At 35.2% G+C, this 144,179-nt stretch overlaps 5 protein-coding genes across 7 annotated transcripts in view; 4 read left to right on the forward strand and 1 right to left on the reverse strand.

Annotated features, from left to right (window-relative positions):
* LOC129270379 (N-acetyllactosaminide beta-1,3-N-acetylglucosaminyltransferase 4-like) overlaps window positions 1-486 on the forward strand; it is a 2,972-nt gene extending 2,486 nt beyond the window's left edge. The window contains exon 1 of the mRNA XM_054907775.2: window positions 1-486. This exon is cut by the window's left edge and continues 2,486 nt beyond it. The gene's annotated coding sequence lies outside the window, so the exon portion shown is untranslated.
* Window positions 487-5,362: 4,876 nt separating this feature from the next.
* Window positions 5,363-12,395, reverse strand: LOC129253918 (cytochrome b-c1 complex subunit Rieske, mitochondrial-like). The gene is made up of 3 exons (XM_054892351.2): window positions 11,835-12,395; window positions 7,160-7,428; window positions 5,363-6,352 (listed from the first exon to the last, which is right to left on the reverse strand). The coding sequence occupies exons 1-3, from the start codon at window positions 12,046-12,048 to the stop codon at window positions 6,011-6,013; spliced, it is 825 nt and encodes a 274-aa protein (XP_054748326.2). The 5' UTR covers window positions 12,049-12,395; the 3' UTR covers window positions 5,363-6,010.
* A 4,641-nt stretch (window positions 12,396-17,036) lies between these two features.
* Window positions 17,037-38,984, forward strand: LOC129253916 (zinc finger CCCH domain-containing protein 18-like). Of its 2 annotated transcripts, none has more exons than XM_054892350.2 (14): window positions 17,037-17,182; window positions 17,953-19,394; window positions 23,460-23,604; window positions 24,649-24,767; window positions 25,558-25,641; window positions 28,049-28,194; window positions 28,800-28,926; window positions 29,162-29,574; window positions 30,113-30,409; window positions 31,053-31,260; window positions 31,692-32,773; window positions 33,262-33,382; window positions 33,936-34,020; window positions 34,886-38,984. In XM_054892350.2, exons 2-14 carry the CDS (start codon window positions 17,958-17,960, stop codon window positions 35,248-35,250), a joined length of 4,629 nt encoding a protein of 1,542 aa, XP_054748325.2. In that variant the 5' UTR covers window positions 17,037-17,182; window positions 17,953-17,957; the 3' UTR covers window positions 35,251-38,984. The 2 variants fall into 2 exon arrangements, with proteins under 2 accessions (XP_054748325.2, XP_063951314.1); XM_064095244.1 differs by having other exon boundaries at window positions 17,084-17,409.
* Window positions 38,985-41,011: 2,027 nt separating this feature from the next.
* Window positions 41,012-57,461, forward strand: LOC129253915 (sorting nexin-21-like). 2 transcript variants are annotated; one of them, XM_054892349.2, is made up of 3 exons: window positions 41,012-41,503; window positions 51,231-51,352; window positions 54,460-57,461. In XM_054892349.2, exons 1-3 carry the CDS (start codon window positions 41,311-41,313, stop codon window positions 55,135-55,137), a joined length of 993 nt encoding a protein of 330 aa, XP_054748324.1. In that variant the 5' UTR covers window positions 41,012-41,310; the 3' UTR covers window positions 55,138-57,461. The 2 variants fall into 2 exon arrangements, with proteins under 2 accessions (XP_054748324.1, XP_063951315.1); XM_064095245.1 differs by lacking the exon at window positions 41,012-41,503 and adding an exon at window positions 50,300-50,621.
* Window positions 57,462-71,591: 14,130 nt separating this feature from the next.
* On the forward strand, window positions 71,592-107,824 carry LOC129277114 (serine-rich adhesin for platelets-like). The gene is made up of 26 exons (XM_064095246.1): window positions 71,592-72,110; window positions 74,281-74,329; window positions 79,545-79,733; window positions 83,847-84,475; window positions 85,468-85,720; window positions 87,154-87,297; window positions 88,156-88,242; window positions 89,162-89,271; window positions 89,703-89,907; window positions 90,536-90,687; window positions 91,436-91,747; window positions 93,316-93,478; window positions 94,386-94,508; window positions 94,896-94,968; window positions 95,928-96,042; window positions 96,456-96,511; window positions 97,106-97,226; window positions 99,828-99,934; window positions 101,041-101,146; window positions 101,680-101,833; window positions 102,762-102,895; window positions 103,511-103,596; window positions 103,859-103,985; window positions 104,282-104,395; window positions 104,741-104,789; window positions 106,139-107,824. Exons 1-26 carry the CDS (start codon window positions 72,033-72,035, stop codon window positions 106,207-106,209), a joined length of 3,807 nt encoding a protein of 1,268 aa, XP_063951316.1. The 5' UTR covers window positions 71,592-72,032; the 3' UTR covers window positions 106,210-107,824.
* Window positions 107,825-144,179: the final 36,355 nt, after the last annotated feature.

Genomic DNA, 144,179 nt, shown 5'->3' on the forward strand with positions numbered 1-144,179 from the left:
GATATTGTTTTGTAATTGTGTTTTTAATTATGGCTAACTGTGACTAATTCACTGACTAAATTTAAACCGATTTGATGCAAGGATTTCAGCATTTTTAAAAACAATATTATTCAGTGAAAATCACCACCTGTCTTACGCAATGTTGCCCAGTAGTTGCATGATAATTTTGAATCAGTTTCTGTAACACAACACATGCATTTCTCATAGTATGACTGTCAATGGATTTATGTAGTTGCAACAAGGAAATGTGATTGAAAGCTCATCAGTTGCAAACTGTACGTTGTGTTAAAAAGGCAGGGTCGACCGTCTCGTATAACCCCTTTTCAAGAAGACATAGTGAAAGAATTAGAAAAAGTAGCAAGAAAAGGTAAGAGATGAGAAAGCAGAGTATAAAAGAAAGGTATTGGTCTTGCAATTCTTTTACCCCTGTGATTGTTCGCTCAGCCCCCTCCCCCCAAGAAAATAAACTGATGAAGACTTTTGTAATGATTTCTCGATTTTTTCTCCATTTATTGAAATTAACTTTATGTTGGTGTAGACGTTGTTTTTCATCAATGTTTCTCAAGACACATCTGTGAAAATAAGAAGAAAAGAGAATATAACAATGTAGAAAAAGAGAATATAACATTGAAGAAAAAAAGAATATAAAAAATGTAGACGATTGTATACACACTTGAAATTTCAATTTTCTATGTACTGTATATCTACATCACTACATGAAAAGGTCCCCAGGTATTTTTTTCCAGGTCATATAGTCATGATTTGCATGTCACGTAGCTATGTCTCTCTTTTGCAATATTGTCCATTATACCGAACAAAAAGTGGCTTCAAAATGTCATTTTACTGATCAAAAGGGGAGAACATCGTTTTGTTTGAGCTTTGTCAACAATATACAATCACTTTTTTATTCCGGTGTAGAATTGAAGTAGCTGACTTGCCGACTGTCTCTATTAGTCTATTGTATTTCTGACCGCCTTACATACGTTACGTAATTATTAGTTTGCACTTCAGAAAAAGAATATCAAAAGTTAGGGAAAATTTAGCATCACAACCAAATATTTTGTTCTTTGTCCACAACTGGCAATCCCACACACGAACGTTTTTAGCCTTCCATAATTGATAATTGAATTTGGAGAATCTCACTTTAATGACGCAATGAAGTGATTTTAAAGGACAAGTCCACCCCAACAAAAAGTTAATTTGAAAAAAGGAGAAAAATCCAAAAGCTAAACACTGAAAATTTCATCAAAATCGGATGTAAAATAAGAAAGTTATGACAGTTAAAAGTTTCGCTTAATTTTATCAAACAGTTATATGCACATCCTGGTCGGTATGCAAATTTGCAAACTGATGACGTCACCCACTCACTATTTCTTTTGTATTTTATTATATGAAATATGAAATATTCTAATTTTCTCCTCCTTGTCAAGTGAAACAAAGTTTTATTTCTCCCTGAACATGTGGAATTACCATCATTTTAAGAGTTTATGGTTAAGTAAAGTTGGTCCTTATTGTCAAATCAACAAAAGAAAATTGAAAATGTCATAACTTTCTTATTTTACATCCGATTTCGATGAAATTTGCAGCGTTATATTTGTTTGATTTTTCCTTATCGATTCAAATCAACAATTTTCTTGGGTGGACTTGACCTTTAATAACAAATATACTAGTATATGTTTTCGTGGCTGCCCGTTCTATATATAATGCAGATCTAATGTCAAAAGGTATCTTCAGGCTCAAAATCATAATTAATTTATACTGAAAGCCGTAAAATATTCAGGTTAAATTATAATAAAAGATAAAAATAGTATATTCAAAACGTATACATATTACATGTAAAGGTCTTATAGTTCACGGAATATGATTATTGCACTGGTAAAATAATAAGAAAAATTCGCCCAAGTGGAAAAGTCAAATAATTTTGAAAGGAAAAAAAATAGATTAAATTATACACGGAAAAAATACTTACTGCTTTCTTGAAAGGAGAATTTTTCAATATGAAATCAAAGTTTGTGATAGATTATTAAAAGATATTCCGAAAATATTACATTTCACCGTTTGCTTCTATACCATTTTTTGGGTTGTAAAATTTGTTTGCCTTTTTTTTTTTGGGGGGGGGGGCAATTGCACTCAGGGCCCTCATCTTGTGCGTGTGTGTGTATATATACTTTAATACTGTAATAATATGCGATAAAGCGCTTTGAGCCGCTGTGGAAAAAGCGCTATATAAAAATTAGCTATTATTATACATTTTACATTTAAAAATACATTATTTTGTGAGTGTGTAAGCCTAAAATGCTCTGCTGCTTTTTTTTGGAAAATAATATTAATAGTGAGCGGAGTGAGCATGGAAAAAACAATTCTTGCTTGGTTTTATTGTATTATGCATAATGATGATTCTAATAACAATAATAATGAATATCGTTATAATAATGTCATTAGAATTCTTTTTATTTTTTACTTGAAACTGGGGAGGGGGTATTTTAATATACGCTAGAAAGTTTGCATGGGGGATGAATCTCCCATATTCCCAGCGATTTCCACCCCCTGCCTAAATATACACGTGCATTATTGTGTACTCTCCATGAACATGCAAAGAATACTGAACTAGAGCCGGCCAGGCAGGAGGGTATGAAGGCGACAAGTGAAGATAAATGGCACGTCGAGTTGAGCATCCAATGGTTAAGAAAATTACCCAGGACAACCAGGGACATGTTAAGAAATCTACTTTAAAACCCATGTGACTGACGAGCCTACGACAAGATATGTGTTTTAAACAGGTATTTCAACAATACAGATTTTCATTTGGCAACAGTTTCTCAGACTAACAAGATAAAGTAAAATTCTAACTTGTCTAGTGGACATAATCATAGGCGGCGGAAGCGGGGGGGGGGGGGGGGCGGGGGGACGTGTCCCCCCTAAATATGAGGTAGGGGTCGACCCCCCTAATTTTTTTGTTGACAACCTTTTTTTTTTTTTTTTTGCTTGTCAAAAATTTTCGGTGGTCCGGTCCCCCCTATAATTTTTGGCTTCCACCGCCAATGGACATAACGGGTTACCAGCGAACAGAAATAACCATAATTCAAGTAGTGTCAAGTTAATTATCTCACATTCAAGCAAGAACACGCATAAATTATTATATAACATTGTGTTAATAATTATACATCTTTCATGAGTGAGCTCTAAAATAGCTAAATCGTAGGGAAATGCAGAAATAAGGCTCATTTGTTTAAGTAGTTATAAAATTGTATATGTATTTTTATTCACGATTCTTTTATATTATGTTGGCATGAGAATATCGCAAGGGCCTCCCTTTTGTATCCATAACTAATTTGAAATTTTCAAAAGAAACTGATCCAAAACTGCTTCCATAGACAAATTGTAAGTATACTGATATTTCGCTTAGGCTTTGCAGAAGCCAACCGGCTCCGAAGGGTTAACATCGGCACGCCACATGGAATCTCAAACCCCTGTTGAAAACTTTATCAATGATTGGGATGCTTTTGTATTCCTGTAGATTTTCAAATGCATTGTACTTAAGTTCTCTATATACCTTAACACATCCCCGTGAAAACGAATCAGAATGTGCCTCTGTCCAAGCATGGATAGGTCCATGGTCCAAGTAACTATTCAAACAGCTGAAAGTACGCCATCTACGCTCAAATCATAGACAGACGATCTTGATCATCGAATTCGATGGTCATTAAGGGGGGGGGGGGTAATCTTAAGGAAAACTAATTAGTTCGCAGTGTTTACAACCCTCCTCTCTCTTCCACTCACTTTCTCCTAAATTGAGGTCATCTTATTCTCTATTATCTCTCACACTACCCCAATTTAATCATCTTCTTCCACCGTCATTCCTTCATCACAGGTCTCTCTCCCGACCTGTATTTTTCTCTTGCCATTTTGTCAACATCTTTCTCTCTAATTAACTTCCCCCCCCCATCTCCACTACACTCTTTCCTCTCTCATCTTTTTTCTTCAATTCACTTTTCCTTCTCATACCTCTATTCACCTTCATAACTCTTCACCCCTTTCCTTTCTCCTCTTTAGTACTCTCAACATATCTTTCACCCCGGGTCTTTCACTTTTCCCTCTTCCCTTAATTGTCTGTATATCCACTCGACTCTTCACCCCTCTTCACCCCTTCCTCACCAACAACTCCCTCTCTCTTTCATTTTCCCTCTTCCCATATATCTACCCACTAGACTCTTCATTCCAGCTTCCTCTCAATAACCCTCTCTCTCTTCCCATTTCTCTATCCACTTAACTCTTCACTCTCTCCTTACTGTACCCTCTCCACCCCCTCTGTCTTATTTTCCCCTCTTCCCGTTTCTCCATCCATGTAACTCTTCACCCCTATCTCGTCGGTACCATCTCAACATCTCTGTCTCTTCAATTCACATTCCCCCCTTTATCTCTATTCACTTTCACAACTCTTCATCCCTTTCCTTATTGTACCTTCTCCACATCTCTCTTTCTTCAAATACCTCCCTCCTCTTTCATCAACCCCCCCCCCCCCACCAGGCTGCATTTCACTTGTCTCTTCTAATCCCAATCTCAATCTTTTCTTCCGAATTCAACAACTCTCTCTTCCTTTCACTTTTTCCTCTTCTCTTATCGCTTTCCACCTAACTCTTCACCCCCTTCATCTCTCTTCTCCCTCAACACCTCTTTCCGTATCCCTATCCATTAAAGTCTTCACACCCCTCTGTACTATCTTAACATCTCTCTTCTATTTACATTTCCCCATTCCTTTATCTCTATTCACTTTCACCACTTCCTTGTTGTACCTTTTCTCTCTTTCTTCAACCCCCCCCCCCCCATTCTACTCAGCTCTTCTTACCCCAATCTCAATCTGTGTCAAGTTGGTTTTAATTAAAGATGCATATGAGAGAACGTACTTATAAAGGTTAGAAAGATTCCTTCAGATAACAAAAAAAAATTGAGATTTTTTTTCTTCCAAGCTTTCATTTTGTGACATCACTCACATGCCAGCATCTTCTAATCATGTCATGTGATATAAAATGGTTCAAAATATTTTTTATTTCACAAGAGCATGTATGTAATTATATATCTGATTAGATATTGAATGCACAATTCAAATATTTGTCAATTTACAAAAAGGGCGCTGATTGCATGTAATGTCACAATTAAATTGCTACTAATCTTTGCTGATGCATTTTAACCAACCCTTTCTTATGCTCCTCTCTCAATCTTTTGCTCTTATCAAAACAATTTATCATATCATGATGTAAAAGCCCTTTATTCAATGTACATGTAAATAGTATCTCTAAAACAGAAATTCTTCCTCACATTTACATCAATTCCCCACACCAGAATAATAAGAGATTGACATGAATCAACTTTGAACATTCATTTAATAAAAGTCTCTTCAATTTCATTCAACTGTTGTACAAGAGTAAAACACACATCTGTAAAATCCTAGTTTCTGTTTGGTTCAACAGCAAAAAGGGTGGGCATATATGAAAGGGGTAATGCACAAATAAACTTGAGGATGGATTTTTCAAGTTCACCTTCATAGCACATGCCCAATCTGCTGTATATATTATATACATGTCCTTTTCCACAATCCTTGCATCTGGGAACAAAACAAATTCTAATAAAAATGTATTGGGTTTCATAAATGTGTAATATTTTAATAAATAACTTCAATTTGACCATGAAATTAATCTCCTTAGTGAATTAATAAGCTCCACCGATGATCGAAAAAGCTAGTAACAATTTGTTACAAATTAAACTGAAGTTTACAGTGGTAATCAAATGTCTTGCAACTGAATGAATGCCGGCTAGGTTCATATGGTATAATTTCACTTTATGTATTCCTTTAGGTCAACAACAAGAATTTCTATCTGGTTAAACTAGGGAAGATTATCCTTATATGTTTGAGGGTGAGTAAAGGATGTTAAATAAGGGCATTGTGGAAAAGCATACATAGAATTCCTGATCGCAAAATAAAGTGCCATGCTATGGCTTTGTATTCCAAATGTTAACCTACAATGAGTAAGTCTTCTGTGGGGAAGGTGTATTCAGGGATTTCAAGATTGAGAGGGGCGGGTCCTTTCCTGATCCTGCCCGAGGCATCGTAATGGGAGCCGTGGCAAGGACAGTAGTAGCCTCCGTATTCTCCAGCATTGGCGATGGGTACACATCCGAGATGGGTGCACACCCCGATGAGGACCAGCCATTCATCTTTTTGCACACGTTCTTTGTCGTGTTGAGGGTCTCGCAATGATCCAACATCGACAGCTACCACTTCATCAATCTCTTCCTGCGTCCTATGCCTGACAAAGAGTGGTTTTCCTCTCCATTTGAAGGTCATGTTCTTACCCTGGAGCATCAAAGGAAAAATATGAGCACTGGTCTTGAATTTAATGAAAGAAACTGTCTAACAAGTGTGAATGAAGGAGCCAATTGTTCTGAATGAATGAATCCACCGTATATGTAAATTATTTTACATAAACAATAGGCTCGTTAATCTGATCCTAAGTAACAAGCATGAATTTGGCAGTATTCTACATGCAATGTAAGCACTAAGAATTATCAACACATTAATGGATGAAACCTGCATAATATATAGTTTCAGACAACAGATTCAGAACTACCTTTGCAAATTGGGACTGTTGAAATTCTAAAATGATAATGAAAAAGGTATCTTCTTTTTATCTTAATATCATGACTTCTTGGGTAGAGGAAGAGATAATAATGATTTGAATTTGATTTTTTAAGCCTATAAGACTATTTTGATTAAAAAATGACCAGAGCATGTGGGCTTGACGTTTAATTTTTTCCTTTCCTGCTGCTGCCATACTTCCACCACCAACCACGAGGTAGGAGAACATCTGACACTCAGTCAATGATGTGCTTGCTATCTTCTGGTGATCTTTTGACTGGTCCCGTCTGTACCTTGAAGAATGATGCTACCTAGAATTTATCTCGGGGCATCCAAGGCCAAGGATGACCATTTGGCTGGCTTCAATGCCCTTCTCATTCCTCTTAGCGATTTGTTCATGCAATTTTTACAAAAATTTCACATCTTTGCCGTAATAAAGATAAGTGCTCTAAAAAAACCCAGTAGTTTTATCCTATAAAAACAATGACATTGCCCTAAAAACATCAAAATCAAAGACCTGCTTACCTCTGGGATTTCTTCCAGCTTGATTTCAATCTTGGCCATGGCCAACACATCTGCAGAGGCATTCATGGTCTGGATGAAGTCAGTGACGATGTTCTTTGCACTGTATGCTGCTGCGATACTTCCACCGCCAACCAAGAGGTAGGAGAACATCTGACGGTCAGCCGATGATGTGCTTGCTGGCTTCTGGGGATCTCTTGTCTGGTCCCGTCTGTACTCTGAAAAGTCTGGTACTTGGATGTCCGTGTGTGCGAACCTTACCTGTCCAGCACCTAAAAATAAAGGACAAATATTAGATCAATGAGTAATTACATACATACAAGAGCTACAGAATACTGAGTAGAGGTGTGCAATTGTTCCTGTAAAACTTTTAAACTTGTGATGACATTAAAGGGGAATCCAATCTAGGCCTGATTCAAAACGTTTAACCGACGTTCAAACAACTGTTAAAACAAAAAACATTTACAAATTTAGTAAACGTTTAAACTGTTTGGGAAAAGGTGACAAAAATACCTTAAAACTGATATCTTGAAAAGTATTTTCTTTCAAACAATTATTTTTTTTTGTGTAATTTATTATTTTGGATAGATGAAACATTACAACTGAAATCTTATTTTTCTTTCTGAAAATTAAGTTTGCTGTGAAAGAGGCCCAGACCTAAATGATTATTTTACAAAGTAAATTATATTTACAGACGAAAGATTTCATTCTATTATATTTCATGATCCCATCCAAAATTACCCCCAGAAATTTAAAGAGGCAAAATATTCTTTTAGATATTATAAAGCGAAAACAAAGAATAATTGTTTCATTTTCAAAGCGAGGTTTGACATTGAATGAATAGATGTCAGATTGTAAGATGGCTGCTGGCATGGGGCCCCCCTTCAAACACAATCTGAATATCAGTTATTAAATGTATGGTGGTGTGACCTTAAATTGCAAGTTACCTTATTTTGTGCACTTTCAAATATCTCAATATCTACCTAATATCTTGAAAATCTGATTGCACCAACAGAAAAAGCAACCAAAAATAACCTAGATTAGTAATTTTCTTTACGATAAGGTCTCTATAATTTGTGAAAATATTAGCAAAACATTGGCAAACTTTGTTACCTTTTGCGGCTGTTCCAAGGAAATCTGAACTCAAGAAATCGCAATTTGCAAGCAGAGTTCTACAAACAAGTAGGCCAAAGTAAAATGTGATACCAACCAATTTAATGGCTTTTTTAAAACCTCCATCTGATACAATAATCTCACCTTTTTCTGCTAGATTTCATTTCTAAAGTTTGGCAAAACGATCATGCGCAAATTGAGGTCACACTTTTTCAGCTGAGTGCACACTAGTCGATCGCCATATAATTTTGAGATCGCGATACCAGAGAACCCTTGGCCTACTTAACAATTCCGTAGAGTGATTTTGACTCTAGGATCTTGCCTTCCGTTTGGTTTGATTTAAATTCACTTTGTGTGAACTGTGAGAAATTTGTTTTTGAATATCAACTAAAAACTTCATGATAATTTTTGAAATGTGCGCAAATTACACGGAATGGTCACCCAATAATATACATGTAGTGAGGACCATAGATCTTGTGTAATTATGCAAGTAAATAATGTTATGTACCAACTTTGCAGCATTCTTCCAAAGGGAATTTTAGTAGACAGGTGATGAAAAAGGGCCAAAAACAGATTCTTAGTTTTTATTTCCTCAAATTCAAAATAAACAAAGATAGCTGATCAGTGATTTTGTTAATTTTCCCACTTTTCAATTTTCTCACAAAAAACACCCATTCACATTTCAGTAATACAAAAAAAAACCATCTTAGTGACCAAAATATATATTTCATGTGATCCGAATTTCAGAAGCTGATCAGTATTCATTATACGCCTAACTTTAGTTTTAATAAGTACTAATGAACGTTAGAAGTGTCTTGAGTTAGACCTATCATAGTAAGTTACATCTATCGATTGATTGAATGTTGGGACTTGGCCAACAATTTGGCGCAAATGCAGTTTCGCACCGACCGACTTGGAGCAAATTTCTCCACCAGAAATTGTTCACCAAAAACAAAAAGCAAGTCTCCAAGTCACATTTTGAGGTCAATAAACAATAAACCCATTGTTTTTCTAAATATCGCAAGAGGGAACGGCTGTCGGCTCGATATCATTATTCTAATTCCCAGTCAGATATCGCTTCGCTTAGTGACCAAAAGCTTTGCCTGCAGCAGCTCACCAGTTTGTTCGCATGATTTGGTCGCTAACTTCAGTCTAGGCCTAGACCTATATCAAATTTACAGTAAGCGATGTCTGATCTCCCATCTTACTTCTTTGACTTTGGTAAGCAGAGAAAGAACACAGTCACAGGACTCAAGAGAGAGACTGAGAATTTGAACGATGATATCGAGGTTCGTATCCGAAATATAGACTTAGAGTCGTTCTGGATATTCGGAAAAGCTGTGGGCAGATTGACCTTGAAATGTGATTGCGAGACTTGGTAGACATTCACTAACAATTACGCTACTGCTGGAAAATTTGCTCGAAGTTGGCCGGAGCGAGACTGCATACGTTAGAGATTAGGCTGAGGTCTAGCGCCAAAAATATACAATTACATGTATGGTGGTGTGACCTAAATTCGCGCATTACCTACACTGTGATTTTGCGCACAGGCGAATACCCCAATATCTAATTAATATTTTGAAAAACTTATATCACCAACAGAAAGAGCGACTTAAAATTACCCAGCAGAGCGCGACAAACCCGCTTGCCCGGGGCAAGTGAAAATGACTGGCGGACAAGCATTTCTCAAAGTCAATTGCCTGATCGGGCAAGTGAATGTTTTGAAAATAAAATAATAAAATGTCAGTGATAATCACAACTATCTCTCATATATTGTCAAACCAGTAAAAAAACAGTGGAAACTGATGTAAAATCAGCGCCAAATACAGATAATTTATCGCCAGGTACCTCGTTCGAAGAATCATGCCATCTCATCATACGTTCTATGTGCGCATGCGCTACTATCTTGCGCAATTTGCCGATGCAACCCCCCTCCACAAAAAAAAAAAAAAGAAAGGCGAAAGTGGCTAAAGTTTCACATTTTTAATCTTTAAATACATGAAATGGACGTCTATTTTTCATATTACCTTTAGATTGTTTTGATCTAGTTGGAAACAACCGAAGAAATGAAGAATATTAAGCTCTTTCTTGACTCTGATTTTGATGATGTTACGCTCGGTAAATGTTTTTTCTTACTGTTGTCCCACATGTAGACTTTCATGGTGTTGACCAAGTATAATGTTGCAACACCATGAAAGTCTACATGTGGGACCACAATATAAAAAAATATTGACCGAGTGTAACATCATAATACGATGATGAAAAGACAAGAGAGAGGTGAATATTCTTAATTTTCTTGATAGTTTCCATCTAAATCAACACAATTTCAAGGAAATATGGAAAATAAATGGCATGGATTTAAAGATGCAAAATGTGAAATTTTAGCCACTCCAGAGTCCAGTTGGTGAAGGCCTTTTTTTTTTTTTTTACATCATAAAACGATCTTTTCCAGAATCAATAAAGAGCTGAATATTCTTCATTTTCTTAATAGTTTCCAACTAAATCAAAACAATTTTTTTTAAAACATTTAACGCCCATTTAGATCTACTAGTGCTATAGCAAAAGTTTTTTTTTCTTCAAAATAAACGTAATGACTAAGGCCTACTTTGCTGAAAATATACTTATAATTATAAATGTGTGTTCTTTACTGTACATGATTCTCAATTGTTTTTATTTATATGATCTTCATAAATAATAGTACCGTCGTAAAAAAAACAATGAAAGATAATAATAAAACAAATTGGGCAAGCAGTTTTTTCTATCGGGCAAGCAAATATTTTCATCACTTGCCCTGTTGGGCAAGTGATGAAAATTTTTTTTGTAGAGGCCTGCCCAGTATGGTAATTTTCTTGAAGGTACGGTCTCTATTAATGAAAATATTGGCAAAACATCGGCAAATTTTTTTACCTTATGCCTCCGCTCCGAGAAAATCCGAACTTCTCGACAAGCATCAAGAATTCGCCAGTTTGCAAGCGGAAGTCTCCAAATAAGTAAAATGTGATACCAACCGAATTTATGGCATTTTAACTGCCATCTGATACAATTATATTACCTTTGTCTGCTTGATTTCTTTTCTAAAGCCTTGCAAAACGATTGTGCGCAAATTAAGGTCACACTTATTTATGACACTTTTTCAGCCGAGCGCGCACTAGTCGATAGCGATACCAGCAAAACCCTTGACCTACTTTATAATTATAATCCCGTCAAGCGAATTTGACTTTTAGGATCTTGCCTTCCGTTTGGTATTCATGATTTTGATTAATTTTGCATGAGCTGTGAGAAATTTTTGATTGAATATCAACTTCATGATAATTTTTAAAATGTGCGCAAATTATGGTCACTATAATATGTCTATAGTCAGATATTTCTAGCCATGCCCATGCTAGCCGACCGTGGCCATCGGCAAGGCTAGTCAAGTATTATTTATGGTGGACATTTGATAATTAACCAAAATGATTGTGTTTGATACATGAAATTTAATAAAAGTCACTAGATTTAGAGTCCAGATCACTTTCATATTACTCATTTGCTCTCACTAGTTACACTACCCTAAAATGCACATTACCTTGGACTCCACACGTAGCCTGTGTACCATGACTCTTCGGTAGCAAAGCGCCGAGCTTCTCAGACGTAAGTCTGTCTTCCTTCTCAGGTAATGTGAATTTGTGAAAAAATGTTGGAGCTGTGACGACTGCTTGTCTAAGCTGAGATCCTACATTCTGAGCTGTTGCGGACACAAATGGAGCAACTACCCCTACTTTGGAAACAGCCGAAAACATTTTTAATAATTGATTAACCCACCCGGCGTTTTCTTTTCTCGATGTTACAGTAACACCGGAAGTTGGCCTGTGACGTCACTGATATCATGATCTTGTTTGCTCAATGATTTTGCTCGAGTTTGCGGGGTTTGCAGTAAACGGTTATAAATTGTCACTAAAAATTTGTGATATCAATGAATTTGTCTTTTTCAATATCATTAACTTCAAGAAATTACCATATTCCGAGTAATAATTGTGCCTTTTACCCTTTACCTTTCCATTGAAAGATTAACATCGCGCCCTAAGCAAAACTCGGACCATAGTACAACCGATAGTTCTCAACCTAGACCCATTTCAACAATTTTCGTGAGGTCCAGTGCATGCACTATTATGTTCGTTGAAGCATACAAATGATTTTTTTGTTTAAAGTTTTTTAACTATTCAAAAACAATCACAACTTTACACAATATTTTGTTTACTAATTGTTCAAAAGTTTAAACAATTTGTCGGAGTCAAACCCGAGCGAGGGGGCCAGTGCTCTCGATCAGTCATTTTTAGAATCTCATTCTCCTCCACATTTGTTTCTCTATATTTCTATAAGCTTTATTTTCGAAGGTACCCGGAATTACTATGATTCCATTTTTAAACTTAAAAAAAAAACTTTTTAAGCGACTATAATGACGTTCCAAAATGGAAAATTCCGATACAAAACATTGATATAACGTTATCAGACAAGTTGAATCTGTCATACTGTCCCATACTGTATACATTATAATTATGATTTTTTTTTCAAAAATATACGAGCAGTTTCCTCTATATATTCCATAAATTTCAAATTATAATGGACAGTGCCGGTGAATTACATTTTTATTATATAGAAGGGGTATCGTATAGGCCTGTCCAACGCGAATATTGGGAAAGTCACTTGAATCATTCATTTTTGGGATCACTCATGCAGTATACGTCATTTCATTGGATTTGGTAGGCCTATCACACGACGTTATAATAATAACTGCATGCTCGTCTGTCTGTGCCGTCACAAAATAAAAGAGTCCGTTATGCTTGGACACGGTCACCATACCTCGGTCCATGCACTGGCGGATCGGAGGGGGGGGGGGCACTGAACTAGAAATACGTATTTCCAGTTTAGTGGGGGGGGGGGGGCACATTGAGAGGCACAATTAAAATTTGTAATGTAAAAATGCCGTTAAAACAGAAGTGTACCCCCCCCCCTTTGAAAGTGAAGACTTTTTTTTTTGCTTTTCAAATTTATTATGGTGCGAAATGTCCTTTATTTGTGGTTGAAGACCTTTTTTTTGCTTGTCAATTTTTTTTCTGGTGCGAAATGTCCTTTACTTGCGGCCTTAAAGGAGAATGAAACTCTTGGAGCAAGTTAGCTTTTGTGAAAGCAGAAAAATCAAAGAATAAGATCAACAAAAGTTTGAGTAAAATAGGACAAGCAATAGAAGAGTTATGAGCATTTGAATGTCAAGATCACTAATGCTATGGAGATCCTCCCATTGGCAATGCGACCAAGATCTATGATGTCATTGATGAACAACTCTCCCCTTTTGGATGCTAAAAATATACCCCAAAACATCTCTTTTTGCTCATTCTAATAATATGACAAACGATTCATCAATGATATAATGTTGTGAAACCTCTGTACTTGTCCTCTCATAAAGAGAACACCTCACCTGGTGATAGACTCTATAAAAGTGAGAATATAAGTGAAATAAAACTAAAGTAATGAGGGAGTTGTACGTGTGTGACATCACAGATCTTGGTCGCATTGCCAATAGGAGGATCTACATGGCATTAGTGATCTCAATATTTAAATGCTCGTAACTTTCTTATTATTCATTCAATCTTCATCAAACTTTCAACAATATGTTTCTTTAATTTTTCTCTTTGATATGGATTCAGCTGGTTTCAAGGGTTTCATTCTCCTTTAAAGGGGAATCCAGCCTTGGCCATAAAATGTTGTTGGGAAGGAGAAAAATAAATTAAACAGAATGGTGAAAGTTTGAAAGAAATCGGACAAGCAATAAGAAAGTTATAGCTGCTTTAAAATTGAGATCACTAATACTATGTAGATTTCAAATTGGAAACTGGGTAAGTAAATTATGACAAGGGACAAGGACAACTTTCCCATAGGCCATGTACTTTATTATCAGGGATTTTTGGTTTTCTCCTAAGTACCCATTCCCCTGGGGAAGTAATCTAAATATAACCCACGTAGTATATTGTTTTATGTCCTCATGAAAGAAAAATAAAACTTTTGGGAAAAATGACATTTTAGCCATAACATGTATTGGAGTACATGGAAGAGTAGTCCTTGCCTTACATCACTATGACATCCCATATGCAGCCAATTTGAAGTCTCCATGGGTATAGTGATTATCAATATTTACAACTTTTAAAAATTCATAACTTTCTTGTTGTTTGTCCAATATTGTTCAAACTTTCACCTATCAACTTGTCTGATTTTTCTTTTCCTTATAAAAGCAAGTTTTTATTTGGGTTGGATTCCCCTTTAAAGAACTTTTTTTTTTGGGGGGGGCGGACGAATTTGCCCCCCCCCCCCCCTTTGGAAAATCTTAGGTATATACGCCACTGGTCATATCCCCAAGTTTTTTTCTCTCGTATTTTACTATACGAACTTATAACTAAATTACGATTTGTCCTCATGGAGAAAATGGATTGAATTTCTGAATAAAGTGTAAGATCATTGCTGCAACTTATATTGTTATACTAAAGACATAATAAAGATTTCATGTAACAACACAGAAGGAAAAAAAAGTCTTGGGACATAAAATCGTCAGTCACCGTCCTTTATGTCGATCATGACGGCGTGCATATGAAAATATTGCTATATATATATATATAAACTTAAAAATTCAGTATACCTATCAAATTTTTATGAATCAGTTCTCAGTGTTTTGCTTGATTATTTTTTTTAAGTACAGTGTATCTATTTATATGTAGAGCCTATTGTTTTCAGACGCAGGAGTACCCCTTTATAGGGAACTCATGGTCATAAAATGTTAAATGCACTGGTATGGATGAGAGAACTTAAGAAAAATAGAATGGTGAAAGTTTGATAGAAATTGGACAAGCGATAAGAGAAGTTGGATGTTTCCTAGAATTGAATAGGTGGGTCTATGATATTGCCTTTTTAACTATATTGAAAATTATTAAGGTGTAACCGTTTCATTACAAAAATCTTATAAAGCGCCAAATCCACTCTGTAGAGTGCTCATAAGGTGCATAATAAAGAGCTAAAAAGAGTTTTGAGACGATCGATTTGAGAAGATAAACCTGGCAACTAAGATGGTGCAGGCAGGGGCGGATCCAGGATTTTCCGAACGGGGGGGGGGGGGGGGGGGCAAATTTTTCGGAGGAAAATTTTGACAAGCCAAAAAAAAAAGGTTTTCAACCACAAATAAAGGATATTTCGTACCCGAAAAAATATGACAAGCAAAAAAAAAGTATTCTATTACAAAAGAGGCATTTTTACATTTAATTAATTGCTTCTCAAAGGGGGGGGGGGGGGCACGTGCCCCCCTGGATCCGCGCCTGGGTGCAGGAGATAAAAGAACTCTCCTTATATAGCTACACAGATAGATTAAAAGTATTGGACTTGCACTCCCTGTACTATAGAAGAAGGAGACTAGATGTCATTATGGTATACAGTTAAAATATGAAAGGAATTGTCAAGATGGACTCAAGTAACTTTTTCTTGCCATCGACAAGTTCAAATCTTCGAGGTCACGTCATATACGTTAAAGGAGAATGAAACCCTTAAAACCAGCTGAATCCATATCAAAGAGAAAAATCAAAGAAACATATTGTTGAAAGTTTGAGGAAGATTGAATGAATAATAAGAAAGTTATGAGCATTTGAATATTGAGATCACTAATGCCATGTAGATCCTCCCATTGGCAATGCGACCAAGATCTGTGATGTCACACACGTACAACTCCCTCATTACTTTAGTACTTATTTCACTTATATTCTCACTTTTATAGAGTCTATCACAAGGTGAGGTGTTCTCTTTATGAGAGGACAAGTACAGAGGTTTCACAAGATTATATCATTGATGAATCGTTTGTCATATGATTAGAATGAGCAAAAAATATGTTTTGGGGTATATTTTCAGTGTCCAAAAGGGGAGAGTTGTTCATCAATGACATCAATGATCTTGGTCGCATTGCCAATGGGAGGATCTCCATAGCATTAGTGATCTCGACATTCAAATGCTCATAACTCTTCTATTGCTAGTCCTATTTTACTCAAACTTTTGTTGATCTTATTCTTTGATTTTTCTGCTTTCACAAAAGCTAACTTGCTCCAAGGGTTTCATTCTCCTTTAAAGAAGAACGATCTAGACCCGACATATACGCAAATGCGTTTTTAGTATAACAGGGTGATAGTGAATGACTGAAATAGCCTCCCCCAAGAAGTTCGACTCAGGCTTCATCGATGTATTCAAATTAAGATTAATAAGTTTGGGTGGTCTGAGTGTTTTAATCTTCAATGATTAAAACCGTCTCTACCCTCAAGCTTTTGCTTTTGTATAATAACACATCGTATGGAGATGGATGACTGTAAATTCAGATGAAGAGATCGAGGTCAACAGGATTGCCTCACCTCGTAACATGATGATGTTATTCCTCACCAATTTATGGGGAGGAATAAAATTTCAAATTTAAGTTATGGCTGTTTTAAAATCAATCAATCAATCAAAACTCCCGATCAAAACTAACTTGTCTGTTGATAGACTGAAGATACAATGAATGAAACCCATTTTCATTTTTTGAGTAAATGACATTTCATTGATTTCTAAATTCACAATACATGAAAGATGCTTTTCACAAATGAAAAATAAAGTAAAATTCTAATAACTTTTTAATCTAATGGATTTTCCTCAAAGCTTCACTAATATTTGTTTTTTCTGCTATTTTTACAATAAACTTTTGGTGAACTTCCCATCGAGTCATCGTCAGTTGATCAAGGGCGATTTTTTTCGGACAAAAAGTTGAGGGCGAAGTGCAAATGAGATGGACTGCGTCTCGGTGAGAATAACTGATAGGAAAATGCGAAATATCTCGTTCTTTTAGCAGTTACCGCCGCATTTTTCGAGTTTTATTTAGTAAGTGTTGATGACATTTAAATAATTGGTGCGTGAGGTTTATGAATGGTTGATATATTATTGTACAAAGCGTGATTTTTGTGTGTGAGTGACTTTGGATTTGCTTTTTGACTCGCCTCAGTCAACTCGCGGAGACTTGGTCTTGGTCCATCGACCACCCACGGGCACGGTACTGTGCCGTGTCTACATGTACTATGTGCAATTTCTTATGCGTGGAAAATGAACAGGTGATATCACAATTCCTTGATGCGGTATCCGAATAATGCAATGGCGCATGAGCAAATCACTTGTTGCAGCAAGTATGTCGTGCAGCTGTATGGTAGTGGATGGTTGTCGATTCATTGATTGTCCTCTTTTCACATTCTTTTTCATGACGTTGATTCCCACATCATCACATGTCATGGCACATGATCACGATGACACTCAGTGACGATCAAAAGACAAAGTTTACTCTAACTATTAGTATTGACTATTCTAGTAATGTTGCTTTGGCAAAAAATAATGAGGAAGAAGAAGCCTGTCGTCAATCGTCCTGCAAATGGACAGGCTAATTATAATATAATATTTAAAAAATGAGATGTTTGCTTGCATTTATTTTGTGCTCAATATAATTATTTTAACTTTCTTTGACTAAGAAAGAGCTGTATACTATTTTTAAAAGTAATTCTGCATTATAAATATAAGTTTCAAAATAGACTCCATGACCATGGAATACAAAAAAGGTCAAAATATTACTTTTGAATATTTGTTTTGTTTCTAAATCCTTGCAGGAATTATGGATGACAATGAATTCAGTGCAAGCATGGATTCAGAAAGTGAAGATGATGGGATCTTGCAAGATGGCATGGAAGCTCAAATAGTAGGAGATGAATTTTCAACAGTAAGGAACTCTGATGCACATCCATGTAATGATGGGGAGACTGAAAGAATTAGTCAAAGGACTGAGGAGGAAGAAGAAGAGATGGATTATACATCAGGAAATGAATATCAAGAAGATGTAGGAGAGGCATCTGTCAGGGAAGGAGATACGTTTTACAGTTGCCATGAAGACTTTCACCAAATGAGTGGATTTTCTGATAGGGGAAGTTGGGGGGTTGAAGGAGGGGGTCCACGTAGCCCTGTAGGCTCCCCGCCCGAGAGCCCAGAAATGGCAAACAGTGGTAGTGAGACGGCAGAGTTTGATGACACTACTCCATCAGAGACTGATACTTCTGTCAGGTTACAGAGTGAAAGACTAGAGCGAGAAGGAGAAGAGGAGGAATACAGCAGTTTTGTGCACGCAACACCAGCTAGTCCCATGACAAGTTCAGCAGAGAGTGCGGATGAAAATTACCCGTCAACTACTCAAGAAAGCGAGGCACTAGAGTTTTCTGAGAGTAGAGATGATGAATCCGACATGTTTGATAGGGGAGGGGACGATAAATCTGATACTTTTGAAAGGGAAAGAGAGGATGAACGACCATCTTCTAGTGCTGATGTTGCAGACTCTAGTGAGGAGATTGAGGAAACCGTTAAATCACCGACTGTGCCTTCCTATGCGCAGGACAATTTCCCTTATGATCAAAGGACAGGAGTTAGTACAACTTCAGGTACTGAACAATCTGCCCAAGAGCCTGAGGAAGATGAAGTAGGAGAAAAGTATCAAGATACAGAGCAGTTATTCCCAGTAGATGGTAAGAAATTAGAACTTCCTTGTGTGGAAGATGATGGTAATGAATATAACCAAGGTGACCAAAGTACTGAGGATGTTGATACAAGAACTCAGAAGGATGATGATATCTTACAGCAAGATCAAGGTGATCAGGAGCAAGGAGTGCACAGTGATATTAAAAAAGGTGACACTTTTGACAATGACGATGATCATTTAGATTTGACAGTGCCAACAGAGACGGCAAAAATATCCAGGAAGTACGGTGACCGTTCAGACGCAGCAGTGGTCGAGGTGCATCACATAGAGGATCATGGCGATGAGCTCGACTTTGAGGAGGATGTTGATGACCATGCGCAGCCTGATCACCAGTTACATTCAGGAGAGCCGGCAGATGAAGAGGAGGAGGAGGAGAAGAAAGATTCTGTTGTTGAAGAGGAAAAAGTGGATAATAAGCAAAAGAATACAGAAAATGAAGATTCAGAAGGGGATGGAGAGGTGAAGGATGACGACGATGATGGTGAATGTAATGAAGGTGAAGAAGGAGAAGATGGGGAATTAGATGTAAGTACATTAAGTAGCTCTCAATGTTATTTTTCATGCTCATTGTAAAATTCTTTATGTTATGTTTCAATTAGATTCTGTAATACATGTATATTACAAATGTTTATCTTCAAGACAACCTGGACTTTCCTTTAAATTCAGTATGTGGGTATTTATTTAGATTTTAAAAAAAGAACCCAGACAAATAGTTTGAAGTCACTAGTTTGAAGCCTTGAAAGTCAGGTGTACTCAGGGTTGTGATAAAAAACGTTTTTTATTAAAAAAAACAAATAAAACGTTTTTTATTGTTTTAAAACGTTTTAAATCGTTTTAAAACGTTTTTTTCCAACGAATGATGCAATTTTCCGTAAATCAATTAAACTATACAGTCTGATTTATGTTTTAAATGCATTTTTGGAGTAAGTAAGAGATGACTACAATTTTTGTTACTGAATTTCTAACAGATAAGTTCATATTTTCCCAAAAATGACTAAATCATGGAAATTGAATGCCTAAAAAAAGAACACTAAATTAGGTTGACATTTTATAAGTTTATTCCTCAAACATGTACATATACATGTAGTCTCTGGGTATTTGGGAGTCATGTCAATCTAGGGGAGGGGGGAGAATTTGCACAATGGACGAAAATGACATAATCTATGAGGCTCCAATATGCTTTATTTCATTTGAGTCAATTATGCCAATGTTTAATAGTTAAATCTAGAAATATAGCCCTTGAACTGCTCATTTTTTTTAATTGAAAAATTTTGATCAAATGCATATTACAAAAAAAATCAGTATAAGAATTAAGATGTTTTTAAAATTTGCTATACTGTTTTTTTTTATTGTTTCTTATGTACATTTACAGTTTTTTTTACTATTTTAATTGTTTTTTTTAACTGAAATTATTGGCAACAATTTTAAATCATTAACAAAATGTACAAATAATGAAACAGATACAAATTTTGGCAAGAATTCACAATTGGCTTTTCACGTTTTTGAGCAATTCTAGGTCTGACATGCACTTGTTGTGTAATACTGCATTCTCATGCATGCATCCTCAAAATAGTCTGGAATGATTATAGTGTGGCCCTGTCGTGCTTATGGATTTATCATTGAAATTTTCAGGGAGTCATTGATTAACTCTTTAAACTTGGGGGATCAATTTGACCCCCCTCCTCGACAAATTTGTCACTACGCCGTGGTGCGAAATACTTTGACCGCGCCGCTCACTGACTTTTTGCTTTCAAGTCTTGTGCATCTTTTGAGACCAATTTTGTGACGCCCGGGTACGCGGTTTTGAAATCACGCAACATTTTGTAAGTGCATGTGCAGCATGTCAGACCCGAAATTGCTCAAAAATGTGCTCCGTGTTGAAAGTCTATATGCAAATTATGTTTTTCAACTAAAAATCATAAATGTATGATTATTTTTACTTTTGGTTTAAATGGATTTATTTTATGCTATTTATGATTGCAAAAGGGTCCCTGACTAAGTTCATTTGAAAAAACAATAAAACAAAAGTTTCAAAAACAAAGAAATACATAAGAGTTTCAAAAAAAATAAAATTGATACTGCCACCAGAAATTAGCATTCTACTAGCTACGTAAATTGAGTTAAAGGCAAAAACATACACAGAAAAACTAATTTAGGTCAAATTTCATACGCTTATTTGCATTTAAAATAAAAAAATATAAATTATCAATTTTTGGGAAAATTTTACTATGCAGTCTTGAAGATTACATCCGGCTCTACGCGCGTGCAAATTTTTGCGGTGATTGTGCAATCAGCGGCCGAGATCTGGGGGGGGGGTCATATTAACCCCCCCAGTATATTCCGGTCTGAAATAGCCCAGTTAAGATAGGGTTAACTTAAGGTCCCCTTGGATTGTTAGGATTAAGGTTTGCTAGCTGACTATCTTATTCTGTTTAAATTACTTTTTTTCATCTATACAAAGCGCAAAGTTTCACGTGCATTCGTGTGTACTTCAAGAGTACAACGTCAGTTTTACAGTCTACATTGTATTTGTTTGTATATAGGCTTGTGCAACACTTCCATTTCATTTAAGTACTACTATTACATGTAGTATACATGTATTTGAGCTTATTTTAAACAGTGTTTCTTTCCCTGTCCAAAAAGTGAGCCCAACACTCAGATATAGACTATTAATATGGAATGATGTGCACAATTGAACAGGGAGAAAAGAAACATGATAAAGTGATGGAGAAAGGGAGAATAAAGGGGGAAAGAGAAAGAGTTTTTATTAGTTATAACTTAAAAGAAAATAGTACACCACTTCAGAAATAAAAGTATTTTAAAAATTAATCTAAAATCACATCCATGCAAATTTACAACACACAAGCCTATGCGGTGTTTTAAAACACGTTTTTTTTGTAAAAAAAACGGGTGTTTTAAAACGCGTTTTAAAACATGTTTTAAAACACACCGTTTAAAACGTGCCAACCCTGGGTGTACTGTATCATAAAATAGGCAAATTACAATTTGTAGACCTCAAAAGTGACATGAAAACAATGAACTAAATGTATTACATATATACAACGTACCTAAGAATTTAGAAAATGAATTAAGGGAATAAAAGAATTTGATCAGTGAGACATGAACAGATTTTTTTATTTTGAGTGATGAGGTATTTGAATATTCAAATATTCGGTACCAGGAATCCATAAAAGTTTAAAGGGAATAAGACCCTGATATTAATTTTCTTAAAATTTTGGTAACGTGTGTATGTCAAAAATACTTAGTACATGTAATTAGTTTTCTCTTCGACCTTCGTACCAAAAAAAAATATATATCTAAAATCTTTGGAAAGAAAGATCTGAACAATCTCCACATACAGTATCACTGTCAATGACACAATATGGTGTTTAAGTAAGAATATGAACAAATGACCAATTATTCTCAAAATTAATTCATGCATGAAGAGTTAGAATGAGTTCTGACAGTCAAAACATTTAATTGCCATTCAAATGACTGCAATTGCAATTCAAATTGCAATTTTGTCAACCCTTCTACATGTACTTTCCCCAAGATATTGAAATTCTGCATTTCACATCTCTACATCCATATAATGCACCATTTTCCACATTTCTTGAAAGTATATGTATTTGATTTCGTTGGAAATTGCCAAGAAAATTAAGTATATACCTTTCTTTCTTGGTTCTGAAGTCTGAAAGATTGATTGCTGTTAAGGTTACATGTACACTCTTAACATCAACATTGGACTTACATTGTAAAAGCCGTATCTGGTGAAGCAAACAAAAATTTGCCATTCTTGTCGATTTTAATACATTTCATACCAATGGATAATCCAAGAATAAGTGATAGGATCATTGATTTTGAACTTATTTACATGTACGTGGACATGCTTTTGAGCTATTTTATTGACTTGAAAAAAAATCTATACATGTATAAGCAATCAGAATGGAGACAAGACAAGTTAAATGAAATGCTGCTTTATCCACAATGCCCTATTTTATGAAGTCATGTTGAAGCTGATACATGGTTTATTTTTTTTAATTTTTTTTTTGGGGGGGGGGTGAAGGAGCCCGAAAGCATAGAATACATTTAAGTGGGAAAAATTAGTCTGTCATAAAAAAAACAAAGAAAAAAAAAGTAGTGCTGTTTTGAATGATATGCATTCAAATGTTGACTTTCTATACAATATGTGATCTGGGCCCCGTCTTTCAAAGAGTTGCGATTGATCCGATCGATTGCAACTATGGACGGCCAGCAACATCAACATAGATTATGCATGTTTGTTCAAAATATTTTCTAGCTATGATGTATATACATGCATTCATCATTTTCTTGAAAATTCACTGTGCTTCTCTTTGGTTACAAAGGACATTGTGCAAATTCCCTGTAGAAAAAATTATGACCCTGGTGGATTTCCATAGAGTTACAATTGATTGGATCAATTGTACCTCTTTGTAAGATGGGGCCCTGAACAGACATGTTTATAGAAAGTTGTGTACTTCTTAAGTTTAAGCCATTGCAGCCTTGACATGTGCCTGTAATCCTTGCTTATTACTATTCTTATAACTTTTCTAATTGTTTCTTTTGAAGGATGATGACATGGAAGAGGGAGAAGTCAAAGACCCTGTTGAGAAAAAGAAACCAGAGGTTCGTCCCATTTGTCGTTTCTATACAAGAGGACAATGCTTCTGGGGTAATAGCTGTCGATTCATACACCCGGGCATCAATGATAAGGGTGAGTATTACATGTAGGGCTACTTGATACAACAAAATGAAAATATTGTGATATAGAATTGAATACATGTAGGTGGGTCTATGATATATTGCCTAAAACGATATTGAGAATGATTTAGGTTTTAACCCGTTTCATTCATAAAATCTGCCTTGATATAAATAATGATAATAAAAGTAATGTGACTTTAAGCACTACATGTAAATCCACTCTGTAGAGTATTCAAGGCATATAGAGAGCAAAGAACTTTTAAAAAGAGTTTTGAGAAGATTTTAGAAGATATACTATGAACCTGGTAATGAAAGGATCATATAAATGTTATACCTCACCAACTTATCTTGGGACAGTAAGTTTTTCTTTATGAGTGAATAAAAAAAAATCTGTTTAGGTTCTTTACTTTTCAAGTGAATCTGTTCCATATGCTAGTTTTAATTGAAAGAAGAGATATATATATGAACATACCATGGCTAAGCTTAACCATGACCCTGCTTGACAATTATTATAACCACATGTGTCCTGACATGGATTTACATGGTTTTGCCATATTGTGTGGCCCCCCACACCTACATGTAGGTCCCTAGTGAGTATATGATCCAAATAAAAAAGACTTGTGAATAACAATTACGGAAGGCAGAAAGGATGCAAGGTTCAGATGAAAAATGTTCTGTAAAAGCCAAGTTTTAAAATAAGGACAAAGCAGGCACAGATTTTCTTCTAGTTATTCAAATCTACTGTCCCTATCCCTTCTTCAATGTTTTATTAAAACTTCCTATTATTAGAATAACAAAACAATATCATTAACTTACAGATATCATCAAAATTTTCATGAAAATTATGTCAAGGAAATCTTATTTTTATTGTTAGTTGTGCTATGTGAAAGAGATAAATACAGTATATTTACAATATTTACTAGCATATGATATTAACAAAGGCTTCAACATTAGAACTATGATTTTTGAATGCTTAATGCTATCAGCAGATGTATTTACACCCATGACGTCCACTTCTTGAAGATGAAATAGTTTGTTTTCTGATTTCTCCGACTAGGCAACTACTCACTGATTGACAGGAGAGAACTTCACAATGCCCAGGCTGTGTTACTGGGTCAGCCCATTGAACCCCCATCACCCCCTCCCAAGGAAGACCTACCTCCCCCTCCCCCAGAGGTAAGAAACTACTAATATCCTATCCATTTTGATGTGCTACATGTATATTAGCAGGGTTTCCAGCCCATTAGGGAAGTCAGGATCCTGGTCTGGAGTAACCCTTAGTGCATACCTCACACTTAATGCATACCTCACACTTAATCTCAGAAGTTGGACCAGTTTCAGCATTTCAGGGCTAAATGCAAAATTTTTGCACTGGCAGTTTTACTGTAATGTTACAGTTGTACTGTAAGGTTGCATGAAACCAACTGAGAGATGTAGATTAATGTTCATGAAAAAAAAAACCACCAACAGCACATTTTTGGATGCAAATGTATTTAATAGGAAGGACTGTAAAGCCTGTCACACTACACAATCCATCTACAATGCAATTATTGAACGAATCACATTTACTTTAAATATTAAAGTTCCAAGAAGTAAAATTAATTTATTTGAAATTCAGCATATTGCTAAAAATACTTGAATAAGAATTCTGCTTTGCTTCGACCCTTGTGGTCAGATTAAAGTCCTACTCAGATTAATGTCGCATCTGATGATGATGTCATTGCGATTTAGGATTGAATTCGCTTTTATTCCTACAGGGAGGCCCAAAATGGACTGGAATTTCAATTTCAGTATTCATACCACTGTTCAAAAATTTGATCGTTAAAGATTTTTTAGGTTGGAATGTTCAAACCAAATGCAATTACACTTTCTTTGAAAATTGGATTGCAATGGATTGTGTAGTGTGCGCCAGGCTTGACTATTTCTTGTTGCAGAATTTTGAATGAATTGTCATTGGTTTTTATAGGAAGAAGAAGAGTTTCTGCCCCCGCCCCCGGAGGAACCTCGTCAAGAGAGTGCTTGGGAGAGGGGCCTCAGACATGCCAGAGAGGTGAGAATAAAATCTAAAAAATATTTTCTATAATTGAAATAATTATATCTGAGTCATAGCATTTATTTAAAATATCATCTTAACATTTCTGGTAAAATGACGGTTATGCTAACTGGCAGGGAATGAGGGACAGCCTCCAAAACTGTCGAACATTCACATTTCACATATTTTCATCCATGAACAAATTTTCAAAATTTAAATTGTCCAAAATTTATGGAAGTATTTTGATTTGGTGATAAACTACAAAGGAAATGAAGAATATTCTCTTCTTCCTTGACTGAGGAAGATTTTCTGGAATTTCAGTTTGTCAAAGAGGATATGATGGCATTCTGGTTAAGCCAACAAATGTTTGTCAATCTCAATCTTAAAGTCATTAAATTGTTTTTTTTTGTGCCAAGTTATAATCCAAGAATAAGTCAAACAATCATTGATTTTGAACTTATTTGACATATAATGGCTAATTTTTTCCCACAGACTACATGTAAACATTTATTTTAGTAGTCTAACATCAACTGAAATTTCCAGGAATCAATCTATCAGAGTCAAGAAAGAAGAGAATATTCTTCTTTTTTTTGGTTTCCAGCTACTGTACATGTAATGAAAAATACTTTAAAGGAAATAGGGACAGAAAATAAGTATTTCATGTATGTGAAATGTTAAAGGAGAATGCAACCTTTAAAACAATATAGCTTGTGTGAAAACAGAAAAATCAAAGAAACACATCAACGAAAGTTTGAGAAAAATCGGACAAATAATGAGAAGGTTATGAGCATTTAAATATTGCGATCACTAATGCTATGGAGATCCTCACATTGGCAATGCGACAAAGATGTGTGATGTCACTTGTGAACAACTCTCCCCATTACTTTAGTATATGTTTCACTTAAAGGGATGGTCTGGACTGAAAGTATTTATAGCTTAATAAATAGAGTAGAATTCACTGAGCAAAATGCCGAAAATTTTATTAAAATCGGATAACAAAATAAAAAAGTTATTGAATTTTAAAATTTAGCAATATCTTGTGAAAACAGTCGTCATGAATATTCATTAGGTGGGCTGATGATGTCACATCCCTACTTAATCTTTTGTATTTTATTATATGAATTTACGTTTATTCAAATTTTTTCCTCCAAGAACTAGAAAAATTGTATTGACAACTGATTTAGTACATTTGATATTATTGCTGCAACTTATTTTATTATAATGGAGACATATTATTCACGCAAGTGTGAAATAATGAAAAAAAATATGATTTTATGTAATAATATAAGAAAACGGAAAGTGGGGATGTGACATCAGCCCACCTAATGAATATTCATGATGACTGTTTTCACAAAATATTGCTAAACTTTAAACTTCAATAACTTTATTATTTGTAATCCGATTTTGATGAAATTTTTGGCATTTTGCTCAGTAAATTATACTCTATGTATTAAGATATAAATATTTTTAGCCCGGACCATCCCTTTAAATTGCCTCTTATCACATCTATCAGTAGATCATGTGTTCATTCTATAGAACGGCATGTAATACAGATTTTTAAAGAATACATCATGGATAAAGAGTTTGTATCACCATAAGAAAAAGCAAAAAGAGACATTTTGGGGGTATTTTATAGTCCATCAAAGGGAAAGTTGTTCACATGTGACATCACACATCCTTGTCGCATTGCCAATTGGAGGATCTCCTTTCTTATTGTTTGTCTGATTTTTCTAAAACTTACGTTGATCTGTTTCTTTGATTTTTCTGTTTCGACACAAGCCTACTTATTCCAAAGGTTTCATTCCCCTTTAATTTCAGCAACATTTTGAAAATTTTTTCCCCATACATTCAAACGGTTGACAAAATGGTTATGCTTTTAATGGTCGTTATAACTGCATTTTAAAATTACAACCCTTCTGAAAAATTTGCCAGTATTTTAATGTTATCATGAAGGAAAAGAATGGTTTCCAATGATATACTATGATATGTGATATACATGTATGGCTGATTATTTTTTTTTTCTTTTCAATAGAATGGTTGTGTTTGGTATATGAAAGTAATACCGAAAATAAAAGATGAATGTTAATCATAACTTTCAGGCCCACATTCAAGATGGTTTTAATTGTACGATGGTACAATGCCACAGATTATACAGATTTCTTTGTAGTATTGCACTTCATTCAAACATTAATTTAGTGCCCTTTGCCTAAAGCGGCATATATGTTAACAAGGATGTTGAGGAGGGTACGCAATCATGTACGCATATCTGCATACATGTAGTCAATGGTTTTGTGCCATGGTACAATTGAAACCACCCTTGTGAATTCTGGCCTTAAATACGGAATGATTTTGCAAATGTTTCATGGAACATGAACTTATCCGTGCTCTTTGTTATATTGCTTACTTTATAACATATTTTTCCTAGCTTCGGAAGAAAGCCATGGAGCTCAAAGAAAAGGGGATTCTACCCGAAGAACAGAAGACCATAGGGGACATGATTGATGAAGAAAATGATTTTGACAAGGAAAATGAATTCTTCCCAGAAAAGGGGGACATTGATGATCCATACATGTAAGTTAATATAGCATACATGTATATGGTTCAAAAGCTAAAGCAATGCAGTTGCAGCATTGATTATTTTTTGAGAAAGTTGTTATTAGTCAAAGTGAATTTTCACCATGTCATCTGAGATCGAGATCAAATTCATTTACTTTAACCTAACTTTGTAAAATCATTAAATCTAAACTGAAAAATTTGATACTGAAGATTGCTTACACTGATAAGTATAGGTGGGAAAGTGTGTTATTTTTGCTTGGAAAAAGACCCAATATCCGACTGGAAGGCCATGCCTATTTTATTTTGCCAATTTCTCAGCAATTACACGATTTAAATCCGACACATTTGGCATGCATTTTGTATTTATACGTACACAATTGTTAATATATTTTTTATTAGATTATCAATGTACCAAATCATTCAAATCAAGGCTTAGAATATTCTTTTCCACAATCACTGGTTTCAGGGCATAGAATATTTTAAGATTCTTAGTTGACTCGTACTTTTCATTCATACATAGTTACATATCATGTTGGATTTCTGTATAAATGAAGTTTATGATCGTTTCCACATCTGGAATTTATGTTTAACACTTCGTTCCACTTCTTCCTTTCTATCAGGCAAGGTGAAGTATACCCACAAGAGCAATACCCCTATCCAGTGCCCCCTGAACATTACGAGAGAAATTTAAACTTCAGGGAGCAGCAACCTTCCCCACCTCGACAGGTCTATAGAGTTCAACAAGATGTGAGTATTCTAGATTGAGCATTTATTAGGCATGGGAATATCTTGACTTTTTGAAAAGTCACCAATCCAAAATAGAATATCACTCTTTCCACTATTCAAATATCTGTCATTGTCAATCTACCCTTTTTACCCCAGAAACATAGTTAAAGATGTTTAGTTCAAAACCCTGGTTGTGTTTATTCAAGTTATCCTTATACATTTTGCCTTTGTCATTATGTATGTATCTCCACAATAGTTCAATGATCCAAGGAGGAGGATGATGAATCAAGGAAGACAGCGCAATGACTGGCAGCAGAATAGCTTCAACCGTAACCGCCAGCAACAGCAGTTCAGAGGCCAACGCCCCCAACAGCAGCAGCAGCAACCCCCTTTCCGTCGTGGGAGAAGCCCGGGTGGCTTTGGGGACAAACGCCGGGACGAGCGTCCAGGAGCCATGAGGAACGTGCCCAGAAGGGACAAGCTGGGGATGAGGGCGGGTGATGGTGGTCTGACCACTGGAAAGGCTGGCAAGGACAAGGCAGCAGATTCATGGCAGGATCCATGGGCAAGGAATAAGTCACCTGGAAGGAAAGGCAGATCTACCTTGGGAAGTGGGCGTCGTCCAAGATCAAGATCAAACTCATCAGCATCTTACAGTGACCGATCCTAGTAAGTTTTCATCATTGTGTCATGGATCACAATAAATTTTAACAAACAATTTTACTATTTTTATTGTGGCATTTGACATCAATAATATACATTTTGCAACATGTTTTAGATTTGACAAAATGGAATCAATAATTAATGATACAGTGAAACCTATCAGAAGAAACCACTTACGACAGACAAGAGAATTGGTCTCTCTATACCCAGGAAGCAAAGAAGTTTACTGTCATTCTGAGATATAGAAACCACATTTGATTTGATTTATTGATATTGGTCTACTTAGCATCCCTAGGGTGGATCACTCAAGTAATCTCGTGCTTAAGGATTTGAAGTGGCTGCTTGACATAGCAGCAATTCTAAATTTGAAAAACTTGTTCAAAAGCTTGTCATGTGTGGACTGAAGTGAAAGAGAATTGAAATCAATCATTAACTTGGTTCCTAAACTGTTATTGACTAAGAATATTTATTCCTGACATAGCATCTAAATTCTTCTAATTTATATATATATATATATTGACATACTGTGTTTCTTCCTATCCAGTTCCTCCAGATCCCGATCCAGATCTGACTCTAGGTCCAGGTCACGTTCATACTCTTCCCGCAGCCGAAGCTCCTCCAGGAGCTCTTATAGTGGTTCTTCCCGGTCCAGGTCCAGATCCAAATCTCCTGGCTCCCAGTCATACTCCAGCTTCTCGTCACGCAGCAGGAGCAGGTCACCACCCCCTAAGGTTAAAGGAAAGATAGCGGCACCAAAGCCCATAGCAAAGCCAGGGGCGCCACAACAGATAGCCAGAGTTGGGGTGAAGCCTCCTGTCAAAGCCCCTGCTAAACCAATACCGTGAGTTTATACCCCACTCAATAAAGTTGGCAGGGGATTTACAGGGTGATAGGTCAGTCTATTGTGAATTGTTGCCATTGAAAATCTTCCTCAAATTTGGCACACACAAGTATAAGATGGTGATGTGAAAGACATCTCCTTAGCTTATCATGGAATGGCATAATTTTTTTTTTTTTGGGGGGGGGGTTGGTTACAGATCTAAACTAGTTCCTCATTTTGAGCAGAAATGTTTGTCAAATTTTGCACACACATTGATATAATGATGAAGATGTGCAAAGGACACATTTTTTATGCATCTTAAACTTTGTTACCAAGTTCATGACATTTTATTTCAGCAAATTAAGGGAACTTGCATATCCAAAAATTTGTCACATTTTTGGTAGTCATGAAATTTGGCTTGAATTGGTTTAATAATGCAGAGGCGTAAGATCGATCTTAGGGTGAAGGTATGCATGGCATGCTTTTCAAATGTGCCAAACACTGTGGTGCAGTTATATGGCTTATTAGCTTGGGGCAAACTAGAATTTGATTATTCAGATATGAACCCAATGGAAAACATATCCTTGCCTGATATAATCAAAATGCAATATGCCCCTTTACAACTCTGGATTATGATTTACATTTTGAATTTTTTTTGCCTCAGATCATCCAAACCAACACAGTCTCAACAGCAGAGAAGTCAGGCCCCACTTCAGGGTCGGCCGCCTGGTTCCAAAGTAGTGGCTGGACGCCCAGTGGTAGCTAAACAACCTGTCAGTAGGCCTCCAGGTGGTCAGCCAGGAGTCCGGAAACCTGTAGGACCTGGTGCACCTCCACCCAAGGCTGCCCCAGCCAAGGGATCAGATAAACAGGTATGCCCTAGCAGATCTGCTCTAAAGAGGGGCTTCATCAAGAGATATTTCATTTGAAGTCATGGTGATTTAACATTGTTTTTTAAGCTGTGTAGTCTTTGAAGAACTGTGTAATATTTCTGGCCAGCTACTTAAAAAAAGTAAATTTGATGAAAATTGCCACTATATGAATGTTAATATGAAATAATTATATCAAGAAATGGTATGCGGTATCCACAGTCTCATAGTACATCTTTTCTTGTTTTTTTTTTTTGGAAGAGAGGAAATGTTGTTATTTCTTACCAGATGCTACACTCTTTAGAGTAGGAAATCCATTAAGCAATTTTATATTTTCACCATATCACAATTTTTTATTTTATTTTATTAGAATGTGAATTCCTATTTGTTTTAAACAGTCATATATCCTTTGTCTACATTGTTCTATTTCACAGCAACTAATGAAGAGCAAATCTGCTTTCCCGAAGCCAGTACCAATGAATCGTAGATCTCGCTCCAGAACCAGATCAGAGAGTCTAAGCAGCATCAGCAGTCGATCAAGCTATAGCAGCTACAGCAGGTCCAGGTCTCGCTCCCGCTCTAGGTCTTATTCTGGCTCTTCTTCATCCTCTCGCTCCCGCTCGAGATCAAGATCTAGGTCGTTGACCAGATCTAGGCCTGGAGCATCTAGGCCTGGAGCATCAAGGCCAGGACAACCTCGGCCTGGTCAAGTTAGACCAGGACAAGTTAAGCCAGGACAACCAAGACCGGGACCACCCAGGCCAGGACCACCCAGGCCAGGTCAACCCAGGCCAGGGCAACCAAGATCAGGACCACCCAGACCTGGAATGGAAAGATCAGGACCACCTCGATCAGTACCACATAGACAAGAGGCTATTAGGCAAGCACCATCTAGGCCAGGTGTGTCCAGACCAGCGTTAGCAAGATCGGGAAGTGGAACAGCTTCAGGAAGACCGCCACCACGTCGCTCAAGATCTTACTCGGGCTCCCGATCCCGCTCCAGAAGCAGTTCTATCAGTAGTAGGTCATCCGTATCTAGTGCAGACTCTGAAAACATGTATGCCAATCTGGCTAGCCCAGTATCCTCCGCAAGTTCTGCAGATACACCTCCAGCTCCAAAACGTGGAACAAAAGCTACTAAAGGGTCCTCCAAACTACCATCAGCTGTATCCTCCACTATCAAGTCCAAACCTCAATTAAAGCAAGACAGGATGACCAAACCTCCATCAAAATCTTCACCTCAAACTATGCGTGTAGCAGCACCCAAGAAAGTTACAAAGGTACCCGTTGGTAAGGCTACCCCTGATAGGTCAGCAGCTGCAGCAGCAGGAAAGGTGCAATCCCGGGCTGTACCTGTTGGAAAGTCAATGCCGAAGTCATCATCTGGAGAGCGACCAAGCAGTAGCACAAAGGTACAGAGTGCTCAGAGACCAAGCAGCACTACAGCGCAACAGGCAAAGACAAAACCTTCGAAAGGAACAGAAGGCAAGATGGGAGAAAGACCAGCAGATCAGAAGTAAGTATTGTAGTTTTCAAGTTTGCTGAAATATCATTTTAACTTGGGTCACATATTTGTATTTTCCCATATCTCATTATTGTATAACCCAAACCAACAGGGTTTTTTTATCCCCTGCTCAAACCTGTGATTGGCTTGCAACCATCTTACACTACCAAACGCCGATCAACAAGCTTTTTTAAAGTCCAGTGCATGTTTTGGTCCCAAGTTTATGAAGATCGGACAAGGGGTCATGGAGGTCACTGCTCATATTGTAATCACTTTGGCCAAATGAAACATCTATCTTGTCATTGACAGCTAACAAGTGGGTCATGATTTTGTGCCTCTGTCTGATCATCCACTTCAATTGAGTTCTTCATGATAAAAGTGAAATTGAAGATATATTGCAGTAACATGTAGATCACATAAAGGATACAAAGTCTAAAATTACTTCAAGAATCAAATATTATTGCTAATTAAATTGTTTATTATTGACATTATTTTGACAGAATGAGAGAACGTGGACCTCCTGTAACCATCTCTAGCAGCAGCAGCAGACCAACCTCTAATCAGTCAGGCATTTTGAAGCATGCTGCTCGTAAAGAGATCAAACTCAATCTCATAAGCAAGGTATGGTCATAGGCATAGCGTCAGTGTTGCTGCTATGTTTGGGAGGGGGGATGTTTCACAAGACATCAAACTTTTGTAGAACTGAACCACAAATTTTGATGCATTTATTTGTTTATGCCATGTTCAGAAATTTGGGACAGACGTAAATACTGGGTTAAATTTTCACAACAAATGTTGCCATTAATTATCAAATATTGATATATTTTTTATTTTCCAAGTAAGTTTCAACATCTTTCATATAAAATAACTTTATTTGCAAAGTACTTTATTTTCAGAACAAAATGTAAAGAAGGCCATTAACATTATTTATAATTGAGTTCAATTTTGTTGAAAGTGTTGATAAAAAGGCAAGGAGATGTTATAAAATGAAAAAGTGAGACCTTTTATTAATCTTCAAATGAATTATATCTTGCAGATTATGTTATCTTCATTTTATGTAGAATTTTGATTTATCTTGATGTACAAATCATTAGGACTATTTTGAATGAGATTTATTAGTGATTAATTACAAGCTGCAAAAATAAAAATATATGACTGTTTCTCATAAATGCAGCCTTCAGATGAAAGTAAGAAACGACCTGCAGACCCTTCTGTTAGTACAAGACCAGAAAAGAAATCCAAGACAGCTCCTGAGAGAGGTAAGTCTTAGTTCTGACAACCAGTTCTGGGTTCCATAACACAAAGGTCAGCGATTAATCGTACGCTTGATTTCTATGATTGATTGTTCATTGTAGCCAAGGGAATAAATCGTAGAAAAATGTTCTACGATCATTGCTAAGCTTTGTGTTACAGAGTCCAGGTGTGAAAATTTCATGGATAAAACATGCATCCAGTAGCGGATCCAGGATTTTGAAATAGAGTGGTGCATATAGCAAATTTGAAAATAGAGAAACACAATTTCCTTAGATTTAGCTTATTACTATGTATGTTTAATGGGCACCTCTCAAAACATAGAGAGGGTGTATGCCCCTTAACATACCTTGTTGTGGGCGTAAAGTTTTACCTAAAAAAACTTGTTTGCCTTGTACCCTTTCCTGGATCCACCATGTGTATATACTGGTGTTGTCATCCAGACAAGAGATAACAATGTTCAGGGTTCATATTTCGCGGTGGCACTTACATCCTGCATCAATACATTGATGCAATTCTCTCCACTCAACCCAAGTGAGGTAAATGGGTACCTGGCAGAATTTATTCCTTGAAATACTAGAGCTACCTTATTGACAGCTCTGCCAAAAATGGGGTAATAATTGAGGAATGTCAGACACGAGAACTATTACTATTGTTATCATGTGTTTTGAAATCACAGTATTCATGAGAAAATGAACTCTCTTCAATAAAAGATAGTGATATTTTTATGCCTCTGTCCAACAAAGAAGGTCTCTCTCTTCTATCTCTCCTCTCTTTGCTCTCCACTGCTCATCTCTTGCTCTCTCCTCTGTTTGTCTGTCTGTCTCTATCTTTCCCTTATTAATTTCATTATTCACTCTGTGTTCCTTACAGATCATAAGGTAGGATCATCCACTGTCAAGCAGCAGGCTACATCATCTACCGATGTCAAGCATTCTAAGGTGACCAGCTCTGATCGCAAACGAGCATCGTCTCCACCATCCTCCAAGTCTCAGCCACCATCAAAGGCTCTGAAGCCTGCCCTCAAGCCTGCCCTCAAACCAGCCCTCAAACCGGCAGCCAAACCAGCTCCCAAACCAGCTCCCAAACCAGCTCCCAAACCAGCTCCCAAACCAGCCGCCAAACCAGCCACTAAACCAGCTGCCAAGAAGGAATCCATTTCCAGGAGAGAAGAGATCCTGAAGCAACTCCAGGCTGTCGAAGACCTCATCAGGAAGAAGAAATCCAAGATGAAGTAAAGCTCATCTCCTTTCTCTTTCCTTGTGCTCTTCTCTCCCTGTTCATCCTGAATTCTGTATTAACTACATGTATCAATATTCTCAATCATATACCGATTGGCATGATTTGAGCAGGGCGATAGCTGTTACTATTAACCTACTAAAAATTAATTGGTATATAAAACACTGACTGCAATTTTATTTCCGGCAATAGTAAAAGCCACTGCCCGCAATAATCAAGTGACTTTGGGGGCGACGGTTTTTACTAAAGCCCTCTTGAGTGGTCAATATTTTTATACTAATCTCCTATGAAAATACATGTACATCTTGCAGCCTCTTTCACAAACTGAAATGTGACTGCAAGTTGCACTCAAATTCCCAATTGCAAACAATATATATACTACATTACTGCTTTGGTCAGAATGAGTTCACTGACAAGCATCATTACTGCTTTACAATTTACGATCTTACACAATCCGTATGCTCTATGCATTGATATAATTAAAGCATAAATCACACATTACTCTGTGAATTTACCTCCAATACATATTAATGACAAGTCATCCCAAATGTATTGTTACTAGAGTGTTTATTTACTCGCCATTGTGCAGTCTGTCAATTTGAATATATTTTACTGTGTTTTGATACCACAGTGTGGTCAATCTTGTTCACTTCTTCAGCATTTGTATAACATGTCTGGCTAAGATTTTTTTTTTTAAATCATGACCAAAGTATTGGCAAATCGATAAGTCTCGCTGTACCTTCTTAATTGCATTTTGCAAGTTCTGCAGAATTAAGGAATTACATAAATGTAGGATTATTAGGGGTGCAGTGTAGAACATATGGAAGGGGTCATTTGCTTGTGTGTCTATTAAGAAAAAAATGGTTATCTAGATAGACTTGTCATGCAGTCATGCTGCTGTTATTTTGATAACTCTTCTAAAAAGCCAGAGATTTTTGGATATCTTATTCTTGACATTTTATTTGTCTTTACAGTTTAAGAACTTCCAGGTCCGTTCTCCATTCTACAATTCTACAATTAATTTTAGATTAAATTTATGAATAAATGCCTATTTACTCTGCTGTGTAATAAAGAAAGATGTGTGAAATAATTGGATTTGAAACAACAATAGTTTTTTTTCTAGAATATATTATTCATGAAACTTCCTTTAATCACTAATTACTGATTAAAACATGTTTGTCGAATAGCTCTAATGTTTATCAATTAAAAGAAAAAACCCAAACATTAAGCAGTCATATGTGCATAAAATGTACAACCAAGTATGTATGTGTAGGTATTTCTTGTATTTTTTGCTATTTCTTTTTGAAAGAGAAGGCTGCTGAAAAGAAAATTTAGCAGTGTAAATAAGAATATTTGCAGAAGTAATGCTAAATCATTTGGTTTTCTTTTTTTTTCTTCACGAAATGCTCGTTACAAGTAATTTTTTTCTTGATATGTCACATTTTAGACAGTATTTTCTGTCAATCACGAAAACTTATTGGTAGATTTCTTAAGCAATATTTCTTAGACAATGTTCTTAGTTGATGTATTAAATCAAGAATTAACCAATTTTATTAAACATAATTAGAAGAGAAATTCCAAGATGTTCAGCAACACTTGCAGTGTACATTTGAAATATGTGTACATATTATTAGATCTTCTCGATACATGTAGCTGCAGTTTTTCAAAAGCTGTCTTGCTTTAGACTTTTTGTGTCATTAACTTGTGCATACCACTTTGAATGCAATCATGTTATGCTAATGGCATGTGTGTTAGCTTGGGAAAAATATTTTCTGAACTGGATCTATTTTCTCCCTAGTTTGTTTGAGCCAATGACACTATATATTGTTGAACCCAGAAGCAATTTTCAGTGGTAAGGCCCATGAAGTCTTTTGCAACTTTTGAGCTTTAAAAAAAAGGTGGTAGGGCTAGTGTATGTCCTAAAGCTGTTATGGTATGGATATAAAGTATTAAAAAAATACAAATGTATTATTGGATGTATTATGTGATTTTACTTTAAAATTTATTTTGGTTGGGATCCATAACAGATATAACTGCTGTTTATTTCTAAAGGTAGCTCCATTTTATTTCTTTAAGGTATAAACCATTTCTCACTCATGGAATGGGCCAAACATTTCATGATATTGTTTTCAGCTTTCTGATAATCTATGTATTCAGCTTTCTGATAAAGTATCCTCAAAGATAAAATACCAATTGTCAAAGTGATTCAATGGATGAATGCAATTTGATGGTCTCTACTTTTGTAAGATTTGACTGTTAAAATGAATGATTCACAATTATACATGGTTTAACAGTGAGTTTCTTGTGTGAAATATGATTTCCATAGTGATATACACTAGGTACATTACTACACTTTGCGATACTGCAGTCGAGGTAACGGGAAATTTACTTACCAGTGAAGTTATCAAGTACTCTGAATTGATCAGTTTTGTGACGAACTTAATAAGTGAATATTATCAGTTGAATACCGGTACTGACCAAAGTCATGTACATGTTTAACTATAGTTTCTTGATTTTTCAGGGACATGTATCTTAGGCATTGCCTTGATGCTATTATTGGTGAAGGGCTGTGTGTCATTTACTTTGTATATGCTGCAAGTTTGTCAAAGACCAGTCTTACTGAAAGAAGTTTTCATCATGGTATAATAATCAGTGTAGATTTGATTTGAAATGAAAGTACATGAAGCATTAACACTTGTTAACTTTAAACTGATTTTGATACCACAATTGTGTAGTGCTATAATGCTGTAAAAGTAATGCCTAGTACAAAATATAGTTATTTGAGTTCATTGATGCATCGTGGTTATGTACAATGTAAATAAAATCTATGGTGTTAGACTGTATCTTTAAGTGTTAGAAATAAACCATGGAGTTTGATTAGACACCAAATAGTAATGATATATATCAAATCAAATAACACTAATGGGTGTTGAACTAACACCATAATTTCAACACTGGTGTAAAATACTTGGTGTGGTCTTCTTATTAACACCAACTGATAATACTTTTCCATACCACTGTTTTTACTAACCCTGTGCCAAGGCTCCACACTAACCTTTTTTCTTGTGGCCCGATCAGTCCACCAAAATCATCCACTTTATATTTTTGGTGGCCCTGAAACAATAGACAACATTACAATTTATCAATATGTTGGTAGCCTGACGGGGCATCAAGTGTGGATTTTTGCAAAATTTTGGTGGCCCTACTCTCAATTTAGGTTGCCCCGGGCCACTGCTAATGTCGAGTCCTGTCTGTGCTGTTCCTTATTTTTTGCAGTATTTTATCCTTCTTTATTACAGGTTTCATGAAAAATTCTCCCTTTTGTATTATAGTCATAGATGCCTATCGCAGAAAATTCGAAATATCGTTTTCCAGCCAAAATACTTTAACATGGTTTGCATCCTTGTTATTGCATCTTTAGTCCAATGTTATTGTAATGGTTTGTCATTGCAATGTAATCAGTGATTTTATAGAGGGAATTTTGTCTCTTTAGATTTTCACTAACCACCAGGCGAATCAGTATGTTTTTGATGTCTTTAAGAATGTCTTGTTTGTTATTATGCATTGTTGTGATTCACCTGTTATTTTATGAAATTGAAGAAATGAAAATGAATGAAGTCATGCAATCTTGCTGGTATAAATTGTACACTGTATTATAATGATGATATTGCAGGCATCTATGGACACAATGTATGAATAAATGTTCCTTCACTTTTGAGAGAAAAGAAAAGAAGTCTTCAAGGTGTGCTCATTCATTTGTTTGCTCTGTATCCTTCCTGCCCTGATCAGTAGAATTTAGGGCCCCGTCTTACAAAGAGTTACAATTGATCCGATCAACCACAACTATGGAAAGCCAGCAACGTCAAAATGCATGATGGTTCAAAATATTTTCTAGATGTGATGTATAATCATACATTCATTGTTTTCTTAAAAATTCAGTGTGCTTATCTTTGTTTATACAGGATATTGTGCAAATTTCCTGTAGAAAAAAAATTATGACATTGATGGATTTCCATACAGTTGTGGTTGATTGGATAAATTGTAACTCTTTGTAAGACAGGGCCCAGAAGTGACAAATAAGCCAGTTCGTAGTTCCACTCTGCGCACGATCAGAAGATTCTGCGCATGATCAGAGGAAGGTCATTTGTACAAAAGTGACATGGTTTAAAATTTAATGAGATAAGCACCATCCTTGATGTCTTGATCTTTCATATATTCTTTTGAATTGTGCCTTTCATTTACATCCACAACAATGCGTCCACGAACGACTGGTATTTCAGTTTGCCAAGTACATTGTACAACATGCTATAATATGCATTCAAAGTAGAAATGCAACAAATACCTTCATAGAGCGTTCAATGGTGTGCTATTCTAGTCACGTTGTCTTCAATTTCTTCATCCTGCTATGTAAGGCATCCTTACATAATATCTTGCTTTGAAATCTGCCTATCTCAATGAAAGAAATGAAAGGTAATTTGACCAAAATTGTCCATGAAGTAACTACGAACTGGTCTTTAGACATCAATCTTGATACTGTTACATAAAACAAACAATGATATAATTAAGCACTACTGTAAGTCGTTGACAAACCATGTACAAAAAGTTACACTCGGTTGAAAAATATTATTTTTTGTGTACGTTTCCTTGTATTACACCCCAAGGTTTAATCTAAGTGCGTCATTTATTGGATCTTTTGCAATGAACTTCATAATCTTTCAAATGCATTTAACATAATTATGTGATTTAGAATTATAGGCAAAATTATTGCTAAGGTTAAAATATTGAAAAGAATTGAAATGGTCCATTCATAACGGTTGTATGTATTGTTTCGGTGAATGTTTGTTTTCCTTGTGAGTAGGCCTAATTTGCAGGTGCTGTCATGGGGCAAGGGACAGCACCCTTCCCTGTGATTGTATAGTAGTGAAAAGCAGTGGCATAATGAGCCTGGCAAAACTTTCAACATTTTTACTACAAATTTGTAATAGATTTTTGTCATTTGTGTTCAGAAAATAATATATTTGATCCTTCTCTCTTTCCTTTCCTTTGCTTTACTCTTTCTTTCTTGGTTGTGAAAAGATTTTTTTTTGGTGGGGGGGTGTCACCAAGCCCCCCTATCTGTATGCCACTGGTGAAGAACTGAAAAAAAGAGAAAAGGAACAAAAAAAGAAAAGGGGTAATAAAGAGAGATCTAGGGCCTTGTAATTCTATAGTACCCCTATTATTCAATTGAGAGAAAATGACATCAGCTGAAAGTCATCTTGCTCCTCTAACAAAAAAAATCATAGCACTGCCCCTGTACATGTATTTACAAATTTTTTTAATGAATGACATGAATGACTGATATTACATCCCTCAAATTTTCCATCTTAACTCTATTTCATTCCCGCATCTGTATAAAAATATTTCCCTAGCTGTAACAATAAGTCAGAGCATGCGCATCAAATGATGAGTTGGTGATTGATAAGTCAAGATATGTTGGATAGGCCCAAAATTCATCAAAAAGTGAGGGAACATATATTGCGTTATCACCTCACTCTTCGCATATATATATTTTAATAAAATGTGAGGTGTTTTCCACTGGTTCATATTGAATTATGTTGACTGTCAAGCACGTATTCGCTTAATATTTAAAGTTCAAAATGGGGCACTTTTTGTACAAGGGGGCACAATGCTTTAATTATTATTTTTTGTTTTTACTATTAAGGTAGCTAGGGGAAGGGCATTGAGAGGAGGGGGTTAGTAATTTCACCCTGCAACTTTATCCTGAGAGATTGGTCGTAAAGGGGGCGTGGTCGCCCGGGGGAAGGGTGTGGCCGAGGCCCCTGAGTCGAGGGCGCGGCGAGGATCGCATGCGGGACCGGACCTGGGGCCCGCGTGCGAGGACCAGGGGCTGGGAGCGGCCAGCAGAGCTACATGTGAAGAGGATGGGCTGCGCTGGGATTCACGAAGCGATGACGCCGCCTCGGTAAAATGGCATCTCATTAAACATAGTCTGATCCACGAGCAGGAAAAATGTCCGAAAGCCGGTCATGTTCAAAGCAGATTCGATGGTAATCTAAATGACCATAATGGCTGCTCCAAGTCCGAAGAAAAAGATCGAATGCGACATCAGTATCGACGACCCAGTCAGTTCAGCCACGTCGGATAGTGAGCTTGGCGATGAAGATTTAGATTTGGAGTTCAATGGACATTTAACTCTGCAGAGTCCAACAGATGATGATGGAACTCTTATCGGGGTGCGTTCGGGCATTGGTGAGTTGATTTTCCGCTTAGTTGCTGGTGGCTGTGCTGTGGCTGACTAAGTGTATTATTACACTAATGAGTCATCTCAACAGATGTATGAGAAATTTTTGGCCTTATGATATTTTTCACTTCTCTTTGTGTGTGTATTTTACTGCTTTCTTCTGATGCTGCAATTGCTCTAATGGTATGATGGTGGGCCCCAAGTCTGCGCACCTAACAATTTGAGTTAAGATTTCACATGGATTTCTTATTTCACAAAATCTTTCAGTTAATAAGGTTCCTTAAATTATCATGAGTACTAAGTGTACCAAATTTCTCATTGAAAAATGAAAGAAAATATAGGATTTTCTTGAAAAAACCTCGGGCAGTCATTTTCAGATTGAAAAAAAAACGGTAGGCTACCCCATGTCTGCGCACTCATTCACTTTGCACACGATTCAGGGATTTTGATGAGAAAGGCTGCATTTTGAGGCCGTCACATGAAATGCCCAAATTTCATCATTTTTCCACCATTTTGAGTCAGATTTTTTAATGAATACCTGTCTATGTATTGCATGTGTAAAGTCTGTGTTCATTGCGTATCTTCTTTTACTAGAATCGCGCAAATACGCGTGTGCGCAGACAAGGGGGACTGCGCAGACTTGGGGGAACTTGCCATAATAATAAAGCGGTGCATGCGCTCCTGCCATGTCTGAGTAGCCAGGAGGCTCCTAGACTAGAGAGTAAAAAACATTTACTAACGTATGCTTACTCTCAACGGAGCCAGGAATTGCTTCCCATTCATCTGCATGTACCGCCGAAAAACCTTAAACTTTCGCCCCCACGATTTCTACTTCTAAAAGATCTAGCCCTAAATGTATGTACATGGGATACAACTTCATTTCTGACATTTCTACGAGTACGATATTGATTTCATTTTTAAACTAAAATTCATTCAAAAAACAAGAAAAATGTTATGAAAAGACTGGGAAAACTTGCCACCGTGTTTACGTCGCCATCTCGATTTCATTGTCTTTCGCTTGGCGACAGCATGCGAACCGCGCGGTTTGCGTGCTGTCGCCAAGCGAAAGACAATGAAGTAAATTTACAGCTTTACAGTAGTTCAGTCTTTGTTTTGTCAGTGTTTCTGCTAGACTGCTTCTCTTGCTTAACTAATGTTACACCACTCACACTAGTGCGAGGTTAGTATTAGTATACTAACCTTGCACCATGAACCGCGTTTGGCAGTGGATTTTGAACTAGTGGGTCGCGCATGCTGTGACGCCACTTCTGGCGTCCATAGCACACAACTTCTATGGCTTGATTTTTCTGTGCGCGGCGTCATGTAATGAACCCGTGAATGCTCCATGGACTGAAGTCATTATTACACTCTGTACAGGGCACAAAAAGTGTTCTTGATTTTTACCATTAATTTAGCATTTTTCATTTACAAAATGGTCTATGAATGTTTGTAACTTAGCTTTGAAAATAGATTTAAAGTTACCATCACCTCATTGAAATTTGATTTAGGCCTATTCATAATTTTTTTTTGGTGGGGGGTACCCATAGGTATCTTGTATTTCATTCAAAGTTATTGAGCCTACAGTTGACTGTAGCCTTTGTACACATAGGGCTGTTTTGCTCATCATCTAATATAGTCAAGGTATTGATGAGTGGCCCAGCTGTACATGCATGCACTGGAAAATTGGTCTTTATTACAGATATGGTGGCAATGGAATATCCATGCATCACATATATTCTTTAGAATATACATGTACTGTAAATTGGAAAGAAGTTTTACCACAATCCTCCAAAAATTTATTAATCATAATAATGTATTTACTATCTACATGTATATAGAGCTTAATACACTGTGTTTCTAAGCGCTTTACAACAAAAAAATTAAAGGAGAATGAAACTCTTGGAGCAAGTTAGCTTTTGTGAAAGCAGAAAAATCAAAGAATAGGATCAACAAAAGTTTGAGTAAAATAGGTCTAGCAATAGAAGAGTTATGAGCATTTGAATGCCGAGATCACTAATGCTATGGAGATCCTCCCATTGGCAATGCGACCAAGATCTATGATGTCACAGATGAACAACTCTCCCCTTTTGGACACTGAAAATATACCCAAAAACATCTCTTTTTGCTCATTCTAATCATATGACAAACGATTCATCAATGATATAATGTTGTGAAACCTCTGTACTTGTCCTCTCATAGAGAGAAGACCTCACCTTGTGATAGACTCTATAAAAGTGAGAATATAAGTGAAATAAGTACTAAAGTAATGAGGGAGTTGTACGTGTGTGACATCACAGATCTTGGTCGCATTGCCAATGTGAGGATCTACATGGCATTAGTGATCTCAATATTCAAATGCTCATAACTTTCTTATTATTCATTCAATCTTTCTCAAACTTTCAACAATGTGTTTCTTTGATTTTTCTCTTTGATATGGATTCAGCTGGTTTCAAGGGTTTCATTCTCCTTTAAGTAGGAGTGGGCTATAAATGGGTGATTTTTTGTTTTACTGTGGGAACAGTTTTTTTGTGTTCCTTTTACCTTATCTCAACATGAAATGACAATATTTTTTGTCTCGGGTCCGAGAAAAAAGTGTGCCGGGCCAAAATCCAAAATGGCCGCCCAAACCCCCCAAAATCACAGTTTTGGCCACAACTTTTTTATTTGGTGGTCATTTTCTCTGGTTTTGGTGTCTATTCATATGTTTTGGGGGGCAGGCAATTCGTTTTTCCTATAATTAGTACTTTTAAACCATTATTTTTAGAGTTAAAAGGTTATACCTAAATTTTCCCATTTTTGTAGCCTTTTTTCAGCCAAAAAGTGGGTTTTATCATCCTGGGGTTCTGGGATATTAGATGGTACGAGGTCAACAATAGCAAGCAGCTTCATGTAGCTATATTGCTTTTATTCCTCCACTTTGGGTTTTACGGATATTTGTGAAATATATCTTATCAAATAAAAGAAAATGTCATTTATCCATATACAATGCACTGTACATACTACACTGCATATATCCATGCATTGACCACCATGGCATATGACAAGGCCTGTATATAAACTATAGTGTCATAGAAATGAGCTTCAAAGGTTTAGAATTAGATTGTGAATTTGATTCCTTGTCAGCTGATGTACATGGTGAAACCAGCAAATTAAATTACACTTACATGTAAATATCACATACATGTATATACGTACATCACATTTTTAGCCATATCTTCTTCATTTGGAGGCTTTTTTTTAACCTGGTTCTGGTGTCTAACTGGCCTATGTTTATGGGGTCAGGTAACTACTAGTATCATGGTAACGCTGATCAACCGCCAATCAGAATAAAGGATTGCATGCAAGTTACCATTAAGTTAAGTTAACATAATGGTAAATTTTTATGCAACGGGGCCCAGAATAGCTACAGTGTAAATTACCTCTCTCCGCCCCCTGAATTAGCATATTTGACAAAACATGTCCTCAATTTCTGAGACAAAACATATCTTCAATTTCTGAGGCATCTAATTCTAAGCCTGAGAGCTCATTTCTATGACACTATAGTTTATACAAGCCTTGTTATCTGTCATGGTGGCCAATGCATTTATGCAGTGCAGTATGTATGTACACTACATTGTACATATGTATACTGTATAGCCCCAATGGATAATTGACATTTTTTTATTTAATAAGATATATTTCACAAATATCCGTAAAACCCAAAGTGGAGGAATAAAAGCAATATAGCTATATGAAGCTGCTTGATATTGTTGACCTCGTACCATCTAATATCCCAGAACCCCAGGATGATAAAACCTACTTTTTGGCTGAAAAAAGGCTACAAAAATGGGAAAATTTAGGTATAATTACCTTTTAACTCTACAAATAATGGTTTAAAAGTACTAATTATGGGAAAAACAAATTGCCTGCCCCCCAAAACATATGAATAGACACCAAAACCAGAGAAATTGACCACCAAATAAAAAAGTTGTGGCCAAAACTGTGATTTTTGGGGGTTTTGGCGGCCATTTTGGATTTTGGCCCGGCACACTTTTTTCTCGGACCCGAGACAAAATATATTGTCATTTCATGTTAAGATACATTAAAAGGAATAAAAAAAAACTGTTGTCATATTGAAATTACAAAAAAAGTATTTTTGACCCATGTATAGCCCACTCCTACTTTAAGTAACATACATTGATATAATTGAACATTTAACATTCAAGAATGAAAATGTATTGTGTAAAGTATTATCAATCATATTACAAATTACAAGTTCGGTAAACCAGCCTACTAAAGATGGAAATACAGAGTAATAATAACAATAATAAAAGCAATGATGCTTATTAATCCAACAGCTGGAATAGTTAAGTTAAGAATGAATTACGGTACCATAAATACAATGACATACATTAAATATATCAATAATAGATACTACAATAGCTATACATACACAAACAAAAAATTAAGGAATATTGATATTGACAAGATTAAACTTAAGGGGAGATTTGTAGCAGTTTTTACCTGTACAAAAATTATATCAGTATGGATGTTTGCACCCCAATTACTTATTTTTTTGCAATAAATTTAAACTTGGCTCATTTAGCTCATAGTTATGTGCAGTCTGTGATGATAATGTGAATATACTGTAAAAGGGAACCATATCCAAGTGAACTTTTTTTTTTTTTTTTGGAATAAAAATATAGAAGTTGAACAAAAATTTTGACAAATAATGATTTGTTTAAAAAAGTTGCAGAAAATTGTAATCACAACATTTGGTATATGACAGGCCTTAAAAAGAGGAAAAGAAAAAAAAATAATAGAACATTAATTGAAAAAAATTAAGGAGAAAGAAGCTATTCATCCTTTCAAATAAAGAAAAAAGCTCTGAAAAGCACTTGGCAAAAATAGTAATTTTTCGACTGGTTGCCAGCCAAACCAAACTCGAAGAAGAGAAGAAGAAAGGCAATGGGCTTGCATTGAGTTGCCAATTTGAAATTTGCATCATGTTAGTCATCTCATTTTCAAACATTCATAACTTTCTAATTCTTTGTCTATTTTTTCTTCTTCAAAATGTCACGATCAATAAAAAACAAAAGAAATAGTGATTGAGGGCCATCATCACTGAGTTGTACATATCACTGTTTTGTGAAAAATAAGGGAAATTTTAAAATGTCATACCTTTCTTATTTTGCATCTGATATTGATGAAATTTTCAGCGCTTGCTAATTAGATTTTTTTTCTATTTATTCGAATCAACATTTTTTTGGAGTGGACCTGACCTTTATAAAAAAAAAGGGGGATGTCCACATCAATTTCAAGTACTTTTTTGCTTCTTTTTGTTTTTGTTTACTGAATGCACATATTGGCAACTTCCCCATTATATGCCCTAATTTGTTAAAGTGAAATTCTTTTCACAATTGAAAATAATTTTTATGAGTACATTAAGTGTATCAGGCACATTATACTTTTCTATTTAAAGGTTAAACACCATGATTTATTGAAAATGGATCTGATAGCTGCTCACATAAAATGATACAAACTCAAAGATTTGACAATGTACATAACTCTTTTTTCTAGATACATTAAAAAAAAATTATGTTCTCATATTTTATATCAATATTGATAGAGGTAGGGTACAAAATGATGATGTTTCAGTTTGCTTAGGGCACCAGCTTACAGGAAAAAGGGTGTTCTCCTTAGCATTTTGATACCTCATTTAACAAAATCAGTCATCACCATCACCCTTTTATGACCCTGTATAGCCCACCTCTAATATTAAAACTAACTACATTTCTACATTACAGCCTACCAACTCTTCCTTTAAATATCAACTTTTCACTTGAACCTCAGGGTTTTGAAACAGGAAAAAGGGTGTTCTCCTTAGCATTTTGATACATTTAATAAAATTGGTCATCTCTCTTTTTTGACCGGACCCTGTATAGCCCACCTTTAATATTAAAACTAAGTACACTTCTACATTACAGTCTACCAACTCTCCCTTTAAATCAACTTTTCACTTGAACCTCGGGGTTTTGAAACAAGTTTCACTTTCATTGTTGATGATGTCATGAACATTTTCTAAAAAGGAAGGATTTCCTTGATTATGAGTCACATTGTTGTGGTCATTTCAATAAATCAATATTGTTATGACATTCCTACCACAAGTAATGAGTTAACACTCGGCCTGCCTTGCATAAATTATGAATTGTGGCTGTACACTTCCCTGACAATAATTATAAAAATTATGGAACATATTGAACATTGCATGCTCCAGCCAGTGACATTAATTGGCAAATAGAGGTACATGTACATGTGGGTTACTTTGAGAAAAAAAATAGGGATTTGTTTTGTATTTGTTTATGCCTTATTATAGGGCTTTTAACCATGTACTTGTAGCCCCATTTAACCAACAAAATGGGTGATTTCAAGATTGATGTTCATTGTTGGTGGAGTTTTTAAGACCACTTTGCCTCGTTAAACTGGTTTAAGTTTAGGTGAGGCCACAATTTGTTCTTCAGGAAGCTATCTTTACATGGAAGTCTGAGAGTGTGTGCATGCTGTGTGTACGCTGCAGTTTCAAATTTCATGCAAAACGTGACCCCACTGAGGGCATTCCCATAGCAACAAGACCACTTTAAGTGAAGCAGGGCATTTGTATACTCAGGCAAAAAACGCTTTATAAATCCAGCTATTATTTTTTAAATTTTATTAAAGGGAGATCCGGGCTGAAAATATTTATATCTAAATAAATAGTGTAAAATTCACCGAGCAAAATGCTAAAAATTTCATCAAAATCGAGTAACAAAGTTATTGAATTTTAAAATTTAGCAATATTTTGTGAAAATAGTTATATGCACGTCATCATGAATATTCATTAGGTGGGCTGATCATGTCACATCCCCAAATTCCTTTTTCTTATGTTACTACATATGTAAATGATGTGTCTCCATTATGATGAAATAAGTTGCAGCAATAAATAACTAATGCACTTAATCAGTTGTCAATGCAATTGTTTTAGTTCTTGGTAATTTTTTTTTTAATAAACCTAATTTCATATAATAAAATACAAAAGAAAAAGTGGGGATATGACATCATCAGCCCACCTAATGAATATTCATAAAGACATACCTAAAACTGTTTCACCGGTATAATGCAAATCTTAGTTTAAAATTCAATAACTTTGTTATTTCTTATCCGATTTTGATCAAATTTTCAGCATTTTGCTCTGTGAATTTTACTCTATTTATTGAGATATAAATTTTTCCAGCCTGGACCATCCCTTTAAACCACTTTAGGAGATGAGAACGCTAGTGTAGTGATCTCTTAAACTGTTTTTTTTTTTGGTTTGAGGAAAACCAGTTCAAGGAGGTAGATGAGAATGGGGTCTAAAGCTGTAGAGTCAAACTCACTGGTGTACCGATGGGAGGGGGGGGGGCTTGGGAGGGCTCTTTCACTACCAAGAAAAAAAAGAGAATAGGAAAAAGAGAAAGATGAGATATCGATATCATTTTCTGAATATTATGTAAAAATCTATCACTAGATTGGATATTTGTAACGAAAATGTCAAGAATTTTGCTTGCTTGCTTCAACAAAAAATAATAATTCAGGAAATGGTTTTGAATGATAACATTGAGTCATTATCCAATCCACCTGGCATTTTTAGCCATTTCCTTGTTTTTGTTTCATTCATGAAGAAATGACACTGTGGAAGTGGTTTAAAGGGGAAGTTCACCCCTGCCATGAGGTTGGTTTTTATAATTAAGCGGAAAAAACCCAAATAAACACATTACTGAAGAATGAGATTTGTTGAAAATTCATCAAAGATCAACAGAGTTATGGATTTTTTTTTTTTTTTTTGGGGGGGGGGTAGCACCACATGTACCCCATTGGCCACGTGAAGTAAACTCCATAAAATGAAATTTTCTCAGAAAATTGAAAGCGATTTCACTTACAAGTGCATTCATTGAATCATTGCATGTACCATTTCAAACCAGCTTCAATACAAATATTTTCAATTCATCATGAATCATATTAAAGAAAATTGAATTTATACATGATAAATGGGGCTGTAGCTCGTATGTATTTGGATGTCACAAATCATTAAAAGTACATGACTCTTATTCTTTGATGGAATTTTATCAAATCTTTACTGATTTTCATTTCTCCCTTTTTTTCTGCATTAAGGATGAACTTCTCCTTTAAAAGCTGAACCCCCATGAGTTTTGTGTTTTGATTTAAGTACACTTTTAGAGTGTGCTATATTGATTTGTATAGAAACATGATAAAAGGTAACTAGAGAAAGTTAAACACTTGAAAGAAATTATATAATGATGAGAAAGTTATGGCTGCTTGAAAACTCAGACTGTCAATTTGAAAAGTAGATGTTTAATGGTATGGGATATATGTGTTTGAATTATATTAAGGCATTTGTTGTTTAGCGCCCCCCTAGTGTATTGTGTATTGGAGCAAATTGAGGAGCAGACCGTAATAACCTAACAGTAACATTTACTTTACTGCATCATCATCACCTACCTGCCCCCATGCATGAATGCCTTCTTCTCCCTACTTCTAGTTAAAAAGGTTTTGGACCCTAAATTATTTCAACAACTGATCCAAGTATCTTTATGAATCTATTTCAAATAATAGTCTAACCATTAGACTCTGTTTACAGCAACTTGAAACATTTCAAACTTCTAGACGATGATCAAACGCTCTATTTTCATTACTTTTCATAGACATCTGTTATCACTTTAAAACCCTTGTACCGGATAGTTTTTCATGTAAGGTGTAGTCATGTGATTTAGGTTGATCCAGTCTTTACTTCCTTCCTGATTACAGAGCTCATTGCTGAAAGGAAAGTTTCAGAAAGTCGATCTTCGCCTTCATAAATGCTCTTGCTTCTGTTGGAATCAGTTCATAATGCCTGTTACAAGAGAATGCCAGTGCTTTGTAGATTACATGTAGTTTGAAATTTGTTCTTGGTGTTGTGTTGTGACCAATCTAGTCCTCTTGAAGGATATCTTTGATTCTGATATCAGATGTAGGTTTTAACTGGGAAGCTGTGGAAAATTAAGACTTTGTTTCCTTAGAAAGGAGTTGTATTTGAAAGAGATAACTGAGCTGTTGCAATGTCTGAAATGCATGGTAAGTCAGTATGAATTTGTACTGTTAATATTCAACTTTACTTTTCTGCATGTAGCCATGATGTTTTTCTTTGTCTAGGCCCTGTCTACATAAACTTCATGCCACATAAAACTGATGTCTTAAGTGGAATGAGTTCTTCTCTGTCTATAATCTTCTAAGAGCTCTGTTGTCCCTCATGCTATGGAAGTTACCATTGGATGCAGTATCGTAATGAGCAACAATTTTTGAGGGGGACAGGTATGCTTTACGGGTCTATATTTCTAAGAAACTGCAAGCGAGAAAAATTTTACCTTTTTTTTTACAAAATTTGGTTTTGCGATGAGATTTCGACATGATATCCGGAAAATACCTACCGTATTTCACCCTCTTTCCTTTTTCTTTCTTTTTCTCCTTTTTTTCTTGGACATGAAACTTTTTTTTTTGAGGGTTAGGGGACCACTGCCCCCTCATCCATGTGACATTGATTTATAGATGACAGATTTGACTACAATATACAAAGAGGAAGAGGAGATACCCCCTCCTTTTTAAGTATAACTAGGGGAGAAAAGAGGAAAGGTGGTATTTCATAACCCCTTAACACATATTTATCTTCTTTTTCTTCCTCTTTAGGATTCACAGGTAGTGTCCATAGTCGGCAAGAGCACCTCCAACCCAACAAGTTCCTTCCTGGACGGACGATCTTTGAGGTTGTCTCGGCCAAGACGATGAAAGATGGCTACAAGAAATTTGTGGTAGGTTTTAATGGCACCAATAGAAACTAATTATATACAGAGATGTGGTGTCGAGTTCTTTTTCCACTTTCACATTCTGTCTGTACTTTAAAAAGCAATGGTTAAAAAAGGTTCCATTTGTTAACTGTTAAGCATAATTGATTTCTTCTTCTTCTTCTTTTTTTTTGGAGGGGGATTCTTACAAGTTTTTATGAGTTATTGATGTTAAAGCTAAATGAAAGTAGTTGCAGTAAAACACTGATTTCATGAGAAAGTCTGTAACACCAAGGTTAAGTATTTCTATATCATTGTGGATCTAGATCTGGTATTTACATAAACTGAACTTTGTGAAATCATAAAAACCTAAGCTAAAAAGCGATCACATTGAAGATCGCCAACACAGATACTCACACGTGGGACAGTGTATATTATTATTGCTGGAATAAAGACCCGACGGAAGTGCCCGAATCTGCTTATTTTGCTTATTTCTCAGCAATTACACAATTTCTTCCAGAATCCTTTGGCACATATTTTTTATTCATACAAACAGACACTTGGGTGGTCATTATATTGGATTCTGTAAAAAGTCATTTTGAGATCGTTACCACAACTGGCGTTTATCTTGAACTAGCATGCCTTTAGAGAAATCTATAATGCTTGTTTTTCTGACTGGTAGAGGTACCATCCATTCCAGTTCACCTTGTGTTAATTGCAAATTCAAAAGTTATTATTAACCATTGTGCAGTGGACTGATTTGAATGTCTCCAATTTCAAATGACGTACATAAAAAAATGCATACCAATTCAATTTGGTTTATTATGATAAGACATTGTAAAACAGACACATAACAGAAGTTAACAAAGTTAACAGAAAAAAGGAAAAATACATTAAATTATATACCTACGAATTAACAAAATATAATAAGAACATAATAGTAAGATTTTAATATAGCACTCGAGGTTCTACACATTACAGAAATATCATTAAGGGGATAATGCTATATAAAGAGAAAATGGAATGACCGATAAAAACACACAAAAGTATTGGGATATGTATTATGTTGATTGATTTCAATGTAAACTGAGGGGAAAAAAAACTTTTGTAAATTATGAAAAAGGAGGTGAAGGGTAAAGGGAAGAAAACAATTTTATACTTTTACACACAAATTATATACCAACATGAACAAGGGTTGACTCAGTTTATTGTTCTTACATGTAAGCCTGCATGTATGTATCTTACAATGTGGGATCCACTGCAATGTATTTTTTTAATAGTTGGCAGAAGATTTACCATTAGTAAATACAAGCCATGTATATTACTGGTGACTCTGCCTTAGTCAAATCATATTGGACCACAGAACTCTGCTTGACTAAGGAGAAATTTGACTTTAATAAACGACTATTCGACATAGGGAAGGTCGACTTTAGGCAGAGTTACCTTTACCTGTATATCAGTTAGTTTGGCTTTTGAATGAAATGGCTTGGCCCCTTTTCACACAGAAAGGCTAGGATACATGTATGCTTTAATGCTGGTTTTATTGGCAATAGCATCATAAGTCTACTTATAATACTATTTCAAACAGGGCCTCATCGGTTCTGAATAAATGTCAGAGCAGTTGTTGCTGTCAATTAAGCCTAAAATTCATATATGCAGTGTATTCAATACACATGGGTCATCAATGACACTCACTAGACAGTCAGAGACCAGTTAATATCTCTGCCGGGACATTTAAGTTTGGCCCAATTTACTGGCCTAACACGACCAATAAAAATTATATAGTCAGTGATCTATTAATTGAGATAATAAGTATATAAACATGTATTTCAATATTTTTCTTTATACATGCATTTGGGATAATAGTATAGTCAATTTGAGGTTGGAAAAGGGGAAAAAAATGTGAACTACTATTCTGACTTGCTCATGTCAGCCCAGTATAGAAGATTGGTTAGTGTTGAGCTCTGTTATACATATTACTTATTAACCGGGTAGTAATAATTACATTTAGTGCTTATATAGAAATGCAAAGTATTAAGTGCTTTATAAATGTAAACTAATCATTATTATTATTGTTTAGAACCTGAATTATTGGGATTCCATTAGTTTACCTACATGTATTAATGCTAATCATCATTTACGTGTATGTCAAGAATCAGATGGCTCTGAGCAAATTCCACATTGTGAGGCAGGCCCCCTTCCATGAATTCACCCCTCATGTAGTGTAGATTGAATGTCGATCAAAATAATGCTGCTTGGCAATAAAAATTGCATTCATGAGTTTTGAAATAGTCCACATGATTTTCTATGAGTGCAGCAAAGAAATAATACAGCTTATCATCATGTTTCTCTAAGAAACATGATCTTCAACAGCAGAATGAATAAGCCGCATTATTTGAGATTGCTGTTCAAGTCCAAGGAGGACTAAAATAATGCGGCTTATTCTGGTCCTCAACCTTCCATTAATTGAAATAAGACATATCTGAGTCGCATCCAATCCGAAAGGGGTATCAAGTGGGACCTGCCTTTTAAAGCCTGCTTTAAGTAGGTTTCACAGATAGTGTTTCCTGATATTGAGTCTGAAGCTGTCTCACTTGTCCTTCTTTAGTTTCAAAATAATGGGTCTTGTTTGGACTCTGTTACTTTCGTATTCACTTCTTTATACATGAAATCAATGCCATGAGAGTAATTATAATTGGACTCGAAACTTCTCATCATGTTTTTTTACTGCATTATATTTCAGTTCATTATCTGCTTTCTCTTTTGGTATTGCATATTATTGTTGATCCCGACACTGATTTATCCAGATACATTATTTCATACCCCCCTCGGAGAATCGCACCTAGAGGAAGCCTTAACTATGATTATATTGTTATGTGAGAATAAACATGTGAGATTATAAGTTATTTCAAATCCAAAGGTTTTGAAAATAAATTCCATGCTGTACATATAAAGTTACAACGTATATTGAAAACTTGAGAACACTATTAAGTAGGCATCAAGTCTACTAAATTTCTCGATTTCCTGTTCAAATAAATGAATACAGTAGTTTATTGGTTGAAATTTTCAACTTGATAATTTTGCTCTGATATTGAATCTTTATCACATTTTATCCTCACTTTTATCTCTTTCAGCTGTACAGCATTGCAGTGCTACGGACCATAGGAACAGACACATCTCAGGCTATCATCGAGAGGCGATATTCAGAATTCCATGAGTTGAACAGTGCCCTCAAGAAGCATTTTCCCCATGCCATGGAGTCTGTGGTCTTCCCCAAGAAGGCAGTCACCGGAAACTACAAGCACCAATTCATTGCGGAGCGCAGTAGGGCCTTTGAACAATACCTTAGCCACACCTTCCAGAACGACGAAATCCGCATGAGTGTGGAGTTCCAGGAATTCTTTTACAACCAGGACCTGAGGCGCGCCTACAGGTACATGTCCAAGAAGAACTTTGAGGAAGCGTTGCCTCTCCTACAGAATGCGCTCCACCTCCAGGAGAAGATGATCGGGGAAAAGCACCATGATACAATCCGAACATCCTGTGCAATCATCGTGGTTTATCTATCTCGCCTAGAGAGCCAACCCCACGTGCTTGGCTACGCCGAGAAGGCGCTGTCGGACATTGGTGATGATGAAACCAACCCGTTCTTGATCCCTCTCCTACAGACATTGATTGGGGTTAGGTGGAGACTCCAAAAAGACAAGAGAGACTTGGAAGTCAGGCTGTCCCGCTATGTCAAGCCTGGACTAGGGGGAGGTGATATGCCCACACTAGAGGAATTAGTCATGCAAAGTCTATCTCATTTATGAAGTTCTGCCATTTTCATTGTCATTAATTGCATTTTTTATCTTGTATATTATCATGTACAGCAGTATATAGAGTTGGTCAGTAAAACAAGTTTTATGCTTTCCACGTGTATGTGTACTGTTATTTATCTGAGACGTGTCTGTGATATTTTTTTGTAGAGAACAGGGGCTGTTAACATAGAAGAAATATGTTTGATCTTTATATGATACAATTGATTACAATTTATTTGTACATGGATTTCTATAGACTTTACAGTTACACTTAATTGTACAATGGCACAATTCTTGTCTGGTGACATTTGGAAACTTTTTGGCTGAAGTCAGGTAGCTTCTGGTTATCTTAGAGTCATGTTAGAAGTTCAGCTGTCATGCATGTAGACTTCATGTATTTTACATGGGGACCTTCTGTGTTGTAATGATTTTCACGTATTTTTTTATTCAATATGACTGCCACTATCAATCTTTGAGCTGTTTTAAAATCACCAATGTGCTACATGTACATGTAGTTGTTATCAATAAAATTTGCTTTGGTTTCTTATTTTTTCTAATTTCACAAGACCTTGTGAACTGTGAAGTGTAGTCTACACTCATTTGATGTGCTTTCAATTTGGTCTAATTGCAATTTGGTCTACACTATACTTCAAACTTGGTCTAATACCCATTTAGTCTATTTAATCTAATACTCAAGTGGTCTAATTTCCACTACGTCAAATGAAAAATTTGATTCATAAACAATTCATCAAATAATATACATGTACACTAAGTGGTATAAGACAAGGGGCTCGAAACTCAAAGCTTACCAATTTTTGTAGATCATTTTTTTCACAATCGATTGCATAAACAACAATGTACAATTAACAGTGAAGATCAAGCAAACGATCAATCGCAAACCTTTGTGTTACAGTTCCCAGGGTGGTGTTTCATAAAGCTGTTCGTAAAGTTACGCACAACTTTACGAACGACTGGAACATGTTCTTACACATAAGTCAGCTATATAGGGATATATCATATAGCACAAGAAAGGGTCACCAGTCGTGCGTAAAGTCATTCGTAACTTACGAACAGCTTTATGAAACGGGCCCCTGGGGCCCGTTTCATAAAGCTGTTCGTGTGTATATTAGATGAAGTGGCCTTTTGAAGTGGAAATTAGACGAAATGGTAAATATGTTTAATTTTTAATTGCCCATATTCTTAAGTTGGGTTTAATTGAAACACTGGTCTAAAGTTGTGGCTCAACTATGGATAGCCAGTCATGAAACAAATCTTGATCAGTACAAGTTTAATTTATTAGCTCATTTGTTACTCAGATCACTCATAGCGGTCAGTTAGAATAAAAACTGAATTAGTTTTCTTCCCATTTTAGCAGAATGATAAAAACACTGTAAACAGAAGAAACATATAATGTGAACAAAATTTTGACATTTTTGGCTTCCCATATTTTTAGCACAGAGTTAGACCCTGGTCTAATTTAAACCCGACTTCAGAATATGGGTCAATGAGAAGAATTTATTGTAGACTATTAGACTATCTACATGTTGGATGAGACCAAACAAAACTACTGACTATGTATTTCTAAGATCACTTCTTGAGTGCTATGTTTTGTCATATTTTGTATTCTGACTCTTGGCCTATCTTTGTATCAGGTCAAGAGTTCATGAACGTGTAGGTATTTTTTGAGGTAACGGTGTAATGAAATCTTTTGCTATGATATAATAGACACCATGTCAAAAGTCGGAACTGCTATTTTCCTCAGAAATCCTGTGAATGTGCTAATTTTCAGATTTCATCAAAGGAATAATAATAATAATGTCATATTCTACACAGGGTAGCCACTTCAATTCCGAAAACTGTTCTCCCAGCAGGCCCTTCTTTACATGATCGGTTATTATTACCCCAGCTTTAGCACGGCTACCTTGATCAGGCGCTCGAGCATTCGAGGAATTCCTTCCTACCGGGTACCCATTCACCTCACCTGGGTTGAGTGCAGCACAATGTGGGTAAATTTATTGCTGAAAGAAAACCTGCCATGAAGACACAAAGCACAGTTATAGTGTGATTCCTGCTAAGATTTGTACTACAGACTTTTGACAAGTTGCCTTAAGGTTTGATCCATAAATCATGTCAGTATATTAATATCCATATAATGTATACCATCACTATAGACTTCTTTTTAGTTTACATACGAGAGTATTTCCTCAATACTTTGTATGTATATGTAGCTCATGTTTCGCAAGGTGAACATTGCACAAAACTATAGGTACCAATTGACTTTGTAAAGTACAGCATGGACTTGCAACATCATCCAAATGAAGTCTAAATGCCCCCCCCCCCAAAAAAAAAAAAAAGTTATTAAACTATTATTTGTGTAAAAAAGTTATAAAATTTACAATCCATGCAGTTATATAGCTGGAAATCATTTTATTCCATGATTTGTATAATTGTCAATCAGGCAATGGCCTGCTAATGTTGTATATTGAGAATGGTTTTGAATTTTTTATATTCAATGATTGAAAAAGTAAATCTTGCGCCCTTAGAAAGAGATCCGGTACCTGGATTTAAAGAGTATAGGTAAAAGCTTATCAGGGTGCTCTCAGACCTTAAATTTTAAATTTCAATATTTTTTGGGAAAAGACCACTCTTCCATTGGCAGATTTCTTTTATTACAGCACAAAGGGGGGGGGGGTACAGACAAAATACAAAAACACTGCATGGCTAATGAGATGGGCATTAAGGCCAATGGACAGGGAATCTAAGGCCTTGGACTGCTTTGGATTGGGGGGGGGGGGGACAGAGGGTTATTATTCTACACCTCCAGATTATATTATTTGGAACACTCAGATTTGTAACAGGTGAAAGCAATGTTATTTTCATGATAAAAGGAAATTCTCTTTAAACATTACCTAATTCAGTGAACAACCATTCTATTAACCATTTTTTCTATTGAATTATACTCGTATGGAAATAAGTAGGACAGGGATATACTAATCATTTGCCTGTTGACAGTGATGTAGGAATGTTTTGAGCAAAGGTTGAAGGGTTCAAGCATTGTTAAAGGGGAAGTTCACCCTGACAACAAGATGGTTTTTATTTTAAAAAATGAAAAAAAAGTAATGGTAAGGGTTTGATGAAAATCTTTCCAAGAGTAAGGGAATTATGAATTTGATAAAATTTTGATTTTGAGACCTCACAGACGAAAAACTCCTCCATATGTAAAAATGCAATACCATCAAGAAAATGAAAGTGATTTTATTTTTGCGATCAACTGACACATGTCATAGCTGATCTGTAAGAATTCTGTTTTTTTTTATCAATTCCCCTTAAAAAATTAGAATTTATGGAATTTATATTACATGAAATATGGGGGAGCTGCTCAGGTTTGACAGGTGCAGATATGATAGATCAGCTACCAATTTAAAATCATGCTTCATACTGGTTAGAAAATAAATTAATGTTTGCTGACTGCGTGGGAGCATTATGGTCTAGGGGTCCCAACTCTTTCCAATTAGAAGCTCATGGTTTCAAATCCTACTTTAGGCATCAATTTCTGTCAGCAAAAAAATTGATACACATTGGCTGCACTCTATCCAGGTGAGGTGATTTGGTACTCAGTGGGATTAATTCCTTTAACACTTAATCACCTTTACGGCAGCTCAGCTATACCCGGGGTAATACTATGATTCCAAGTATTAAATGCAGTAGAGTACATGCATACATGTAAAATATATATAGTTGCTGTGCTATATGAATGGACCTATTATTATAATTCGAGTATGCAGGGAGTTTGTATGAGTGATATTAAAAATAAGTTGGGGTGCAACATGTTTGGTAACAGTACAGTATCTTTATGTGGTCCCATATGACATTTTGAATGTCCTGCTGCTTTACAACTCTCGGTTATGGGCACTGTTGATAGCATGTATCTTTATTTAGAACATGATAGTAAGACTACATGACAGACGAGCAACAAGCTTTTCAATTTATTTCAACAACTGTTATCAAAATTTATTCCTTAGTCTATGGATTAGTTCAAGTAATGTTTTGATTTAAAGCAATTACGAATCAGAGCCCCTTCCCACAAAGAGTTATAATTGATCAATTCAATCGTAACTCTATGGAAATCCATGAGTGTCATAATTTTTTCTACAGGAAATTTGCAAATTATCCTTGCAAACAAAGGAGAACACACCAAATTGTCAAGAAATCGATGAATATAACATATCTAGATTTTTTTTTGGAAGAAACATGCATTTTATATATTGACCTTGCTGGCTTTCCATAGTTATGATTGATTAGATCAATTGTAACTCTTTGTAAGATGGGGCCCAGCAGCCTTGTAAAGGACTACCTCATGTGGCCAGGTTCCTAACCCATAATGCAACCTTCTGAACAGTGTAGTCTTGTGATATAGACCCACTTAAATGATCCAAACTAATTCACATTACATTTAATATATTCAATACAGTCATTATTGTGTTACCAGGTTTCTAAACAAGTATTTTTCCTCTCAAAATACCCTTTTTCTCTCTTCACATGAAATTATAGGCTTTTTTTTTTAATCTGTACAGTTATTTAAAATGGAATATTTTAAGACTAGCTATTTATAACACATAGTCAATGAGTAGTCTGTATTACAGACTCTTATTTAACATATACCAACTATACAATGTCTTAAGAGTGAAAACTGGATTTCAAACTCCCTGTCTGTGAAATAAGACAACCACAGTAAATAAGTGAATCTAGTCTCCCTACTCCAGACTCTACATTATGCACTATGCAAATTATAAAAACCAAAGGTCTGTGCCTGCAGACTAGCTGACTAGTCAATGGGTGATTTCAAGTCCGGTGTTGACCTTTTGGTGTTGGTGTTAGGTCAATTTTTACACGATTATAACACCAAACGTAACATGAAGATGGTCCCGAAAAGTCACTCACTAGATGTTGAGATGTCAATTATGTGATCTGGATCAGTTTTATAAAATCTGTTTTGGAGCTAGGGGAAGCAATCCAAATTCCAACACTAACACCAACACCAAGGCCAACACCGGACTTGAAATCACCCAATGAGACCATGTAGGGTCCATGGTTTGTTCTCCCTTTAAGAGGAGAACACAAACATGATGTCACGTTTGGTCTAAAAAAGGGAAGTAGAAAAACATGTTGATGAAATGCAATATTCCACAGTAACAATCTAAACAATTAAATCACATATAAATCAGATACATGTATAATTGTGTTTCTCAATGAAAAATCTTTTTATATAATCTTGTACTTTTGTTGATATCATGGTGCTGTTTTTGTATTGTGTTTCTATGTGGTAAATGTAGATCACAATATTATCTGATTAATATGATATTGCACTTGTGAGAAAATATACCAAACTACTGATAAAAAGGAACTACATGTATACATATTACCAGTGAGGTATTCAACAATATACTTAATGAAATATTGATGAATTTTAGAGATATCATCTTAACAAATTGTTTTATGGAATTTGGTTGCTTCAAGTTAAGAAAAAAGTAATGCTGTATATTGATAGGTTTCAGAATTGATGTTGCGCAATATTGTATTTCTTTAGTGAACTATGTTTTTATTTGTACGCTTGGTTATATGTATTTTTCTCAATCTGACCCAGTGTAATATCATTATATCAAAGCACGCATAATTATTCATTCCTCTTTCAAATGGCGCTATATTTGAAGATTGTGAAACAGTAATATCTCAATGTACAACTCATCTCAAAGTTTAAATGTGTTATTAAGTAGAGTGATATTAAAGTCAGTGGTATCAATTCATGACCAACTGGAACCTTGTAATCCCTGTACAAAGCCTATTGGAACTACAGAATAAGTAGTCAGTGTGTTAATCCATTGCTTATTGGTTTCGGGTTGTGCCAGTACAAAGCTTATGTGAATTACTGAATTCAGTAGTCAGCGTGTTAATCCATTGCCTACTGGAACTCGATGATCCTTGTACAATTAAAGTCAATGGGAATCAAAAAAATTCAAAAAAATCTGTTGCTTACTGGATTATGGTGGTGCCAGTACAAAAGCAAAGATATGTTTTAAATGATTCAGTCAGGAATGAAGGTTCAATATTGATTTATTGATTGATTGATTGATGGAACAGTCAGTTGTGTGGATATCTACTGGTGATTAATGGTTTCAGCATGGGTAATAGAATGTCTCCCTCTTGAGTTAGCAGATGAATATCTCCTCCCCATCTCTCTCTATCTTTTCCCCTCTCTATCTATCTCTCTACCATGTCTACTACTTCTATCTGCCCTGTCCCCATTTACATTTCAGTCTCTTTAACCACCCCTTCCTCACTTTCACAGACAATTAGATTTTGAAACCCAGGGCTTCTAATTGAAATTTAGGGGAAAGTCCACTTTGAAATGACTGTGGTTCTTACAAATGCAGAATAAGGTTTTAAAAAAACTTGTCAATAAGATCTTTGACATAACTCCATAAAAAGACTTGTAGTTTTTAATGTTTGAAAATTCAATCAAATCACCACCTAGCTGCTTTTGTACATGTGCTATATATTTTATGTCTTTTCCTAAAAATATACCCAATTGACAATGCATAATATATTAGTATTACCCATTTTGCTAATGATGCTACTGTATTTTTGTTCCATTTCTTATCTTCCAAGTAGAAGATTATCTAATACTATTTGAAAGCTTTCACTTTTTATCAGAATATAGAGATTTTAAGTTTGTTAAGCAGCAATTTTAATGTATTTATTGATGAATTTGTGAGTTTTTAATTGTTTCCTCTATGTATTCTTAAATCATGTTGTACTTGAAATAAATATATTATGCATTACCGAACGATGTCTCATATCTCAGAGATTCCAATGTCATTTCCCACTTGTGATAGATTTGCAGTGAGTGATGTTATCTGAATAATTTGAAGGTGAAATACATGTTCCAATTATTTTTGTGGGAATGCTGTTCAGGAAATGTTTGATTTTAATAAATTCATAAGCAGCTTTATGGAACATCCCCAGCATGTTAATCACTCTGCAGATATGGCTATTTTATCCTTTTTTATACAAAAATACCACATGTTTTATTAATTTTTCAAATATTCTTATTATACTCATTCCTATTGGCTCTGCCGGTATGGATGCATTATTTGAAACTGGTATTCGTGTAATGCACTGCATCAAAAAGTATTTCATGTTTTTTAGAGATGTTCCCAAAATAATGGGTTTCGTGAAATTCCTTGGCCCGTATTCTGAACTCGGGTTTAACTTAGATTGTGGAAAGCCAAACATGCCACAATAGGTTTCATATTTTTACAGTGCTCTTTCCTTTCAAATGAGCTGATACCAATGAGCCTCTTCTGTTAAAGAGTATGTCACACTTGGCTGTCCATAGTTAATCCACAACTTTAGACTAGGGTTTAAATTAAACCCGACTTCAGAATACGGGCCCTTGTATTCAGCTAGTGTTCTTCCCATGTCGTGGTTTTGTTCCAGTTTCCGTTTCGCAGAAATCAGGGAAAGATGCTCATGATACAATACTATTTAGTCAATAACCTCAACCAAAATTTTAATCATACTTTCCTTAATATAGTGAATATTATTCATACACCGGCTATTTTTGGTCCTCTATCAATGTATCACAAAACTTCGGTGACGGATAAAGCTAATACCTGTTGGTATTCCTATATGCCGTGAGAGTAAAAAAAACTTGACACCTCACAAATCCCCAATTTAAAGAAAGAATATGTCGTGAACATTAATTATTATAATTAATTATTATAATAAGTAAGGCAAGACTGTAAAGAATGAATCCAGATGTCAATGATGTCATAATCCTACAAGGGTTGCATTAAAATCCATTTTAAAACACGTTTTGAATAATTTATAGTATAATTGACTATAATAAACACTTTTTAGTACCAATTCTCAAGCTAATTTTATTGAAAAGGGAATTGCAAATATGTTTAATAACTCATGCAAGATGATGACATCATTGAAATCCGGATTCATTTATTGCAGTCATGCCTTACTTTGGCTGAAATCAAAATTGACACACTGCAAAGAATGCCTCCTGATCATCCAAGTGTGAACACATACCACATAAATATGGTATCAAATTATTTGAGAGAACATACTCTTTCAGGCCATTTATAATAATTATGTATTTATTAAATATTTTTTTCCTTAAATTAGGGATTTACAAGGTGTCAAGTTTTTTTTGTCTCACCTGCATAGCAGAGTGAGACTATAGGCGCCGCTTTTCCGACGGCGACGGCGACGGCGGCGGCGACGGCGGCGGCGGCGTCAACACCAAATCTTAACCTGAGGTTAAGTTTTTGAAATGACAGCATAACTTAGAAAGTATATGGACCTAGTTCATGAAACTTGGCCATAAGGTTAATCAAGTATCACTGAACATCCTGCAAGAGTTTCACGACACATGACCAAGGTCAAAGGTCATTTAGGGTCAATGAACTTTGGCCGAATTGGGGGTATCTGTTGAATTACCATCATAACTTTGAAAGTTTATGGATCTGATTCATGAAACTTGGACATAATAGTAATCAAGTATTACTGAACATCCTGTGCAAGTTTCAGGTCACATGATCAAGGTCAAAGGTCATTTAGGGTCAATGAACTTTGGCCAAATTGGGGTATTTGTTGAATTACAGCCATAAATTTGAAAGTGTGTTGGTCTAGTTCATAAAACTTGGACATAAGAGTAATCAAGTATCACTGAACATCCTGTGCGAGTTTCAGGTCACATGAACAAGGTCAAAGGTCATGTAAGGTCAAAGAACTTTGGCCACGTTGGGGGTATTTGTTGAATTGCCATCATATCTCTATAAGTGTATTGGTCTAATTCATAAAACGTGGAAATACGAGTAACCAAGTATCACTGAACATCTTGTGCGAGTTATAGTAGTTTTCAAAATCAGCACTGCTGCTATATTGAATCGCGTGATGCAGGTGAGACGGCCAGAGGCATTCCACTTGTTTTACTCACACGGTATATAGGAAAACACCCTCAGGTGTTGAAATTGCACCCGATATATCGAACACTAAACAGTGTAAACAGTACCCAAATGCATTGTAATAACACCTAAAGTTAATTAGATGATCCATTAAAATACTCTGCTCTGCTCACATTACAATCATCTTTTTATCGAGTATTACATCTTTCCAATTAATATGAAATATGAGACCATTGTTTCCAGTATACCACAGTTTTATAGGTAGGGAACCATTATAGGATTATGAAATGGGTATTAGCGTGATTAGTTCATTGTCAATTCATTTGGTAATTTTCTTTCATAAAAAATAATGAATGGAATCCAGAATTGCGGACAAACCTCGACCCCGATCCTCCTAATTGGTAGCCGTTATCTTTTGTTGAGGTTGTAAATCGCAACTTTGTCGACCATTATCCTCGGTCTGAAATTGATTGATTGATTTTATTCGTCAAGAATATCACAGGAGATTACAATAAAATTGAAGAATACCTTGACAGGATAGCCCATGAAAGGTTTATTTCCAATGGGGTCCTATAGTTAGTATAAAACATTAACATATTGTAACAAAAAGTATAAACTACGACAAGTACTGGAATATGGTTTTAAAACAATAATAATGAAATACATACAGACATAATTATCCATCAGTCAAATAATATGCAAACATCTGAAGCAAACAACAATCCTCCTAATATATGAAACAAGATTATATTTCAACATACCCTACATTATCTACAATACTAGAAACCAACTGTACAAAATGTTTGATTTTTACTGGTTATATTGCTCTCGGTAACTTCCAGTTTAAGGTGCTACTTTAATGCACTCTTCAATTGAGAAAATATTTTAACTTCTTTTACTTGATTGGGAAGAGCATTCTAAGATTGGATGCCATTAAAATAAAAAGTGTTCCCTATATGTCCTTCACGTTTTGGTAATACAAAATTAAAATTACTATTTCGAGTACCGTACCTATGGATATTTGATACACGGGTGAAATTATTTGCTATATAATGATCTAATGTATCCGAATAGATAATTTTATGCACGTGGTGTAATACTAATTGTTGTGATCTGTGATCTACATGAAGTAATCCTGCATTTTCAAGTTCTTTACATCCGACATGTGCTCTTGGTCCTAAAACATTTATGTATCTCACAATTTTATTTTGAATTATTCTTAGCTTTTTCTTATCCGTAACACCCAGACTACCGTACCAAGCCGCATTAGCATAGTCGAATAGACATTGTATTAAAGCAAAGCATAAAATACGTCTAGACTTCATATTCAAACAGGTTTGATATCTATACAAAAATTTCAAGCGTGAATTTGCCTTTTTGACGATTGAGTCTACCAAACCCGTCCATTATAGGTTACTTGTTAAATTAATTCCCAAATATTTCACTGAATCTTTTCTGTCAATTACCTGATTATTATATGAAACCTTGAAATCGAGTGTATATCTTAACTTTCGTTTCGAACAAAATAAAATGCTTTCTGTTTTCCCAACGTGTAAACTAAGCTTGTTGTCAGACATCCATTCAATGCAATTTGCCAGATCTGCACTAAGTTTTTTATCAATTATCTTGGGATTTGTATCTGAATATAGCAAGACACTATCATCAGCATATAAAATTAATTTAGATTCGTTAATACAAGTACACATATCATTGAAAGAATGGGGCCTAAAATGCTTCCTTGAGGGACTCCGCATTTAATAGGCAGTGAACTGATCAGAAAGAACCGTCTGCATGGTAACTACCTGATGACGGTTAGATAAATATGATCTAAACCATGTCACACAAGCAGAGTCTAAACCCATCACTTCTAATTTCTTTAAAAGTATGTTATGATTTACAGTATCAAAGGCTTTTTGTAAGTCTATGAGAACCATTCCAACCATGCGCCCATGTGAAATTTCGTTCCTGATAAAATCTGTTAAATGTATTAAACAAGTTTCAGTGGAATATCTGTTACGAAAGCCGGACTGAAATTTATATATTAGCTTGGTTTCTTGAAAGTATTTCTCCACTTGAGCATGAACAGATTTTTCCAAGATCTTTGACACTTCACTTAATACACTTATAGGCCTATAATTACTAACGTCAGTTTTATCTTTCTTTTTATGTAGCGGGGTCACTTTTGCAAATTTCATATCATCAGGAAAGGTAGAAGACATATGAGATAAATTGATAACATAATTCAAAGTTTTGTACAAATTTCTTGCCCCATCTTTTAAAAATCTTGCAGGTATCATATCTAGACCAGTACTTTTTGATATTTTCAACTTATTTAGTTCACCTAAAACAAATTTTTCTGTAACAGGGGAAAATGAAAACTACCTTTTGAAATACCCTTTTCTTCATACAAATTTTGAAATTGGTCACTTTCTGCGTGAAATTTGTTTGTATTTACTGGTAATTTACAAACTAGCTTGTCGGCCACAGTCGTAAAGTAACAATTAAACCCATTTGCAATTTTAGCCTTATCATGACTTAATTCACCTTGCACATTGATAACCGTTTTTTGATCAGATTTCCCTTTACTTTTTAGACCTAAACCTTTCAAATTCTTCCACAAGTTTCTAGAGTCATGTTTGTTTTCTTCGATTTGTTCTTGAAAGTATTCATTTTTGGCACTTCTTACCTTCCTTTGAACTAAATTCCTTAAAACTTTATATTTTCTTTCAAGGTCTAAATTGCCAATATTCCTTTTCATACTTTTATAAGCTACATTTCTCTCTTTAATTAAAACAATAATTTCATGGTTCATCCATTTTTCAGTTGATTGCTTAATTCTTACCTCTTTCAGAGGTGCGCTTATATTTATAATTGATAAGAATATAGATTTAAAATTTGCCCAAGCCATATTTACATCGTTACATTCAGTTACCTTGGACCAGTCTGATCGGGATAACTTTAAGTTGAAATCATCTACATTATAACCTTTTAATCTCCTGATGGATACGGTTCTGTGGTGCCCAAATACGGGCCTAACAATTTTTCTTGAACAATAAATTAATAAATGACCACTTATACCTAGGTCAATAACACCACTTTGACTAATATGCTCTACTTTACTACATAATATGTGATCTATCAGGGAGGAAGATGTCTGAGTTGTACGTGTGCACTGGGCAGCTTTACAAGTTAGCTTAAACCACTTAGATTAAGTATATTCTCATATTTCTGGGATAAAGGAGACTTTTTCGAAAGGCAAATATTCATGTCCCCTAAGACTATAATTTCCTCATCTTTTTTAATTCAGTTTTTCTAAAGTGTCAGAGAGTGATTCAATGAATTTATTATCTTTAGGGGGTCTGTAAAGAGCACCCAGTGTAATTGGCTTTGTCCTAGGCAATAGAATATTGATCCACAATGATTCAATATTTCTTGAAGGCAAGTCTTCTCTTATATTAAATGCAATGTCGTTTTTTATGTAGAGACAAACACCACCACCTAGCCCACATTCACGATCTTTACGTAATATACAGTATCCATCTATACATACTTCTTCATCATTTACAGATGAGTTTAACCATGTTTCAGTGATGGCAATAATAGCTATTTTACGTTCAGAAAAAAGAAGCCGAAGTTCGGATATCTTATTCAATATTGATCTCACGTTTAAATGAATGAAATGCAACCCTTTGTCTCAAACTTTCCTTCAACAATGTTCAAAGGACTTATACACTGTTGTTTTATCAGAAGGTGGGGTATTATTTACATGTTCAGTGGGAGGCAAAAGCGGTTCGGTATGACCAACATTTGTTTGAATGGGGTGCAAGAATAAGGAATCACAAAAAGGCGGTAAAGAGCATGTTAAATAAGTCCAACATTCATTAGGGTTGTAATATAATCTTGTGTACTCCTGTTCACTTATGCCTTCACATTTGGAATGGTGCCACTTATTACAAGTACAACACAGGAGGCCCGTTTGGTTTTTCTTCACAGGCTTTTGACATTTTCTACATGGAAATTTATAATTTGGACCAGGATTTGTTTCCACATCCCCAGATAATAACAAAAGATAACAGAAATGGTTACTAGGTTGACATAATTCGGCTTGAAAGGTTGCTACAGAGTTATGATAGTACAAAATAGGCGAACGGAAATATTTTAAACGCTTTATCGCTGGAAGACTAACATACTGAGAAATTGTGTTGACATTATGAGAACATATTATAGAAATTAAAAAATAAAGTACCAATACATTCATCTCAGTGTAGTCCCACACCAACAAAAAGTGTTTAACAAAAATAAACAAAATACAAAGACTATTAAACGTGGATAAAAAGAAACTCGATTAAAGACGTAAACTTAACTACGATGCTACAAACTACAAGTACAATACTGCATAAAAGCTCCTATTCTTCAGTCATAGAGTCCCTCAGTGTCGTCTACTTCAGCCTCGATCCTATGGCACCCCTGGCAGCCAGACTTCTCCCCTCCAGCTTTCATCTGTCCTCCCGTCAAATAATTCATATTGTACAGCTATTTAAATTTTGATCACAGCTTTAATTAACATCACATGCTCTCATATTAATTCAACAATCCGACATTCTAATCCCATCCCCTTAATTAACGAGAAGATCTTAATTGATTAAATCAATTTACGAAGAAACGAACGACCCCTTCAAGTGAGGAGTTAAATAGAGAATCTGTGCAATACACACGGACTTTAATTATCATATCAATCGATAATGTTCGTGATTTTTCCAGAGATTGTAATTGTATGATACTGGATAGAATGTAACACATGTGTGCGAAATCAAATGTATTCATGGTATGAGAGGATTGTCGTTTTGTCCTCTTCGGCCGAAATAAGGTAGTTTTCGCTGTTACTACGAGGAAACTCTCTACAACGCATCGATTCCTATGAAAATACAATCAAAATCATTGTGGAGAGCTGAGAGGCTTTTGTCGAAAGTTGGTGGACTTGGACAGCAGATCATCCAAAGATTTGCATTGGATGAACAATTGCAAATATGTCGTTGTCCATAGTCAAGAGATTCTGATGCTTTCCCGGTCCTCCAACTTTTGACAAAAGCCTCTTAGCTCTCCATTGTGATTTGACTTGCATTTTCAAAGGATTGGTGCGTTGTAGAGAGTTTCCCCGTAGTAAATGCGAGAAATTCGGATAGACTGGTTTGGCTACGGAGAGATTCGTATATTCGCAAGATAGAACTGAAGTTTTAGAAATATGAACAGATGTTTTTCTTTTTTTTTCTTTTTCTTCTTCTTCTTCTTCTCCTTCTTCTACTTCTTCTTCTTACTTTCTTTCTTTCTTTTTTCTTCTTCTACTTCTTCTTCTTCTTCTTTCTTTCTTTTTTTTCTTTCTTCTTCAACGTACGCCTTATAGCTTATCAATTTATTTCATTTTTTTCCTCATACCGTGAAGGAACTTGGTGTTTCAGGAACTGAGTGGTTTTCTTTTTAAAACATAATAAATTCAAATGTAGACGCCCTCTCTGTTTCAGTACATTTCCAACAACAGACAGATCTGTCCTATATTTACTAGAAAAATATATACAATATTGATAAAAGTGAATTATGGAAACGCCTTCCCACAAAATGGCATGCCTTTCTAAGCGACGTGATATGTTTTATTATATCATTGTAGGATACTGTCATCAAATCTGATTGTAATTATATACAGTATACGGTGCATATCATTATTTGACGATTTCGAATTGATGAAAAGTACAATGGACCTAATGTTAGGTGATATCACTTGAAACCAAAGTTTGTGTGAAGCAGATATAATTCTATTTATGAAGATTACCAACAGTAAACAATGAATTTTTATCGTGTTAATATATATATATATATATATATGTGTGTGAAATTATACATATACAACAGCTTTGTCAACTCTTTTATTTAAATATTTTGTGAAAGAAATGTATGAAGAGAACAATGGTAGGCGTAGCTTAAATCAAGGTTCCCCAGAGCTATCTGCCCTTTGGAAAAATTGGCAATGCCGAAAAAATGTCTCTGCCGGGAATCGAACCGAAATATATATATATATATATATATATATATATATATATATATATATATATATATATATTCTTATTTATTTTGAAATTACGTTATTACCGCATCTTATTGTGCTGTGTTCTCATGTAATTTCGATGAATACTTATTTTGTTGCAAATGGAAATCTGCAATTCGGCCTTTTGGTTGCAAGTGATTATTTTTTATAGAAGTGTTCTGGCTCAGTGGACAAGTCTCTGGACTTTGAACCACAAGATCCAGGATTCAAAATCCCACCGCAGCACTCATGTCCTTTGGCAAGGCGATTAACGCCACTCTCCACCCAGGTGAAGTAAATGAGTACCAGGTAGGAAGAAATTCCTTGAACGCTAGCTCGAGCGCCCATTCAGAGTTTGGATATAATTAATATCAAACTATTTATATCATATTATCATGGTGGTCTTAATTAGTTTCTTGCAGATATTTGTGTCAAACTCTTTTCTGGTTTTTTTCTTCTTGTGTGATCTCATGTTTTAATTTAAAAAAAATCGCAATCGGTTAAAATGAAAACTATGGTTTTGATGATTTCTTCAGAGGAAATGATTTAGTACATGCAGTTTCAATGACGAGGTTTACATAATGCGAAAACACACGATGAGATGTGTATTTGTTTGGTATATTACAAAATATATACATTCTAAATTTCAAGCATTTAAAATAATTTCAGATCAACTGATCTACCTTACCCAGCTAAATGTAAGATCAACATTCAATCTTGTGGATTTGTATTCAAAGCTAAAATATTTAAATCTGAATCAATTGAAATTTAAAAGTACATAATTGGGATTCGAAATAGTTTCCACTTTTCCACTTTTCCACTTGCAATGACTTGTCACTATCTGGGTTTTTTTTTTTTTAATTCATAAAATTTAGAGTGCACATGATTTAAATCGAATGACTAAGTATGTCAAAATATATAGAAATGAATACTAAAAAGCTTTGTAATACTCGGGACGATTAAATATTTATTTGATTTGAGTTGATGCGGCTTTATTTATTGTTTTCTCAGGCCAGTGTTTTCTTCTGCATTCAAATTATCATTCGTATAATAAATTTTATTTACATAACAAAGATCACATATTGATTACTGATTTTGGCATGAATCATATAGAAACAAATATATTTACTGAAATATATCATTCTGAACGAATAGAATGATCTACTACCAAGTTATTACAACATTCAAATTTGCAGGAGAATGATTGTCATCATAAGCTGATTGCTTAAAAAAACAACTCCGGATTAAAATTTATCTTTACATTAATTGTAAACTTCTCTTTTCACTAAAAAAATTAGCATCATAAATTTATAACACATGGCGCCCTATGTCACGTGGTATACCACCTTCCAACCAATCAGCGATGGGACTGCTTGTGCTGGGTTAGTATGTAAGAGTGTACCCGCGCGTGTGTGTTGCAAAGCACTACTTTAAAATAATTGTGAATTGATTTGTATGTTAGTCAAAACGTTACACTGGTATTGACATGTATGAGCATAACTGGAACTGGTGTTTGACTTTATTTTCAGATTGTTTTACTTGAGCTTTTGGAATATATGTTCCCGGAAAAAAAATGTAGAAATTACTGTGCAAGAAGACACCGACGCCTTACATTGTTTCAATTTTACTGACCCGCCGACAATACCGAGGCTATAATCGACTCGAGTCACTCGCTCGATGAAATTATTGCCATCGTTTCTATTTGACCAACCAATTATCGGGTATCGAGAGGCGACGGATGCGTTATTATTATTTTTTGCGACAGAGTATAAGATATATTCGATAATACGTATTTTGGCCCGAGCTGCATTCATGTTTAGTTTTTCGTCGTCAGTGGATTGCTCAGTTCACGAATGGAGATGGTTAATCTGATGGCGGGTCTCCACGGGAGCTGTGTTTGGCGACTCCTTTTTTACCTTGTATTGATTCTGGTGAGTTATTATTTTTTTTTTCAATTTTGTCATTTTATCGTTTTAAGAAAAAACCTATCGTTTCCGTTTGATTAATGTTTTGTCCAACGGATAAAAAATGACATTTTTGTTATGACAATGCCTTGAGCATGTTGAGTAATAAGCAGAAATCCTTTGGTTCTACAAAGAACTCTGGTGCTTTAATAACATTTTTTATGCGTCGCAATGTTTCAACAATCTGCAAGCGAGCGAGCAGAACGAGTATTTGATCAAATGAATCGGGACTTTTGTAATAGCATTAAGGCATAACTTAAAATTTGTTAGATGTCGAATGAAATTCGACAGATATAGTGATGTAAAAAAAATACCACTTTTGAAAAAAAAAATTATTTATTTGTATTCTTCTAATTCTTATTTTATTTTCTTCTTTATTTTTTCTTCTTCTTTTTCTTTCCTCCTCCATTATTTTGTTCGATTATCATTGTTGTAAGTATTAGTATCATTATATGGGGGCACAGCAGTTATCATCGCCCAATCACACATTGCTACACACAATGTTACTCTAGAATTAATCATTTTACATTACATGAATTCGTAATAAACCTAGATGTTTTATTTTGGTTTTTAATATCTTATGATCTGCAACAAAATATTTGTTAAGTGGTTATTTTTGTTTGTTTCCATTAAAAATATTGTGGCGTTCATGCCTTAGAATTTCAAACTGTAAGCACCGTATTTGCAAGTCAATGGCCAGAGGCAGATTCCTTTAAATAGTAACACTTCTTGCCGTAATCAGGAACCATTTTTTCAATTTCTTTCCCTTTTTTGGCCAAATAAGGTTGAATATTTTTTATTTATTTATTTATTAGGTCTTCTTTATACAGGGTAGCCCTTTCAATATCGAGTATTGTTCTGCCAAGGGGCCCTGTCTATACAGATAAAAACATTAAAATTATACACAATAAATTACAAAGTAAAACCTTACATAATACATGATAATAATAAACAAAACAAAATAGTATCTGTCTTAGAAATCGGTTCCTGTCAAGGTTTCTTTATATTATGAATGTTATATTATATTATGGTTGTTCCACTTTATATGTTTGTCATTTTGCCTCCGACGAAGATTCTGCTAGGATCGAAAGCTTAGGCCCCTTTTGACTTTCTAATGAATGTTATATTGATAGTTTTGATACCTCATCTTGTAAATGTCATCCAGTGTCGCCCATAACGGTATATACAAATATATTTTCTTCTTTCTTTTTCATTGCGTCTTGAGCACTCTATAGAGGATTTGGTGCAATATGATTTATATCATATCATATTTCATAACTATTATGATTGATTATTGTGTTATTCTAAACTCTAATCTTGTGTAAACTTAATACTCTCTTCGCCAGGAGCCAAAATGGCGGACAGAAAATTAAGTCAAGGTTCGACTCTATGGATCCGACTTGCTTGGCAAACATAATCAATCAATAAGTTTTTAAACAAAATTAATAACGCGCATTCACGATGAGCTAATTACTTTTTTAAAATAAACCCGAACAACTTAAGACTCTAACTAATCCAGGGCTCCGTAACACAAAGCATAATGATTAATTGTAAGCTTGATTTCTAAGATTGATTGTACATTGTAGTCAATGCAATCAATAGTAAAAATTTATCTTTGAATATTCAACTCGGGTATTCCCAGTGATAGTAAATCTGGGATATATTCCTCTTGAAATATAATTTGTATGTCCTCTGTAGGAAAGGATTATTTATCTGTATTATTATCTCGTTTATGCCAGCCGCAGTATTACCCCTGTTCCCTTGTTATATTCATGAAACCATGTATGTTATATATTTCATCATTATACATTGGCAATGAATTTTGTATCGTTTTCTGTAGAAATGAATAAATACGAAATAAGATTTTACTTAGAATTTGCATAATATGTTTTGATATTTCCTTTATAACCACCAAGACGCATGTACTCTCCCTATATACTTCTACCCCCCTCTTGCATCTTCTCCCCTCCCCCTCCCCTTTCTCGCTCTCCCCCCCTCTCTCTCTCTCTCTCTCTTTATCTCACCCTCTCCATCTCTTTCTTTATTTCTCCGTCTCACTTTCTCTCTATTATTATATTATTATATACATGATAATTTTCTATAATTCTATCATTGATCCATCCCTCTGTTTCTACAGTTTCTTACTGATGTCAGCTGTAATGGCCAGCATATTCACAACTGTACAGGTGAGTATTATTAAATTAAAGTCTTCATTTTCCATGTGCTTCGTATACAGTATTCGAATTGTTTGTTGTTATGAAAGAGGAAAATCACCCTGGCGATAATTCAGTTTTGATACAAACATAGAGAAGGATATTGGTGAAGGTCACTAGCGTATCTACGGGGGGGGGGGGGGGGCACTCTGCCCCCCTGACGAGCCACAACCCATACAAAATACATATCACTGCCCCCCCTGACGAGCTTGAAAGACCTTTTATGCCCCCCTCCCCCCTGACGAGCTTGAAGACCTTTTTTTTTTTTTTTTTTTTTTTTTTTGCTTGTCAATTTTTTTTCTGGTACAATAACGTTTATTTTTTATTGAAGACCTTTTTTTTTTTTTTGCTTGTAAATTTTTTGGGCGGCCGATTTTGCCCCCCCTGTGGAAAATCCTAGGTACACCACTGGTGAAGGTCTTATGAAAATATATCAAAGAATAACTGAGTTATATTTTGTGACGTCAAAGATGAGGAGCTTCTCCGTTTTATTGTGTATAATTGATTTTTTTTTAATGTCATTTTCTTTTAAAAAATGAAAGTGATTTTATATGTGCTGGAGGTGCATCATCATTTTTGATACGCCCTGTATAAAAATATTTGTATTCATCATTGCTCCATTAAAAAATAGGAATTTATGAAATTTATATTACATATAGGATATGGTGAGCTATTCGCATGTGACGTCATAAATTGACATCTTTAAAAATTCCCAAAGTCTCATTCTTTGATGGATTTTCATGAAACCTTTACCAATATTTTGTTTATGTTCTTCTGATTTTATCAAAATCAACTTAATGTCAGGGTAAACGTCCCCTTCAAGACAATTCTCTCTCATACCTCTGAATTTCGAAAAAGAATATGCCTCGAATACTCTAATAATCTCTTTAAATTGTGACATGACTTGGCATCAAACATGTAACTGAGCTCATGAAAATTCTAATTCGTCGTTGAGACCATTAATGTGTGTATAATTAGGCATGTTATGTAATCAAATTTATTTAATTAAAGAAAATTCATATGTGTTCTATGTATTCTTTTTTTCTATAGATTGAATAAGATTTGTCGATGTTCATGATAATTTTGTGATGTTGATGATGGCGATGATGATGATGAAGATGGTCGACGATGATGGAGATGATGATGATAATGATGATGTGATGATGATGATGATGATAATGATGATGATAATGATGATGTGATGATGATGATGATGACGATGATGATGATGTGATGATGATGATGATGAGCATGATGATGATGAGCATGATGATGATGATGATGATGATGAGCATGATGATGATGAGCATGATGATGATGATGATGATGGTGATGATGTTGATAATGAAGCTGATGATGATGAGGAGGAGACGGAGGAGAATAATCGTGATTTACTGATCGTCGTGATTATTTGAATCCTCGCGCGATTTGAAAATTCTTTCTTTTTTATCCCGTTAAAAAAAAGAATAGATCTAACTCTTCGAATTGCGGTGAGTCTCGAAATAAAAATATTGAGCGTTTCTTCCTTGCGATTTTTCGATGTGTGTGAACGGTCGAAAAAAACACACCAAAATTCGGATCGCAATGCAAATGTCGATTAGGGCCTACCCTTGTATATATACGCGCCTTTTTATGTAGGCTTCTGCATATTACATTTTGACCCGCTTATTTGAAAACTAATCTGTATTTTTTTCCATTTTGATGAAATAAACACTGAATCATATATGCCTGTGGCGATGAAAAAGTTGATTACTCGTTTTTCGCCTTTTGATTGAAAGATATGAGGTTGATGATCATAGGGTCAAATCAAATTTTCATGTAAACTTCGTCAATTCAACAGAGCTAATCAACCTAATTAATGGTTACTCAATATGAAAAAAAGACATCAAACATGGATTGACAAAGTGCACTTATCACATTCGTACATGAGACTTTATTTTCAGAAACTCAATGCAGACGAAGAATATGCGCTTCGTGTGCCATATGGAGAAGCTAGTGGATATAATCTTACATTTGGATCCAATGTTACTTATCTAGTAACTCTTTTTTTCCTGTATGGCTATGTTTACCAGTGGAAAACAAATTTCTTTGTAATTATAATGTTGCGATGACAAAATAAAATATATTGTATCTTGTTTCTTATATGTGAACCGACAAGCTGTTTGCTGAAACAAAATAACACGCAAAATATATTTTTTGGGGCGGGGGTACAGTGTTCTGGGTTGGTTATAACAATTGAGAGTGCACTTTGCAAGACGAAGACTATACATATAATTAATAAGCGTAAAAGTGAGCCCTTGTTAGATAAATATTGTTTGATCTGATCTATAAATCAAACCGTCCTCGAGATTTTTGTACAGGTTCTTATAAGCCATTACTACGTTCATTGCATTTGAGTGGATAATTTTAAGGTCATTCCTTGGTACTTGAATATAGTCACATATTCAATGATTTGAGCTTCACGTTTGCACTGAGATGGCAATAGGTGGTCCAAACATTTGTCTCAACCCATCGCATTGCTTTTCAAATTCTAATTGTATACAGGTCTGCATTGCTTTTCAAATTCTAATTGTAGACAGGTCTGCAATGGATATTTATAAATGCATTTATAAATTTGTTATATATATCATCGCAGTAATACATGTAGGCCTATATTCAAACACAGAAAGAAAACCCAAAATCCCAAACGCCTACCCGACATGCGCACTACGCCATCAATAGACCAGTTCGTAGTTACTCATGGACAATTTTCGGTCAAATGACCTTTCATTTCTTTCATTATGATAGGCAGATTTCAAAACAAAATATTACGTAAGCTTGCCTTACATAGCAGGATGAAGAAATTGAATAGACCAGGTGACTAGAATAGCACACCAATGAACACTTTATGAAGGTATTTGTTGCATTCCTACTTTGAATGCATATCATAGCATGTTGCACAATGTACTTGGCAAACTGTGAAAACCAGTCGTTCGTGGACGCGTTGTTGTTTTTTGTGGATGTAAATGAAAACCACAATTCAAAAGAATATATGAATAATCAAGACATCAAAGTTGGTGCTTATCTCATTAGATTTTAAACCACCATGTCACTTTAGTACAAATGACCTTCCTTTGATCATGCGTAGAATCTTTTGATCATGCGCAGAAAGGAACTACGAACTGGCTTATTAGACTCATCATTTGCGCAAACGTTTTCTGATATTTGACTTTCCTTACTTTATGATAATATTGCTCTAGTTTCCACCGCACATACAGTTCAATTATACATGGCTACTGCATCAATATTCATATGGCTTCCCCTATAATTTAATTATGAAAGTGCACTGTTAATTATAATTTATTTAATGTATACGCTGATGGAAAATAATCAATTCCTAAGCATTCTTCCTCGCTCGTCGACATACACAATATCACCATAATTTTCTTTTATTTTATTCTTTTTAAAATATCTTTACAGTTCAATTTATAAAATTTCATTTCTGAGAATAAGTCTTTGATAAAGGGCAGGGGTGGATATAATTTTTTTCTAAGTGGGGAGGGGGGGGGGTTAACAGAAGGACCATCACCCGCGAGCTCCGAAGCGGCGAGCCGATTGTTTTGTTGTTGCTATTTTCGGGGCAGAACCAGCTTTCACAAATGGGGGGGCGAAAAAATATTTTTATCCCCATTTTCCCCGGTCGGATTCTCAAAGCTGATTTTTGTTGGTTTCTTTGAAGAGGTAGTCTTATTTACTTCTTTGCTTTTTTCTTTTGACAAGATAATTTTATACAAGCCCTAATGAAATAATACGAGCGCAAGCTATTTTTTTGGAAATTTCATGTATTTTGTCTTGAAAATTGAACATTCTGAGCAATGTTTGTGATCATGAACAAGGTGCGTATGTAACTAAACAATTACTGCGAGCGCGAAGCGCGTGCTAAAATTTTTGATATACCGTTTTTTTTAAACTAAAATGGGACACTCTATTCATATTTTGTAATCATGAAAAGGATGGGTGTCTTCCTACATGAGTAATGCAAGCACGAAGCGCGAGTGTGAGTAGTTTTTTGTGAGTAGATTTGCTGAAACTGGATAATTTAAGCAAGTTCTGAATAAAGAACAAATTGCGTGTCTCAATAAACATGCGTGTGAGAAGCGAAGCGCGATCTCTTTTTCGTTTCTTTCTTTTTTAGGAGGGGGGGGGGCTGTCTGCCTCCCCTGTACCCCGCCTGTTACGTCACTAATCGAAAGATGGAAAATATTGGAGTTTAAACTTTACCTATAGATTCATACATTCATATCTCTCATTTTTGGGCAAGGACTTTGTGATACATAAGTCATTGGTTTGTTCAAAGCAAAATTACACCTGCACAATATCCCATTACATTGTCATACTTTATGCTGGTGCATGTACGGTGAAAATACTTGATATTCATTACTCGATGCCAGTTTTTGGATTATTAGTTCATCTAACCCAATCAGGGCACCAAACCGGTTAAAGGGGAAGTTCACCCTGGCGATGATAAAAAGAGCAGAGAAAGATATTGAAATATATATATCAGTGAATGTTTGATGAAAATCATTCAATGAATAGTGGGGTTGTATAAACTCTTAACCTTTTGATATTGTAACGTCACAGAGCAGCTTGTATGGTATAAATTCTATTATCACATTTTCATTTCTTTCGTTCAACATTTATACATCCATCAAAATAAACTTCCCACCTCCAGTATACTTTTACCGTCGACCTTTTATCTTTTTCTTTTGGTACCTTATTGTCATGTCGATTCGCAATATTTTCATGTAGGCCCTACATTAATTTGTATATCGGTTTCAATTAGGACTCTAGATATCATAAATTTAAAATAAATCCAGATCGATCAACATCCATTTATGTCCTTCCTTCAAAACAATCATTAAAACCTAAGCTTAAATATATTTTAATTCCTCTATTATATCCTTTATTGTTAGCACTTAGAGAGTACAATTATTCATTGTTATGTTATATTGTAAAGCGCTTTAAGCATGGGAAAGAGGGTGAGGAGGTGGGTGGGTATATTATGTGGGAGGGTCCGTGGGTGAGGGTGTGTGTGTGTGGATGTGAGGGTGTGTATGTGTATATGTATGTATTTAATGAGAGGGTGGATGTACGTGTGTATGTTTGTAAAATAATTTCAAAGTATAAAAATGACTTCATTTCATTTCAGATCTCGTACTGACCGATGGCACGTTAATCATCAATACAGACTGTGGTGTTTGGTATCTTGTTTGTGACGACAACATGACGTCATGCCTGCCATATAACGTCACGGATAGTGAAAATGGGACGTTTTCGTGTGTTTATTACATGGACCTGGATTTGGAACTGACTCTGTTCGCAGACGTAGGAAGCGGAGGTGAGAAAGAGGGTCGCTTGATTGGATGTAAATCCACTTCCGTTTCAGAATATAACAGTGTAATAGTAACAATAAAAGTGACAAAAACAGCAAATGCAACAACAACAACAACAATGATAATAATGATAATAATACTAATAATTTTAATGATAATAATAATGATAATAATGATAATAATTTTAATAATAATAGTAATGATAATAATGATAATCATCGTCATCATCATCATTACAAAAATGATAATAATAATAATAAATGATGATAATAACAACAATAATAATAATAATAATAATAATGATGATAATAATAATAATAATGATAATAATAATGATAATGATGATAATAATAATAATAATGATAATAATAATAATAATAATAATAGTGACCAATAGGAGGAGCGATGAAAGGATTGGCTATGAATTAGGGATTGTGAGTCAGTATTCCTTCTATTAGCTTTGGGAAAGAGCGCTTCCATACATCTAACGTCCAAACTGGACTTACGCGGGTGTTTGTATAAACGCAAGAACCCGCAAGTGATAGGCACGAGCATCGTACCTCCTATATGGTTCTTACGTCGAACGCACAACTGAAGGAAATTGGGAGATCACATGAGCTTCATTAATGTTTAAGATTGACTCCGTGGTATGAACCATGTTGGTTCATGTTGTAAGTCGATTGTGTATTAATTGCAAGTCAATTGCAGTGCTGTATACGTTCGCCTCAAGGTCTCTCGTTTGTAAAATGGTCCATGGTAACTAATAGCCCATGAACAGACACAGACATTTGTATGGATTGTGACCGTAGCAATACTTAGCAGCGAATCACCCACTCGCGCTGCTATGGGGAATTAAATTATATCAAGAATTATCCTTCGCAGATCAATTATATCATAATAAATAACATCATTCTAGCCTTGATAAAGCAGACAACTATGATGCGCGCGGTAGGTATTATTGGAAGGTTTCACGGAGAACCCCCTTATTACGTTATTTAAACCTGCATGGGTACTGATGGAACGAGCACTGAGCCGACTTAAAGGGGAATAGAATCTTGGTATTGACACGATTTCACTTGTGTGAAATTAGCGAAATGTGAATAAAAAAAACCCAGCAAAATGATGGTTAAAGTTTAAATGAAGTTGGACAAGACAAAATTACGCATTTTCATCAATTATTCATGAAATTTGAACTGTATAGATTAGACAGATCGGACGTTATACCCAATGGACTGAATGGTCCATAGACTACAACTAACTGATCAATAAAGTAATACAAATTAGTTATTTGCTTAAATAAAGGGGTACGAGACAAATTGAAAAATTGTCTAAGTTTGGATATAAGCCAAAATGGACACTTACCAAATGTGTATTAAGATCTGGGTAGCGTTTCATGAAAGGATTTGTCGGACGTTTTATCCGACAAGTACCATCTTATCCGACAGTTACCATAGTAACAAGGCCTCCCAGCCCATCAGAATCAAGGAAAGATGTCAGATCTGACTACTTGTCGGACAAAAATATTGATGAAACGCTCCCCTGGTCACACTGGCCGACGGACACAAATGTATTCATAACGGAGTACAGCGGACAAGCAAAAACAATTTCCGGGTGGCTCCATCCGTTTTCATCCGCTACAGACAATGGACAAAATGGGCAAACAATGAAATCACAGTGGACGGATGCTCGATGGATATAGAGCGTATGAAACACATATGCAAAGAGTACACGACGGATACATAACGTTTTCCAACGGATGGCAAAATTCTTTTCCGTTTTACATCCTCTCTGCATCCGTAAGTGCAGTGGGACCGAACCTTTAGACATAAAAAAATAAGATAAACCGTAAACAGACGAGATGATGCGAAACGAAACCTTTAATATGCTAAGCACTAGTGTACCTACTTGTACAAATTTGTATCTGGTACGAAATCCTTTATTTGTGGTTGAAGACCTTTTTTTTTTTGCTTGTCAAATTTTTTGGCGGACGAAATTGCCCCCCCCCCCCTGTGGAAAATCCTAGGTACGTCACTGATGCTAAGCATGGCAATTTGGATGAAAGAATAGTTATTAGACGAACCAGTCGTAGTCAAAATGGGATGCGACCATCTCGGTAGCAGAAGGCCTATAGACCAAGTTGCAATTCACTCATAAGCACCCCTCCCCTTTAACCTAACCCTGGGGAAAAATAAATTATTCAGAGATACGAAAACTCAATCTCGATCTCAGCACATGGACTCCATACAGTATGATAGCCTACCCCCCCCCCCCTTCCGTCACAAAGTTCTTCCCCATCCTGTTGATCATGATGATTATCCTTTCAGGGATAATATAGACCCTCTTATTTTATTCTTTTTTTTTACATCTGGAACGCTAAATCTTCAACCCACCCACCATAAAATAAAAAAGAAATCCGGGAATATTCCTCCCATGCAGTTGCCATGAATAAAGTTTCTCATGGTTTTTAAGTTATGTCACTAAAATAGTGTGTCGGCAAGTTACACTATAAATGCACATTTTGGTAAAGGGGGTCCCGTCGAGTATACGTTCACTATCGGCACGCCTTGGTTACCAAACTTTGTTATCGTTTTGATAAAATGAGCAATTACCAAAATGTGCAATGAATGTATAGTAAAGACGCATTTGGGTACATCGCTAATTTGGGTAATTTACCAAAATTGGCGATTAATCATATTGACACTACTATTATTCATCGTCTTCTGGAGAGTAAGTCTCGAAGAGACTCCAGGGACCATTAACTTTTTCTTTGTTGATCATATAATAAAGTGAGTGTAGGCTAGTAAAATTCTAACATCTAACAACTCGTAATCACACACACCAACATACCCTTCCCCTCTTCATCATCATCATCATCATCACCATCATCATCATCATCACCATCATCATCATCATCACCATCATCATCATCATCACCATCATCATCATCATCACCATCATCATCATCATCATTATCATCATCATCATCATCACCATCACCATCATCACCATCATCATCATCACCATCATCATCATCACCATCATCATGATCATGATCATCATCATCACCATCACCATCATCATCATCATCATCACCGCCATCATCATCATCATCATCATCATCATCATCATTTGTATCATTATGATCACTAGCGTACCTACGGGGGGGGGGCAGAGGGGGCAGTCTGCCCCCCTGACGAGTCACAACCCACATGCAAGGGACATATCCCTGCCCCCCCTGACGAGTCTTGAAGACCTTTTTTTTTTTTTGCTTGTAAAAAAAAATTCTGGTACGAAATCCTTTATTTGTGGTTGAAGACTTTTTTTTTCTTTTTTTTTTGGCTTGTCAAATTTTTTGGTGGGCGAGATCCTTTATTTGTGGTTGAAGACCTTTTTTTTTTTTTTTGCTTGTCAAATTTTTTGGCGGACGAATTTGCCCCCCTGTGGAAAATCCTAGGTACGCCACTGATTATGATGCTGATGATGGTGATGATGATATGATGATGATAATAATAATAGTAATAGGTATATCATGCCTGATCCTAGATCATGCTTTATTCCAACATATCCTAATTTATTTGATGCACAAATTGTCTACTATGTCCTATCGTCTTTCGCAAGTGACTGACGAGAGAGATTGCGTGTACATAGGCTAGTTGTACCCGGAATCGAATTTCTCTTCTCAGTCACTTGCGAAAGACGATAGGACATCGTCGAAAATTTGTGTATCAAATAAACTAGGATATGTTGGAATAAAGCATGAACGTGTCAACTTTGTTTTTAAAATATAATAAGCATATTTAGAATATAATGGGCATATATATATATATAAATAGTCTGCTTCGGCATATGGAATAAAGTAATCACAAAAGGTTTAGTAAATGCCGTGGAAATAAAATCATAAAATCTACGATTTCATTTCCACGGCATCTGCTAAACCTTTTGTGATTACTTTATATATATATATATATAAAGAGAGAGAAGGTGTAAGGTGTATCCCCTCACACACACACACACACCTTCTCTCCCTCTCACACACACACTCTCTTTCTCTCCCTCTCTCTCCCTCTTTCTGTCTCTATCTCATCCCAAACTTATTGGCGGCTTATATCGTTTCACAGTTGATACTACCCCATGGCTTTCGACTACACTAACGTCGTACACAAACACAACAAGCGACAACACCTCAACCTCGGAAGGAACCGAGAGCAGCATGACAAGCCCAAGTACAGGAACTCAAGAAACTACAGTTCAACCTGAGAACACCGGGAGCACAACCCCTTACTCGACTATGCAATGCCAATCAACGGGAACACAAGGAATAGATGGCGCATCCTGTTCGCCAGGTACCCAACAAACATCCAGTAGTGAGAGCATAAGGACAGGACCCATGGACAGCACTACCGAAATCTTTGGCGAGAATGTAACCGAGGTTGAGAACGTAACCGAGGTTGAGAACGTAACCGAGGTTGAGAACGTAACCGAGGTTGAGAACGTAACCGAAGTTGAGAACGTAACCGAGGTTGAGAACGTAACCGAGGTTGAGAACGTAACCGAGGTTGAGAACGTAACCGAGGTTGAGAACGTAACCGAAGTTGAGAATGTAACCGAGATTGAGAACGTAACCGAGGTTGAGAACATGACAGAGATAATCGGCACCGATATGACTACCACAATTGACTATACCACGACTGATCCCGAGTCAGACCAATCAGAATGTGACCAGCTTTTCAATTCAAATGTAAATCAGGTATGAAGTGTAATAAGTAACGTATACAAGAACAATCTAAACCCCTGTTCATGTTAATTTTTCAGTCGTGATCTGACTCATTAGTGATGCGTATTTTTTTTTCTTCAGATTAACTCATTGGTGTTAACATTCAATCCAAACGTGATAAGGTAAGAAAAAAAGAAGATGAAGATTGATAGAGCATTGCTGTTTTTTAATAATTAGTGTAATTATTTGCAATCTAAACTTCTGTACCCTCGGAATTTTTATCCTGAAAACCCCTTCGAGATTCAACACTCGAGAACAAGTCGAGAAAAAGCAATATGTTCGGGTTTATGAGGAAAGCTGTTCAGTAAATTCTTGACAGTGTCATGTTAAGTCATTGATAATACAGATCATTGTCGTTGTTTTATATAAGACCATATAGAAAATATACATGTATTACATGATTAGCGTCCCCGCCCTTAATATCCTTGTTTTGGACGCCACTGCTTTCTTTTTTTATTCATAAAAAAACGAAAAGAGAAATGAAAAGTTTAATTACCTTTTTCAGTTCTACTTGTGACTTAATTTACTACAACATAGAGATATGTAAATCTATACAATACAAATTAGTATTTATCTGAAAATGCTATAGTGAGTTTATATTCCTACAGTGTCTCAGTTACAGTTATGAACAATGAAATTACATTGTCTACGGAATTAGCTTTAAGATGCCCTCAACGTGACGAGATGGAATATATTCTATTTTCCCAGGGCGAGATATGTTATATTTCCAAGTCGACTTATCAAAAGAGTTAAGTGTCGACATTGCGAGATACTTTATCTTGCCAAGTCGACTTATCAAAATGGTTGTGCCTCGACATTGCGAGATACTTTATCTTGCCAAGTAATAATGTTGTCGACACGGTGAGATGCCTTTTCTTTCCAAGTCGACTTACAAAAAAGTAAATGTAAGTCGACATGGCGAGATACGAAGTACAACATTCACTTCATCTGGTCTCTATTAACAGCACATCATTCTCCGTGGCAGTGTAACATATCATAACTACACGGACGACTTCAACCGGACGTGGGAGTATGGCGTCGCTACCTTTAACATAAACGGTTCACTTTATCTCGGGCCATCGCTGAGAATCGAGGTCCGTGGAGAGAATGCGATTCGTGTGAACAGCACCTTCGGTGACGTCATAATAAACACAACAATTGAGCTTGATCGGTTGAATTCCAGTTCATTCACAGTTCGACATATGGGTGGGTTTGGAAGTAAGTGGAAAATAAATTGTTATTTAATACCCTTTCATCAGGAGTCCTGTGAATTTATTGTTAATTCCAATGGCAGGATTTGGTCACTTTATGCCATATTTCCTTCCACCACACCACTCCCAATCACCTTGATCCCCCAAATTTAATTTCAAAACGACAAGTCCCGTTCATTTAAAGATGGCATTTAGATAGATTTGGACATAAAAGAATATATATTGCTATTTAATACTCTTTCATTACGAGGAATTTTAGAATAAAAGCCGGTTCTGTACACTTAGTTCTTCTGTTGCCCCCACACAGATGCAATAAAACAAAAATGATTTATGATGTGATAATTTTTCAAATCCACATCTCATTTTGATATGAAAACCTGTACTTACCTGTACCCGGTCACAGTTTTTTTTTCAATTGGATACAATACATTTCCGTCTCTGACAAAGAAACTAAGGAAAAAAACACAGCTGATCAATCATGATCATGGACGTCAGACTGGGGGACAGGGGGACAAGCCCCCCCCTAAAAATAAGGGTGGGGACACAATAGAGGCCTCCCCCCAAAAAAATAAAAATAAAAAAAACTAGCCAGGGTAGTCCTATATGATTTTTTGGCTCGCGCTTCGCGCTCGCATTATATGATCGGTAAAATATGTATCCTCTTCATGAATCACTTGCAATAGTAAGTCCCCCATATCTTAAAAAATAACCCTTTTTTGTTATAACGAACAGGATAGGTTTCTAACTAAACAATAAATGCGTGAGAATCCTGCTGAGCCAATAATGACTGCACTTGAGTGGTATATCCCATATACCATTTCCGATGTATCGTTTGTAACTATATAGCAAATATTACATAACACTTAGACGAGTGCCAAATTCATGCAATTGAATTCAATACATCCGATAGTCCACGGATGACTAGTCAATGATATCGTTATTATCATTCAACAAAAAGCGAAATGCCCCCGGCAGTCTTTCCCCTGTATTCTGCAATTTCATGTTGACTTTGTGACATGATGATTATCAAACATTCTCATTTCACTTTTTACTATGCCGAATCACCTTTTTAATACATACATGTATAAAAATATATACATATACCTGTATCACATACTTGACATAATATATTTTCAAATTATACAAGTATCGTTAAATTTGATAACTATTACGAGAAAATTATACATAGAGATAGAGGAACGCAATATACAGAAAAAAATATGTAAACAATATTGGATTTGAGCTAAACGATTAAAATGCTGTACTGTCTGCACATGTTTTTGTTTTCGGAAACAAGACTAATTTGTAATATCATTCGAATATTTGTTATTGTACATGTATTTATTTTAACGTATACTTTCACGTTGTCGTTCCAACTGTTAATCCCCTCTCTCTATCTTCTCTTTCGTTTATATCTCCCCCCCCCCCTCTCTCTCTCAGGTGCCAATGGCCCTGGTGGAGCAGCTCCAAACTCATCTGATGGGGCGGGGCATGGGGGAATGGGTGGGGCCACCAACCCCTCAACACTCTATAGCAACGCCTACTTACTGAACGACACGGATCATCTTCTTGGTGGAAGCGAAGGTTATTTTCCGCTTTCATAACCTCTATTTTCGTTCATTTTTAATAGTTCGAATATGGTAATACCCTTTGGGCAATTCCATAAAACAGTCAACCTTTTGTACGTCCGACCCAATTTTTGTTATTCTTATTTCACTTCAAATACTTCCAAAGCCAGGTAAATTTCGTATGAATTAGAGAACAGGGACAAAGTATTTCAGGAAGATCCCACATAATTAGAGATGAATTGATGAGGGTGAGACGTACATACTTTGTGGAATTGTTCCTGTGGTTCTTCTAAAATAAATATAAGTTCAAAGTTAAAAATTTCACAGTTCAAAGTTTATTTTCCACATTTTCATTAAAAAAACAATACAATTTTCAACAAAAGCATATCAAATCGTAACAAATAAAATGTATACAGAGGATAAATAGGGACAAATGTAGAGAATACAAAATACATTATTAAAATGTTGTGGGGTCAAAAACTTAAAAGAATGACCCCATAGACTTTAATTGCAAAAATCGACGAGAGTTGTTCATTTCAGAAATGTCACGAGTACTTTCAATTTCTTTTACTTTTTATTTCTCTGATATTTGATATTATTATGGTCATTTCCCACGCACTCTATTTGTTGTGATTCTCTTTATCCTTTCTCAATGAAAAACCGTCATTTACAAGATATTGTTCGGGAATTAAACCGGAAGTATTTTTTCTTCATTTTGACCTACTGATTAACAATAAACATTTTCATATCAAATCATATTTTGATGTTAATTTCCTTTATCCTATCTTCATAAGAAAACCATTGTGTTTATTACTTCGTTTTGGGTAAATAATTGGTAGGTTATTTTTTTTCTTCTTTTGATTACCCTAATTAGGTGGAACATCACGAAATTGTACGGGGGTCGAGCAAGCTTATGGTGGTGGTGCAATTGAGATTATTGCAGCTGGTCTCATATACATTGGCAAGTTTCTCTTCCGTGTGGGCAAATAAATGTACGGTGTATCTAAACACTTATAATTCATACAATATATCTCTCCCGTGCATTCCTTTGTCTCTCGAGACCGTGGTCATACACAGGGGGAGGGGGATTAATTTCATTTTTGGTATTCATTTTATGGGTATACCAATTCACCTCCCCTGGGTTGAGTGCAGCGCGATAATAATTCACTATATAAACTGTGGTGTTAAAACTGACACCAATTTGTGTTAATAGAGGACCACACCCTGAGGTGTTAAAATAACACCCTAGAGATTGAACATAACACCAAAGAGTGTAAATGTAAAAACCATAGGTGTTGTAATAACACCTATAGGTGTAAAACTAACACCACCAATTTAACACCGGTGTAAAATAACTGGTGTGGTCCTCTATGTACACCGGTTAACACCACAGTTTCTGCTGTGTTGATTTTGAAAAAAAAAAATTGCGCAAAATTATAGGGTTTAAAAAGTTATGAAAACACGTTTGCCCATATCCCCGGTGCATGACCATGCGAGAAAAGAGTCCAAGAGGTTGATAATTATGTAATATCGGGCTTGGGAAATCAAGAAAGGTGGTCAATTTGGTAAATTGACATGCACAAACTAACTTTGGCATTAAAGTTATGAAGATACGAAGGTGTTAGTCAAAGAACAAACAAAAAAGTGCATTAAAAGAAAGTTCAACTGAGAAAAATAGATACAATTGTTCTAGAGTGTAGTAGATAAGGAAGAAAAACATAAAGGAGGATTAGATGTTGGTAGAAATGAAACAAAGTTCACCGAAAACAAACTTATCTCTTTATGAGTTCGATAATCAAGAATAACATTTGCTGGAAGAAAGCCCTAAATATCAAAGCTAAAATTGGTACCAACATTTTATACATTATGTTCATTCATAGATTCTGAAATCAAAGCTACTGGAGAGGATGCAGCGGAGTTTACCCCAGAAGGACAATATTGTTGTCTTGGTGGTGGCAGCGGTGGGCTTATTCGTCTTATTGCTCAATACGTGAGTATATCAAAATTCTTCGTCTTTATCTTGTATATCTATTTGTAAAAGGGCATGATCATGTGATAACATACAGGACAAATATCATACTAAGTTCCTGATAAAATTTCTTTGATATTTGTTTTATTTTCTTCATTTAGTTATGACGCCAAACATAGAGTCGTGAAAGAAATCTTTACATTTCAAAGTCAGAATGTCAATTAAAGATTTATTTATAGCTCTCCTTGGTTTTCGTTTAAGTTTCCTAAATTCATCTTGATAATGGATTGATTGTAGGATTTAAATATTAGTATCCATACTCAAATATTAATCTTTGATAGACCTGTCATGAATGAGATTCGAGATGTTTCTAAACATTATATGCATCGTTCACAGTTATTTTAGTTATATATATATATAAATATGATATAAAACGTTTGCATTTATTACAGATCTGCATGGGTGATGGTGGATTGTTGAACGTTGAGGGTGGAAATGGATCTTCGGCAAGCAATGGAACCACATTGTGCGGAGGGGGCGGGGCAGGTGGTGTGGTGCAACTTTTGGCCAATGAGAGCTGTCTTACCGCAGACGCAGTGAACGTTCAGGGTGGAGTTGGGTTTAAAAATGGAGATCAGGGAACGATGACAATCAGCGGTAAATATATTACAACTTTATAAATTCATTTTTTAACATCAGGTTTTGTTCCAAGTGATTATTTTTATAATTTACATAATTTTCGTACGGATTCATGAAAGGCATCTATTTTAGCAAGTATTCGTTACTACTTCAATTCAAGTAGCTTGTTTCTCATTAATGAAATAATAATAAAAAACAAATCAAAATCAACAGTACCGTTTTGGGATCGTAAATCTTGAATAGATATTGCGATCCATTATTTAATCAATTGATTTATTTGACATCAATTATTTATAATTGTTTTATTATTGATCAACTGACCTTTAAACGGAATATTTCTGTGCCTCGTTTGTATAAATCATGGATACGCTCCCGTTCGTGAAATGTAATACAGTGCTTAAGTCAGAGTCAGTATTTTGTTTATTTGCTTAACGCAAACCAAGGGGCGCGTCATATTAAACGGCAATTCATAAGTACACATGATTTTACGAACGACTGGTGTGGTCGTTTCTTATGCTAAAATATGTATTCCTTATCCAGCTATCTGAGCACCTAAAGAACAATGTTCCAGTTGTTCGTAAATTCGTGCGTGACTTTACGTTCAGCTTTATGGAACACCACCCAGAGATATTCCTTCATGATACAGGATCACAATGTTCAGAAGGCGAGGGTACCAAGAGAAAACGCCGCAAGAAATATAAAAGACGTGGCAGAGGCAAAGGCGATGGGAACGGAGGAAATCAGACAGCATCTGATTCTGGATCGAGTTCATCTCCTGTGACGTCAGAGGGGGAAATGGTAAATGCGACAAGTTCTCTATGTTTCTATCATACACTACACAGCCTGAGCAACGATTTTCATTTTATTTCCTGACTATCATTGATCGAACCAGCTACCGGGCCTTTTTTCCCATTTCATTTCATTTCATTTATCAATCGTTTCAGTTTTTAAAAGAACTGTACAACTCTCCATGGAAAACTATATTGTTTCAAGACAACCATTGCTCTAAGATAACCTAACCGGAGGCCTTGTGAACTCTAGCAGTAAATAAATACATGAGAATGTTTTTTTTTTTTTGTGGAACTTCACAGACCTCGTTATGGAAATATATATTTAAAAAAAATGTTATTTCTGCTGTAGGACTATACACGTTCGGAACAGGGGGGGGGGGCGCATGCAGCTCTTGCAAAATTTACCGATGTGCCTCCCACCTCTCTAAGACTGTCCACTTCCTCTGAAAGCGAATATTTTTGGGACCCCATCCCCATTTTATTTGTTCTTATTATTTTTTCACCTCTGCACTTATAACTATCAGAAACCGATATCACTTCTTCAGCAATCCCCAATGTCATTTCATATCAGTTTAATTGTTTTCCTTTTCGTTTTAGCTTCAAAAGACACATCTGAAATGTGTTTCATTTAATAAGGTTACCAAATGAGCATTTTTGTACCAAACTTTCTTTGCCGCGGGGAGGGGGGGGGGTAATGTTGAAAGTTTAGAATCTTGTCACGTTCATACAATCGTTTCTATATTTTACACATACAGTCCACGGTGATGACAACCAGACTGATGACTACACCGAGAGATGGAACTGGAAGTATTACATCAACCACTACTCCAGCAACTTCATTGCCCACCACATCTGCATCAACCTCTGAAACGAGATCGTTAACCCCTTCTTCATCAGGCACATCCCATACAATATCAGCAACAAGCCTTACAACATCCTCTATAAGCCATACAACATCAGCTACAGGCCATACAACAACAGCTACAACCCATACCACAATGCACACAACTACTCCAAACAACACTGTCGTTCAACAGGAACTTGCTAATCTGATTTCATCGCTTTCAGTAAGATATGTGAATACATTGTTCCTCATTTTTTACGAATTTATTCTTGTGTAGACTGTAGAGATAGAATGATAGATATTTGACAAGGAAATTGATAGCAATTACCGTCATCGTGTATTACAATTATAAATCACCATCGTCAGAAAAAAAACAGAAGAAAGAGGAGGATGAGAAGGAAGAGGAGGATGAAAAGAAGAGAAGGAAAAGGAAAAGAAGAAGAAGAAGAGGAAGAAGAAGAGAAAGAAAAAATAGAAGAGAAGGAACAAATTTGAGGAAAGAACATCTCCATGTCATCATCATCCTCATCTTCATAATCGTCAACTTCATCACCCTCATCATTGTTATCACCACCATCGTCATCATCGTCAACATAATCGCCACCACCACCATCCTTATCGTCACCATCATCATTGTCACCATCATCATCGTCATTATTATCATCAGCATCATCGACATGATCATCATGTATGATCACAAGTCATGCAGTCATTCATCCATATACACCCATTCATTTATGTATTCATTCATTCATTCATTCATTCATTCATTCATTCATTCATTCATTCATTCATTCATTCATTCATTCATTCATAAGCCATTCATTCATTCATTCATCAGTCTATCCATCCATGAATTGAATAAATCCATTCTTTCATAATTTATCCATCAATTTCTACCTAGGATATTCCACAGGAGGGCAAATTCGTCCGGGGGGCAGTCTGCCCCCTCTGCCCCCCCCCCCCGTAGGTACGCTAGTGACCTGAATGATATATTTCGTAAAAAAAACTGTTTTTAGACAGTATCCCATTTATTCATCACAAATAAATGCATTTCAGTGCTCACTCTTGTGATTTCTTTGGTCCTCTTTCTCAATGTACATAATACTGTAAGGGCCTTTGACGGCCATTTTGAATATCAAAATACAACATTTATCATATACATGGCATATCAAATAATATATTTCGTTAGCAATTGTGTTTTAGTCAGTATTCCACTTGTTTTTCTTAATAATATGCATTTTAGTGCTCACTCTTGCGATTTTTGTTGGCCCCTTTACCATAGAAAATAATACTATTTGGGCCAGTGGGACCTATTTTAATATAAAATACAACAATTTTCCCATGCATGACATAATAAATTATATAAGATGTTTGCATTGATAATTTTCATACATTAATTCGTCCATAGATCACAAATACTTGCAGTTTAGTGAAAAAGTAATTTTCCCTATTCATGTTGTACATAATAGGGTATATAGAGGTCTGTGGCGGCCATTTTGAATATCAAGAAATAAATATTTTGCCAAAAAATGTTTTTTCAGAGAGTATTTCACTCCTGTAACACAATTACATACATTTAATAGCCAATTTGCTGGCAATTTTATGATTTTCATTTTGGCAGCCATATTGGATTTTGCCAATTTGCGGAAAATGCTCAAGGTTACATGAGTGGCATCATTCAGATTCGTAATCAGCACCCTCGAATTGACAAGAAACCATAAAAAAATATTGTATATATGAAAAAACAAGGTTTTACCTCTTCTATCCTGGAATAATTCATTGATTTAGGTGAGTTCTTCGAATACAAGTTCAAACACCAATATCTCGTCTTCTGAGGCTGCTAGTCAACTCAGAGATCTCGAGAATGCAGTGTCTAATGTAGCACTCGATCTACTTCAAGACCTAGCAGACGATGAGCAGTTAAAAACAGCGATCACAATCGGCGATACCGGTATGTTATTCTAAACATACTAATTTACGTGCATATCCCATGACGAGGCTTTTTATGTGAATTGTAAATTATTTCATAAACGATTTTAATGTTTACTTTACCAAATTATTATATTAGATAATCAACATTATAAACATATTATTGGTTTCAGACACTGGCTTACAAATGGGAGGGCTTGGAAGGTCTAGCCCCTCCCCCCCCCAAAAAAAAAAACGACCGAAGAGAAAACGAGAAAAGGAAAGAGAGAAGGGTGAAATATGATATGATTTTTCGGGATATCCTGTCAAAATCTATCACAAAATTGGATTTTTGTAATAAAAATGTTGAAATATTTGTTGGCTTGCTTCTCTCGCTCGCAACTTTTAATAAATTTCACGCGATACGCCATAGCCCCCTAATTTTTTTTGCTCTTTATGCCACTGGTCACTTTTTAGAATATTTAATTTACAAACAGTGCAATAACACATCTTGTGTGTGAAATGGTATTTTTTGTATTAATTTCCTTATAAGATCTATAATTGTTTCTTATATTTTGTATTCGGCCTATGTCTGATATGTGCAATATATTTGACGTTTTGAATGAATAAAATCTAACGTTCTTCTTCTCTCTTCTCTCCGTCTCTTTTCTTCTCTCCCTCTCTACCTCTTTCTCTCTCTCTCTCTCCCTCTACCCCCCTCTCTCTCTAAATATTCATTGAACTTTACCTTCTCGATAAATTTTCTTCGTTTTCTATTTCTTCCTCATTTTCTGGCCTATTTTTCACCACACTCCCCTTGTATGCTCTCCCTCCATCTGTCTATTTTCCCCTTCCTCTTCCATTTCCCTACCCCTTTCCCCACCCTCATGTTTCTTCTTATCGCCACTCTCCCTCCTATACTTCCTCCTTCTTCTTCTTCCTACTATCAGCCGTTGCGATAGAGATTGTACCAGTGGATGACTTTGAAGGGTCATCGTTTCCGTCTAGCGATTCGAACTCCAGTGACACCAGCATTACCATCCCGACCGTGGTCCTTCCTGAAAATGCCACCGGTAAATAAAACTTCAAAGTATAAATAAAACATTCTTTATTCTTTGTATTTTCTTTTCTATTCCTCTATTCTTCTGTATCAATATTCATATTTTATCACGGGAATTATGGCCACCTGGGAGGCTGCCATAATCCCTCCAACAACTAGGTCGTTTATATACTTGCATCTTTTACAACTACATTTAACAATATTTCTACAAAACTTAAAATTATTTAATGTTTCTTCAATTTTTTTTAATGATTTCATGAAGTTAAAAAGTTCAACAGTTCGAAAACTAAACTTTTCCAGTTATTTAACTTATCTGAAGACTGGCCGACTTTTAACAAAGATTTTTGTGTATGTTTATTTTTTAAGAGAATTTTTATCAGTCTGTCTGTTGTTCATTCAGGTCACTTAGTGTCAGTTTTTATCCTTCATACAAGACCGCCCCCTCTCGGTGGAAACCTGGTTGAGAATAATCGGTAAGAGGATTCAATTCAATTCAAATAAAATTTATTTTCTTCCATTTCAATACATTTTTCGTAAACATTAATTCACATAAAAAATCAATTTGTTATGAAGGATATAAATATGTACATGTTGGGTTTAAAGGAGATTAACTACTGTACTAAATACAGGCATATACCCAATTGCAACGGCGACTTAAAAATAAATCAGTAATCGTATTATGCTCTTATAATGTAAAGAACTAAAATATATGTTTGTTACGAAAGAAACCTCAGACAAAGCCAACTCTTATACATATATTTCAGGACTGGAATACGAATGAATATTGACTATACTAATCTATTGAAGGACAGTAATTAATTTAGAAAAAATACGTGCAAACATTGCTACCAATAATACCTATAACATTATGATACAAAGCATTGTTGATTCAAATGCCTTACCAAATGGCATACATGCTTTTTACATCGTGAGATCATTCTTTGCCAAGAGCACGAGGAACATATATGAATTTGTTCAAAGTGAAATCCAGAATTTCAACAATTTTCGTATAGTTTAGTAAGCCAAGTCACAAAGAGGTTAAAGTGATTCGACTCGACTCCATTACACACGACTCAAATCAACAACTCTGCATGTATATAATTAAACATTATGGTCCGTAATCAGAACTCGGGTTAAATCAAACCCTGGTTTAAAGTTGTGGTTGAACTATGGATAGCCAATTGGGGCACAAATCCACTTTAATAACTCACTTGACACTCAAATTGTTCATAACTGCCTGGGAATGATAACTGAAGTATAAGGAAACGAAATAGTAAACATAAGAAATATGCAATATAAATAGAATGTTTAAAATTTTGGCTTCCCATAATTTTAGCACAGAGTAAGACCGTGGTCTAAATTAAACCTGACTTCGGAATATGGGCCACATTTTGTTTGTTTAGGAAATATGCTGTATGTATTTTCTACCCAGATCTGATGTACGATTTCAACTCAACAGCCAAGTTATAAGTGCAAGTGTCTCATTGGCAGATGATGGCGCTGTCGCCTTCAACGAACCAATCAGGATCGTTCTTAGAAATAGTCAAGTAAATATTGTGTTCACTCAATATTAATCATTTTACTTTTATTTTTCCTATAACTTTTTTAATGGATATGCAGTAATGGTAAATGTTCATTTTCTATAAAAATTTTATAATTATGTTGCTTCTTTACCAATACACAATATTTAATGGACACTATATGTGAAAAAGAGTAATAGTTTACATAGTGCACTGCCGTATACTCTGTCGAGAAAACTCCGGTTGAGAACGTACACCAATTATATTGTTTTGTTACTTTGTGTGTTAAATTCAAGTTTCAGAAAGTATATTATGGGAGCTAATCAGAATCAATTCTTTTCATTTTATGGCACCTTTGCGCCTATACCACTTCTTGTTTAAAACCTTGAAATAAATTATAATTTGATTATTTGATTATTCTAACCATTTTCATTCTTCAGGAAGACGGTACGGGAAACTCATCACATTGTGTCTTTTATGATTTTTCCGCTGAAAAGTAAGAAATTCAACTCGATGTCCTTTTAACCTGCTAGTTATATTCAATCCTATCATGCGGTCATTGTGGTTTAAAAACACCGGCGATATACCAGTACCTTGATCGAAAAAAAAGGCATTTGATGTTCAATCTCACGATTAAAAAAAAATCAAATTGCCATATAGTGGTATAACACCTGTCGAATTAGACAGGCAATAGTGTGTCTCATTCCAAGGAGTCCAAAGCGATTCCCCATAGATTTATTCTGGTGTGCCGCAAGGGTCAATTATGGGTCCACTCACTTTTTTCTTGTTTCTTAGATAGATAGTAGTCCAGCTAGGCCCCATATTGTAAAGTGAAAGGGCAACCACAACCCTTACACCTATCAATTGACCGAATAATAGAAGTTGAGTATAAATATGATATCGTAAACTATCATGTGTCAGAAAATCATATAATTTTAATCAGACTAGTTACAGTTACATTTTGTGATCTACATCATTTTATAAGTTATGGCCGACTAACGAGGCGTTAATGTGATGAATAATCTTTCAGCCTTTTTTCTTAAATAATTCTCTCTCATTTTAATGATTTTTATTTGGTGTATCCTTAAAGTAATACAGGGGCGTGGTCAACTGAAGGATGTAGAATAAGTGATACCAACGCTACTTACATCACATGTTCATGTGATCACTTGACAAATTTCGCCATTTTGCTACAAATAAACGACATCGAGGTAACTACACTCGGATACTAACCAGATCATTGACATAATATATCATTATATCACCTTACAAATTATCATCATGAATTGAAAGTCAAATTCCTGATGCTAAAATTGCAAGAAAATAATTCATCATAAATTAATTTAGTTGTCAAGGTTTAAATTCTAAATCATTATAGAAATGTATTTGATTAGGATTTGACTATAAGTCCATAATTATTTTTTATTCATTGTTTAGGTTTAACGCATCACCACATTGGTTTACATCTTGCCGACATGGCCGAGATTGCGCGTTAAGTATCGCGATTTAAATATGAATTTAAGTCTCCCCTTACAGAATATTTCCAATGGTATACCATTGGTATTGAGCTACCATTGATGTTACCAATGGATTACCATTCAACCATCACAAACCACGACACCATTGAAGCACAAAAAAAAAACACCATTGAAATACCATTGTAACACCATTGGAACTAATTTAAATTTTTTAGACGCTCATTTGCATATCCAATGGTAGCCCAATGGTAGTCCAATGGTAGTCCAATGGTGGTCCAATGGTAGGGCACCATTGAGTAACCTAATTTGCATACCAGTGGTGGCTGAATGGTGTTTCATTTGTCTACCATACATCCACCATTGATCTACCATACATCCACCACTGATTTACCATTCACTTTCACCATTGACCTACCATACATCCACCACTGATCTACCATTCACTATCCACCATTGACCTACCATACATCCACCATTGACCTACCATACATCCACCATAGACCTACCATTCACTATCCACCATTGACCTACCATACATCCACCACTGATCTACCATTCACTATCCACCATTGACCTACCATACATCCACCACTGATCTACCATTCACTTTCACCATTGACCTACCATACATCCACCACTGATCTACCATTCACTATCCACCATTGACCTACCATACATCCACCATTGACCTACCATTCACTATCCACCATTGACCTACCATACATCCACCACTGATCTACCATTCATTATCCACCATTGACCTACCATACATCCACCATTGATCTACCATTCACTATCCACCATTGACCTACCATACATCCACCATAGACCTACCATTCACTATCCACCATTGACCTACCATACATCCACCATTGACATACCATTTACTATCATCCATTGACCTATCATGTCTTGCTTTCTTTTTTCTTTTTTTAAAGTTTTCCTAAGTGGAATTGTTAGGTGAACGTGAGTGTGTTAGAGTTACTGAGAGAATGAAATGTTTTAGAGAGCTCATATTGGTGTGTAAGATTATGAACAATTGAACTGAAACTTTGATGATTTAGTTGTGAAATGGTTGCTTTCATTTTCCTCTAATTAGTCCTTTAAAAAAAAAATTTAGTAATGAGTAGACAAAATGATATCATACAAATGATGAATGAAAATTTATATCAAATAAGTGCTCTACAAAAATTATCAAAGTTTTAGTTCAAGCAAAAGATCGAGATAAATTGGTCAGTGAAAGTTTGATGAAAATAAGGGATGAGAAAGTTATAAATTCTTAAAGTTGTCATCAATCAGATGCAAATTGGAATCTCTGTGATGTCACTTGAGACAAGCTCTCCTATTTCTTTTGTACTAAGATTCAATAAATTTCTGTTTTTATGGTTCTTGATAATGTTAAAGACATATTTCATAGAGGGGATGTTTAAAAACATTTAATAATGTATAAGATGCCTCGGTATAATTTCATATTTTCTTCTGAGAAAATATAAATTTTTAATACACAACATGGGAGAGATTTTCAAGTGATGTAAGAGAATTGCTTATTTGAATTTTGCTACCACTGGACTACCACCAACCACTAGAACACCAATACATTACCATTGACAAGTGAGTTGCTATCTATCTCAGGGCAATCACCATTAGAACACCATTCCATCACCATTGAGTTACAATCTAGCATGGGGCAAACACCATTAGAGTACCGTTACATTACCACTGACCACTGAGTTACAATCTACCATCTGGACAAATACCATTAGAACACCATTACATTACCACTGACAATTGAGTTACTATCTATCACTGGACAATCACCATTAGAACACCATTGCATTACCATTGACAATCGAGTTACAATCTACCATCTGGACAAATACCATTGGAACACCATTACACTACCGTTGACCATAAGTCAACACCATTGAGTTACAATCTACCATTAGGACAAACACCATTGACCATTAGAGATACCATTAAAACACCGTTGGAATACAGTCTACATCTGAACAAACACCATTACACTACCATTGACCAATGGGATACCATTGAAACACCACACAACGGTCAGTGAACCCCATTGAATTACCACTGACCACTGAGCAAACACCATTTGATCACCATTACACTACCATTGACCAATGCAGAAACCATTGAAACACCATTGGGAACCAATGAACTACCATTGAATACCAATGAATTACCATTGAAGATTTTTGTAAGGGTCACTTAACTCTTTGTTGTGAAACACCCGCCTGGATTAATCTTATTTTAAAGTAATTTAGAGTGTATGGAAGGCCAAGATCATTTTACTTACTCTCTAATTTTACTCAGATTTCAGAGAAGGATCAATTGATACTTCAACTCATCTCTCAAATCGGCATTGGTCTTTCTCTTATCTTTTTGACGATTGGCTTCATTATTATTGCAGCCTCGTTGAAGTAAGTGTCCTTGTTCGACGTCTGTACTTCACTATAGGTATAGTGATACAAATTATTATTAGAAGTTAATGTATCATTCGATGACTATTATGTAGAAGAAAGGGAAATCTAAATGATAAAATATTAAAAGTACCTTCATTTTGTCTTGTTGAACGGATAGGGAAATATCTTTATACGGAACCCATAAGAAACTTTTTTTTTGCCCTTGAGTTGTTCAATTTAATACCTGACTCTCCACTTGGTTCAAAATGTATTATTGTTTTGAAATTCGCAGTATTCTTTACCTGTCAGTCGAATTGTTTGAGGTCTTATGTTATTGAGTTTTGGGTCCATATTCTGAACGCGGGCTTAGAGTTGCGGTTTGACTTTGGATAATAAATTAAGTAACAAATCTATAACAGTACGTGTTCAAGTTATCAGCTCAATTGTCTATGATTGATAACTAAAGTATATAACCATGAAACGAAAATGTAAACATATGAAACATGCAACATCAACCAAATGTTGACATTTTAGGCTTCCCATAATTTTAGCACAAAGTTGACCATTATCTAGATTATAGATTTAAACTGGTCTTCGGAAGTCGGGTCACTGTTAGTTGACCTTCAATATGATTTTCTCAAAGTCTATGGTTTTGAGGCGCGATAGCTCAGTCGGTAGAGCGGGGGTTTCGGATTCCGGTGACCCGGGTTCGATTCCCAAATGGTGCGTTAGTGCCCTTTGGTAAGGCATTTATCCTCATTACCAGGTCCCTCGGAGAGGACCTTAAGCCATTGGTCCCCTGGTTGCTTGCTCACAGGCATTCGTGCTTTCTTAGCAGTCAGGTAAAAAACCTCGGTAAACCTAAACCTGATCTAAAACATTTCAACTTTGTTGTTAATTCAAACCAGTGAATGTACATGTCATAGAGTAACCATGGTAACGGGAGCCAAATAAATTGATACGTTCGTGTCTAAATTCGTCATATTAGTGGTTAAATTCACAAAGTCCCCCTCACCCCATTAATGGGGGTGTCAAATCAACTATTTTTTAAATAATGATAACTTTATTTAATGCTTACTGATGAATTATTTTTTTGTTTTTAATATTTTGCTTCTTTAATACAGATCTTTACAGAATAGAGAGGCTGCCATTATTCATCTCAATCTTATGGCATCTATGATTATTGGTCATCTCATATTCATTATTGGAATAGATGATGTTTATTCTCAGGTATTCTTGCTTTGATAATTCGATTTCACAATTTATCATTGTTATTATAATAACAAAAAACAAAAAAAACAATAATTATTATTATTATCATCTTTATTATTGTTGTCATCATCATCACCACCACCACCACACCTTCCATCATCATAAACATCATCATCATCATCATCATCATCATCATCAATATTATCATTTTTATTGTTATTATTATTTCTACAACATGAAAATGCGAAAATATAGAGAATATGTACCGTTTTGGTTCTGTTGTTTTTAATCGAATATTTTTTATAATGGATAGCTACATTGTCATGCACGCATCACTTCTGTATGCTTCGTGACAGTATCACATATTTTATTTTAGTATTTGAAGATTTTTCTTAATATACAGATTAATTTGTGTTCTTTATGTTTGCAATTTTTGTCCCAAATCTTTTTTCTTCAATTATTGAAAAATCATAAGAGGTCTGTTGACCCCTGCTCCCTTGTAGTCCCACTCATTCACTTTCAAGTTGTTTTATGTTGTTTCAAAATATTAGAAACGATGTAAGGCTGTGGCGATGCTGCTTCATTTCTTCTATCTGGTGACCTTCTTTTGGATGCTGACGGAAGGAATTCATATCTACTTCCGGGCCACGCGTGTCTTCAAGAACACAGGCTATCAACTTAAGATATACCATGCGATTTCATATGGTGCGTACTATAATCCTAGCAAGGAGTTTTGGCACTCAAGTGCAACGGGGAGGGATTCGAAAAGGCAGTAAATATATTGGAAGTGCCTGTCAAATGACAAAGGACAGCTAGGAGGGCTTTGTCGGATATTGGTGATCCGGGACAGCGGGTTCGTCCTGTAAGTTTCGGAGCCGACGAAAAAATTGCAAATATGTTGTTGAATTGCAAAGAGTCGAGGATAAAACTGCTGTATTTGATTCACCAATGTTCGACAAGGACTTCTTGTTGGTGCTTTGTCACGAAGGAAATTTGACAATACATTTTCATTGTTCTTGAATCCGTCGTGCACCGTATAAGCGAAATTAATAATGATCTGCAGATCATTATTACTGACGTATAAGAGCCATTTTTAGATTAAAGTAGTATTGTGTTCATACAAACCGTCCATCCCCAGCAGCTAGGGCCTGCTATAGTTTCTTTTTCTAAACATGAACGCCAATAATAAGAATATTTTGATACAAATACAATTTCCCGGGCCTGCGGCTGGTCTCTGTCCTCATGTCCTTTTTTGTCCCTTTTGTACATAAATGTGTCCCTCTTCTCTCCCCGCCTCTCTCTTTAGTTATCGTATTATATTATATTGCCATTTCTTTGTTGTTTATCCAATGTTCTTTGAATTCGTAATGAGGAACCTTAATTTACAAGCATTGCTTCACTTAGGTCTCCTCGTCTTTCTTTAAAATTATTTCTTTTCTGTCTTAAGCTGTATAATGTATTTAAAAACAATGTTTTCTGCATATTCTGTTTTATATATACCTGTATGTTTTATCATGTACTCTGCTCATTGTTTCATACACACTTATATGTTTGTCATGTATTCAAACTCAAAGTTGGAAGACAAATAAAATGAACTTATGAACTTATGAACTTATTTTGTTTTATAATATAGGAACTCCCTTTTTGATAGTCAAGGTGACCGCTCTGGTTGATATCGACTATTACGGAACAGCTCAAGCTTGTTGGCTTTCAAGAGAGAGGGGTGCAATCTGGGCTTTCGCTGGGCCCGTGGTAACCATTATAGGGGTGAGTATATAAGACAGGAAATATGTCACTCCTTCTTCGTCTTCATTTTCTTGGTTTCTTCCTTCTACCTGGTCATCATCACCATTATCACCATCATCGTCATTATTATCTTCTTCCTCCTCCTCATATTCATCTTCTTCTTTCTTCTTCCTCTTCTTCTTCTTTCTTCTTCTTTTTTATTTTTCTTCTTCTTCTTCTTCTTCTTTCTTCTTCTTTTTTTTTTCTTCTTCTTCTTATTTTTCATCTTCTCCTCTTCCTCCCCCTCCCCCTCATTCTTCTTCTTTAAGAAAAAGCGTCTCCATGTTCTTTTATTTAGTGAAGAATTGTCATTGTTGAATTAAGCCTGACGTCATATTAAAAAAAAAAGGTTGTTTCGAAATTTGTTCACAACTTGTGAAGAAGTACTTGTACTTTCTGAAATTACTGAAGTTTTGTAAATCTGTCTTGCCACTGAGCATTTCTGCCATATGACTTTGCAAATTTATTGAGCAAACTGATTTTCTTTCAATCAAAATGGAATACTAATTTATCTATAGATACAAGTATCATCAATAGGAATTAACAAAAATATTTTGTATCTTATCATTATGAGTCTGCATTGTGTCATTTATTCAGATAAATATCATCATACTAGTGATCGTGTTACAGACATTCTTGACCATCAAATCTATTAATAACAAGTCAAAGTTTGAGCAAGCCAAGTAAGTATTGTATTTTGTTTTCATTTCATTTATCATCAGGTGCACATTAACATACAAGAAAAGCGTTATGGGTACAAGAAACATGTAGTTTTCAATAGAAAGAGAAAATTCAGCACATAATGAAACAATATGAACGTATAATGTTAACATCAAGTAAATTGTTGAAGAAAACGCCAACCTGCGAAGATAAGCATATATTCTGCTATTTGTGATCTCTTGTGTTATTTCGTTTATTTGTCTGTATATCTTGTATAAATTACAGACGATCAACAAGAGCTGCTGTGGTATTGCTGCCACTCCTTGGAATCACATGGATCTTTGGTTTCCTAGCAACCGGATCAACAACCATCTTCTTCCAGTATGCCTTCGCATTGTTGAACTCTCTCCAGGTAAAATCTTTTTTAGTTTTCTGACAACTCTTGTCTGTTAGAATTTTTCCAATATGTATATATTTTTTAAATTTCTGCTGATAAGATTTATATATTCATTTACTTATTTATTTACATCTTTGTTGTTTTCAAATTCACATCGCGGCTGCTATTTAAATATGATTAAATCGTGTAATGCGGGCGTGACTGCCAAAGACGTTCAATTTCTACCATTTTCCATAAGAGTTAAGCTTATAAATCAATCATAAATCGAATGATCACATACTCATATCATTTTACATTTTCTAACTTTGCAGGGGGTCTTCATCTGTTTATTTCATTGTTTTACGAACGATGACGTCAGGAAGGCATTGAAGCTCAAATACAGGCGATCCAAACGACACTTTGACGCCATCGAGAGTCATCACTCGGTAATTATTATTTATTTTAATCAGCTCAATTTATGAGATTCGAAATCACATTCTAATATCAATCTTAACATTTATTATTATTACAACAACAACAACCTTCAAATCGTTTAGAAAGGTGTTATTTTCCCAACTGAGATTATGTTATGTTTTTACTCTCTCCAATAAAGGATTTCAATTTTTCAGTGCCCAATAGGCTGTATTTTATTCGATGTTTCCATTCGTAATTCATACGTATTGTTTTGAAAATATTTTGGTAACTCTCTCGATACATATTTAGGTGAAATTCTCAAACTACTATATTACCACCAACTTTCATTTTCTTTTGTTTTGTTTTTTCTTTGCTAGATGATTGATAGATTTCGGTCATCGACAAACACGAATAAAGTTTCAATTGGTAATTATCCTGGTTGATATTCACTTGGTCTGTAAGCAGTAGTTCTATAGATAGTTGGTTTTTGTCTGTCCTTGCCCCCCATCCTCCCTCCGACCACTTTGAAAATCCCGGTGCCACCACTTGACTTCTCGGATTGTTTAATGCCTTATGGGCTAAATCCATCAATATGGTCCAATGTTCGTTTGATCCCATTTCACTTTACTTAATACCCGCATGGTCTAACAGTCATTTTGTCTAATGCCCATTTTTTTTTTTTGGGGGGGGGGTTGGAACTGATCATTTAATCATAATACTAAGCGGTATTAGACCATGTTGGCTATAACACAAATGGATATTAAACCAAATAGTAATGGGCTAAGTGGAAAAAAGACCAAACGGTTAATATACGAACTGTAATTGTAGACAAAGTAGGTTTAGACCAAGTGGCAATTTTTATTTGGCCTACTTGTAATACATTTTTAGTTGAATTTATCTTTACAGGCTGGGAGGGGGGCTTGATGGGTGATTGGATAGCCACCCGTTATGAGTTTTAACACATTGACACCTGGAATCGGTTGGTATCAGTACAAAGGCTATTGAAAAATACAATTACCTGCATGGTGAAATGAGTAAAAGGTGGAATAAAGTAATAAGAGTATAAGAAAAGAGATAGTTTGGTCATATAGCTGTACGACACCGCTATTTTTTCATTATTCTTCAAATAATCCAAGTTTACCTAAGTTCATCTCTTCTCAATACTAAAATACCCTGCCACAACCCCTTCTTGCTTCTTACTGACTGAAATATCATGTCAGATCTGGTTACAAAATAAAACGCTCTTAAGGATTGACAAAATATCCATTGTGTGAGTGCGAACATTATTGTTATTTCCCAGACGGAGTTGCCCTGGGTAATAAATAAAATACGTAAACTAAGTAAATAACTAAAAAGATATAATTCTTGTACATTTTTAAATGAAAGATTTGATGAAAATTAACCACACTACTGGTCATTCAATATGTTGTTTTTTTACAGATGCGATCATATTCACCTCCATAATTTGCCCAATCATTTCCAACAGTGTAGTCGAAATCCATTTTCCTATAATGTTCATCATTGAAAATTTAAGAGGCTTTTAGAGAATATAATGATTAATGCTAAAAATCAGCAAAACTAACAATTTACATTACTTTCAACAAATTCAACTATTATATATATTTCCTCGTAGACTAATTGAGAAAAATATTAAGATTGTAATAAAGACAATGTTATGAGAAAGCTATTCAATAACTATTGAAGTGTCTTCCGTCTCGGCTGGCGTAAATATCTATTTTCTTCAAACAAATCTCTCTTTTTAATTTCAATTACAGTTCGCAGGAAAGAAGCTTTTGTAGAGAAGTCCAAGATTTCAACGACTACTACCGATACGTCAGTGTTTTGATTGCAGTAATCAGAAGAAAATCTGACTGGAAAAAGAAATGTGAAATAACCCAAGATTATAACTTCAGTAAAATTTAAAACGCACTGACAGGGCTACTTAAGGCTGAAAGTAATAATATCAATATGAGTGATATTCAACGAAAAAAGCGCTAAGAGAAATACTTAAAATCTGGAAACAAATAATGAAGTTATCTAATTTGTTTAAATGTTAGCAATATTTCGTAAAATAGTTGTATGAATGTCACCCTGAATATGGAATATGTTGGCTGATGATGTGTCCCCATTTTATATTTCTTTTTTATTACATTAAATCATAATTATTTCATATTTTCATAGATGTATGTATGATATGTCTCCGTTATAATGAAATTATTTGCAGCAATAATGTCTTACGCGTTAGTATTCAATCCGCTGAAATGTCATAACTTCGTTATTCATCATTCGAATTTGACGAACTTTTCATGTTTTGTTTTGTTTGATTTTATTCTCCCTTTTAAATCAGTTATTCAGCCTGGAATGCCCTTTACTCAACATTTTAATTTTGGATAATTAATATCAAAGTTTGAAGCCCGACTCATTCGTAACTTTTTCAGAATAAGTTAGAAAGTGGATCAGGGATTTAGGTGGGAAAATTCTGAAAAAACCCCACATCATCATGTGATAATATACACGAATCGAAAATTAAGATTTTCCTATATGTACAGTAGGTTATTTATGTTATGTAGGTTCGGCATTTAATATCTAAATAGCAAGCAAGTGTCAAACTTTCAAATGTATTGATAAGAGCTTTTTTGTCTTTTTAAAGTTTTGTTAAGATGGTTAGAATAAACTGATAGAAGTATAATGTAAAAATTAAGATTTCGGCGTGCCTTTTATGTCTTTCACGTTTTTATTAGTGTGAGTTCATTATAATAAAAAGACAATGATGTTAGATAATTTAAATATGAGTATTAAGACGATCCTATGTAAAGTGTATTTTGAATGTATATTTCAGGGTAATGTACATGCATATTATGAGAAAGATATATATTAACTTGTAAATATCAATGTTTATTAAATCTAACAGTCGGAGTATTTTTTTTTGGGGGGGGGGGTTATAATTATGAAAGATAGAAATTTTTAAATGATGTTACTGTTATTTATATTTATTCAATATGACTTTATAATACTTGATTAGATGAAATAAAAAATAGGACTCAAAAGAGTCCAGCCTTTACTCAGTACTTCAAGATTTAGGTGTTGGAAATAATAATTTGTTATGAATAGAAACTGAAAACAGCTTATCCGTCATATCTATTTTATCAAATTAAACTTCAAAGAGGATTTTAAATCATTTGGGGTTTGTCATCTTAATAATAGAATTTCATACAATTATCACGCTTTGATATTATTCTGTGATAATGATGTGTGTTAATTTTTGAAAAATAATTATATGTAATTTCTTTATATTCTACTTTGATGTCATCGTGTCTTTTATAATGAAGTATGACAATATGAAAAGTATGTGTGCATTTAATTCTTAAAAGAAAAATTCATTGCTAATGGATAGGTTTGTTATCGGAAGGGTTTAATGGTCTTAAAGAAACCATAATAAAACTCACAGGAAACTATCATGTATCTGTTGTTTTGATTTTATGTTATTGATAAAAAATAACCTAGAGTTTATAAATTCTTTCCTGAAAAACTACTTTTTGACTTAGTAATTCATACCTCTATATTTCATGAACGACTAATTGTGATTATTATTGTAAATGTGATTGTTATTATTCATAAATTGTTCGCGATATGTTCCTTCTTGTTTTAGCGCCTCTAGATATCCATAAATTGATTATTATTATTATTATTTATATTATCAATAATACTATCATTTTTATTATTATTAATATTATTATTATTATTATCATTATTATTATTATCATTACTATTATCATTATCATTATTATTATTATTATTATAAAGCCAATTCAGTTCTATGTGAATTGCTCTCCCATGCAGCACGCCTTGTATTAATGCAGAGCGCCTGGCTATAGCATATAGGGTCCCATTTTTAAAGTCTTTTGTTATTGATAAATACATTTATAGCTTGGTAATTGAATTTCTCATTTATCGTGCATTTATTCCTGATGCAAACTATTCGGAGGATTCGCTTTTCAAAATATTATGTAGAAGAGGAATCACTATCTGTATTGATGATACTAAATGTGGCTATTTTAAAAAATCCTGAAGAAGAATTACATTCCTGACATTTTGTTTTGAAAGTGTGTTCATTATTGATAGTGTCTCCCTGTACAAAGCAGACTGGGTAAATAAATGAATAAAATTAACATCAACCCCCCCCCCTCACACACACACACACACACATACTCCCCAACTCCCACTACGAGTTGCCGAATGATCGTCACTATATATCTGAGTGGTTGCGACGATGTCTCCACGACCCTTATTGAATACATCTCCCTATTCACCACCATTGGTTTCCAGTAATTTGTTCTCCATGCAGCTGCAAGATGCATCCACCCCCCCCCCCCCAAAAAAAAAAAAGAGGTCAGTCTGGGCATCAACCTAAAGCACAAGTCCATCCCAACCAAAAAGAAATTGATTTGAATTTTTTTTAATAAAGAATTATGCTAATCAGTGGTGGATTCAGACATGCCGGGTACTCACACCTCTATAATTGTAGAATCGCCTTTCGAATATATATTGTATACACATTAATAATAGCTCAATCTAAGAAGAGTGTCATCAGTGCCCCCTCTATTTCCATTTTTTTTTCTTATTTTCACTGCGAACAGTGTAAGATAAGAAAGTTATGCTTTTTTAAGGGATTTTTGTCCCCACAAAGAAAAAATGTTGATATGCATATACTGGTCGGTATGCATACGGAGAGACCGATAGTTGAGTCTCTCACTATTTCTATTGTATTTTATTGTTAAGAAAATGTGAAATATTTTAATTGTCCTCGTTATTATGTGAAATTGATGTTTCTCACTTAGCAAGTGGAATAACCAATACAATACCCCTAAAATATTGAATGTGTCACCATTGGCTCTTCCATTTGCATATTACCTCTGCTCTCTATATAATATTTTGTGAAAATAAGTTGACATTTGGAAAGAAGTCTCCTATTTTACATCCGATTTTGTTGATTCTAATTTTTTAGCATTGCGCTTGTTTGGTTTTCCTCTATTTACTAGTATTCTAATCAATCTTTAAATACGTTTCGTAATCAGTACTTGCAAACTGCCACTTGTTTATTAACTGGTCGCCAACTAGTCTTCGAGGAATTCAAGCCAAAGTGATACCCCATTTCAGCACTCAGCGGTGGTATCTGAATATTTTGTTGGGAGGGAGGGGCGATGGCTTTGCCCAAGGATAAACTTTATATATTTTAGAAGGATAATGTACAGTAAATGACCAAGTCGTCCATTAACTCTCTCTCATCATATTTATTTTTGTTTTTCTCTAATATTTTTATCGCTTTAAAAGCCACCTATGTTTGTATAAATTTGCTCAGATAAGTATTAATAATAATAATAATAATAAATATAAATAGATAAATAGATAAATGAATAGATAATTAACTAATTAATTCATTAATTAATAAAAAGTCATGGGACAGGTCACCACATTTGCAACCTCAATAGCACCTCCCTGGTTTAGCACACGCCTGACATTTCTTTTCCAGGGTCTTTGTCGGACCATGGCTCTATCAATGCGATTCTATGAGAGTAAAATTAAGAGGTCGACCTACAATTTCGATTATGACTTTTTCATATAGTATGGGCCTATGGATCGACTTATAGGCCTATCTTCCAAATGATCTTATATCCCTTTATTTTGCATAGTTGAAATTCATCAACTTTGCCATGTTAGACATTTCTTTTATTGATCTTTAAAATCGTAACAAATTCATCTTAATGAAAAAAAAAGACTAAAAAAGTTCCATTTTAGAGAGAAACTGAATTCTCTCCCTCAAACCAGTCTCGTCTAGGTTAGCGCAAAAATCCTATATTTCATTGCATGACGCTGCATGCAGTTTCCAATAGTTCAAAATGTGAACACGGGTAGCCCCTGAGTCAACGAAGGGCTACCCTTCTTCCTCCCCGGGAGTCTTGGCGGAAATACTCAATTGATGCTCGAAGCAGTCCGATTAAGCAAAGCGATCAGCTTTGAACCAGTTACTATACGAGTGGAAGATAGATTTTTCTTAGCGTAATTGCCCCGGTGTTCCCAGTGATATAATATAAGTAGCGTCAATAGGCCAGAATTCAAAGACTTGCGCTTATATTATGAATGGTGTTTAAAGGAGTGCTACGGGCTGATATTATTTCTATCTAAATAAATAAAGTAATACTCACAGAGCAGCTAATAACAATAACGAAGTTATTGCAGTTTAATTTATATCAATATATTGTAGAAACAATTATAGGCTCGGTGTAAAAATGACAGAGGTAAAAATGGCAGAGGTAAAAATGATGAAGGTCAAAATGGCAGAAGTAAAAATGGCAAAGGTAAAAATGGCAGAGGTAAAAATTACAGAGGTAAAAATGGCCGAGGTCAAAATGGCAAAGGTAAAATTGCAGAGGTGTAGATGGCAGCGGTAATAATGGCAGAGGTAAAAATGACACGAGGTATAAATGGCCAGTCTTAAACCCCCATGCCAAAAAATCCAAAAGCCCCTCCATGAACGGTAGATCAAATAAGAAAGGTTCTGAGAAGAAAATTAGAATTATAATGTTGGACTTATGGAAATTGTAACATTTCTATATCATACTGTAGATCTTCTGCACAAAATTGATAACACTTGAGTTGGTATTTTTTTATTTTTTTCCTGGACTTACATGCACGGCCTTCTCATGTCAAATCGCTCTTCTAATATTCAAATTTGAAGCACACTTTGGATCCCAAGTATTTTCTTATTTCATTATAGGGGAAATTCACCCTTACATAAATTTTATTGTAAAAATATCAGAAAATAATTAAAAGGATATTGGTGAGGGTTTTAGGGAATCCATCAAAGAAGACAAGATCCCATAACTTTTGATTTTCATCAATCCTTTACCAATATTTTTTTATCTATTTTTTAAATATAAAAATCAACTTATTGTCAGGTTTAACTTTCTCTATCCGAGGGTACCGATTTTTCGCAACACCATGTTTTTTGTTGTTAACAGTTTAAGATTATAATCTTAGACGAAGAGTTTGTGAAACAGCCATGATCTCTGATCAGGTATTTCCCAGATGACACAGCGTGTATGCCACACGTTATTAACACACCTTACTCATCATTAGATAAGGGAGGGGCTGAATTGGAGTTACCTTGGATATTGATTATCAATAATCGTTCTCAAATGTTTTTGGTAATAAACTCAAAGAAATACCAACATAATAGAGTTCAAATATGAACGTACCTTAATGTTGGATTTAAAAAATGCATACAAAGTATTAAAAAAAATTTAAACAAACAGTTCATCGATTCATGTTTTGAAATTTGAAACGATTTTTTAAAATGTTTTTATCAATTCTATTAGAAGCCAATATTAGTTAACAAGCTTCATGAAAAGACCCACATAATCTTTTAGTGAATAGGCCTACGCGTCTGACCTTTTTTAAACCTTATACTACCTAGTATGAACACGTCTATATGGCCAGTCGATAGCAGACGATACGAACCAAAATGTTCAGAGGAAGTTTTCGTGCTCAAATGCAAGGCAACGGTTCGTCTACAGGTCATTTTTCATGCATTGACGTCGTGTGCCAGTCAAGCAGAGTGGCTATTCTATTTACAGCCCGACGAGGAGGGAGAAATGAAGATAGTTTATCAAGAGTTCAAAGTTGAGTCGAAATCGACGAGGATTCCGATGTTGTGATGATATCATTAGGTGTAAATCTGCTCTCGACTGTCGGGGAAAAAAGTAAAACGAAGTAGAGAGTTCGTGGCAGAGTGAGGGCGGGACGTGATCCAATAATATTCAAACCGGATTAAGCACTTTTCAAATGCACGAAACTAACCTTAATACTTCGGCGAACTCTAGGTCTCGGAGTATTATGGATGTTAATAACTATTGGATTTATCAACCAATAGAGTTTTGAGCCTTAAAGAATCATCGACTCTTTGGTGAGTATAATATTATACTTTATATAAAATATCAATAATCATTATCGCAATTATTTTGCAGCGTATGTTCGCAATTGTTTTAATTAATCTGCATATCGTGTGTGACATTAGAAGTTAAAGTACTCGACTAGAGTTGTGGAAAAATGTGGAAAATGATGATAAGTTAAAAAAATTGAAGAAATTTTGAACATTGAATGTTCATAAATTATCATTGTAATCATAATGATGTTAAATAGTTCTTGTACAGCGCATTATCAAGAAGTCCCATTTAAAGTCTCTATGCGCTTCTTATTGTCCTGTCTGCACACATGCAATTTCATTAAAGAATAACAAATCATGCCAGGTACCCAATCACCTCACCTAGGTTGAGTGCAGCACAATTTGCATCAATTTCTTGCTGAAGGAAATTATACCATGGCTGGGATTCGAAGTCCGAAAACTAATCCTCGAAGACACAACGCTTCATAGATAGGCCTAGGCCATGTAGGCCTACGTATTATTTAGGTGTTTCCATGTCGAACATTGTATGCTTATGATAGAGGATGATGATATGAATGGTGATGATGATGATGATGAAGATGATGATAATGATGATGATGATAATAATAATGATAATAACAACAACAATAATAATAATGATAATAATAACAATAATAATGATGATACTACTACTACTACTACTACTACTACTAATAATAATAATTATAATAATAATAAGGAAATGTATATGCAAGAGCTCTCCCCCCCCCCCCCTCTATTTTGGAACATTATGCGGCAAAGTCACCCTGAACATTTTACCAATACATTAGAGCAGTTTATTTTTTGTTTTGTTGTATGCGTTTTGTTACAGCTTTATTTGGAGCATATTGTCACATAACGGATATATAGTTATGAGCAATATTGTTAATAAAGAAAAAAAAAGGATGAGGATGGCACTGATGACAATATCAAAATGGTATGGGGTCTGGATGCGGAAGAGAGAAAAGGTGGGGTGGGGATCGAGGGGCTTATGGGGGTTGAATGGATGGTAAGAGGAAGGAGAAGGGGTAAGTGAGAGGGGTAGGGGAAGCGAGAGGATGGGCGAGGGAAGTGGAATGAATTGGAAGGAAGGATCGTGGGGAGGGGAAGTGAGTGGGTGGGAGCGAGGGAAGTGGAATGGATTGTAAGAGAACGGAGGGAGGGGGAGAACGCCAAAAGGTGGTGAAATTACCCCCAAATTCATAGAGCGTATACTTATTTTCTGAAATAATTTATATATGATGGTAAGTATTATTTAAAGCAGTTATAAGCCAACCATATAACCTCAACTAAAACCTTTTTAGAGTGTGTCACAATATCGTCACGTCTATCATCGAATCTTTGATGACCCCTGATAGTTAGTTGTCTGGCAATATTTCTTAAGACTAGGAAGGGATTAGCGGAGATGAAAAGATGGCCCTGTCTGTGGACAGCTGCATCGGGCGCAAGCTGACAAACAGAGGACGGACACTTTCCGTTTCCCGACCAACTAAAAACAGGAGTGTCAAAACTTGGACATTATTTAAAATTCAGTTTGATTCTGTTTAGTTGCACATCAATTGCCATCATTATTGTTGAATAAAAAAAAATTATTTGATTTAATTTTCCTTATAAACAGATAAACGGATAAAAATCAAGGTACTGCGTACAAATTAAACAATTACAAATGTGTAATCTTAAAATAACATAATTAATCAAAAAGGTACAGCTGGATAGATGGATGAATGCTATAATGCCTCTGTTCTTCGAATCGGATTTTTAATAACAACATAATGATAATAATGAGAACAAGCATGATAAATGATCACATAATATTCGACTAAATTGAGTCAAATATAGATTTAATGAAGTACTTTAGAATTGGAATGGAAAAGATTGCTTAACCAGTGATGGATTTGTAGATTACAACCTATATACATCGAACCTATAACAACTAGAATGCGTGAGAGTAAGTGTGTTGATTTCGGACATTTTATTAATAATACAAAACAAAATGAGGAATGTCAGAAATATTTGGTGCCTATATGTATAAGTATGACAGCCCTTGGTTCAACAATTTGATTTATATTTGTTAATCTTATATCCTTAACAGAATATGAAGTACAGGTTGATTTAATATTAGTGATAACAACAGTCGGTTAAGTAGAGCATAAAATTAAAACATTAAAATCAACAGACTTGTACATTTTATTCGACTGATAAATTGATTTAAAATTGCATTATGTTTATATTTTTATATCATCAAACAGCTTGGATTAAACCGTATTCAAATAACGACTGTCATTTTGAGCATAATCGTGTCAATGAATTAGTAATATAATCTCTTAATTGCTTAAATGAGAACTTGAAATGTAATCGGTTATGGATTTCCGAGAAAATTTACAAATCACACATACCTAATAGTGTCTTAATATGACTCAATCACTCATAGATATCTAACAACGAGCATGGAGTGGTAAAGAGATACCTATTTTTGAAATAATAATCTCTTACTAATTCAATCCCGTTTTGTGTATAGACAGTGTGAAGATATCAGTCCTTTATAGATATCAGCTTTTAAGCAGTTTTCAAATTCATGAATATCAAAGAGTTAAAATAGCGCATGAGTATCACTTGACTTGAAATGTATTACAAACGCCTTTTCTTTTATAAAAAAATGTTTGATTTACTTTTTTATTTGCTTTTCATTTCATTGCAAAATCATATTTTTAGACAAAATTTGTTTAGGGATAAAATTATGCACTAATGATGAAAGGAGGCACTCCTTTTATAACAAAAAAATAGACTCTAAACACTGCAATGTTCAAATTGCATTTTACAGACTATGTTTTTAAATTCTAAATCACGACTTTTCACAAATAGATTTACCACGATATTAGTCAGAGTTCACGTAACAAAGGTTTATTCTACCACGTTAAAAAGTAAAGTTTTGAAAATACTATGTCAACTCCTATGTCGCAGTAGTAAGGGGATGGGTTACTAAACGCTAATTTTAACTGAAAATTTTCCTAAAATTCTTCTTTATTTTTGCCAAAGACTCTCAGATATCAGTGATGAAATATTCTCTTGACCATTTACCTCGCTTTGCTCACTTTACTGTTTCCGTATTTTCCAAATCATGTTGGCCTTAACCTGAAAGAAAACGCGCTTTCACACGTGAAAGGAAATGACAATTGAATAGAATATGTGTTGCAGGTCACAATGAATCATTTTATGTTAAATATTGCGCATTTCGATTGATAAAGAATATAACATTTGACGAACTTCGCCGTGACAGTGAAGCTTCGAAAAAATGACATAAGTTTTTTGTTTAGCCTCGATCTAGTCCACTTAATGCAGACCATCCACAACAGTGAAGGAAATAGATGCACGCGACAGTAATAAAATATACAGTCTTCAATCTTTAATTCACTTTGATATGACGTCAATCTGTAGCCTGTCATGTCAAAGATCGTACCAGTTTTACATTTTAAAAATGACGCACAATGTCCAATAGTATATACAAAACTGAATCACACGGAATATGAACCGAACCATACTACACATGCACAATACATTATCAGATGCTTAGGGGTATCTTATTATATTAAAGGAACAATTTTCATCTTTTATATTATTCAATTTCAGATTAAAGGTTAGGTAATAGTTCTTTAGCTTACTCCTTATAAAGAATAAGTATGCCGAAATAGATTTCATAACCGGTTCCGCTTTAACGATGTTCTAATGCCTTACAAAAGGATTGCTAAACTCCTACTCTACAAAGTGAATTATCTCGCCTTCAAGAAATATAATCTGCATCTATCGATTTTATTTTTGGTGAATGCATCTGTGTGACCAGGATTTCATTATAAAAGATGATATAAAATGTTGTGACAGGCACAACAATATTACATTATCATCTTAAAAGCCAAAAGATAAAAAAAAATCACTTAAAAAACAAGGGCACTTTCTGAGGGGGTTCATGTCCCCCGTGGAGCCCCTGGATCCGGGCACGGGAAAACGTCTTTCGAAAGAGTAAGAAACAACTTCGTTTTATTTACCACAAAACTATTGTCACAATGTAATTTATTTCTGATTTCCTTTCACTTCATTTTATTTATTCACTTCCGTTTCACAATGCTGTACATAAAATAATAAACATAACAAAACCAAGTAAAAAATATAGCAAGACATGATATCATATATAACATAATTATTTGATAAAAGCAATTCAAAATTTAAGCTAACTCAGATGATTTTTGTATTTTAGAGTAAAATGGAGGGATTAATCCGCCCACATACCAGAGTCATCTAGTACGAAATAAACTATCTTCTAAAATTCACTAAACATCATCGTCCTTTTCTGCTCTCTATCATATATATATATAGATCTTGTACTGTCTGCATCCACCTATATCACACTAAAAATAGAAGTTCAAATTGAAATTTAGAGGTTGGTACAATAGCAGCCCCAAAGGAGTGCTAATGAGTGCAATTAGGCTCACTTCTGTGCACCTTTAAGGGTGCAGTTATATTAAGCACAAGGGTGAACCATGTCATAAAAGTTGAAATTTGAACATTTTGTAACATCAAGACAGTATTATGCACCTTAAAAGGTGAAGAGTTGCATCTTTTAGGGTCCAAATTAGCATTTCTCGGTGTAAACAATTATAACAATAATATTTCCTTCCGATTTTGACTATATTTTCAATGTTTCAAATGATATTTATTTGAAGATTAAGTATCACTTTAACAGAAAGCTCCCAAAATGTTCAAACCTTGGTTTATTTTGACTGTGTTAGTGTTTTCGATCTTACAGAAAACATGAAGAACTTTAATTACCTTTCATTGATATGCTTCTTTAAGAACGTCAACATTGCAAGAATCTATGACGTAGTGATGATGATAATACTCCGATGTTACGTATATCACCAAGTAAGAACAGGAAACAGACGCGTTTCCGTTATTGTCCCTTTCCAAGATTTTATCACTTACTTTTGTTTCTATTTTCTTATAATTTATGATGTCAGCAAGAGATAATACGTCACTATCTGTGTCATTGATAATCCATAATTACTCATTTTTCTCTGTATTCGAATTTCTCCTAGAAAATCTCATTCTTTCGTTTAATTTCCATTTATGAAAATATTATCCTATTCACTTAATTCTATATTTATTCTTTTTTTTTTTGGGGGGGGGGGTGGGTGGTTGATCTGTACTCCCTATCTTTTTTGTTTGTTTAGTGTTTTTTTAGTTGTAATAGCTTCAGTTCTTGGCATAAACAAAATGAAATACATATAGCAAATTAACTATAATCTCTTTACAAATTACTAGAAGTCAATACATTGACTAAACGGGTAAACGCTATACATTTTTTGTTCTTTCTTTTTGGAAGCATTGTCATAATATATTGAATGTCTTTTTTTTAACTTGCTACTCCTTTTTTCGTTTTAAATATGTATGTCTCAACCCACAAACATATCATTATTGTGTTATATTGAAACTCCATCCATTTCCAATACATATTATAAATAATACTGATGGTAATAGTGTATATATATATATGTATAACTATATGTATACATTGAGTGTAAACTCTGCTTCTAATCTCAAAATAAAACTCCTTCTCTTTTTTATTGTAAAATATTCACGACCGAACATAAAAAAAGGAGATTTTCCAAATACACAAAACAAATAGTTAATAAAACCTAGACTAACCCCATCCATCATCCCTGCCTCCTCTCTCAGATATTCCTAACAATCTAGCATTCCCCTAAACACTCCCTACCAACCCAGCCCCCCTTAATCCATATATTTGGTTGTTAAAGGTCAAGTCCACCCAAGAAAAACGTTGATTTAGATAAAAAGAGAAAAATCGAACAGGCATGACACTGAAAATTTCATCAAAATCGGATCTAAAATAAAAAAGTTATGACATTTTAAACTTTCGCTTATTTTTCACAAAACAGTTATATGCGCAACTCAGTGATATGCAAATGAGAGAGTCGATGATGTCCCTCACTCACTATTTCTTTTTTTTTTATTGTTTGAATTATACAATATTTCATTTTTTTACAGATTTGACATTAAGGACCCTCTTCTTTGAACCACAAAATGTTAAACCAATGATAATTACACATTTTCAGGAATAAAACTTTGTTTCACATGACAATGAGGAGAAAATCAGAATATTTCATATTCCATGTAACGAAATACAAAAGAAATAGGGGGTTAATGATGTCATCGGTCTCCTCATTTGTATATCATCACTATAAAGAAAAAAGGGAAAGAAAAGGAAAGAGAAGGATGAAATAGTACATTATATTCTAAATATTATGTCAAAACCTATCACAAAATTTGATTTTTGTAATAAAAATGTAAAAAATTTTGCTCGCTTGCCAGATACGCCATATCTGGTCCCTCAATTTTTTTTGCTCATTACGCTATGGTTATTATGTTCGACAGGGCTCCGTAACACAAAAGTTTGCGATGAATTGCAAATATGAAAGAACCACACTGATTGGTTCCCGGTCAGTATTTTAAACAGAGCGCGCATGCAACGATGATCTTGATTGGTCATTGGTATTTAGCGATTGATTGCAAACCTTCGTGTAATCAGTGGCGTAACAGGCGGGGGGGGGACAGGGGGGGGCAAGTTGCCCCCCTGGCGGATTTCACCGGGAAAATAAAAGAAAAACGGGAAAAAGAAAAAAAGGAGGGAGAAAGAAAGGGAAAGGGGAAGGAAAGGGGAAAGGAAAGGAGGAAAAGTAAAGGGAATGGGAAAAGAAAACGAAGAAAAAAAAAATTTAATGGAAAAGGAAGGAAAGCGGGAAAATGTAAGAAAGAAGAACTGACATTTGACAAAGAACAAATCATTTCGAAATAGGCCTATGTAATGCAATAGCACGGTGGGAAATGAATTAAAAGATGACAAAATGGCAACCGATAGCGGGAAACGAAGATAGAGAGTAATTAGTCAAAAGCTAAATTGGAAAAGAAAAGGGACAAGGAAAAAATAATAATAACACGACCGGGCTGCCGATGATTGAAATTAAAGAGCGGGAAAAAAGATGGACTGCATACAACATTGTGCTATAAGCTTGCTAAATTTTATGCAAATAAGCTACCGGGGCTTTGCCCCAGACCCCACGCAGTAGGGGCTCTTCATTTATAACCTTCAAATGGCTCTATAACGCCCCCCCCCCCCCATTCAATCACAATCAATCACTGGCATACAGGCGCGGGGGGGGGGGGGTCTTGGTTCAACACCCAAGAGAAAATAAAAGAAATTGTAGGAGACAACGTATATCATGAAATGAATGGAAACAATGAAATGCGTTATTTGCTGAATATAATGGAAAAAGCTATCACATAATTAGAATTTAATTTCAATTGGCAATTTTTTTTTCCAGCTCGCTTTGCACGCTGGCGATTTTTTTTATAAATTTTCCCACATTGCTATGTTTTGCCCCTTAAAAATATTTGGTTCATTATGCAACCGGGTTGAATAAATGTGTTGTGTAAAAGCTATATTCTGTATATGACCGCGATTTGATTACAATAGCGGCAATCTGCGAGGTTTGAATGGCTTTGATATCAAAAAGTTTCGGGGGCTCCGCCCGGACCCCAACCGCACAGCACTGCGTATGGAAGGGTTGGGCCATGGCCCCAAAAAGTTCTACAAACAAGAATTTAAAAAAAGGAGGAAAGAAAAGCAAAGGAAAAGAGTAGGATATGATTTTATTTACTGAATATAATGTCAAAAAATAGCTGAAAGTTAGATTCTCATGAAAAGGTGATTTTTTTTCTCGCTCGCTTCGCTCGCTCGGGACTTATATAAAGCAGCTTTTTAGCACATGTGCTATACTGCTCCCCTCTTTTTTTGTTTTTTTTAACTCTTCACGCTACTGCCACAAAGAATCCTGTTCACAGTGGCGTATCGTACAGACCACAAAAAAAAGGAATCTAAAGAGAGAAAAGTGAAATATATTGTTTTCTGGATATCATGTCAAAATCTATCACAAAATTTGAATTTTGTATTAAAAAGGTCCAAATTTTTGCTCGCTCGCTTCGCTCGCTCGCAACTGTTTTTAAAGATGAATTCTGCCCGATACGCAATATCTGGCCTTCTCAAAATAGTCGCCTCATTACATCATTACGCCTGTTCATACCATGATATGACCGGGAAATTTTTGGCTCTTGCCCCCCCTGGCCACCGACCCCTGTTACGCCGCTGTTCGTGTTATGGAGCCCTGATCACTGAAAGTTTAGCTAATTGATGTCTGGCATGGCCACCATGGCTAAATAAGTGTTATTATTATCATTATCATTATCATTTAATTATTCAATTATTTAAAACAACTAAATTATTAAAATACGAATGGAATTTTATGCTAGGCCAACAGGAGAAAAAAAAGAAAAAAAAAGATAATTATTGTAATAACGGGTAGAAGAGGGTGAGATGTAAAAAAAAAAAAGATGGGAAGAGGAAAAATGACAGAACGAGAAAATCAGAAAGAATTTGATCCAAAAAGGGCACAATTATGATAAAAATGGGGGGGGGGGGGCAAGAGAGAAATGGGGAAGGAGATAACAAAAGTATTTTAAAAAATAATGCAAGATGGAAAGAAGACAGACGAAAGACATACGACATTACATGGGTATATTATACATTATGAAGTGTTGTAGATGTTGAGAAAAGACTTCGTCATCGAACCGGTAGTTGTCGATTAGATTACTCGGCAGGTGGACTGCCTGTTGTTTCTTGGTGCACACTGACTGAATATCCAAGGAGAATGAGATATTAATAGTTCATCCATGCAGCATAAGCCACTATACGAGCAATCGTGCAGACGTACGCGGACCGATCAGGGGGGCGTTTCGTGAAAGGACTTGTCAGATGTTTTATCCAACAACTCCAGTTTTATAATCCGACAGTTACCATAGTAACATTGCTTGTCAGCCTATCAAAATCAAGGAAAGTTGTCGGATCTGACAACTTTTTGGACAAGAATATTGATGAAACGCTCCCCAGGAATGGGGGGGGGGGGGGGGTAGGGGCATGTGTCCCGCATTTCTTTCCCAATGCCTACATTAGACTTTCCATACTTATGAGATTTCCCCCATTTTTTCTTTCCCTTTTTTTTCTTGTTGTCAGCTGCGCTCTAAGGCAAATGCGTCATATTGTGAACGTAATATGTTGTTTCATTCATTTATTTTTGTCAGATATTACGATGGAAACTTTTTTTTGATAACTCTGAAGAAATCAAGAATCGTTCTGCCCTTCCCCTTTCTTAATTTGCCCCTGCTCACATTCTACCATTCCGTCAGTACAGAAGATTATCACGTCATCAGTGACGATTTGATATGTTTATGAAATAATGATCGAAACACTGTCTTCATGTCTCATAAACTGAAAACCAACTTTATTGCACCCCGTATTGCACATGTACATCATGTATATTCCTATAACGTTGCTTTAATGTAGGAAAAATATTAGCACTTCAAATTCTTTTATAAACATTAATCTTATTAATCTCATCTTGCCTCTCAATTCTCAATCCCTGTTGACTCAATAATTAAAATTAAGATGCATATTAATTTTTTACGATAAATGAGATAAGTGCATGCAAATACGTCATTCTTTGAGGATTTGAGAAAGGATATTTCACACCACAAACAATGCATATTTGATTTTATTTAAAGTTCACAATCACTTTTATTTCAAGACTGACGTAAAAGGGAATGAACACTACACAAAACATTGCGGTGTTAGCCGGTGTTCATAAAGGCCTCCGGTGTTAAATTTACAGTGTTAGTACAGAACCTATGGGTGTCATTACTCATTATAGCACCTTTTGTTGTGACTTTAACACTCTTTGGTGTTATGTTCAATCTCTAGGGTGAAATTTTAACACCTCGGGTTGAGGTCCTCTAGGGACAACAACTGGGCCCCGTCTTACAAAGAGTTGCGATTGGTCTGATCAACTGCAACTATGGAAAGCCAGCAATGTCAACATCTAAAATACATGTTTGTTCAAAATATTTTCTAGAAATGATGTATATTAATACATTCACTCTTCCTTTTTTTTCTGGACAATTCAGTATGCTTCTCATTTGTTTCCAAAGGACATTGAGCAAATTTCCTGAAGAAAAAAATATGACTTTTTTTATTTCCATAAACTTGAGGTTGATCAAATCAATTGTAACTCTTTGTAAGACGGGGCCCTGGTGTCAGTTTTGACACCCCACTTTTTTCGGTTTAGGAGGGGAAGTATACCAAACACACTCTCTCATAAGATGAAGAATCCAAGATGCAAGTGAGCAAAACGAGCGAGTACACAACGTATTTTTATTTCCTGTTCTATTTTTTTTTGTTTCCTGTACTAAGAGGCTTTTAAAGAACGAGTCCACCCCAACAAAAAGTTGATTTGAATAAAAGGAGAAAATATCCAACAAGCAACACTGAGAATTTCATCAAAATCGGATGTAAAATAAGAAAGTTATTACATTTTTTAATTTTCGCTTAATTTCACATAACAGTTATATGCACAGCCTGGTCGGTATGCAAATGAGCAGACAGTCTGAGGACGTCACCCACTCACTATTTCTTTTGTATTTTATTACATGAAATATGATAAATTCCTCACTGAACATGTGGAATTATTATTATTTTAACAGTTTATTGTTAAGTCAAGTTGGGGCTTATTGTCAAATATGTAAAAATTGAAATATTGTATAATTAAAACAATAAAAAAAATAGTAAGTAAGGGACATCATCGACATCTCTCATTTGCAAATCACTGAATTGTGCATCTTACTGTTTCGTGAAATTAAGCGAAACTTAAAAATGTCAAGACTTTCTTATTTTACATCCGATTTTGATGAAATTTTCAGCGTTATGCTTGTTTGATTTTTCTCTTTCGACCTAATTCAACAATTTTCTGGGGTGGACTTGACCTTTAATTAAGGTGTCGTCCGACTGACCTTGCTCTAATCCGTATCAAAAGACCGAAGAGCGATCGCATAAAACCGTTCCAAAAGACGAATTTCGTTAGCACTACCTGTTGCATGTTTGGTTTTAACATTTCACTCTCTGTTAACACACCATTTACTGAAACGTGATCATTACCAAAACATAATTATGTAATTACTGCACTCCAGTATATTTCATAAATTGGAGCTGTGTATACAGATTAAACGAAGGGGATATATATTCCGTTTTGACAAAAGTATTAATAAAAATGATCAGAAAGGCCTACATGAAATAATATCCATTCCATTTGTATAATATAGTTGACTGCGGATACTAAAGGAAAAACCCTTCTACCATGTCTATACCATAAGTTATGTCAAGGAGCTTGTGTTTGAAGCTCCTTGGTTATGTCAACCATAATCTCGGTAAACACCTGCATACTTCTTTAGCGAACTTGACGTCATGTTGGTGATGTTTTAAGCTTCTCCTGTCTTAAGAACAATCTTCCCGTGAAGCCAGTTAACAGTTAGCAATGACTCAGTCCGTTGCTGACATTAATCACTGACACCTATAGTCTTTAAGCATCATGTCCCGTCCGTCGTATGCTAGGTCGTCCTCTTATCTTATGCCTTTTCAATTTCGATACCATTGCCCTGCATAGGGGCGGCAGTACTGGAAGGGTCTAGGGGTGCCTCATTTTGTAAAAAAATATATAAAAAAGGGGAAAAGCAGAGAAAAAATAAGAAGATAAGGAGTCAGTCACATTATGTTCCGTAAACACACTAAAAATATTGGGTAAAATTTTAACCAACATGAGGGTAATTATGTGCCCAACCAATTTGGGGCAGTATTTTACCCAATGCGGGAGGCATATTGTCCAGTAAGGTTAAAAAATAAGCAGCAATTACTTTAGAATGGGCAACATTTTCATCACACTGGATCATGAAAAAAAATGCCCAAAAGAAATGCCCAATGTTGGTTGGACACATAATTACCCTCACGGAGCGTTTTACCCAATATTTTTTTAGAGTGCATCTATATAAGAAGCATCTACATGACAAGTGGAGTTTTTGAACGTTATTTACAACAAATTATCCCTATGTTCGTTACATTGATCAAACACAATTTGTTGATTCGTTTGCAGAATATAGTGGAGTGTTCGTGTTTGTTTTTTTTTCCTTCGAATTGTATTATTATTCGATATAAAATGATTTGAGTGAAATTAAAGGTAATGTGAATTTATTTCCTTTTAGAATAATTTTTTTAGCATACATGCACAAATGCTCTTCCGTCAATGGATTCAAGATTCACCATGACTGATGTTTATTTTTATAAATATTTTTACTCACTCGAGATCTTACAATGTTTTGGGTTCCATTTAGAGGAAAAACCGATCTTTTAATAGCAAGAGTTTATCATTAAGATGAAAATAGTAAACCGGTACTCAAGGACAAATTTCAGCAACTTATTGCTTTGCGCGTTGGGCTACTTCGGATCTCAAAAGTAGTTTAATCGGTAAAGTATCCGCGTCTCGAAATCCCAGACGAGCGGTTGAGTCAACTCTCCTCAATTAAAGGAGGAGTGCACCCTCCAATAAAGTTAGTGTTTTGATAACACCTCAAAAAGTAGCACATTTTTGTCTCGCCTGCATAGCAGAGCGAGACTATAGGCGCCGCTTTTCCGACGGCGGCGGTGACGTCAACATTGAAATCTTAACCAAGGTTAAGTTTTTTAAATGTCATCATAACTTAAAAAAGTATATGGACCTAGTTCATGAAACTTGGACATAAGCGTGATAATGTAAAGTTTTTTAAATGTCATCATAACTTAAAAAAGTATATGGACCTAGTTCATGAAACTTGGACATAAGCGTGATAATGTATCACTGAAGATCCTGCCTGAGTTTCAGGTCACATGATCAAGGTCAAAGGTCACTTAGGGTCAACAAACTTTGTACATGTTGGGGGTATTTGTGGGATTGTCATCATAACTTTGAAATTTTATGGCTCTAGTTGATGAAACTTAGACATAAGAGCAATTATGTATCCCTAAACCACCTGTGCGAGTTTCCGGTCACATGACTAAGTTCAAAGGTCATTTAGGGTCAATGAACTTTGATAATGCTGGGGGTATATGTGGAATTGTCATCATAACTTTAAAAGTTTATAGATCTAGTTCATAGAAACTTGTGACATAAGTGTAACCATGTATCCCTGAATATCTTGTGTGTGTTTCAGGTCACATGACCAAAATCAAAGGTCATTTAGGGTCAACGAACTTTGATAATGTTGGGGGTATTTGCGGAATTGTCATCATAACTTTATAAGTTTATAGATCTAGTTCATTTTTTGGTGTTTAATAGCTATGGTGTTGTTACAATACATTTTGCTGTTACTTTAATACTCTTTGGTGTTTTTTTTTTAACTTTATTATATAGGATGTAATTTTAACACCTTATGGTGTGGCCTCTAGGACCACCAAACGGTGTTAGTTCTAACACCTTTTTATTTTTTTTTTCACAGTGAACATATCATTGGCGAAGATCTGTTTGAGTTACGTTTTGTTACAATTTTGCCATTTTTATTTTGAACCGTAACTGCCGTGTTGCTCCTCAATGTACAAAGCGCCATGTGAACGATTTTTTTTGCTGGGGATGCTGAAGTAAATTTGACAGTAAATAAAAAAGTTTTTCACTACAAAATGAAGATCGTTTTGGTCCCAAGAAACTTGACAAGCAAAAAAATAAATAAATAAAGGGCTTCAACACAAAAACTAGTGGTCATTTTCAATACATTTCTCCAATTTGAAACATGCAACTACCATAATTCCAGGGGGTGCTGCCTATGGAAAATAATACACGCAGCACCCCCTGGGAAAATCTTTTTTGTTTAACATATATTTTCTGAATTTAGGTCAAAGTTTGTATGTCAGGGTTGAGTTCCCTTTAATACCTTTTCGCTTCATGACGTTCATTAAAAAAAAAACCTAATTCGAAGTAATTTCCCCTCGAAGATTTCCAACTGTGACTCGGTCATGAGGGTGATAATTTTCTTGCTGTTATCACCCACCGGTTGGCAGTTAGGGTGGTTCCCCCGTCTTCACAGTTATTAGTTTACAGTTAACTAATTATTGAAGATTGATAGGAAACCACATTCGGGGGAGCGTGCATGACGAGTTTGGACTGTACTCCTGACCCGAACTGAACCGGCAACCCAAGGGGCGATGGGTTTCTAATACCCCAAAACAGTGGCGGACCGTGACCCGGAGGAGACAAAGCATTGGAGGGGCGCAGCATTGTTCACAAAGAAAACAGTGCCCCTCCAATCATTTGTCTCCTTCGGGTCACGGTCCGCCACTGCCCCAAAAGACATTTTAAAAAGGAAAATAAATCTAAATTCTGTAAATAACTTGAGGGCATTTTTGGCATTTCTTTATCATACTCGTATCCCGTTATGGTGTACACTATTAAAAGAGATTGGTCAAAGTAACCAACTTTATTGGTGAAAAAATGTTGTGCCTCCAAAAAAATTACGATCAAAATCGTCACTTAATATCAACCAACGAATTTGTTATTTTGACCAAAATGAATCCTGTTATAAACGTTTAGTGATTTTTTTTTTTTGGGGGGGGGGCGGGATGAGATTTTCAGCAGTGCCGACAGGAAAGAATTAAGAACAATGGGCCGTATAACTCATGTTTTGCTATAAAGTTTACAAATCATTAAAACAGTTAGGAACGATATGAAATTCATCAAACATTTTGTTCTTGTTACTATATTAGCATCATGTTAATGTACAGCAGGAATTTTTTTTTTTTTGTAAGGAATCTTTGATCTGTCAGCAAGAGAGAAATCATTAGAGACGGAAACAATGAGATCACTTTCCTGCCTTCCCCATCTTATTGAGTCATATTCTGATCACATTTTCGTGAATTTTAGCAGTCTCAATGTCAGCGATTAGTATATTTCACATCATATTAAGCCCAGACTTATCGAGGATTTAGCATTTTAGACCCCCAGCAATCAAAACAGCTGCAAGCGTACACTGTATGTGCATGGCGAGGAGGAGGGGGGGGGGTATATGTGTGTTTCGTGCTTTTCTTTATTTGGTACATGAATGTATATGATTCAGTTAGTATGATTCATGTTATATGATTCATATATACCAGATGAAAAAGAATGAAATATGAAATGTAATGTGTTTAATTAAAAAATACTAAATTGAAATGTTTAAATGTTGTTTTTATTTTTTATGAAATTAGAATAAAATAGTGCAGAAAAATATGCTTCTATCTATTTTTTGATGTTATGAATCAGATGCAAGTATTTTTTTTCCAATAATAACCCACTACCACTTAATATATACAATAATTCAATGATGATTATTATCTTTATTCTATAGGGCTATGTTTATCAATATAATTTTAGTTACATAAGGTGAAGGTATATAGGCCTACAATGTAACGATTGTAATTGCCAAACATTTTGGAACAATATACCAGCACCATACTATGAGTAAAATTATTGCATCAATGTTTACTATGCAGGAATAATGAAATGAATGAAGAAAATAATGAATATAAATTCTCAACAAAATTTACTTCATGAAATTCGCTGTGCCGTCAAATTTCAGATTTCCAACCATTAAAGAGTTAACAAGTTATGATTGGATTCATCATGTAGCAGCACTTAATTGATATCGATTCTCTATTTTGTTTTTCTTTCAAGGATATTCTTGCCACTTTGGATGAAGTTAGCCGATTGATTTCAACTGAGACTTATCACTACATTAACACAGGACTATGTGACGTCACTGGATTATGATGATCGTACGTTCTTCAAGTTTGGAACTCTTGCAATCCTATAAATGAAGCTATATTAGTCAACATTAAATATTATTTGTACTTGGACCACCAATTTTGTTTCATCTGAAGTGTTAGGTAAATGAGATTTCTTCTCGTCTGCTGATAATCCATTTCGTCATTTACTGCGTGGAGTACCTGACAAATTAGTCACTACACTTTTTGAATGCACTGGTCCTAGGCCAACCGTTGTATTGATGATATTGTCCGAGCTCCTTTGGATGAGCTATTGACCTTTTTGCGAAGAAGCCAAGAGTCGCAAAGTGGATCAAGGATGCATTGTTTTTAACTCAACAAAAATTTGCAAAAACGAGGGACTTTTGAGTACAGATGAAATAACTTTACGAAATCGATAATCACTCCTGACATAATAGCTAACCGACTTCCTAGAGGAAAATTGGAATGACGATATTCGTCATTCTAAAGTTTAAAGAATATCGATAGATTTTATATCGATTCATTTCGGAATTCATATTTTCTATTGTTTAAAGCCACCGTATAAAGGCCAACCGTGTTTCGATAATCTTCGAAAGGATTACAATTAGGTAACAAGTTTGAATCCGAGGAATCAGCAGGAAACTTTAAGGAATCTACGATATTGATTTTGGATTTTCTCCCCTGGAATATCAAGAGTCATCATGACTCATCACCGAGTCAACATGCAGCGAGTCACTAAAAAGCTACGCCGGATGACGGCTCCAGCATCCATCCAGGTTGGTATGACGACCATGTACCCTTGTCTGTTAAAACTATTGAAACATTTTTTTAAAGAATCTTCTGAAAAAAATTATGTTCCCTCATATTTTTATATTTTGCCACTTTGTCGAATTCCATCATGCGTAATATTCAATTTGTCTCATGTCTGTATTCTCTAAGTTACGCAAATTCACCTACTATCCATGCTTTTAAATTCATGTAACTTACGTAAGGTCAGACTGTTTTAACTTCTTCTAATACCCACATGGCTTCTCAGATGATGTTAATTAATCAGTTAATTAGCTGTTAATGTCCATGTATAAATACAAGATGTTGGACATTGTTGCGTCCGATTATTGTTTAACCTCCCACCCCATTTTGTATTACCTTTTGCCTATGATATCAGTTTGAGATATACATTTTTATCCACTTTGGTAGTTATCGGACCCTGGGCCATAAACCATTTGGTTTGAACACACTCTCTGACCCCTTCCTCTCTCTCGTTCTCTTCCCCCTTTCTCACAATTTCTCATCTCCCCCTATTCTAATGCGATTTATATATCTTGTTCAAATTTGTTCGTTACCTTTTCTTTTCTATCGATTTTATTGGTTTTATCTGAAATACTAACATTAATTATAATTATAATAGCAATAGTGGTCGTAATGATACTGATGATGATGATAAAAAACAATCACATTAATACAAAATGAAAAAAAAGTGATGATAATGATATAGTTACACTCTAAAAAAAGTGGTTTACCTAATATTGGGTATATGGGAACATGCATTTTGGTTGGGTACAATATTTTGTAAATTTTACGCAATGTTGCGTTGAAATAGCCCAATATGGGGTAAAAGTAATACCCAGCAAACATGCATGTTCCCTTTCTACCCAATATTGGGTAACATTTTACTCAGGTTTTAATAATATAAAACTGGATGGAAAGTGTTGTAAATTCAAAACATTTTGAATTGTAGATGGACAGAATTTAAGTTAGGAGAAGCATTCAACTACTAAACGGTTCTAGAAAAAAAAGGCACACACTAAAGAAAAAAAAGGTTCACCTTTGGACTTTAATAATGGTACACGGACATGTCGGGTGCATTTGGACACCTTTCTTGACTGGAAAGTGCAAAGTTACACACCAAAGCAAAAACTTTGATGGTAACCGGTGTATAGATAGAGGACCATGTCCGTCACTTTACCTAGGTGAATTAACAGTGTTAATTCAACACACATGGGTGCACTTACAACCCCTTTGATTGAACCACTCTTTGGTGTTATGTCCAAACTTTAGGGTGTAATTTTAGCACCTCTGGGTAAGGTCTTCTAGGGACACAAACTGGTTAACTTTTTTAACGCCCCAGTTTTTTTTCATTGATATGGTTGCAGAAAGGTATGCCAAAATGATTTTTATTTGTAAGAGTACACGAGAAAAAAAGTCAAACAAGAAGTTTCCAAAGAATGTTTTTACTCTCGTATGTTCTCATGATCATTGTGATAGTCGTTTATATGTAATGACTGTTCCACTGACATATATTTCGACGGCCTCACTATTACAAAACATTAACTTTGGGCATGGATTTTGTCAATTTCTTTGTATACAGACTCTCGATTGAGCCAATTTCAAGCAATCCCCTTCTTACATGACTTCAACGAGCCAAATCAAGTTTGAATATAACAATGTCGGAAAATTTAGAGTCCACGGAAGAAAGGAAAAAAAGTTGGCACTTTCCGTGTCCTTTCATATAGTGTACTCAATAAAATTGTGTAAATGTTCAACTGATTGTGGCATGATGGACAACGTTAAGTTTTTTTGTGGGTAAAAGCTGTGTTATAATGCGTATTTACACACAATATTTGGGTATAAAAACAGCTATAAGTTGGTATATCCAAGTTAATTTTGGTTGAGTTAAATCGTCGATTATTGTTGATTTCAAGATTTCCGATTCTCGAGATCCACGCGGAAACAACGAAACCAAGGATTAACTATTAAATGGAATACATACGTTCATTTTCGTTGAATTGAATCATCGAGAGATCGCCTAATGATATCGACTTCGGGTCAGACTCTTGTAAATATTAATGATACTTTGTGCTGGTTTCTGTGAAAATTTATTTAAGTTTTATACATTCAATGGAAGTGCCTTTTGTAGTCGACACATCTCTCAAGCGAGCAATCCTTAGGCAACAATGGAGGCATTATCAAGAACAGGTAAATTACACTCTAAAAAGGGATTAGCAGTGATAGCCAGTGTGTTGGTGATAGTATCCGACCTACAAATATTGTCGAGAGGGATTGGTTAGAATCTACGAAAATTCAAGTTGATAACGAGCATTTTATCGGTCGGACACAATTCACCGACTGATTGGCTAATTTGACCAATCGTTTTCTAGATTGTATGCAAAATAAATATTCTGCCAGTTCTTGTGTCTTAATATTTTTGGGCGAGGACATGTTCGATAATCTGTTAGAGCACTGTCGTTGGAACACTCTCCCCCTGAGGATTGTAGGGATATGCTATTGATGGTGTGTGTGTGTGTGTGTGTGTGTGTGAGGGTGTGTGTGTGAGGGTGAGGGTGTATGTGTGTGTTGTGCGTGTGAGAGAGAGAGCGAGAGAGAGATGTAGTATATTTGTTTCTTTAGGGGAGGGATAATAAATAAGTACCCAATGCTACATGTACCTTGTTCGGACCAGGAAGAGAGGGGGGGGGGGGGGTAATCTTCCAATATAGTGCACACTCTGTAACCCAATATAATTTCATTAGAGTATCATTATCATAATATATGGGTCAATTTTGTGTTTGCATTAAATTATCAACATTTCAGTCTGTGCGATTCATCTTCCATCCTTCCTTTTTCTTTTGTATCCTTTTCCCTTTCACCTTTTCTCTTATTTCTCCTCTCCTTAACTTCATTATCTTCTCCCCTCCGTTCCTTCTTCACCTACTTTTCTCCTCCATCTACATGCATATTCTTTGTTATCCTTCTCTGAATTCATATATTTGTTTTCAATGAACTCGTATTATACTTCTAAATTGTGTTTAAAATGTATTTACTTTTTATGAAATTACGAATGTATGATTATGTGATATATTTTGAACTAATATTTCAATTTTTTTGGTTATTATTATGTTTATGTAATGCCTCTGTACCTTTGTAAACTCATCGCAATTCGACTTTGTCGCAATGATGTTTTTATCAATAAACCAGTTATCTATCTATCTATCTATCTATCTATCTATCTATCTATCTATCTATCTATCTATCTATCTATCTATCTATCTATCTATCTATCTATCTATCTATCTATCTATCTATCTATCTATCTATCTATCTATCTATCTATATATCTATCTATCTATCTATCTATCTATCTATCTATCTATCTATCTATCTATCTATCTATCTATCTATCTATCTATCTATCTATCTATCTATCTATCTATCTATCTATCTATCTATCTATCTATCTATCTATCTATCTATCTATCTATCTAAAGACCACTGTAAGGGAGGCAATGAGCATGGTCTAACTGGTATCCAGGTATGGTCCAATTTTCATGACATTCAGTATTTATGGAAGCTAAAGAGTATGATGTTCGTTAATCCATATCAGGGTGAGAAGACAAGATAATGAATTGGCGAGTTACTTGGACTCGCCATGTCGATGTAATTATTGTTAATTAGGGCTAGAAGAAGGGAGGACAATCTGCAAATGATCTAAGGAGGATAAGAGACAAGGGATCGGTTTAATTGGTCTATCTCATGTCGACTTGATAAGGACGAATAATACGGATGCTTATAAGTGCCAACCAGATGACGAGATAAGGAGAAGACGAGATGTTTAGTTAAACGACCAGAAGATTAGTAGTTGAAACTCAGCAAGTCAACTTTAAGACATTAAGAGAAGATGACGAGTTGTTGAAACTTTGTAATGTGACTTGTTTTGGACAAGATAACTAGTTGTTGAAACTCGGGAAGTCGGCTTGTTCGGGAAAATAAGACAGAGTTGTTAGAACTCGGTATGTCGGCTCAGTGGCGTACCGTCCGTGGGTCACGGCATGGGGGGGGGGGCACCGGCCCAAAATTTGAGTCACTTAGTGGGCGCGCGTAGCGCGCTCAGTTGCCAGGTATGATGACCTAATATAGAGACATTGAAAGGACTGTGCCATTTAAGAAATATGTATTCCACTGATCAAATAATGCGAGCGCGAAGCGCGAGCTGAAATTTTTTGATATTCAGACCTAAAAAAGGGACATTTAAGCAAGTTTTTGTAACCATGTTACCTGTCTCACTAAACAAACAATGCTAGCGCGAAGGGCGAGCTGATTTTTTTTTGTATTTATTGACCCGAACAGGGACATTTTAAGGACTATTTTTTAGGAATTCATCAAGAGCATACATATATAATAATATCCCCATATAGTGCTGATTTTTAGAATTGCACCTAAACACATGAAGCACTTCTTGTAGTCATTGTTATCATGTACATGGATATGTATCTCACTAATTAAATGTTGTGAGCGCGAAGCGCGAGCTGAGATTTTTTTGAAATTCAGACCTGAAGAGGGGCATTCTAAGGCTTGTTCTTAAGAATTTACTAAGACCATACGAAAATTTTTGATATTCGGACCAGAAAAAGGGACATTTTGAGGACTGTTTTTAGCACTGGCGTAAATCCTTGCTTCACACCTATTGTTCAGAAGGGGGGGGGGGGGGTGTGATCTATCGTTCCACCCCGCTCCCCCCCCCCCCCACTGAACAGTATATGACGCAAGGATTTACGCCAGTGGTTTTTAGGAATTCATGAAGAGCAAACATATCTCACTAACCCACTAATGCGAACGTAAGCAAGGACTGGAAATGTTTTATAGTCAGAATTTAAAAGGGGCAATAACTTTAAGTAGCCATGAAAAGGAAGCTGTCACTATATATATAAAACAGTAATAAGTCGTTGTGCGAAGAAATACATTTGGTGAATATTAATTTGAAAACGTGATGTTTTAGTACAACAGGATTATATATCACATTAAACAGACAATGCGAGCACCAGGAATGATGAACACATAGGAACTAAGCAAATCATGTTTCATAAAGTTATGAAGAAAAAATTCTTATGTAATATAATATATATAACATGATATAATATAATATAATATAATTTTCTCTCCCCCCACTTGGTTTCTCTTTCTTTCTCCCCTTTTTATCCTTTGCCCCGTTTTTTCTTGCCAGCCGATGGGGGGGGGGGGGGGGCAAGTGCCCCCTCCTGTAGTTACGCCACTGTGTCGGCTTGTTTGGGACAAGAATACAAAATGACAAGTTGTTGAAACTCGGCAGACAACTTGTCTGGGGGGAAAAGATGACGAGTTGTTATATTGTCTTATTTCCTCTGTTTGACCTTTTTTACCTCCTTAAAAAATAAAGTAAGGGAAGACACGACTCGGGATCGAACCCTGATCGATGACATTATATGACCATATATGACCCTCTCCCCCGGAGGTAGTCAAATCTCACAAAATCCCATCCCTGATTTTAGTAATGAATTACATCAACTGTGGTATAGTCATAATATGTTAGATTAATGAAATACTGAAAACGATTCGTCTACCCCCCTAAAAAAAAAAAACAAGCGTTTCTTGTACGAATTAACTGACTGATAGATCTGAGTCATGATAGCTTTAAGGTAATGTGGTATTTTTATTTTTTGCATGAGTTTCTGCATTAATTCATAAATCAATAACAAATTCATACAATAACAATGATATAAATTAATACATTTTTTGTTTGACAATCGAAAAGATAAATAATGTATAAGACTAAAAACTGTATCATAAATAAAAAATGAAAAATAGTAAGTTGGGTAAAAATGCAGGGACAAGCTATAATAAGCAGGAAACTACCTGAAACAATAGCAGCCATTAGGGAGGGCTACCTGGGAACCGTAATGGAATATGTTATATTTATTGATAAAGATGTCAGGAAAAAGAACGTATTGAAATTTAGAAACTTGATGGGGAGAGATAAGATAAAGTAATTATGGCTAAAAGAAATGCAAATACGTGCGAGTGCGTGCAAGTTAGTGGGTGCAGGTGATACATTTATGTATACTTAGAAATAGGATACTTTAAAAGAGATAAGAGACGCAGACTGTTTAATATTATGTGGCAAGATATTCCAAATATATGGACCATGGTGGCGTATTGTCTTATGAGTAAGCAATATTCTGGGGTTGGTTAGGTCAACTTAGGTGGATATCCGTTGAATGACGCGCTGGAAAAGTAAGAATATCTAATTGTTGTAGACCCCCAAAAAATGCAAAATGGAATTGGAATAGTATATGTTAATTTAAAATTTACAAATAAACATGCCTGTTTGGAATGTGTTAATGTCCTCAATTTGTTATGTCTCTAAGCTGTGAAATATTGGATCAGTGTGTGCAATGTAATGTGAATGTGTACAAATGCGATTTTTTTTTAAAGACGGGATATCGCTTTTATCCTCGACTTACTACTATATAATACCCCCATACTTTATGTCGCAGTATGATAAGTGGGATAAGATGAACGAATTATAAAGCATAATCAATTACTTTTTTGAGATTTAATATTTCAATCTATATACAATCCCTATCCCTCTAGATTTCAACATGCAAATATAATGAATGTGACTGCTCCAAGTTAAATTTGAATCAATCAAAACACCTAGAAATTTGGTTTCTTGTTTTTGAATTATGGGTGTATCGTCTATAAAGATGTAAAAAAATTGGTTTTTATTTTGAATGTGTTGAAAATATATATAATTTGTCTTGCTTATATTTAGGGATAGTTTGTTAGCTCTAAACCACATTTATAATTTCTTCAACATTCTATATTAAGCGTTGGAACAATATATTCTAGTCTTTCTGTTAATAAAATTCATTTGTATCATCTGCAAATAAAACACACGTTAATTCTTTAGATGCATTCACAATGTCATTCATATATTTGAAAAATAAAAGGGACCTTAAATAGATCCTGGTGGTAAATATTAGATTTGAAACAAACATAACAGCGTCGATTGCTTAAGTATTTTTAAACCAAGCGAGAACCACCCTGACTCCATATTTCATTAATTTACAAAATAAAATGTGATGATCCATTGTATCGAATGCTTTCGATAAATCCATTAAAAAAAACCAAGTGTGTTCCTTTTTAGATAGAGAATCAGAAATTGTGTCATATAATTGTAAAATTACAAGATCCGTTGAGTGATTTTCTCTGAAACCATATTGATTAGGAATCAATAAATTATTATCGTTCAAAAATAATATATCCGCTTATAAACTATTCTCTCATGAGTATTTTAGAAATACTCAGTAAGAAAGAAATAGGTAGATAGTTTGAGTAATACCGTCAATACTGTACAATGGGGGAACTCCTTCTACCACCCTCCCCTATACCCCTCCTGTCATTAACACTTCCTTCCCGTTCCAATTACAAACTACATGGTAATTCCCTTAAAGGGCCTAATTGGCCAAGATTGGCAGAATGCAATCTTGTATAGGAATAAGTGTCATGGATTGAACGCTGTGAATTAATAATATTAATAAAAATTTGTATAGCGTATATAGCTTTCATATGAATATATTCAGCTGCGCTTGTTCAGAGCTCGTTTTACTTAAATCTACACAGAAAATTTTCTTAACGAAAGAGATATTTTTTTAATTTTGATTTGAAGAGACTAAATGGTGGAGAGCTTCTTATGTCAATTGGCATGCTATTTCATAGTTTGGGGGCAGCAAGTGCAAATACACGATCAGCAAGTGTAACTATTGTTTTGTGAAAGGGGATCTGGAACAATAATTTATCCGTGGAACTTCGCAAGCTTCGACTATGTGATTGGGTTTTAAGTTTGAGTAATTCTGTAATGTAACGTAATGTGGGGCTAGACCGATTAATGGTTTATTTATTAATGATTACATATGTAGCTATAAAAGCTGTTCAAATGTAGCCGGTGAATTGATAACTTTTTTTTCCATAAAAATTCTACCTGCATGGAAATGAACCTACGACAGTAAAAAGCCGTTAATAGATATCTATATCGGATTTCCTGATATGTATTTATATAATATAATAATATGATGGTGATGATGACGAAGATGATGATGAGGATGATGATGATGAGGAGGAGGAGGAGGACGAGGAGGATTATGAGAATGAAAATCCTAATTAAAATGAAAAAAAAAAAATGATATTGTAAATAACAATGAACACAACATCAATACAAGCATTAGCCATTTGAATGATATTAATGATAATGGTAATAAAATAGAAGACTTTGTGATATATTTTTTTGTTAAAAAATCATTTCTTTCTTTTGTATATCTTTTCCCCTGTCCGTATAATGTCTGGCAATCGGGTGGCACGTGCTCTCCTTATTGTTAATTCATTTTTTTTTTGCTGAAAAATGCGCCCCACATATTTCTAAATGAGAACAATTCTTTTTTGTGTGTTTTAATTCAGTTTTTGTTGTTGTCGGGAGAGGGGAGCTACTTGCCTCCTTGTATGAAAATTGAAATGAATCGGCGCATTCACCCCTTATTTCATGATACACCACAGATTCCTCTTTATGATCCGTCTCTCATCATTCATTATTCATACACCTAATTTGAAGACCTTCTTATTCGAATTCCCACATCAATATCTTCTAATCGGAGATCATTTTTAACTTTATACCCCTCGTCATGACTTAACTTCACCCTGACCACTATTGCGACCCTTCTCTCCAAATACCTCACTCTCTCATGACCATCTGTTTCCTGTTTGACTATGAAATACTTCCGGGTCGTATATTGCATATAATGCTTTGCACTGTAAAAAAAAAATTTGGGTAAAATTTTTACCACCACGAGGGAAATTATGTGTCCAACCAATTTAGGGCAGTATTTTACCAAATGCGGTAAGCATATTGTCCAGTAAGGTTAAAAAATAACTGAGCAGCAATTACTTTAGAATGGGCAAAATTTCCATCACACTGGATAAATAAAAATGTCCAATGTTGGTTGGACACATAATTACCATCATGGAGCACTTTTAACCAATTATTTTTTTAGAGTGAGGGAGAGGAAACTACTGTCATGCAGTATTCGCAAAAATTGCCAATTAAGTTTTCTCAGTACTTATATCAAACAAACAATCAAAAACAAAAAAATTATTTTTCTCAAATTGATATAAGATAATCTTTACAGAATTAAAAATCCTGACATATCAAATATACCCCGACGTTAAGTTGTTTCGAAATGATATAGACATTAAAAAAAATCAAAATACCAGATCCATATAAAAGATGAAAGTTATCGCCATCTCGGATTCTTATCTTCGAGTATTTTATCATAGCAGAAGTCTTACTTTAATACGTCAAATCTAGTGCATTTTTGTATTATCGTTGCTGTTTTTACGGCGCTCTCATTTACTGAAGAATATATGTGCAACTTATTTCAAATTATATGATAATCTCTCTTTCGTAGATAAATAAAGAGCACAATCTTTCACGATTACACTGAATTATTACCCCCATAAAGATAACAATAACCTAATAATCTATACTAATCTAATACCGAGTACCGTAATGAGCCAAATATTTTGAGTGGTCCAAACATAGTGTAGACCAATGGGAGTCTGGGACAACATTTTAGGGGGAAAATTGCCTTGTTAATACGAAAAAGAAAATTTGTGAAATTAGCGAAAATTTGAAGATGAAGTTATAATTGAATTGTCCATTTCCATTTCTTTATTTTGTCTTGGTGGTAGAACTTGTTGGGGGGGGGGGGGGACTTGGCCCAAGACCCCCCCCCCTAGAAAAAAAAATGTACGCCTGCATATTAAACGCAATGTAGAATATGATTACCCCCATTCTCATTGGTTTAAAGTTTTTATCCAATCTACGTGTTTGTTTATCACGTGCTCGCTAAAAAGCACGTGTGAATATATTATTTGACCTATGACCTCGTATCACAACAATGGCTACTTTTCTGGAGGAGTTGTCAGATGACGAACCAAATCCTTTTTCATTTAAGAATTTCTCCACAAGGCAATCTCAACATTTACCCGAATCACCGGTGCAAGCTGAAGTATCAAGCAGTGATGATTCTGAATCAGGTAAATGATACTATTATTTTTTTTTTTTGCAGAAAAATGGATTTGGCATGTCGAACTGCGGGAGAGAGGAAGATTTTATTCACATCAACGACATTGATGATGGCGACGCCTCGTTCCAGCTTTATGTTCCGTACCGTAAGAGATCGTCTCAGAGCATTTTTGAAAGCGACGAGGAAGGGGAGGATACAAGACCTTACAGTCATGCAGATAGGCACTCGTTTCACGATCCAAATATTATAAGAAGGAGTAAACTAAAAGTAGCAGGTAAGAATCGGTTGCATCATTTTAAGTCCCAGGTGTGCAAAATTGTGTCATGTTCAGTAGGGCCAGCCAACTTGTTTATTGCAACCACCGCCCCACCCATACGTTCATTACATATTAAAAGAGGGCGCGCGATTTACTATATATTCATATCAAAGACACTACAAGGGAAAGACCAAGCACTTAAACTATTTTACATGCAAATCAATGCAAAGCATAAGGCAAAGTCGGTGAAGTATCCAATCTTAGAATTTTTGGGGGTGTTTGTTGACAAACAAACCATTCCATTCCTTGTATTTATTTAGCAATAAGTCATGATTGAGTTTTGCCACACACTGTACCGTATGTAAGGTAGGATAAAAATTTTCTTCATTTTTTTCTGTGATGAAATAAGACATAAGGAGAGAAACAAAAGATAAACAATGACAAACACCAACAAATACAAGCGAAACAAAACACTGATGAACAAGATATCAGCAAACTATAGGGGTGTTACTTAAAAAAAATGACAAGATTGTTGATCGATAATCTATGAAAATAATATATGAAAGAAGAACATTCTATTAAACAAAAGCCAAAGGAGATAGCGTTTCAACAAGTTTTTAGATACTTTAAATTCTCAGTGTACCTAGACCAAAAGCTTCGGTCTCTGTTATATTAGTTGTTCCGCTGAACTCCTTTAGTTGGCTCCACTCACCAATTACAGAGACCGAAGTTCTAACTTGATCTGTACAGGGACTCAATGGCCATATGTTTATGTATTAAGTTTGGATAAACCAGGGAAGTGGGAGTTGCGCGATAGCCGAAGTAAGTCACTGTTTTTGTCCATTTAAGTTTATTTTTTCCCCTTTTTTTGCATTTCAGGCCAAAAAGCAGAATAATAATCTTGCTATAGGTGCATTGCTTTTTGTCTAAATGTTTTTAATTAGCTAAAAAAAATCAAAGATCCCCGCCGGGGTTTTTTTGTATTGCAAACCCCTAATGGCGGCTGGACCTTCGCGAGCCGTCTGTGTACAAGGAGAAATTAAAAAATGTTTTAAAACTCCTTGAAACAGACGGCTGTCAGCTGTCTATTAAGTTTACCAAGCATCCCTTATCTGCATTAATACTAGATTTGTGATACACACAGGATTTTATAATATATATATATAAGTTACAATTCCAATAATCTCAGTAGGCAATAGATATATTTCTGGGGTTAAAAGTTAAAAGGCTCGCACTGCTGGCTTTGTTCAAGGCACGTATAATTTTTTATTTTTTACAAAATTTATTGTCGCTTTAGTTTAAATGATTTCCAAAAAAGTGTTATCACCAAAAATAATCTTGAAGTAGGCCTACATTTTCAAAGGTATTGCATTTATTGGTGTCCAAATTTTATCAAACAATCATTGGAATTGCGCATACAATGAATTTAGACACAGTTTTAAAACTACCGACGAGCTGAATTAAGGTTGTGCCTCTGTGAGCAGCAAAAAGGAGTTTCGGCAAACATTATTTCTGTTATGAAGCGATGTTTACCGACTTCTAAAAAATCCACTGTGACAATCATGTTTGTAGTGCGAGGTATAACTAACCTTGCACTACAGTGCGTATAAAAAAAAACCGGACAGATTTGAAAAGTCTATAAAATGTTTGTTTCAAATTATGATGTCTATATTTTGGTGTAAATAGGTGCTCTAAGGTCTTATCTTTGAAATGCAATTAAAAAAAAAAAAATTTGTTCATGCTTGAGCGAACACGGGACGTTTTTGTTGGGGGTTCAAAGAGAGGCTTGCGCCAGAATTGCAGAATGTGAGTAATATGATGATCAGACTTCTTGCTAATCAGGAGACCTCCGAGCTCCGAGAAAAGAAGCACATTGCGCATGCGCGTTCGTTGACGTTGGACATATTTTCCATTCATGAAATCAAAGCCCAATGTTGGGCACAAACTAGCTTCAAATTGATGGAAAAAAAAAAATATCAAACGCAATTTTCTCTGTTTTGTCATGTAAAATGTTATTATATGGTGATATTACGATCTTGAAAAGAGTTTCTGCATGTTGACAATGTTCGAGAATCAATCCTGACGTGATTTTTTTTTTAGACAAGTGCACTCACTCAAGTCGCTCGTCATGTGATGTCCGTCGTTGAAAATTGAAACGAAATACAAACGTTTCACATCAAGCTCTAAATTCATATTAATGATTATCATATGCAAATTATTGTTAAATATTACGATTAAATAATGTTCTATGGTCATGATATTAACATTGTTCATGATAGCAAGGTTTATTTTACGTTGATCGCGTCAATTTTCCGGCTATTTTCTGGTTTGATTAAAGCATAGTACTGCGCGGCACGATCGATGACTTCCATTCATGAATTCATCATGCATAAATTAACTCGGCACGAGCAGACGAGTAAGACTCGAACTATGATCGAAATAACTTCAAATTAATGGTGAATAGGCATCATAATTACCCAATCGGTTTCATTTTGGGGGAATACAAATCAAGTAAGTAGTAGTCAAGTTGGACATTACTGTTTATTTTTATGATTGATTGTGTGAACCAAACGAATCGGCCGGCCGACGTATTTTTTTATTTTTATTTTTTTTTCGATGCACCGATTTTGCAAAATCTGCACCGGCGCTCGATGACATCGATCGAACACTGATTTTAAAATCGATTCGACTCAGGCTTAGTTTCTAGTAAAAGTGAAGTTCAAATTCATTAGAATATTGATAAGGATCTAAAACTAACATCTGATTATGGATTATCTGTCACTGTCATGGCAGTTTATTCCTCATTTCTATATCATCTGACTATTTTCGGATTGTTGAAAAATATTTAAATTAGCTCTTTTGGTACTTGCATTGCATGAAAAATATTGAATTATCTTTATTGTTATGCAATGTACATGTAGTTTCAATTTTATGTTAAATTGCAAAAGATTACCGCTATAATGTCAGTATATCATAACCTTTTTGCATTTTTACATAGTCTAGCCAATTAGTGTCATTTTATGGCACTTCATAACAGACAAAAAAGACATGATAGCATCGGAGGTGTCATAAATATTAGTCTGGTTGTCCTCAGTCTTGGCAAAGAGGGCTTCGTGGAATGGTTCAAGTGGACAAGAAGCCAACTATCTCAAAATTACTTGATAGACTTATGAAAATGTCAAGGAAAGTTGAACTTTCTCAGAATGTTCTGTTGATCTGCAGCTGCCTTCCACTTGAAGTGCCTATCCCTGAACTGAGTAATGCCAGCCATGGAGTCTAGTCCCAGCCCAGCCCGAGTACAAAATCCAGTCAAGGACACCACTCATTGCGGAGCATTCTTGATAAAGTAGCAATTCAAAGGAATGTATACATGTGTGATTAATGGGATGAAGAACTCAGTCATTGCCAAATTGAGTTTAATCCCGCTTCATGCATGCTCCCATGTAGTTCTAGCGGTATGAAGAATTATTCAATGCAGAAATGTATGTGATGCTGTTGGGTACAGTTACAGTGTAGCAATACATGTATCACTATCAGCCATGTGTGAATGAAGTACATTGCAGCACTTGGAGAGAGACTGAAATCATGTTTACCTTGTTGTCACCTTGTAGGGGGTGCTGTCAAAATCCCAAGTTTATTGGTGAGCTACCATTCTTGATGATGTCTATTATATTGAATTGAATATGTTATTACGCACGTACTTGTACTGTATGAATAATTCATCTGTGAGTGATGCATTTTGGACAGGTGTTAGTAAAATCATTTGACGTTTATTGAATGAAGTAGTTTATACTGTATTAGATTCTTGAAATAAAAAATTCAAAAAATGATATTGATTGTGAGTTTACAGGCTTACTCTTTTTTAATTTGGCACTGTGGAGATGCTATGTAAAACTTTTTTGTTTCATTTATTTCCTTCACTGTGTGCAATTCAAAACTTTTGAAAATTTCTGCAGAAAAGTAAAGATGACTGATATCTGATATTCGCTTACCGGCAAGGTCAAGGAACTTTTGCAGCATAAAATGTGAATCTATGATGTTGCCATATTTAGCCGTTAACGACTTTCAGAATCTTTACATTCTGGATGAGAAGTGTTAAAGTGCCTCTTTAAACCCACCATGTTTATTGCATGAAAAATGAATTTATTTCTAGTCATCAGATTAAATTGTTAAAATTGCCAGTGACTGAGAAAGTACAATATTGTACCCAAAAGTTTTTACTGCTGTGTTGCTGAGTGTCAGCTTGAGCGTTTGCTTGATCAGGGCGTTCACGTTTTATAATCATGTTTATGCTTTTGAAAGAGAACTGCAAGGTGTGCAGTAGCCTACATGAACATTTTTTCTTCCTAGTTAGCGCAAAACGAATGCAAACTATAAATTTATTAATTAGAAACAAGTTAAAGGACCGGTTTGACACCACGTCTAAGGAAAAGATGTTACATGAGAGAAACGGTATGTTGCATTGCCACACTTATGCATTCGAGTCCAGCCTTTGTTCTATGAGTCGTGTTCGAACCAGCGTGATGTCGCTTATTGGTCAAATCTCGAGCAATTGCTTTCTGAAGGCAAGAAAAGGGTTTAAGCACAAGCAAAGGGTTATGTATACATACAAAGTAAAGCCATTGCTAAGGCATGGTCTTTTGCTTGGCTAGCAATTGCTCGTGCTTGAAGCAATTGCTTTCTAGCAATTGCTAATTTTTGAACCATTGTATGAACCATTTGATTACCCTGGCAAACAGTCAAATGGCAATGTGTCCCAGGCCTAGTGAAAACACAAACTACTGACTATAATGTTCAATCAAGGAGATAAGAGGTGATATCTTCTTGGTTACACATCAACTGTACAATCAGTAACAAAATCATGTGTTACTAGCCCCAGTTCTGATACATGGGTTTGTGACAGATATCTCTTTTATATCTTTTAATTTGATACAGA

This window comes from Lytechinus pictus, chromosome 2 (genome assembly GCF_037042905.1).
Source record: "Lytechinus pictus isolate F3 Inbred chromosome 2, Lp3.0, whole genome shotgun sequence".
NCBI lineage: Eukaryota > Metazoa > Echinodermata > Echinoidea > Temnopleuroida > Toxopneustidae > Lytechinus > Lytechinus pictus.

What these genes read in the sequence shown, in the direction of transcription:
- LOC129253918 (XM_054892351.2), bottom strand. Translation starts at nt 12,048, where the DNA reads ATGTTTTCGGCTGTTTCCAAAGTAGGGGTAGTTGCTCCATTTGTGTCC. An exon ending in GGCTACGTGTGGAGTCCAAG is followed by an intron (nt 7,429 to 11,834) that starts GTAATGTGCATT and finishes CTTTATTTTTAG; the next exon opens with GTGCTGGACAGGTAAGGTTC. An exon ending in AGCTGGAAGAAATCCCAGAG is followed by an intron (nt 6,353 to 7,159) that starts GTAAGCAGGTCT and finishes TTGATGCTCCAG; the next exon opens with GGTAAGAACATGACCTTCAA.
- LOC129253916 (XM_054892350.2), top strand. Translation starts at nt 17,958, where the DNA reads ATGGATGACAATGAATTCAGTGCAAGCATGGATTCAGAAAGTGAAGAT. An exon ending in GCCCCTGCTAAACCAATACC is followed by an intron (nt 30,410 to 31,052) that starts GTGAGTTTATAC and finishes TTTTTGCCTCAG; the next exon opens with ATCATCCAAACCAACACAGT. An exon ending in CCAAGGGATCAGATAAACAG is followed by an intron (nt 31,261 to 31,691) that starts GTATGCCCTAGC and finishes TCTATTTCACAG; the next exon opens with CAACTAATGAAGAGCAAATC.
- LOC129253915 (XM_054892349.2), top strand. Translation starts at nt 41,311, where the DNA reads ATGACCATAATGGCTGCTCCAAGTCCGAAGAAAAAGATCGAATGCGAC. An exon ending in CGGGGTGCGTTCGGGCATTG is followed by an intron (nt 41,504 to 51,230) that starts GTGAGTTGATTT and finishes CTTCCTCTTTAG; the next exon opens with GATTCACAGGTAGTGTCCAT. An exon ending in ATGGCTACAAGAAATTTGTG is followed by an intron (nt 51,353 to 54,459) that starts GTAGGTTTTAAT and finishes TATCTCTTTCAG; the next exon opens with CTGTACAGCATTGCAGTGCT.
- LOC129277114 (XM_064095246.1), top strand. Translation starts at nt 72,033, where the DNA reads ATGGAGATGGTTAATCTGATGGCGGGTCTCCACGGGAGCTGTGTTTGG. An exon ending in GGGAACGATGACAATCAGCG is followed by an intron (nt 89,908 to 90,535) that starts GTAAATATATTA and finishes TTCATGATACAG; the next exon opens with GATCACAATGTTCAGAAGGC. An exon ending in TCAAAGTTTGAGCAAGCCAA is followed by an intron (nt 103,597 to 103,858) that starts GTAAGTATTGTA and finishes TATAAATTACAG; the next exon opens with ACGATCAACAAGAGCTGCTG.